This window comes from Mercenaria mercenaria, chromosome 6, assembly GCF_021730395.1.
Source record: "Mercenaria mercenaria strain notata chromosome 6, MADL_Memer_1, whole genome shotgun sequence".
Taxonomy (NCBI): domain Eukaryota; kingdom Metazoa; phylum Mollusca; class Bivalvia; order Venerida; family Veneridae; genus Mercenaria; species Mercenaria mercenaria.
In genome coordinates, this window is record NC_069366.1 from 44027594 (window position 1) to 44149489 (window position 121896).

Below are 121896 nucleotides of genomic sequence, written 5' to 3' on the forward strand. Positions count from 1 at the left end.
TGGTCTATTGCCTTCAAAATATGAAATAAACAATGTACTTATAAATGTATACAAATGTACATTGAAACCAATCGTTTTTGGTCTGTGTATAAAAGGTCGTATATCCTCGCCCAATACTCCAAGAGAAAACATACTAATTGTTTAATTATTTTAAAAACTGCGGTATCTCATTATTTTGAAAAGACTATTACATTTTAGGCAAACATATTTCATATGTTAAATCCAACCCATATGTATACTACGATAACCGTATTTATGAACAGGAAAATACATTAGCCCATTTCAATCACGCATTTCTCGCCTAAAACGTGCAGTTCGGCAAATTGATACTATGCACATTTAACAATTGATGAATTATGTTCCATCGTGCAGCAGTCACCTATGCTGAACGTTTCTTATCGTAGAGACACTTCGCAGTAATTTCTGTTGTCGTCAACATCAGGGAACAATGTTAATACTTAGAAATTCTGTAAACAAACCAGAACGTAACTATGCGGAAACATAGAGATATAGTAATAACATGTTTGATTAACTTTTCATTTTAAGAGGACATCTCGAGTATTTTCCTTATTTATTTCTATACTTTAAGTTATTTAAGACTATGTTACTGTCTTGACTAATAACGAAATCCTTCCGTGCGTAAAATCTTGATACGAAAAGACGGGGGGAAATACAGAAACGTCTCGTAAATTCTCGTAAAGTCCCGCACGAGTAATTAAAACTGAGCGGTCAATTAATCTTGGTTTTAGCGTTTGACCCTAATGTCAGCAAATGTTGTCTCCGTTTTCACATAAATAGCACAAACGGATTCGAAAATAAAATGCAATACAGTGCATGCCAAACCAGCATATCCTCTCATTTCCTTATGTAAGCCATACGAACTTTAACACTGCCAAAAATCCATGGGCAAATCATGAAAGCATTGCCAAAAGTTGAGAAAGTACTACATACCCTTCCTGTGATGAACTATAACAACAGTTCATATATGACATCATCAATGATTATGCAACCCGCAAAACAGTGTAACAAAATTGTTAAAGTTTAAAGTTTTTTGTGATATAAATGTAAATAACACACATTCGTTGTGAAAACAAATTATTATATCATGATTAGGCCGTTTTAACTTTAGATTGAAATATTGATTGTTTTCTTTAATACAGCCACATTTTTAATTACATGAACATAAATACTTTCTGGATATAAAACATAATTCTTATAAATTCTATTCAATATATTACTATAATTGAAAATACGTAAAATGTAATAATAAAATATCACGGTCAGCGCATAAAAAGTTATAACGTGTCAAGCGTTCAGATCCACCGAGTCAATCAGTCCGTCGTTATTATTAGAACCTGGCCATTACAGTTTATTGTGCAAGCACATTCACAAAATGAAAATGTGTAACTTGGTGTACGGTTTGTCACTTACGCTGCTGAAGTGGCCACGTACTGGAGTTGCATCTGTTTCTTCGTTTCGGAGTATTTTACTCTCTTTCAAAGGACCTCTGTAGAGACAACGTCCAAATATACATACTGTATTGAGAATTGTATATACAATGTATAGTGCTAATAATCTTTTTCGTGTTTTCTTTTTTGGGAAAGTATGTGCAGGGGTTCTGTTTTGTGTGGTGTGAGAGTCCTGTTTTGTATTGTGCAAGGGTTCTATATTGCGTGGTGCGAGGGGTGAAGGAAGTAAGCGACCTTAACCACTCGGCCACGGAGGCCCCTTTCCGTGTGTAATTAAGAAATTTAGTAGTGTAGGCCACTCCGCTGTGGACCTCACAAGTAAAGGAAGAAACAATCAAGTCTAGCTACTCGTGACGGAAAAGCTATAGACTTACAAAGTCTGTTGAGATCAAGTAATCTGTAATAAACTTTACTCTTTCTTCATACTGACGCTGATATTTTCTCACAATACCCTTTTCTCTCTAGGCTCATAAATAAGAGATATTGTTGTTTTTTTTTTTCGGAAGTTTTATCATCAAAAGGAGTTTATGGTAGGGATGTTTATTTTAAAGGACTCTAACTCTGCCAGTCTGCGAGAGGGCTAGATACTAACAAAAGTCTGTATAGATGTAATTATAATACTTTATTTTATGGTATCTGGACCAGTTTGTAAACGATTTCTAGTCACTTGACTGTTAATATATATTTCTTGGCCTTCAACAACGCATTCGTCTTTAGTCAGGTTATCAATTAGTTCGTAAAGTGTGTTTGCAGGTGCGTTGGTCAAAACTTGACAATTTTCTACAAAGTAATTAATTTTGTCACACATTACCGCCATTAAACCCCAACAAGTGGCGATTTTTATCAAAAGTAACATTAAAGTCGACACTTGTTCGAAGTGGGTATAAGTCACGGCACTTATTTATGATGAACATCATAAAATTTATATGTGTCATCAATTTTACCACGTTTGCAAGGTGCGGATCATTTTTCATTTCGATATACATCCACGTTTTGTCATTTTTCTCTTTTTTTCCCTCCTGTAATTACCCATGCTGTTTGTTTTAACTGGTGGTCTGGTCTCTTTCAAAGCAGCTTTTGTAATAAACTGCAAATTGTATTATACAGGAACAATGTATATAAAACCCTCCAAGTTTTATATACAGTGGAAACCAAATCTGGCCTTTTTTTCGAAAATAAGACAATAAGAAACGCTATTGTAGATGAAGAAATGTCTAAAGACTGGAAGACGTCATCAATATTTAATAAGCTCTATGACTTTATCTATGGAAAATGTTTTGTTCATGACAAAATTATCTCTGTTAAATGGAGATGTTAACCTTTGCAGGAAAATGCTTTACAAGATTCTTTCTAGTCTGTGTTCAGACTCTGTCCTTTGTTCACAGGAGATAACTCCTGAGGTTATTCAAATTTTGTATAATTATGACCCCTTCTTCTAAGAAACACTGGTAATCAGAGGCAAGAAAGATTGGTCAGAGTATATAAAAGAAATTATTAAACAAAAATTAAAAAAAGATTATCCAGTCGGTAGTCAGACTAGATTCTTTCGTGAAGTATCATTACTTTAATCACGAAATAAACTTCTTTTGTGAAGATTGTCAAAAGTCAGTCCAACAGCTACTGACTACAGTACTTTAAGTAGTGGATAAGTATAGAAGTATTTTGTTGGAAATGTTTATTAATGGTTTGTTGTTTTACTTTACTGTGTTTTATGCCGCTCCAAAAAATCATCTTACATATTTTATTAAGTATCACAAAGATAGTTTATAAGTGCCGCGTGGAAGCTGCAGCATATATCCCCGTACTTGAACTCGGTGTTGTTATTATTTCCTGTCTTCTCTTGGAGTACATTCATTTTACTACAAGAGAATTCCGCTTAGTGTGCTAGTGGGCGTGAAGAGTGTTGCATGTTTCCACTCCTATTATTTTGCTTAGTTGCATTTTATGTTTGTATAATATGAGCCGCGCAATGAGAAAACCAACATAGTGCATTTGCGACCAGCATGGATCCAGACCAGCCTGCGCATCCGCGCAGTCTGGCCTGGATCCATAATGTTCGCTTTCAAAGCCTGTTGCAATTAGAGAAACCGCTAGCGAACAGCATGGATCCTGACCAACTGCCGCGGATGCGCAGGCTGGTCTGGATCCAGATGGTCGCAAATGCACTATGTTGTTTTCTCATGGGTGGCTCATATTTTATTAATCAATATGTTTCCCTTCATATTTCACTGAAAAGACACTTTGCTAACATAAAAATGATTCAGAGTATCATGATTGAACTGTATGGCTTTCTTTAGATTATTTGTAGAGAGAAATACCAAGTTCTTCCAATATCATATAGGTTACATGATACTAATTCATTTACTTCTTTTATTTTATATAAATAATTACAATGTACAGACCTCATTTTCAGTAACTTTGGCGTCAAAGTAGTTCAAATACTTTTGAATGTACAAGAAAAGACTTTTTGTAAGAATATATGTAAGCGGTATATTGTATGCTCATTATGAACGATAATCCAATAATAGAATTACAGAGACCTTTATTTTCGGCCAGCTTCCGTTATTTAATAGTTTTATCAGCCTAGAAAATCATAGTGGGATTTAAGGTGAGAAATTAATTCGACATCAATTTGTCTCCGGTGACTTTGATGCATCGCCAGAAAATTCTACCTGTTTTTATTTGTCTCCTATTATATTCACTGTGCAGCGTTCTAGATGCAAGGAAAATAACATTCTAATGTAAGCGTTTTCGTGTCTGGTTGGACGCCAGACACCTGATATAGTGCTGATTTTCAAACAAATACAGCACAAGCGCAAGACGTCACTTCTAGTCGAAGTTACAACAAACGCTAATATTCATGAAGCTTCCTTTGTGCCAGGTGAAAAATACTTATAAACGGTACTTTTATCAGTCACTCTAGTTAGAGCATATCACGGACTCGAACTCTCTTTCGTCTGCAGGGATATTCAGGAGTCCGTTCTCCATTATATGTATATCAACATGGATTGCCTCGGTAACCTAGTGGCTATGAGTGCGGAAGGTTGTGCGTTCACTCCCTGACCGTTCCCTGGCATATATACCGAATACATGAAAGATGGTACTAGTAGCTTCCTCGCTTAGCGCACAGTATCAGCCCGATGTCAGTGTTATGTTTTTGGGTGGAGTATCATGTCACGTGTCTACGGCATGGTATTTTAGCGCTATAGAGTTGGGTAGTGTGCTCATTGCTAAAGTCTAAGTAGCCACCACCGTTTACATGACGGCAAAAAAATTTATAAAGGCGTTTGACCCGAACGCATGGACATATACACGCACGCACATACATCAACATGATGGTGCGTGTGTCGTTATGACGAAAAATGTGCCACCACATAGTTCTCAGGTTAGTTAGGATTGTCAGTGTTGACACTTTAACCAGGTTTATCCAACCCATCAAATTCTGTTATGTATTAAATTTGTATATCCAAAAGAATCCTTGCAATCCTAATGTCTATAACACTTCTTACTCCGTAAGGAAAATAATTCAAGATCTACGATTTGATATGGTTTTAAGTATAACAACACAAGAAGTCCTCATGTGTCCCTCAGGACAACATTGCAGGCACGGGTACCTGTAAGCCTGCTGAATAAGTTCATTACATGAAATGATAAACCCGAAGGGAGGTTTCGAACTCATTGCTGTGTGGGACCACTCGGCCATGCAGAACCCTCAAGATCTTAGTGTACACGGAAACTAGAACTTAATTGCTTTAAAGAAAATAAAAAGGATGTGACTTTGGCTCCTTTAATCTACGATGCTTTCTTCTTAGATGGAGGAGATGGGAAAAATACGATTAAAAAGTTAAGTACCGATGTGCACACGTTAAAAGATAAATCATCTTAAATGTGTAATGACACTTGACGGCTTAACAAGGTGATAAAACCTCTCACCTCTTGTTAAAGCACCTGTCTAACAACACCTCAAGTATGAGCATAATGATTAAAGTCTTCGCCAGCTAATTATCATGGTAAGTGACCCTCCACTGCACTCCACATGTCACCTGACAATGACAGCGTTTTTACCTGTAGCTGCGTCCATATTCATTAAAGTCTTGCCATGACACTGACTGTATAATGTTTTGTTTTTTTCAGTTTATGGCAACGAATCAATATTGCCGTTTGCGACATCTATTTTCTTGCTAAAAGTTCAGTTCGGAAAATTTAAAAGTGTGGCATTTGAAAGTCCGTATCTTAAGCATCAATCAGTACGAACAAATAACATGTGCAGTCCAAAAGCCAGCCGAACATTTCCTCCATTATTATCGCTTATTTTTCGATATTGCCATCAAAAAAATGTTATTTGACCAACATGCAAATAGGTAAAATGACAAATGTGTTTAATTATTTATACTATATTAAGGAGCAGTGTCTTTGGTAAGTTCGGACGCTAACCGGGTCGTGATTTCGCGCCGAACAACGCTTGCATATAACTACAACCGGTGCTGGGTTTTCCGGCACGACGCTAAGTGGTTCATATAAGGCGGAGTCGGGCGGCCGAGTCGAGCTAAAATAGATTAGTATACTCTAAACTGATATATACTGAAAAACTGCTAACCAGCGATGGCATGTACTATTTTTCTAAGATATAGTAAAAATTACAGAAAGCATGTAGGTAATAAAGCATACATTTAGATCAACATACTGTATACATTCAACATACAAAACATTAAAAAGATATCGAAACACGCAAAAATTGTTTTATTTCCACATTCCATTTTAACAGTAACAGAAATACATAAAGCAGCTGTGTTTAAAAACACCGAGTACGAACGCAGAGGAGTACTATTTAGGGGGGGGGTTGGGTGACGCAAATATTGTAATATAATGTAGATATTCCAATTTTGTGGTTTTTTTGTGACTTTTCAAAAACGGCTGAAGTCGTAGAGTGAGAAAACTAATGACATAGTTTGATTTTGTTGAAAATGTGTGCGCTAAATTTCGAAATAAAGGTAGAGAAATATTTTAAGGTATTGGCAATTTGTCCAATGCATAATTATCGGGTATAGTCCCTTTCAAACGAAACAAACCGCAAATACTGACTTTATAAATACATATATATACTGTATCAAAATATATTTAGCTAGACGTATAATACAGTTGAATGACCGTAATAAAATGACATATGCCGTACTGTTATTAAGTAATATTTTTTAATATTAAAACAATCGTTACCCATCGAGCTTTTATTTGTGAACCTCTTGGTACTCGTCATTTGGTCCAAAATGTCACGGAATCGTATACATCCAGCTGCATAATAACTTCATTTTCACACAATAGTGAAGCAATTGTAGTTGCTAATTTCAGATTGTTTGAAAATATAAATTAATTCAAAAGAAATAATTAATTGTTTTGATATTTTCTGAAATAAGCTGAAGATGGAAATTGTAACTTAAAATGGTATGTATGAAATGATAGAAAGACGGATATCTACGATACATCTAAGTAAGCACAACAGTGTAAAAAAAAAAAACCTTTATTTTTTCAATCTAAGTTCAGTCTGTATACTGAATTGATATTTGGTCATGTTTTTAAGTTTGTTTTTTTTTAAATTGAGTATGAGCAACTCTTTATTGAACTTTCATGCATCTGCGTACTGGCGACAAAAACGATACAATCACACGCAGCTTGTGACAGATAAAGCGGCAAGTGTAAATCTTGTGCGTTTTTATACCTTATGTAACAGGCTACGTAACGAACCGGAAATCTCCCATAAAGAAGATAGTTACATGTGTTCCATGCCAAATTAATTCGAAAACAATCTTTTTTCACTAATGAAAAAGACAGCAAAATCAACTATTGACACAGACTTGCTTCGCGGGAGGGTGACAGATGGGTTATCCATTGAGCATCTTGCGTAGATCGGGTGGGCTTGAGAATTAGCGGCGCTATGTTCTGTTCGTCTGCACTGTGCTGCTGTGTTCGTTTGGGATAAGATACGTAGAGTGTTATTCGTCACCGCCGGGACGGAGAAACGAGTAGTTCAGGAATTAAAATGTTAGCTCAGTTTCATTAAATACAGTACGACGATGAAAAATGTCCAATTCGTAGAAATCATCATTAATTTTTATAAATTTTAAGCTACTATTATTTATTATGAAAGCAATATTTTTTATGTGAAATTAATCGAAATATTATGATCAGCAAGGTCACGCCACAACGCAAACAGACAGATCATCATGTATAATTCCGCACTTAAGAGCATCACTCTGTCTCTTATGCGCGATGCCCACTTCTGTATATTCTTAAAAAGGTAAATAATTTGTGCAGTCCATGATTTTGCATAATGATGTAGTCACGACCATTAGAAGTCAAGAAGCGTCGGAAAGTGTGTGTTTTACTGGTGGGGGGGGGGTTTGTGGTTGTGGGGTGGGGAAGGGGTGCTGCTTTGATTCAGAGTAAATAAAATAAAATAACACGCCGTCAGTTCCGTATAGTCGTTCCGGCAAAAGTATAACTTCAAAACAATATACTAACTTCAATGAAATAACTTCTAATGGTTGTTCCCATAGCGAAGTTTTAATAAAATACTACAAATGTTAGATGGTTTGAAATGTAATACATTGGACAGTACTTGTGAAGGAAAAGACGGCGTATCAATGTGAAAATAATTATGAAAATGAAATTTGAATTCCTGACGCAGGTTACTGGTTGCCGGGAGCAGGTTATTTAGAGAATGGGAAATAAAGTATAGTATAGGAAGAATAGGGCATTATAGGAGGTACTCATTTTCCCATATGATCGTCAACACCTGTCGCCGAATAATTGTTTACGGACCAAGATGGCGGCCTCTGTCACCATAGAGACAGAAGTGCGATGAGTGAAGCGCTCGCTCTTATTATTTTTATCTTTACTCCATGGGAGTGAAAGTGGACGAATAAGAATGTCAAATTTTGTTTGCTTGAATACTGGGGGTTTTATGTTACGAAAGAAAAACACTCGAATATTAAAATTTCTCGCAAAGTATGGAGAGTTTGGTTGTTTAGGAACATTGTACTTTCGGATGAAAAAAACAACAACATTCTTTCCGAGATGATAGGTTCGTACTGCACTCTTTAAACATAATTTCGTAATTTTTTTTTTAAGAAAAAACCCCCCAAAAAAAATTTTTTTGTCTGAAAGTCGACAAAATACTCATAACTATACAAAAATATATTCTAAATTAATAGAACGTAGGCGGCGAGATATTGATATTTGATTATACATCACAGTTATGCTACAACATTATATTCAACGATATATATATATATCAATAAAATGACATGCAACCTGTTCCATTATGTACAAGTGACTTACAAAGATATTTTAATTAGCATCATCGAACAAAGTTCTCTGTCGCGTGTCGTGCAGCCAATCAAACGTCGCTCTAAAACAGGTGCGCGTGTGATTTTATGATCGTATGAAAGTCTCATTAGCGTTCGCTATCTGCGGAAAATCTTGCGGGGGTAAACATATTGGCATTGCGATTGATAAGTTTCCAACCTGAAAAGGTACGCGTGGGGCGTAAAATGAAAATTTTATATTCTTGCTTTCTTTGATAGGATTAGGGTACTGTATTGTTCCACCGTATTAATTTGTTCTGATTGAATGCTAAATCGTTCTCATGTCAGTTTAGTATGAGGTTGTATTTATCCAACAACTTTTAAAGGATACGTTTCAATGAAAACTACAAATCGATGTGCATATAGCGCCTACAGCGTGTTTTAATAAATTAGCATTGTTTGCTGTGACACCTGTTGCCGCGACTTTACATATCCGAATTGCCTTTTTACTCTCGACCGAAAGTAGCGGATTGACGCGTCATGCCGTCTTTGAGAGAGCTATTGACAGGAGATTACATCTAAGGAAGGGCAAGTGGCCCATGGGTGTGCCCGGGATCGGGAAACAGTTGGTTCAAATATAAAAAATCGAAAAAGAACAATAACAACATTTAAGTGGATTTTTCGTATTGTTTTCAACAATTCCAGCTGACACTCAATCTCGGGGCTTTTTTGGTCACTGAGGTATCGCTTTAAATACATGAACAGCCACAATACAATTATCATTTTTAAAGTACTATTCGATTTCTCTACATAAAGAGCACTGTATAAATAGAGGAACATTTGAATCAGATTTAGTGGGAATTGGACAGTGATGTGATAAAGGATTTGGTTAAGAGGATTGTCGGGATAGTATTTTATTTAGATGATACCAAATTTGGATAAAATTGAAAAGAACTGGTTTTATGATTTTTGTGCGAAATCATATAAACAATTTCAACATTAGTAATATACGTTAGTTAGCCTGCATTAGAATAGAAAAGGGACTAATTTTCTTGATTTAATGCAAAATATGTTTCGCAAACTGAGGCCGATCGGTAAAGGGAAGAGGTGCACGTGAGTTACTGAAATCACGTGCAAGAAGAAATCGAAATGTAGCTTTGCGGGTAAGAAACACTTTTATTCATTATCATATCAGAAAATGCAATAAGTTTGGAATAACGGGTAGGATTAGTGGTGGTAAGCGGGAGAGAAGGACCGGACGTTTTTTTTTTTTTCTTTTTTTTGTTTTTTTTTTTTTTTTTTTTTTTTTTTTTTTATTTTTGTTTTTTTTTTTTTTTTTTTGTATATATCACTCTTTTACAAACGTCAACAACTGGAGGTCAAAAACCGAGGTTGTAAAAAATCAGTTGAAACACTGTTGTGTGGATTACCATTGGAGCGGTCTACTATTTTTAAAAAATTTTCTAAGATAGGCAGATCTGTCCAAAAATATACATTACATCTTTGTAAAAAAGGTGACTTCTACAAAAGTTGTAAAATGGTACGTTCTACGAAAAGGTTTAAAAATACTCTCCGAAAAATAATATTGTGTTAGATGATAACTTCTAAAAGAGATGTTTCGAAAGTCCTACATCGAAGAAAAACTCCCATCAACAGCTAGAACTAAATGTATAATGTATCCTGTAACACTTATTGTTAAATATATATTTGATATAGTCCATTTAACCCTGAGATAAGTCTATTTTTAAAAGTTTAATTAATGTTAAATAAAATATTTGTAACTAAATTAATATCGATATGCAACTATTTTCTCGTTGCTTAGGCATAGATACAGGTGTGTGTTTTCTAGATTTCTAGATCCAATGGTCAGGGTCCGATGGATCGCTAACATTATATTCAAATAAATTGAAACCGTGGCGTGGGAGAATATGGATGATATAATATTAGACAGACAGACAACATTTCAAATCAATGGGCTAAAAACACAGATAATACATTACTCTTAGACAAGTCGACAGGAATAACAGCTGACTTACACAAAAGTGTGTATATATCATTAGTATGTTATCTAATGTATGTGCCTATAATTTAACACATATTAATAAATACTGTGTTATCATCTGGTACATTTTATCTTTAAATCATAGAGTTAATCATAAATTTTTTTTTCGAACGTACTGAGGGCATTATTTAAGCATGTCTTTCTTTAACAAACTAAAATCTCTCAACATTTAAAAGCCTTTTATTTATTGATATATTTGGTAAGTTGTTAATGTATTCTTTGCACCTGTTAATATGTTTGGATTAAAAATCAAATTTCAATTTTTAATCCGTTTACCAAAAGCTTCTGATCAAGCTTATGAATTACAGTCAGCGAACACAAAGCTAAAATCATATCATACAGATATGAAAAAATGTATTATCGAAATTTATTTGATTTCAAACAGCCGATTACATCCTAAACTTGAATAGCATAGAAATGCCGGACCGTGTGAAAACGTACATACTTTCAGATATCAAATGTACAAGTAGCACCGAATTACGCAAGTTTTATCTTATTAAGTATGGTAGAAAATTTGAACGTAACTAAATTTAAGTAAATAATTCATGCTAATTAAAAAGTTAATCTGTGCACTGAAATCTGCCGCTATAAATGAATGCATGCTAATGATAAGCAAGAAGAATAGAAAAAATTAACGAACGACCGTAGAAAGTAGAAGTAAGAAAGACATTAATTATTTTTATTATTATTATCCAGATTTGTTGAGCGCCCTTTTTCATATGTATTATACGTTGCAAAGGCGCCATTACAATTAAACATGTGACACAACGCAGATAGGTAGGAAAATAACAAAACATGACATATGCAATCACAAAACTGAAACTGAACAATTGATTAAACCGCCTTTTCTTATAAATATAATGCAATGCGTTGTACATAATAATAAAAAATACCACAATATCATAAATGAACAATGATCTATTATCAAGCCTTATTGTAACAAACAGCCATGATCGCACCCCCCACCCCTGAGTCGTTTTACCCCTATTGCCAGTACCAGTGCTTTTAAACATCTGGAACGCCCAGACGGCTGCTTATAAGTGATTCAACCCTCCCGGTAAATGGTCCATCATGAACTGTTTTAGATAGAAATACCACACAGTTCCCAAGTGACAACTCAAGTCTTGCAGAAACACACACATAGACGTCATAACCCTTAAAATGTACATGAGAAAAAAAAGATGGGATTGTCAATTTAGTTATTACATGTTGAATTGTACAGTTAAGAGACCTTCGTCAGCGACGAATGACTTGCTGTAGTTCTGTATTACAAAAATAACAATGGCATATTTATTAACATGAAAATGATAAGACAGCGATGTTAAAATAATAATGATGATGATGAGGATGTTGACGACGATCACGATAATGATGTTAATGGTGAAGATACCATATTATTTTATCGGTGAAGATACCATATTATTTTATCGATATTATTTAGGAATTGATATATAACAGATATCGCAAAAATACGAATAGGATATACGCCAGCGGAATAATGCACGAGAGCGCGGATAACCGATGTATCGTTGATTATTAAAAACATGGTTCTGCTATATACAGATATGTTCGGTTTTAATATGGTGTTATTTAAATAGGAAGCATATCATAGCGCATGTCTGACGCCAGTTTTTGGAGGTTGACGTAACGTCAACGCAAAACCGAGAATACTTAGAATGCGTAGAGTCTGTGATTTATATGTGGCCCGTGAATGGATACAGTGTGGTTGTGTGAATTAAATGTGTAAATGTAATGTGTTTCATATAAAGTAGTACATTTTTTTTTAGTTTTTAGAACCCTTACTTGGCGCTTTATGGAGCCAAATGATATGTCGGCTTGAGCCTCGCATTTTCAACCATTAACAAAATTCAATATGGAAAGATATTAATGTAACATCCTCTATGTAAAATGCATGATATACTCATGTAAAACATGAAATAAAAGATAATGTGTTTGTTTTTCATGTAAAATGAATAAAATGTGTCGTTTTACTAGTGAAAACCAAATCTTGCATTTGAATAGCTCTTGTGAAAATATTGCGTCCGGTGTTCACTCCATGAAAAGTACTTCTTTCCTACATTGAACCAAACAAATATTTTCTATCTGTTATACATTAATATTAATATTGATAGTATTATTGTCATCATTTTTATCATTTAGGTTATTTTTGAGTATCATATAACAGGGGTAATGTGGAATTGAGCAGCGAACCACTTGGCATTTGCACGGAAAAAAAAAACAAAAAAAAAAAACGCATTAAACAGCCACTCAGATACGCTTGCAGTAGACTGTTTTGCAAAAAGAAATTTGAATTCAACGAAAAATGCCGAAGAGTCCAGCTGGTTGTCCCAGAACCAAAGCGTTTCAGTCCATCACAGCCGATATGCATGACAGAATCACGTTGTTCCCTAGCTGCGGATAAAAATGCAAGCTCAAACCCAGTCGGAAGTCCGAGCCTTCCTGGAGTTCCTCAGTTACCATGGCAACTACCCTATCAAGTTTCCTCATATCCTTATCTTCCGTCCCAGGTTATTCCCTCTGATTCCATTTTCGGCGTCTAACACGGCCCAGAATCCATGTCTCTGCGAATACTGAAATACTTTCCCAAATAGAATGTTTTCGTCTCAACATTTCCCGTCACTGTCACCATACCAAGTGTTATCAAAACAAGCGGATGCTCAACGTGTAGTTGAATTAAAAGAAAATGATAGTTTTATTAGTAAAATGGCAAAAGAAGAGATGAAAGACAGTCGTGAAACTAGCTCGCCTATTATTCGCACGCCGACGGTATTTTTGGATAAAGGCTCTGTTACGGAGGAAAAAAAGAAAGAACGAGACACTGACCACGTGAAATATCAGTGCGATACGTGTAATAAAAGCTATTCGACGTTTAGTGGACTCTCGAAACACAAGCAATTTCATTGTGCGCAAGACTCAAAGAAAGAATTCACGTGTAAATATTGTGAAAAAACATATGTCTCGTTGGGTGCGTTAAAAATGCACATACGTACGCACACTCTACCATGTAAATGCAAGATTTGTGGTAAAGCGTTTTCACGACCTTGGCTACTTCAAGGTCACGTGCGCACGCATACAGGCGAGAAGCCGTTCACGTGCGTTCACTGTTTGCGTGCGTTTGCTGACAGGTCGAATCTGCGCGCGCACCTGCAGACGCATTCTGACGTGAAGAAATACAGTTGTCGGTCATGCAGTAAGACATTCTCGCGCATGTCACTTCTTCTAAAACACGAGGACACGTGCAGAAATATGACAATATGAATTCTGATCTTGCAAGAAAAGTATTCATGCAATATTAGACATTTGTTTGTGCAATAAATTATATAAATGGGTTCTTTGGTTCTAAAATTAATTTATTTGTGTGCGATCTCATACGTGACAATGTCAAACACGCTTGCTTCTTCTATAGTATCTTGGAATACCTCATTAATTACTCATTATTTATGTAACTGCATGTGTGTGGTGAGGTATGACATTAAACTGATGAAAAATATTGTATACTGAGGGCAAAAATACAAAATGTATTTATGTAGTTTGTATAATATTTTCAAAATGATACTGTATTCTGTTTTTGTAAGCACTTCCTTCGAAAACGATATTCATCATTTAGTTTGTTGGTCGACCAATAAGCAGACAATCTGATAATTTAAAAGGAGGAAAAATATTTTGTATTCAAGCAATCTGAAATATTTCTATGGGCTACGAACAACAATTGTACCTCTTGCAAAACGTGAGGGTAAAATATGAAAAAATCTCCTGTGTTTTTTTTCATGACTAGCAAATACATTATCTTTTACTTAGTTATCTAGTTTGCTTCAAAAATATGTCATACAATAAAAATATCACTACGCTTAGTCTTTTAGTTTTCTCTCAAAATTGTAAACCATTACTCAAAATTTTATTTGTGATGTTATCTAGTTTACAGTCCCGGCACGCACGCACGCACGCACGCACACACGCACATAGGATTCAGCTATCAAATGTTAAAGCCTGCAATACATTCAGACTAAGTATTGTTCCTCCAATCCCCGCTACCACATACACATATAGAAATAGACTTTTTATGTACATGAACATGTATAAACTTTACACTTATGACTTAAATGTCATAAAAAGGAAGACAACATGTTGCATATGTACAGCAGCACAACATATTTTAACTATGTAAAGCGTGTAAAGTTTCAGCTTCAGAACATACATACATGTAACACTGGACGTAGTTACCATTAAACACAAACTGGATCTGCCATTTCTACAATATATTATGTGGGATAAGGATTTGAGCATCTTCTAACTAAAAGCTACTATACTTACATTCTACTACAGTTATCCATATGTGTAACCAGTGACGTAGGTATACACACTTTGTATTTAGACTTATCACTGGAATTAGCAAGGTCATCGGAAAAGGAAAAGTTTTTAAGGTGTAAAGTACAGAACAGGTTCCCAATTCATTTCCTTGTTTTTTTTTTGTGTGTTGCGTGGGTGCTGTGGTGTGATTTTTTTTTTGGTGTGGCAGGGGTAAGCAGCAAGTACACGACTCTTAACCAATGTTAGTAATTCATAGTTGGAGGAGCGCTGAAGCCAACTCAAAGTTGACTCAGTATCTGTTGATGTTTCTACCCAAACCGTTGTCATGTAACTTGCATTGGGGAAGTATATTATATATCTCCTGTAATACAAAACCTTAAGGTCTAATGTCGCTTTTACTCGCTCTTCATAGATATTTAATATTATGTAAAAATATAATGGTTGCGTCTTCATCAAGTTGAAAATTATTCTAAAATATAGGAATTAACGAAACATAATATTGTAAGTGTCAGGAATGGTAACATCTGCTCCGAGCAGCAGTATACTTGGTGATACATGTATGTATTTTGTGCAAAGGTAATTCAGTTTGGAATAATAAACCAAGCACGACAGTAAGATGAAAAATATGCTATTGATGATTTTCACATAAACATTCAATATTAAACTTTTAAAACTTGAACAGGTTGTTTAACAATTCCAATTGTCATGGGCGTAACAACAGAAAATGAGTTAAAATTTAAATGACAATTCGATTTTCACTGTAAATCGTTGACGATCAAGTCACACCTTTTCTTTTATTTCTGGTGCGGTATTGTTTCCAAAATTATCATAACAACGCCTGTTTCTACTTCTGTAGACGATTCATGGAGAGGCAGGTGCCCGCGACAGGTGAATTGTGACCTCAACGCGCGCGATTTGACCCCTTTAGCAGGTGCGATTTCAAAAATGGAGAGTTATTTAGAGTAATAATTGTACATAATATAATTACAAAAACTTGCATCGATACAGCTAATGATAGAAGTAGGGGAAATATTAATAAAAGGCACTTAGCGATTTAAAATTGTCATCGCATCGTCTGCTTTTTGATCATTTCACCTGCTCGTTTTTTTTTCCAAGAGCGTTTTCGTATCGCAGACGACTTCTGGTTTTAAAAAGTCTGGTGACACGGAAACCACAATGTTATTTCATGATAATTTTGAACCTTATATTTGAAATTTTATTTTTTTGTCTTCTTCCGTATCAGCATTACGACATCGAGTTTTAACCTCCTCATAAAAATAGATTTTTTTTAATGATTTCAGCAAAAACACTTAGTATGCGTTTAATGTTTTTATTTGAGTTGATCGCAATGCGATACATTTTTTTAAAAGCCATGCTAATAAAAGTTATGGGGAGAAAGTTAGTGAACCGTTATAACAGTACTTCATTCTAATTAATAGTTAATTGTACAGAAAGGGGGGGGAGGGGGGAAGAGGGGGGGAAAAAAGATATAATTACTTCCTGCGTAGTACACCAAAATATAGGCATTTATCATATAATAAGACATAGCTATAACAAACGATTTATTTTTGTCATCAGTGTATCATGTAATTTTGCAACATTATACTTTTACTTTAAATTATTAGTAATACAAATAATTGTACAATGTGCCAAAAACCTTTGAATACAAACACCTAGCTCACAATATTCTCAAAATAGCTGCTGCAGTGTAACATGAAACAATGTAAAATTGTTTTGTTTCTTAAACAAAAAAAAAAAACTTTGATAAAACAACAAAAACTACTTATATAATAGACTGAATCATATAAACCCATTCATTTCATATACACAATCTATCGAATTTGACCATTTTTGAAATCCACATTCCATAGTTTTCACGTCGAATGTGATGCTACCTCTAAAATATAAAAGTCGATATTTAAACATAATTTCGGACTAAGTCGTTGGCGTTATCGAGGGAGGTCATCTCATGCTACAGACTATAGCAAGCCAGAGATTTTACCAATTTTGTTTTCTCAAAGAATGTCTTGTTCATATTGTTCAGTTGTGATACAGGTTTGTTATTAATCAGTATGTCATAAAGTATATCAGACAGATATGTCTTAGATAAAAATTGTGACATACTAGTATACAGTACTTGGTGTACTATTTATACCGCTTCTTTTTATATACAACACAATAGCTTGATAGTAAACGTAATGAAGAAAATATGGAACAGAAATAAAAAATATGATGAATAATGTTAAACAAATGCCAAATCATCGGGTTGGGTCTATATAAAAAGACGATTATGACATAAAGTTGGCAGTAGCAGTAGCAGCAGTAGCAAAAAACGGGAAATCGGCAGTAGTGGCAGTAGCAAAAACGTGAATTTGGCAGTAACAGTAGTTACATACCAATAGCAGCAGTAGCAAATATACGTAATTGGCAGTAGCAGTGACAGCAGCAACAGTGGCAGCAGCAGCAGTAGCAGGAGTAGCAGTAGCAAAAAACGTGAAATCGGCAGTAGTAGCAGTAGCAAAAACGTGAATTTGGCAGTAACAGTAGTTACATAGCAATAGCAGCAGTAGCAAATATGCGTAACTGGCAGTAGCAGTGACAGCAGCAACAGTGGCAGCAGTAGCAGCAGCAGCAGTAGCAGGAGTAGCAACAGCAACAGTAGCAGTAGTAGCAGCAGCAGCAGTAGCAAAAACATGAAATCGGCAGTAGCACTAGCTGCAGAAGCAAAAACGTGAAACTGGCATTAGCAGTAACAGCAGTAGCAGTAGCAAATTCATGAAAATGGCAATTGCAATAGCAGCGGTAGCAGTAGCAAAAATATTTACTGTTACTCCTTCTACTGCTATTGTCCATTTCACGTTTATGCTACTGCTACTGCCGCTGTCCATTTCACGTTTTTGCTACTCTTGCTGCTGCTATTGCTACTGCCAAATTCACGTTTTTGCTACTGCTACTACTGCTAATGCCAATTCACGTTTTTGCTACTGCTACTGCAACTGCCGATTTCACATATATGCTACTGCTACTGCCAGTTTCACATTTTCGAATTTTGCTACTGCTCACTACTACTGCTTACTTCCTATAATTATACAGAGGCATGATAAATATTTTGGAAATGTTTTCAATAACCGCTCTGTTAGCGCGGTAGGTTAAACTAAAAACCTAAAAACTAGAAATTGGGGGTCGCAAGTTTGATACCTTGGCTGTGGTGTATTGACAATTGGTGTTATTATCGCGGCAAATCAACTGTAAGATTTGTAAGATTTCAATACAATACTTAAGCAAAGTGAAGTTAATTTATTACTTTAAAATGACGCAACTTGACCCGATGGTTGAAACCTTTGTATTATAATACAAATGAGCACCAACCTATTATTGAAAAGGAGTGTGCGTAAAACGCACATCTCTCATTCATAAATTTTAAAATTGACATCGATTATTGTGATATAGATTTACTGGCAGAGGTGAAGCGCTGGCAAGTACTTGTTTTTGTTAATTGAATATATAGAGTAATCGGTCGAGCCCTGTGAGGGATTTTTTAATTTGTTTATTTATCTCTTTTCGCTTTTTTACTGTTATTTAGTCTTTTGCTATTTCATTTTTTACATTTTCAAATGACATAATGACGGTAACGCGACTGTATGATACACAGTATTGTTCATGTCAAGGACAATTTTGTTGAAAAACACGAGCTGCACGAGAAATGGAAATAAAAATTTTTGTGTAATATAAATTGGCGTATGGAAAGTTATTAACTGATCAATGTAAGTATACATACTTGATACTGCACTGTATACAAACTAATTCCTTATAAATATACACGGCTACCCGAAGCACCCCTTATTTTCTACAAGGGAAAGAATCGATATATAATCAAGCCTAAGGCCAAACCACGGCGGGGCTGCAACTACTTTTTTTTATACCTTCGCGCACGGTAATTCATGCCTTGCACGGACCTGTTATTAAAGACATTTCTTGCAGCCAGACAGGATTTTTCCGTGTTTTGCCCGTATAAGATGACTCGCGTGCTGAAATTTATGAATGAATGTGTAAATTCATACGCAATTATTAATAGAAAAGCATTTGCGTTGGTTATTCCTTCTATAATTGAAGAATATTTGAAGGTGGCGGGATGGAAAATCTGGCTCTCATGGTAACTGTTTTTGCTAGTTCGCCTCATTCCTCGTTACCGTCTTAACTGGCCCCGCGAGCCAGATAATTAATGCTATTGGTTTGTTTCAGTGTGATTGAAACATCTTTCACGAGTGAACACCAGATGTAATATTTTCAGATCAAAGATAAAAATGGAAACTGGCCTCTTCTCTCATGCCCTCGTGATGACGGATTCCATCAGGGAATGAGGTGTCGAGAGTGATTTATATAAGTTGCTTCACAATCGACCTTATATAAATTAGTATAAACTAAAGATATTTTGATCTTACATGTAAAAAAAAAGTTTTTTTTTTCTTATTTCATGTTTTGACTAAATTTACCCATTTTATATGTTCTTACCAGTAAAACATACTGTTTGATATTTTTCACTGTGAAAATACCAGATACATTTCACTCTAATATTTCGATTATTCGCTGAAATTCCATCCGCACCTTCAACCAGTGAAAGATTCTTAGATTCTACCTCCTCTTCGGTCGGTATCTGCTACATATCTTCAGTTACTGCAAGTGAATAATAGTTATTTTTCAGCCAAAAATATCGTGGTTACAAATTGTTAGCAACCTTGGTTAAAATGAGACTTAAAATTTTATTAGTTGTTAACAAAAGTAAATTGAATTGTCATTATTCTATTAATACACAACTTTGGATTTCAGCTGTCAGGTCATAGAATTTTACAACAGTCTTAAGCAAATAAATCAAGACATTTTTAGAAATATGTTACATAGTGCATACACATGTTTGAGATAATAAAAACGATAAAACTCGAAGAAGTACATTTGCATTCCTTTCAAGTATTTTACATGTAATTATAAAAGTATTTAACAAATCCGAAATTTGATAAGTCCGAAATTAAACATGGCATATGACGGATTTTCAGGAGGCTACTTATTGTGTTCCGTTGCAGTATTAACAATGCATTTTCAGTAAGATGATTTAGTGTTTAAACTTCTTGCAGTAACCGTTACTCCTCCAGGATTAAACACATCTTTGTGTCTAACCGTATGGCAGTTATTTCCCTCTAGTCATTGTTTGAATGAGACAGATTACTAAAAGTGATAAAAGTTACATCATATGAAATAGATGTATTGTTAAAGTCCATTTGAGAGATTTTAAAATAAAACTTATGAACTTTTGTGAAACAGGCCCCATATTCCGTAAGTAATTTCTGCAATGGAATTTCCAAGACTGAGGCTAAATAGTTATAGTGGCTTCAATAAACGTAGGGCCTTCCAATCAATTTTAGCTAGAACTGAGGAGACTGTAAATGGTATCGAGTTCCGTGACGGCTAATTATTTATAGTCATCCGATTAAAACCTAACTCCCCAAAACAGAGAGACCTTAAATAAGGTCGTAATTTCGTAGAAACAATACCGATAGCGACTATTTATCTTGTGTTTACCTCTTTTGCAATATACGCACAAAATTAGGCAACTTTTGTCCAGACGTGCTACATACCCGGATAATCTTGGCTCTGTTCAGCGACCCTGACTCAGTGCCAACATGGCTGACGGGAAGACGATGTATGTAGTTCATTTTCTTGTCTTTTTTCATGTTTTATGTTTGTGTGCAACGTTAGCGTAAAACTTTTAATAGCCGTAATGCCCTGTATTGGTAACATGATTTGTGTACTAAATATTTTGTTCGACAAATCACTTTATGTCGCTGGAATTCATTAAAATGTACCCGAAAAAGTCATTCAAAATAAACATTTGATGTTTCCGTCCGTTTAAAGTACCTGAAAATGCACGTAATACCTTGCTTATTACAGGTTGGTGGGCAATAAACATCTCTATGATTAGGTGCAACAATCAATGAACAATTTGCAACAGTATCAAAGTTTAAAATTCATTTTTATAGCTTAAAAACTGTACTGATTATGAGGTGGGTTTGGATTTGCGGATAATTCCTGACTGCTAAAGGAAACAGTGCTGGATAAACACGAACTACCTAACAAAACGAAAAGCTTCATATATGAAACATAGAGGCTCGCAGTTCTGTGACCCGCACCCCCCCCCCCCCCCCCCCACCCCACCCTCTGTCAGTCCACGCATCCTCCATAAAATAACATCTTGTAAAATCAACGACAAAGTTTGAAGACGATACCTCTTATTACAACAGAGATTTGTACAATAATCAAACCTGGGATATTTAATGCAGGAAAGACGTATTCCATAAACTATTATGTTTATTTCTTTTACTCTATCGTCCACATCGCGAATTTCTAGGACAACCTTTCGTAATTTCAGTGCAATTTAATACAGAAAACTGCTACTTTGCAATGATTAGTGGATCTGTACTTTCCTCTAGTAATGCCCCTCTATAATAACAGTAATAATAATAATGAAAATAATAATAATAACATAATAATATAATAACAATATCATATTATCTTTTACTAGAAGTTCATTGCCACTTCGTATAATAGCGGAAGGAATCATGCCTTCGTGTAATTTAGATTTATAGCCATATTTGTTAGTCCCTATAGCGTCAAAACAAAATTCATAGTATTTCAAAACATTGTAACTATATTCCGAACAGCAGTGTTCAATTATTTCCTCTAAACTGTCAAAAGATGTATTACAATATACACACTTAAACTTTGGCCAATCAGAAATAATCACACTCGGGTCACTTTGAATGCTTTCTATGCTTTTAGATTTTAAAGGGGTCTTCACATTTCCTGTTCCACATTCACCTCTTTGAACTGTGTCTACATCGTCTTTGACAAGAATTTTATTCTTTTGTCTTTGTAAATTGTTTGGCACTATCTCTGGATACACTTTTGAGCAATACCCATATTTCCTACTACTGTTCCCATCCAGCACAAACTCACGTTATTTTGAACACCGGTCTTCATGGTAAAGTTATTAAGAGTATTTCTGTCATTGACGTGCATGCCTCCACATATCGATAACACTTGAAGCGGTCTATAGTTTCTACCATGAAAAAAACAAAACAAAAAAAAAACACACACACACGCTGTCACTGATGAAGAAGCAATACAATTTGAATGAAAATAGACACATACATATATATACTAGCAGATTTGGTCGTTTAGCACATCATGTACATGTGACTGATTCATTTCTGTAGAATATTAGTCAGTTAGGTATTTATCCTTCCACGATTTCTTGTAAGTTCGGTTTTTTTTATCCCCGAGTTCGGTTATTATCAACTCGAAGTTTCTCGCTGTCAGCACATTTGAATGTGTATTGTGTCAATCTGCAGTGGGCATTTAACATAGTGTAAACGGGCCTGTAAAGCAGTACATTTTTTTGCTTCCAAACAACAAAATAGTAGGGTAACAAAAGCATACAAGTATTTTTAAAGATTTTTTATATAAAAAAATCATTGAATATTTTGCCTTGTTCGTCAGTATTCCACCTGAAAACACAAGTTTAATATATTTAACATGATACATTTTTGTAATAAATATCCACTTAAATATGAGACAGATATACCTTTTATACATCGAAAGTATAAAGAAATGAAAGTTTATCGGCTTACATCCGCCATGTTGGCACTGAGTTCCGGGGTCGCTGAAACAAGTCAAGATATCCAGGTACATAGTTTGTGCTATAAGTACATATCAAAATGGCCCTTTGCATCAATAGGATTAGTAAAGATCGTATCAGCCTAAAATCATACGAGCTGACGTGCGTTGGTAACCAAATACGGACACTAAGTCAGTACTAGTATTTGAATTCCAACTTGCAAGTATATATAATGTATGTGCAATATATAATCAAAGTGTTTCTCCCTTACTTCAATTACCTTTAAAAGTGGAGTGAGTGAGTTGGGTTTTACGGCGAATCGAGACAAAATTGTCATATGTCGCAGAAGTGTTAAAGTGGAAGCATAATTAAAATGATTCTCATGTTATCAAATTACAAAGAAATGGCCAATCTTTAGAGAAACTTGTATGAATATAGAGGTACTTTGACTAAATAAATAGTGTTGTTTAATTCACATTCATTTATAAGTTCATTTTTTGTCACCAAAGTATGCCTGATTATCTCAACAGGTAGAGCACAATACTTTGCATCGAAAGGTTGTAAATTTGATCGATAGATGCTATGCATGTACATTCTCCTTGACGGTTTGACAGAGGACAATGTATCTACACTCATTCATCCTCTACCTCCGAGGTCATCCTCTTCTTCCACATTACATGAAGAAGTTGTTATTAGTTACTAGTACTAAACAAGTAATACACACACGAGCCAGTTATATATGTCAAAAGTAAAAACAATCAAAAGATGGTGCATGTATGTAAATCTGGTTAAGTTCTGTTTTCTCGTGTATAATGTGTTTTTTTGAATAGTATTTCATTTAATAAGTATCATTTTTTTTCTGTGTAAGTAACTGACTACTTACCCACTTGCATCGAGGCGAGGAATGAATGGCTATGGAAAGCCCGCAGCTGTCTCACTTTGACAGTTTTATCAATTAATTGTCAATGTAGCATCTGTTGTTGACTTGCCCTCGATAGAGTCCTTAGTTGAAATGGTTACTATGACACACTCGGTGTGGAACCCGTTTCAGTAGTGTCCTAATAGCTATGTTAACTATATGTCAAAATGAGGTCCGTGAACGGCTTTTTGAACAGTTAGTTATATTATAAGGTTATAGTATCAAAAAATGCTTGTCCGAACCCGAAGAACAAGAGGATTGACGTTTCTGACTCTTAGATACTTTTCTCATTACCTCTGCTTATGCAGAACTTTAAGGGAATTGATACATGGGATAGTTAAATTGAAATTCCGCAAAATGGGTTGATACTAGTGCGAGAAAAAACATAAACAAGAATGTTGATACCCAAAGGGCACCAATCTCGAGCCCGTAATTTAATGACACACCGCCGAGATAAGTCAAAAATTTCAGCCAATTTAAACAAAAAAGCTCCATACAAGTCAAAGTTACGGCACCGACAGGATCTGAAATGATTTTTGACCCTCGGTGTGACAATGAATTTTGAGATGTGGACCTGTGTTCCTAGGCAAAAACCTTCTGTATACTCAATGCATGTTACAGTTACAGTTACAGCATATACAAATAGACAAGATTTGACTTTTACGCCAGTGGTACTTGGACGTTTAAGATAGGTGCACGATGTATATACATGGCACACCGTCTAATTGAGATTGACATTTCTGCCAAATAAACAGTGATTGCTTCATGTACTAGTATTCAAATTACGACCCAGACAACTAGTAAATGACTTTGTTTGACGGTGACCTTTGGAATCTTTGATAGAGGAATAGCATACAGTCGCAGAGGCAACAACTATATTTCTGCCCAACTAAATGAAATCCTCGGCATATTTACGACGCGAAAAAGCCTCTAAAGTAACCTTAGATCTTTTAAGATAGGGGTCCGAGGACACTCCGTCTCAAAGACGAAAATAAATCTGCTTTATAAAAAATAAACTGTTCTATGCAATTAAAAGTTACGGTCCGCACAAGCCCTTAAATGATTTTTGGTGGCTGCTTAGCTGCCTCCAGTGGCAAAAAGATACTACCAGTTTGAGAAATCTTGTCAATCTTAAGACCATCCCTAACATCACAACCAAAAATAGTTCCAAGCTTTTCCAGTATACAATTATCTACACAACGTGCAGAATATGCCAAAGCTATAATATATGCCTTAATTCCATTTTAGTGAATTCGGCGACTAAAATCAATACAAATGGAAGTCAACGGTGTAATTGATAACAACACGTGTATGATTACAAATATCAAATTTATGGTCACGTGAATAAACGATGACCTCTGTCACCTGAACGGAGCGATGAAATTGATTAGCTATTGCATAGTACGCCCCAGAGGTCACGTACTTATAACGTAAAAAGTTAGCTATATATATAGAAACCTCGCCTGGAAATCCATACGGACAATGCAAAAAGTTTCCTGACCGCAGAGTCACATGTATAACTCCCGAAATTTAAGCTTTATTTTGATAAAAACAATGACCTACTGCTAGCAATAATTTGCGCTAAAATAGAAACGGATTTTCAAACGGAAAATTTCCAAACATTCCGGTCCGTAACAATACCAGTTTGTACCTCTGACAGCTTTTCCCAGCAAGTTTGTAAAAACTTTTCAAATAGGTCAGAACAAACTACATGTTCGTCATAGCATCCAATTGTAAGATATTATATTAAGGCAACCCTTGTGATCTAAGAATGTTACGAATTTTTTCGACTGCATTTCAACACGCAAAAATATGTACACATGTAATTAGGCTAATAGAAAATCGATAAATCACACTCAGGCTTGATACTGCCAATAACACAAAGTAGCGCAAATTTAGTGAGATGATTTATGAACAGACAGTACTTTTAATTTATATAACATTAACATTTCAGGTCATTGTATATCACTATCAAAATAAAATATACGAAAACATGCTTTCAATACGAAGTGAACAAATAAAAGAACATTCAGTTTACTAAATTCATTCGATATTGTTTGCATGTGATACCGGCGTGAGAATCAAAGACTTGCATTTTTTTTTCTAAATAATATTCCCTCACGATAGTCCTTCCCTTCAGCAAATGTACAATATAAGGAGACTATATGTATGCATAGATACCAGTATTCGGTAGAATTTCGTCTGACAAAACACGAAGTATCAACGTGAAACCCACAGGTCGCCAAAGCAAGAAGTGTTGCATGCTCGCATTGACTGTTGCTAACTACACGATTCATCAACTTGTAAGCCATGAAAGTGGGCGCAGCGATGATACTATACCGCCTTTTTGAAACTGCAATCTGTCAGACTGTAAAGCAATCGTCGATAACAATTTGACCAACTTAAAAATTAAAATTGTTTCAAACAGATTCGTGCATTTTGACCTGCATGGACCCAAGGATCATACTGCGATCCGCACACCCACTCTGGTCCCGAATCCTTGCTTGCTCGCTAACGGTTTCTCTAGTTGCAATAGGCTTGAAAGCTAACAGCATCGATTCTTGACAGACTGTGCGGATGGCACAGCTGATCTGGATCCATGCTGGTCGAAAACCACTATGCTGGTTTTCTCATTGTGCGTCTCAATATACCGCGCCATGAGAAAACCAACATAGTGGGTTTGCGACCAGCATGGATCCAGACCAACCGCCGCATCCGCCAGTCTGGTCCAGATCCATGCGTAGCTTTCAAAGCCTACTGGAATTATAGAAACTGTTGAGCGAACAGCATGATCCTGACCAACTGTGCGCATGCGCTACGGTCTGATCCATGCCTGGTCGCAAACCACGATGTTGTTTTCTCATGCCGGCTCATATAGCCTGGATACAAATATATGTTAAAAATTAAAAACGTTTTCGTTTTCGCCATTTACATATATAGACTTGTTCTCGTCTGACTAAATTGAAGTTTGTCTGAATTAATTTCCAGCATTTTTGCGTAACGCCTACTGTTATGTCTAGCGAACTTTTGAGTATAACAAATGGAGTGATAATTAATGTACCTCTAAAATACATTGGCTGCAGAACTGACATTCTGAGGTGCATTTGTGGTGCATGTTTGTATTGTTTTCTTTCACAAAAGTCTCGTGAAAACCACAGCTATCTGATACGGACTAAATCAGTGTGTATAATAATTCATGACAGACACTGCCCAAAGCTTTAAAAAGAAATCTTAAAAGCTGAATGATTTGGAGAAAAGCCTATATTATTTATTCATAGTAAAACATCTTCGATGTAATTTATGTTGTAGTTTTCGTCACAAATAATCAAAAAAGATCAAAACTATTCGTTACAGACTGAATCAGTGTGTATGTAAACAATGACGGGCAGTGAAAAAGGATTAATTTTGAAACCAAAGCCAAATATTAAAAAAAAATGCAAAAAAAATGTTCTTATGGTTTATATTAACAATTCCTCAGTTGTCGCTTTCTTTGTAATATTTTAAACATTGATTAGCAGCCACCATCAGCGCTTTGAGCGCTTTGATTAACTTAGTGTGGCCCTGACCTTTGAGATAAGGGCATAGAGTTTGCGCGCAACACAAACATAGGCCAGACAAGATCTAGTATGACCTTTAACCCTTATATGTGACCTTGACCTTTGAGATATGAACCTGGGGTTTGGGCGTGACACTCCGTCTCACTGAGTCAAATATTTATGCCAAACAGCGAGTTTAACGACAATGCCGAAGTGGGCCGAATGTTTCACAAATTTAATAGCACTCCATCGCATGGCTCATACGACGAAAAAGAGTAAATCATCAGTTACAGAACACTAGATGTTCACATCAAAATAACCAAACGTGCCCACCTATTGAAACATGTTGTGTACTAAATGCAACCGACCTTATTAAAGCGGATTTAAAAAGTTTAATATGAGGCTACACGTAATCAGTGGTCATAAGAAAAGGGTCTAATAACCTTTTTGTAAATTTGAGCTGAATCTACTTGTATGGATGACTGGTTCCACCTTGACCAACGTTTGTTAAATCAACTAGTACAATAGTAACCGCGGCTGTCTCGAATAGCCAGGAAATTTGATTCACGCATTCACAGAAATGCTCATGTGTGACAATTCTCATAAATACAACGGAAATTAAAAGAAAAACGCCAATATAATATATTTACAAGTTATTATTGTGTTCAGACAAGCAAAAAGTAAAAGCTCATAAAACTGTAAACGGTGGAGTTAGAACAACAGTTAACTTCACAGACGTCCAAAATTTTGCAACTTTAGCAGTTTTCATCTGAACTTCAGTGATCAGAGACCGACGTTTTTAAGACTGTTCTGGTAATGACATAGGATTTTTTTCTATCAAACTGACAATGCAATATGTTGAAGCATAATATATTTCAACGGAAGTCCTCCTAAATGCTTGTCATGATTTTTTTGGCATGTGCGAGAACTGCAGTGGGTGAGCCAGAAACTTTTCAGTAATGTCCAGTATTCTCATAAAATTAAAATATAATTACTGTTAAGCTCCGAAAAGATATTTTCGTAAAAAAAGTAACTGTTATTACAGGGAAAGGGCAGATAATATTAAGTTTTTGTTCAATGTAATGAAGATATAGTTGGTTGTCCAAACTTTCGGGACCGATTTACTAGGAATAGATGATTTGATATACAACCAAATAGGCTGTCAAACATCATTACAAATGATAGCTTAGAATATAATAAATGTGTTTCAAGGACTGGTACACTCAGATGAGTGTAGTGTTTTGACATAAAGTGGAAGTGAAAGAAGATCTGCACTAAACATATATGTTTTTTTCAGATCTGCTCAAGCATACCGTGTACAAAAGACAATAAAACACAAAGAGCTTTTTGTTTCCTTATCTTATTTTATTTGTTATATTTTGATAGAAAATAATATAATAAGTCTTCCACAGCATTCGCTTGAAATGCACAGAAGACGACAATGTATTCATGAATATAATAAATTGTAGCATCTCGGAGATCAACATGGAGAGTAGTCCCATTATCTCGTCATTGACAAGCACTTGGCTGCATCTCTATCATATTTACATAGACACTAGCATCAACAAGTAACTTTTTCTTGAAATTAGGCTACACATAAAATATTTAAACACACTTTAAGATTTGGTAAGAAGTCTCATATGTTTTAAAGTCAGTAAATTATACCCGATTCCCTTTGACTTGTTTTTGAATGAAAACCCAACTTTGTTTATAGTTATAGATAATGGAAACTACTCAACTTCTCCTTACCTTCAACATGCAGGATCTTCGGCTGAACAAGTCGGAAACCTTTAAAATGCCCCAAGGCAAAATTGTTCTAAAGCTGACAGTTTTAAGAAGAAAACAAATTTGTTCTGTAATTTCGTCGCCGACACATCCTGGCTTTAGTGAATATTTTGCCATTTAAAACTATTCTAACAGTCTCTAATGAATACCTGCGGTTACAGGTAATTTCACTAACTACATCAACAAAATGCATACATAACTGGCCCCACGTCTTCGTGTTACGTGTGGACAGAAGCGCAGACTTTTCACTGTAGACGCAGGGTTTTATAAGCATTTTATAAGCATAATTATGATACTTTTGCTAGAAAACAGATACACGTAATTTCTCAAAGATAAAAAAATAGCAAGAATTTGTTGAGACAACTGTGGTACTTTGAACGACTGTATCGTCACAGTTTTGTACAGGAGAGACTATGAAACCATTGTTGAATAAACGGGTCAGTTTTAGAGAATGCTACTGCTGAGCTATGTAAATATATGTACAGGATGAAGCTACAGATAAGTTTCCTCTGCACCACAACCACTGTGACTATGACGGAGATTGACATAGCCTTGTCTGCCAACTGCATGTCCGTCTAAAACGAAAGACAAACGCCTTCTTTAACAACTTCGCTTATGCATTTCGTATTATTAAAACAATATCAGAACATGACAAAATAGATAACAGCTATATTTATATAAGAACAACTGGCTATGCTTGTTATTGACAATAACCTTATCAGTATGTTATATACATAAAATATCAAAACTAAAAATGAAATGCTAAGCTTATTTAAACTAGATATGAAATGCAAAGCAAATAAGCTTTATCTATATTCTAAAGTTTGAATTATTATCTATTCCTACCAAGCTGTTAGATTAAAAAGGAAAATATGTTTTTGTATATGCAATGATCTTTTACAATCAAAAGAAGACAGATCTGGAAATTGAATTCCGAAGACACCGGTACTCCATTATACAGTTAAGCATTAGATGAAATTATGTAACGATTTGAGCTACAAAATTGTCAACAAAGTTACGTTCATCAATTTTGTTATTAACTCACCTTCGTGTTCCAACTGTGGCTGAAGCGGGTCAACAGGTAGTAGAGGAATATCATTGGCATTCGCTGCAGCGTGTTGATCCTTGAAAACATAGACACGAGTAAATAATTATAGATATATTGTTCTATGATTATTTATTAAAGTCAATTAAATTATCACAGATTATCATCATGTATTGATTATATCTTACGAATATACATTAAAATTTATTTTTGTTTCTTCTATTTTCCAAAACTAACTAAGAAAATAGACAATAGCACCTCTTGTCCGACTTCAACAACTGCTACGCCTTCAGGGATCCTGTTTCCGGGGTGTTGGCCGAAGCAAGCTACCTGTCTGCGATGACATATATACACTGTGAGAGCACCATTGACCGCACATACTGTGACAAGTGATAAGACTATGGCCATTGCGACACTGTTCTTATTGTCCTTGATGTACGTAACGGGTACATGTTCATCTTTACCAGGGGCACTAATTACTTCCAGTACCTTTGGTTGTAGCCGCATATCTGATGAATGAGAGCAAATACCTTGACAAACGTGTTGAGAAGGCATTGACATTTATTGATATAAACTCAAAAATCGAATATCCAACAGAAGAAATAAAACTACAGCACGTTCAAAAAGACTACTTGTGTAATTGTCTTTATAAGTCTTTGTAAACCTTGCCAGTATCAACCAGACTAGCTGCTTGGCGAGAACACAAATGCTATAACAGTTCAATGAATGTTCAAAGAAAACCTATACGACTTACATGGACAGCGCGGACATCCAGTGTCTCTGATTTTCCTCTGTGAACAGACATTGTAGCAGTCTTTACAACTAGAATATCTTCTATTTTCTTTGTACATGTCAACATCACAAACATACCTTGAATCTGAAGAAAATGAGTTACTTTTATTTCTAGAATGACAACTTCATTATTCAAGGGAACAGAATTTCTTCTGTCTAATGTAAATTCTTGAAATGAAATAAAAAAGTCGATATTTGTCAATTATTTATCTAAAGATTTGAATAAAATAAGATTATTTAGTGTTAAACTTTTTAAATTTGAACAAAATCTGGCAGACAGAAAGCGCGCTGAGTATTCAAAAATGTTTTCCAAGATATTGTTAAGTTTAACCAAGTATGGAAGACTTAAAAAGATTTTTGGTAGGTGTATTGGGGCCGGCTGGTTAGTGGGATAGATGCGGACGTACGAGGGTATCGGAGGGTAGAAGTGTGTGTGCGGGGGCGATAAGGGATTATAAAACAGCATACACACACTTGTAAGATAAATTAGCTGACCCTGAACTACTAGATGACTGCCCCTTGCGATGTAAATTCAACAATAATAGGGCCAGTAGTTTAGAAGATATATTAGTTGTGAAATTGAGGAGCTTAGCATGAAACTTCGAGTATAATAGCGTTATTTATCTTCGAACAGTCGAGCTTAAAATGAACGAATACACGATTGGTGTGATAAAATCTTTCTCTACCTAAACATGTCTGATCTCGAATACGTTCTGCAACACTAGCAATTTCATCATCGTTCCGCACCAAGTGAATGTGACTGTTACTGCTTGCAACTCTCCTTAAACTGGATGGAATAGATACACCAAACACAATGACGAATGTTTTCTTTCTCAGCAGGATAGGTGGTATATCAACTGATGTTGAATCACTAAGAAGCAGATACACTATCTCTGCGTTCATCTTGAACCTACCAATGGGAAAAGCGTCTGAAATTCCTGTTTCTATTGCGGATGCTGTGATCTTGTCACTGTATGTGTTAGACACATCTAAAGCGACAGTATCCAGCGTCTTAACGTTTATGTTTCTATCAGCGATAAATGAGAAGTTTTTATTGCTACCAGCTGGAAGATCGGACGCCACACGGCTAGCCATTTGAATCATACGTTGCCTCTGTTCTCCTGTCACACCCACTGTCAAATCTATTTCGAAAACACTAGTTACCTTGTCACATCCTAAAAAAGTAAAAACATGCCCATTTTAAAGAAAGAAGAGAATGAAAACTATTTTATACATTTTACCTGCTGGTATTTCTGGATACCCTGATATTCCTTTCTGAAATTTGGAAAGAAATCTTTGATCATATATATGTGGTTTTGTTTGATAATAATTGAATTTTGGGATCATCTGTTTCAGGCATAGGATCTAATGCTTGCTATGAGCTTTGAATTTAATCACTATAAACGAAACAGGTGATGAACATGTCGTTTCTCAACCCAGTTTCTCACTGAATCAAAATAATTTTGAAAAATCTTAACCAAAATCACTTGCATGTATTTAGTTTCACATATATGCTAATAAGATGTGAGCTAGCCTTTATGTACATTAACTTTAGAAAACCAAAGCATTATAAACGTTCACAGGCAATGTTTAAAACTATTTTGGCGCAGATTATTTTCCAGAGAAATCTTTTCAAAACAATATATTTGCGTATAATTTCCCTTTGTCCCTCTCCGGAAACACCCAATTTTTTCATGACTAATTGTTTATACTTGTAAATGAAAATACTACATATATAACTGGGTTTCCAGAATGTCATAATTTAGAACGAGCTTTATTGATTTTACCCAAGCCAGGGTATATGTTACCTACATTTCGATGACATTAAACCTCAGATAAAATTAATTTCCTGCCCGTTTTTAAGTAGTCAAATGGAATTTAAAAATGGTTTATTTATTTTGACGGAATTTACGTCTGATCAAAGCATTTTCGTAATTAATGCGCAAATAAAATCGTGATATGAACTTCAAAACAAAGACTGACTGAAGTAAACAACCATCCCCTTTTAATCCTCCTAAAACACCAACGCATTTGACCAGCAAGTAGGCGTTTTCCTTTTCTGACTGAAATACGTATATGTGACCATACACATAGTATTTCTTAAAAATAACAATGGAAACAAAGGTTATATCCGTGACTGCAAAGGCACGATAGAGGAAACAACTATGACAATGCACACGACATTAATAATTGTCTAAAATGATAATTTCTTCGACGGACAGTACAGAAAATGTAAATTTAGTCGATCAGAGCTTTTACGCCAGGCATATGTATTAAGGAATAAGAAATATATAGAATGACTTCATATGACTGACATTCATCTACCCTATTTACATCTACATTCAAAATGCTACTATATTAACTCTTGTGGTTCCCTCACCTTCTGTGTATGGTACAGTTATGTCAAGTTTGACGTCAGTATTAATGTTTCTATGTCGTAGCTCACAGAAGTGAACGCGTTTTTAATTGTCTATAATTTGTTTTATTATTCCACATTTAATGAGTATAATCCAGCTGTATATTAACAATATTTGAACTGCACACTAACATTATGCCTGTTTCTACGCCACTAGATGTATGAACTGTTTGTAATGTTTAAATAAGTTTATTCCAATACAACAGAGTTTCTTGATATAACAGCAAGAACTTTATCCAAGTGTGAATTCCCCGTTCTTTGTGACGGGCTTGATTATCCGTCGTTCGAGAAGACGACGTTCTTTCACACTGGTGTTTAGAGGATAGCACATCCCTGAAAGCAAGCAAAGAAATACAAATAATTGACAATGCATAAACTAACTGTCAACTTGCATTCAGGTGTATTTTAATAGAAAAATATCATACAAAAAGAATATCTAAAAATCGTTCAACGATTGTTTGAAATAATTGTGTACAAATTGAAATAGCACCGTTTAATATCCACTGAACACGTTAAATCTAGTAATAAAACGATTTTTACCTGCAGTCCCAAACGCCCTTGATATAACCAGCAGAGATGTGAAAAGGGCAACGCTGTTGGCCGACATCCTGACTGATAATGACAACAAACGACCTCGGGGTATTATAAAATTTAAAACAAAGTCACGTGTTACATTAGCATAATCTTTATGATATATCTATATATAAACCCACCTCATAGAGATCAATCTAGAATAATAAAATGTCTTGTAAACATGGGTGTACGTGACAACGCGAACGTAAATAATGAATGCGGTTTTTAAATAAACAATATTTAATGTATCAGCGGTTTTTAATGTCTTAAATGAAAATTTGCTTTTAATTTTATTATGTTATTATAGTTTTAAATAAAAAGTAGAGTGTAAGCAGTTCATGGCCGTGGCAGTTGTTCCTTGGATGTGTCTGTGTATAAGTCAAGAGGGGAACTGCGGGTCTCTTTATAGATGAATTTTGTAATTTATAGCATTCAAACAACAATACAAAAACATCTAAGCATACACCTAACAACTTTTCTAACGCTATCACTAGCCTTTACGCTGTAATTTTAAAGCTACCGAAGATAATTCCGTGAAATTTTCAGGAAAGTTAAAGGAATATCAGACATTGTTTGATGGAAAACTAACAACAAACATTTCCGTAATTTGAATATTTTGTATTTTATTTGATGTATCCCCGATGATTTACAAAGTCGCAAAAATTATCCAGCAAATACAATTAATGATGCTGCGACTTCGTAATATAATTCCTTCGCATCTAAACTCCAAACAACGATTTTATTAAACGACATATCACTGTGGATATATTATTTCTTAAGGTAATTCATTTAATATATATAATAGCTTCTTCTTTTTATAGCTATTATAGCAATTTGTTATATACACACTGCTATGCCATTCTAATATAATGTCATATCTCGCAAGAACCTATGTTTATCATGATAAACACTTCAAAATATTGCAGTTACACCCGATATTGAAGTCGTAGTAAATATTTGTATATAAATATCCTGTTTACATTCAATTTTTATTTAACCGCAGGTGAACAAAAACTATTTGTTTTAAAAAATCTAATATTTTAAATTACCGACTCCTTTACATTAGCGACGATATAAATTCCCGTTATTATAAAACATTCCAAAAGAGGTATTAAGCAATGGGGTGACATTGTTACGGCAGCAGTTAAGCTATTCACGTTAAAAAGGTATGTGAAACAATGATGTGTATATTAAAGTGTATCGGAGCACCCTTTGAATGTATCATACAACTGTCCATTATATGTTTTTCCACTTTAACCGTTGCTTGCCAGGAAGTTGCAATTTTTATTGCCTCTCGCGGACAGACTGATCAACCTGAGTCTGCTGAGATTTTCATAGATCCTAAAGCAAGCATTAAATGATTTGTTTTTCCTTCTGATTTGATCAACCTTCATGGCAGCATTTTTAAATGCTAGATGGTGAAGGTAAAATTCCCTTGCTTGGGTGTCATTATGTATTTCTTGTTTCTTTGGGTGTTGTCATTTGATATTTAAGAAATAATAAGTTCCCAAATGTGGTTTATCGTAGAATAACCCGTATTTTGAGTTCTTATGCGTAAAAATATATCACGAAGGCCGTGATATATTGTTTCGCATAAGAACGAAAAACTCTGGTTATTCTACCATAAATCACACTTGCGAATTTGTTATTTCGATTGTATAGGGGGCGTGAATGGTGTTGCACAGTTCATTACCTATCATGAACAGACCTTATCTAATCCAGTCTGTTATGTATTTTCTTGGCTTCCGTCTTTGCTTCCAAAGGATATTCTCATAGATTTAATACGTTTTCCCTTTCAGTCAAAATAAATGTATTTGCAGTAAACTCCGTCAACCAACCAGGCGGAGAACAAGAAAACACTACATGTTATTATTGACTGAATACATTGTACTAATCCTACTGATAACGTGATTCCCATGCAAACGCGACGACGCGTCCATTTCATGATAACAGATAAAATAACAATATTTGACAAGTAAATAACAGTATTTGTTTCAATAAACTATCCACTAAATGCATGACAAAATATCTCAGTCGGGTTAAATGCAAATACCAATAGCAAATCACCAAATCGTTTTGTACGAGTTCGAATCCTCATGACGATTTTTTTTCGGATAATTTTCTTTTTTTTTTTCTTTCCTATCCGTTTTTAATTCTATTCCCATATTTTTCGTTTCCTTCTTTGATGGTTTGTATTTGCATATAGGACTTTACATATTTACTTTCTATTTTTATGCTTAGTACATGCATTTTTGATATGATAATAAACTTTTCTCAGCCTTATTTGCTTCATATATTTCTCTGTCGTTGTGTCATAGAGAAAATGAAGGAGTCTATATTATTTTTGCAAAAAATAAAACAAACATTAACTGCCGTCGCTTAGTTTCGAACTCACACGGACAAAGATATTATGAACATGCTTCATTGTAACTGGTACGAAAACCAAAGTATTTAGATTTTGACAAGTTACACAAATATTGAATTCCCTATGCTTCATTTATATCTATTATAGTAATGTTTGTAAACATCACGTTATCGTTGGGGCATAGTAGTTAAATGTATAATTTGAAGTTCAATTAATATACTCGTCTGTCGATTAGGGAAGTCAGCATGATTTACTTAACCTTTTTTAGGAAAGAACCACTATCGTATTGAATAACGTTTACCTAAAAAACGGACCATTCCATTATTAAAAGTACAAAAACATCGCTGATCTTAAACTGAACTATACACTGAAAACCTATATATCGATTGTAATAAAATATTTATAAATTGCGAGATGTGGTTAACTGACTTTATAGGTCAAATAAACATCGGGCGGTTATTTATAATTTTGAATACTTGAAACGTTTTGCTCTTGAAAGGAATCGGACCAGTCATTTTACCTTTGACTGTTAAGCTCCATACTAGAACGTTAAAAGGATAACCAGGTTGCAAGGTAGGCCATATTTTTTCATGTCTTAGATCACAGTATGTACCCGGATAATCTCGACTCTGTTCAGCGTCCCTGATTCAATGCCAACATGGCTGACGGAAAGACGATATATGTAGTTAATTTTCTTGTCTTTTTTCATGTTTTTGTGTGTGTGTCCAATGTTAGCGTAAAACTTCTAATAGCCATAATATCCTGTTTGTGTACTAAATATTTTGTTCGACAAATCACTTTATGTCGCTGGAATTCGTTAAAATGTACCCAATAAAGTCTTCAAAATGAACATTTTTTTTTATGTTTCCAACCGTTTTAAAGTACCAGAAAATGCAGTAATACCTTACTTATCAACTGTATTAGTTCAATAAACATCTCTATGATAATGTGTAACAGTATCAAAGTTTGAAATTCATTTTTATAGCTTAAAAACTGTATAGATTATGAGATGGGTTCGGATTTGAGGATAATTCTTGACTGGTATAGGAAACAGTGCTGGATAAATACGAACTTAAAACGGATAAATACCTAACCAAATGAAGACATAGCTGTTCGTAAGTGCTTCATGTATGAACCATAGATGCTCGAAGTTCTGTGACCCACCCACACCTGTCAGTCTATGCATCCCTCACTCTTCTCTCCTACTAACCGTCTGAAAAATGTCATATTATTATAGTTAATAACTAATCATAAATCTAATCCCATTTAAACAATATCAAAATATTCCATTAGTACTTCTATAAAATCTCTTATGCTATACGATATACAAGATTTGAAACACACGCTATTCTTTTGAAACGGTGAAAGAGGGAGAGAGAGAGAGGGACAGACAAACAGACAGACAGAGGGTTTTGGGGTCACAGGACTTCTAACATCTGTGGTATGAAATAATTTCTTTTATCGTTATATAATTATGTGCTTTGATATAAATTATTTTTAATTATATATTGAATTATTTTCGAGGGTTTATCCAGATTTTTGCAAACATTGCTATCTGCATAACATTAATATTATTTAAAATATATTACTTTAATGGGCGTACATATAACATCTTGTAAAATTAATGACAAAGTTTGAAGACGATACCTCTTATAAAGTAAAGTAATGTGTACAATAATCAGACCATGTACATGTGAACTCATTCATTTCTATAGAATATGTCAGTTAGGTGTTTATTCTTCCCACGATTTGTATAAGTTAGGTTTTTATCTATTCCTCATGTAAACTGAATTCGGTTATTATCAACTCGAAATTAGGTTTTTATCCCTTTCCTCGCTGTCAGGACATTTGAACGTGCATTGTGTCAATATGCAGTTGGCTAACAACATAGTGTAAACGGGCCTATAAAGCAGTACATTTTTGCTTCCAAACAACAAAATAGTAGGGGCAACAAAAGCATATAAATAAGTATTTTTTTAAGATTTATTAAAAAAATAATCATTGAATATTTTGCGTTGTTCGTCAGTATTCCACCTGAAAACACAAGGGTTAATATATCTAACATGATACATATTGAAATAAATACACACTTGATCAATGGAGACAGATAAAACCGAAACGTACCTTTATACATCGAAATTATATAGAAAACAAAGTTGTATCGGCTTTACATCCGCCATGTTGGAACTGAGTCAGGGTCGCTGAACAGAGTCAAGATTATCCAGGTACATAGTGTGTAGCTTTTCAAAATAAAAGGTAGAAACTGATGTTAAAACGACGCCAGGAAAACCATTTAATGTATACATGCAGTACTTTCACAGCATGTTGATGTGTTTTAAGTACTGTAACAGTTTTTAGGACGTTTGGGAACTTTCCAGCTTTTTATGTAGGAGGATGACCCAAAGTGTCTGTCCGCATATCAGTTTAGGTATTGGCAGGTAGAACCATTGACCCTCCCGCATGACAAATGGATGGCCTCCTCGTATGAAAGGAGTAGTGGCAAGTGATATGAAGTCAGCGAACTTATTCAGTAGGCTACGGAGGTCCCTGTCGGAGCCGTGTTTCTGGTAAAATAGATCAGAAATGCAAGCAAAATAAAATAATATGCTTAGTGATTACTCAAAAATTTTCTGATCAAGTTTCTACCATTATAATAAAGTCAGTATATATAAAATAATTAACCGTGTTATTAATTAGTTTAACATGGACTTAATGATTATATCTATATTAATTTAACGTGCGGAGAGAAATTTTAGAACTGTATGATGAATAATTTTATTGTTTCTTTATTCTCATAATTTCAGAAATCATTCTCCATGATAGTTTAGAAAAATGTATAATTCATTAAAATACTAAATATTAAAATAATAACAGTACGGAGACTTTTTTATTTTTGAAATAAAATTGTCAAATTGTATTCATTTCAGAAAATGGTATCCTATTGTGAATTCTCTGGTTCCATATCGCTCAAACTTTCTAGTGTTTTGGAGGACATCGGCATAACCAGGCGTATGGTCCAAAAGAGAAGACACACTTTCCTTCTTCGTGAGACACTAGACACAATGAGGGGACAAACGGTAGGAAAAGGAATCTCTACCACAGATACATTTCATTTTGGCTCTCAGAGCGAGGGTAGTACAACGCTAGAAATGAAATCCGATGTCGACTCCTTGTTTTGTCATGAACAACCAGTTATACTGGCAATGCATGATTGGACTCAAGACGTAAACAACTACTTAGTGATAAAGAATGAAACATCACCACCTCAGCATTGCAGTTTACAGATAATCCGGTTTGACTTTCCTGAGCCATTTAGTGGACTAATTTTACACGATACTGCTGTTGATAACGACGGCCGCGTTTTGCTTCAAAACACATACTTTGACACTACTTCTAGAGAAGTGTTTGATCAAGCTGGTATTACCTTTATCAAACACGGTCCTGCAGTGAATGATGCTTCCAACGAACGGTTTGATTATGTGCACGCATTTCACTGTGCAAAGCTTCCAGATGAATGCCTCTATTGGCAACGCAGACCAAGGGCCGAACGATGGTTAACTGAGGAACTGCTACTAAAAGCACAAGAATATGGGACCTTTGTTGTTCCCGTTGGTTATTCTGAAAGTGCGAATGCAAAGGAAGAATGGAGATTTTCAACTTCGATGATTGAAAGATTATGCATGTTTGAACTCAGCTTAATCCAACTGAAAACGTACGTGATGTTGAAAATAATAAAGTCAACATTTCTGAAACCAATTGTAGCCAATCGGTTCAGCAGTTATCATTGTAAAACAGCGTTGCTTTACACTATAGAGGAATATCCAGCGAGTATCTGGAGGGAAAATAATTTGCTTGAATGTCTTACATGTTGCCTTAGGACAATATTACGATGGCTTGAGTATGGTTATTGTCCACATTTTACAATTAAAGGAGTTAATCTGTTTGTCGGTAAACTTTCCTTCCAAGACATTAGTAAACTGACGCAGGTAATTTCAGAAATGATGCGAGACAATTTTCAATGCCTACTGGCCATTCAGATGGATTGTTTTGGTGACAGATTAAGAGCTCTTGCATCTGGGGACATATTAATGAGTGCAAAATTCAAATCAAGATATAAAATTCATTGTAAAATTGCAGGTAAACTGGCAGCTGGCCCTTGTAAGCAACTGACATATTCAGTTGGTCATTTTCTCAGTGACATCAATACAAAAAAGGCACAATATGATGAAGCGGTGCAGGAAATTATATCGGCCATACAGTTTTTGGAGAGACAGGTAAGAGATGCGGATCATATCAAATCTATTTCTTCTACATATATCATCAAATATCTTTGTGCAACTCTTGCATCCCTACTAGCAGCCATGTGTGTGAATAAAAGCATACCTCTCACAGCTGAAGCAGCCGGATTGTTTGAGTTGTCAATGGACATAGATCTGACCACAAATAGGCTAAAATTAGCCTCATTCTATTACTGTCAAGGTAGTTTTCAAATTGCTGCAAATATTTTACACTCAGTTGAAAGAGATTTCAATAACAACGTGGTGCAGATATGCGGCTGTCTTAGGGATGATAAACAGCCGTCCGGCGCCTTCTGTGAACAAGCATTAGAGTTACAGTTTGACGAATTAAAACGAAAATGCATTGCATTTTGTGTTAGATTCCTACGACATGAACAACACTGTACACCAGGACATTTGGTGTGTGAAATGTACAGAACCAGAACAGGAAATGATGCACGACAAAGAAGTTTCAGAAATAGTTGGATGGATATGGCCGTTGTTGATCCGCTTCCACTGCTTTACTACCTGCAATATTTAACATTCTATAAGCTTGAAAAACAAGAATTGCAAAATATGGCATTTGAAAACTTCAAAGCTTATATTGCGGAATATAACGGCTGCGGTCACTATGAAACTGCAATTAACCTATTTGGACATGTATGGGAGATGGAGGGCAGACCAGATAAAGCCTGTGAAGGATACATGATATCAAGGAGTGTATTTCCCACAAATAATGCTGCCAACCACCATATCAATAGGTTGCAAAAGGCATACCCGAATGGAATTATCAGAATAATATACATATAAAGAGATCTCAATGACTTAATACAAAAAAGAATAATAAATCATTGCATGAATGATAAATCATTGAATGAATGATATATCATTTGACTGAAGTGCAACATCAGCAAAATGAAACATAGACAATGCCTGTAGATATAAATGTATCTGTAATACAATAAATTACTGTATACATGTTTGTTTTTGGTTTTATTTATATCAGACTGATTCAAATACCTACCAAGAAATATATTCTACATTTATTTTACCTGTTTACCACAAACATATTACATAGATAAAATTTTAGGTACAAGTTTTTATTTGGAATTTTATATCTGAATGACTTCTAGTATTGAATTGTGACGCACTTTTGCTTAATTATCATGCATAATTGAGATGACTAAGTTCGTATTTCTAAACATTGCAATCCAATCCTCCTGCTTACGCTAACGATTATGAAGAACATAATACTTTAAAGCTACTCGCCCACATAAATCTTAGGTGACATTTACAGCATGTTCATTTCCGCCAAGTTTGGCATAAAACGTATACTATGTCATGGAATATGAAAACGTGAGTGAAAATAAGAGTTACGTTTGGTAAAAACCAAGAAGACTACTGATTTTTGCGGTTATATTTGGTCATTTATTCGTATAAGTTTGCACCAGTGGTCACTATATAGCACAGCACCCACATTTCAGCAATTTTAAGAGAGAAAAAGTTCTCCTAAAAGTGTGAACGAGTTCTTTTAATAGTATGGTGGAATCAGTATATAAATAGTTAACACAAACGAATGTACAGGAGATATTCGTTTACAAAGAGAGATAATCAGTGAATTACTGCAAGACTTATTCACCGTCATTGATTGCTCTTTTTTAACAGTCTACTCCAAGGTACTCTGTCCGATCCATACCAGTCAGTAAGTGTCGAAATCGCTAATGGCGAAAAGCGTAATTGAATAAAAATTGTTGATTGTCATTCTCCGTAATTATATAATCAAGAAAGTTTGGATTACTTATTGATAATGCATATTGTGTATATTTTTTCTTACTTGACTTACACAAATTACTTTGACTGATACCTTTAATAGGTTTGAGTGCATCAGGTCATTATTTTTAATATACAAATGAGTGTATTTTCTTATTTGCACTTATTAACTAATACAGTGACCGCTAAATATTTTGGAACACGCTTTACCTGTTTTGTCTTTCGCTTGGCGTATTACATTTGAATTTCTGTAAAATTTATGTGCAGATTTTATATGTTGAATTCATACAATTCAAAACGGTCATTTCCCTTTATTCTTTGTTGATTAACGCTTAGTATCAGTGTCATATTGTAAAATATGAGAAATCGCCTAGTCAACTCAACTGTTCATTACGGTGACAAGTACGGAATTTCAGTGTTTGAATACCCCATACAGTGACTACTATGACACACCCGCGGGCAATCATGACAGAAGATAATTACATTAAGAAGGCAATATTTCGGCACTTTTAATCAAAGGAAAAGATGAAATTTAATGCAAAAAAGCTGGTACGGCCGATGACGGCCGATATTATGTTTGGCCAAAAAAGTGGCCGGCCGGTCCGTCCGCGACGGCCTTGAACATAGTATCAGTGCAAACAAACCAATTCCACAACATCGCTTGTCGGTAAATTGCTGTCATTTTACATTATATAGCGCTAGAACCTTCAGCCCGTACGTCTTAGCGTCACTGAGGACACATATTTTTTTTCCTTCACTTATTTCTGTTATAATGAATACCTTTCGTATAAACGACCAGGAGCAACTAAGTATACGCAATTAAAGATTGTTTTTACACTGCGGGTGTAGATCGTTTTAAATATATACTGTAATCCTTATATAGCTAAAAGGAGTCCTGTCAACTCACCGTTGATATTCTTGCTTCGCACACTTATATTTTGCTCCAAAGTAGACTGTTCCTTATATCCTTACATTCAAGAGACAGGATGTCGTAGCAGACAGGGTCAAAGAAGCACTATAACGGTTGACACCCTGGCATCCTTAACATTTTATCAGAGTAGAATCTATACCCTGTAACTTCTATATACATACCTGTAGTTTTCCAATGAAAAAGTATGCATCCTAAAATGTTATAAATTGTACAAAACGAGCCCGGGCCTATAGTGTTTGTTTATTGTATAATATTTACAGAAATGCAGACAGTAAGTCGCTATAATTTGATTGTTAAAGATAACTTATGAATTAGTCTCTTATACACTACATACAGACTGCCCATAGCGAAGGTTGATAAACTCCTGTCCTGGACCTCCATTTGTCTTAGCATATTGCTTAAATAATGTTTTTATCATATGGAGGGAAGATATCGACGAAATCATACAATTATTTTGTAAATTTCAAAACTATAAATAGAAAACTGGAAACTCCTCTGGTCGCACAACACAACTAAAGTGAAAATGTTGTAAGCTCGGTTTGATTGAGCCTGGTCATGGCAGGTAGTGGAAACGTATGCTACCGTCCACGCCCTCTAACCCCAGGTTGAGCAGAACTCAACATTTCCACATGTTACAAGCACCAAAACACAATTAGAGAAATGCGCAGATGTGTTCATACGGCGGTGTACATGGATCCTTCGACGATATTCAATCAGTAATTTATTCAAAGACCACATGCTTAAAATAGCATGTCCAAATTGTTAAATTGCATATGTTCAAAGGATAACTAAAAAGAAAGTTCTAAGTCTACATTAATTAGAACTGACGTACACATCTTTTCAAACATGTCGTGTAAATGATTTATCTTTGGACTGTTTGACATGGCAACGCATGAAAACGCTCTTTATAGAGAACTCAGATTTCATATTAGAGTTGAGAAATCGCTTTAGGTACCTGAGTTAGGTTAGCGTGACCGTATCTGACTTGAACGTATGGTGTTTTCCTTCTATTTGAGAAGGTCATTGTACACGACTTCTCGAGATTTAATTCAAATTAAAACCTGCAGGCATAGTCGTCGTGAACAAGATTAAGTATCATTTGTAAATTATTTGGTGAAGTTGCGACAAGTGTGATATCATCAGCTATTCAACTCAAAGTTTTCATAAATAGTCCTTTGTAGGTTAAACGAAGCCGTAATGCAACTTAGATTCTCCTGAAAAGCTTCTTGTTGCGGACTTAATTTGACTGACCGGGTTTCCAAGTATTTATTTATACGTTTGACCATAAGTTGACAGAGAACCAAAGACATCGGCCTATAGCTACTTGGGTATGTTTTGGGTTTACCCTTTCTTTTATATATAGGCACAAGTATGCTTATTTTCCAGCCTTCTGGTATAAATTCATGAGAAAGGAAAGTGAGAAAGGATGCTGTTAAAAAAGCAACGATTACCGTGATAAGAGCTGTTCCACCATAGATAATGTGCTCGTTTTGGATATTATCTTAAGAGAGAGCTTTTCTAGCTACGTTTAAGAGTTTTGATTACAGCCTCGACTTCCTCAGTTAAAAATCAATCGTCATGTTTAGGAAAATAGTTTTTCTGTTCAAGTATATTCAACAGTGACTGTTTCAATTGTGTGTCATTTTGAGAAAGATCACTATCGTCAGACTTAAAAACCCCCCTAAAGTAGGTAGTAAAACCATTTGGGATTTCAGATTCTAGGCTAAATGTCTGGTTATTTATTATACAAGACTGGAATGAGCCTTTTCTGTTGCGCCTAAGTATTTTCAAGAAAAAGCTGATAGTCAAGGCCTGCAGTCTTGCCGAGGTTTCTACATTTGTGTATGTACTTTGTCTGTGTATTTTTTAGATATCAACCTCTGTATACGTCTAAACGTCGTTTTTGTATTTTTGTAATCAATGTAAGTATGATCATAAATATCTCTGGGCTTTCCTTTTTGTATCCATATACGTCGAAATGATAGGGAAATGTGATGTGCATTCTTCGCTTGACAAGTATGGTTTCGCACACCGATTAAACATACTGTAGGGAATGCACTTTTAGCCGCTTTATTCAGAGCGTTTGATATAACCTCAGATATATTATCCGGAGTTTCACCGCACAATAAACTGAGAGGGCCAATACTTTCATCTTCCAGTGTATTCTGATAATAAGAGATATGTGTATCTTCTGCTTTCACCAAAGCTAAAGTTTTCCGACGTGGGAGAACTCTTTCTTGTCGTGACGATGAATTATCAAAGGAAATTGATAAGACAAAGTGTGAATGATCTGACGTCAACACGAGAGATTCATCTATTGTTATAAAAATACTTTTTCATTCAAGTCTCTATTTACCAGCACGTGATCAATCTTTGTTTTTTGTCGGTATAAAACTGTAACACCACTGCATAGTCGTTTCAGAGGTGTTAACAGCAACAACGTCTAAGATCGACTTAAACCTTTTCAGAGAGTTTGACTTTTAATTATTTACACCGGGATAAAACTGTGCATTGGAATCTTCAGTCCCCAATACGTTTCCGACAGTAATATAGCAGTTTAGTAAGGCCTCTAACACACTAAGAACTTTATTGTACATTTTATATTATTGTCTGCAGGTAAATAAACAGCGAAAATATACGTGTCAGCCCCATTTAGTTTTAGTGTCGATCCAAGAATTCGACTATTCTGGCACTGATCTAATCTTTCTGTAGTGGCGCAATATTCTTTTTTTAAACATGACAGCCACCCCGCCTTTACCACAAGTAGCTCCTTTATATGGATTGAGGAACTTGCATTCATTCGAGACGAAGCCATATTTCTGATTTATGCTATAGAGGAGTGGGGGAGTAGTTTGTGCTCGGATAACAGCGCAAAATCAATATTATGTCCGTCAAGAAAAGAAGACAGTGCATATGCAGGAGACATGAGTCCTTTTACATTCTATGCTTAAAAGTTAGGGTTTACTTCAGCTATAAAAATAAAAATATACATAACAGTTTGTAACCATTATAGATTACGATATAAAAGATGAGTCCGTTCTTTTTTCACACGTCTAACAATGCGACGCGGTCGGCGCCACCTTCATCGCCGGTAGCTCTAAAGACTGGTACCCTCAGACCAGTGTAATGTGTTGACTCGCGAAATTAGTCAGATAATACAGGCTTTGGGTAAAGTTTACCGTGTAACAGTGAAAAGAGGATCTGCTTTAAGCAAATCTGCTTTTTCATATCTGCTAAAACATACCGCGTACAAAAGACAATAAAACACGAAGTCCTTTTTATTTTCCTTGTTTTACTTTATTTGTTATATGTGGGTAAGCATCACGAAATATTTTTCCCCAACATCGCTTGATATGCATGGAACACATATGTAATTAAGAATATCATGAAATTTTTCATCTCGGAGTCAACGGGTTCAGTTCAACATTGAAAGTAGCCCTGTTATCTCGTCATTGACCAACACATATATCTCTATCACGGGCACCAACAAGGAATACTTTTACTTAAATTTGTTCATGTATATCATGAAATGTAGCATCTCGGAGTTAGCGGGTTAAGTGCAACATGAAAAGTAGTCCCGTCATCTCGTCATTGACAAACACACATCTCTATCATAACCATATAGAAACGGACACCAAAAAGTAATATGTTCTTAAATTTGTTCATGTATATCATGAAATGTAGCATCTCGGAGTAAGCAGGTTCAGTTCACCCGTCATCTCGTCATTGACAAACATACGTATCTATCATATTCACAAATAAAAATACGCACCAACAAGTAATATTTTCTTAAATTTCTTCATAAATATAATGCAATGTAGCTATCGGAGTTCAGTTCAACATGAAAAATAATCCCGTCATCTCGTCATTGACAAACACATATCTCTATCATATTCATATAGGAACACGCATCTACAAGTGAATTCCTTCATTAATAGTATTAAATGTAGCATCTCGGAGTTAGCGGGTTTATAATAACATGAAAAATAGTTCCGTTATCTCGTCATTGACAAACACACATCCCTATCATATTCATAATGAAACACGCATGAACAAAAAGAAAAAAATCTAAGCAAAATATGCTATTAACTATGCCGTTATGACATCTTAGCTCCTGTCGTCTGGCTGTCTCCTGCCAGAAGATTTTCCGGCTTGTACATCTATCATCCGAGGCTCACCCAAAGCTAGATGATCTGAATAATAAGAAAAGACGCAATGTTTCCGTGCAAACTACACAATAATACCAATTTTACTTATTTAATTCAAAGAGTTCCTGTGATTCAATTAAAAGCTAAATAAATAAGAAAACACAGAATATAACCATCCAAGTTATAATAGGGTATGATCACAGGAGGTATTGAAACGTAAAACACCCACCATCTAGCTTCAGCGTAATATAAATAATATATATATTCTTTAGGTAATGAAATATTGCAACGCAATTTATTTATACTTACTCATTTCTTCTTCATTTTCGTTCTTCAGAAAATCTCTTGGCTCATGCTGTCTCTCGCGATGCTGCTCATGTTCCTCTGTAGATGGTATATTATCAAGCAGAGGTTGAGTCTGACGTTGAATCTGAAACCAAAACACTCTTCTTGCTTTAAGTAATCATAAATTTGAAATCTGGTACGGAGACAAAACAATATTAAAAGATTATTTTCTATAATCAAGTGTGTTCAGTACAACATTTAAAAGGTAATTTGATTTAAGATTCCAATAAAAAAAATTAAAATGTTAATTAAGATTTCAATACCGGTTCGTTATCCTCAAGTCCTCCAGTTTCAAGGACTGCTACATTGTCTGGAAGAGAACAATCTTGCCGGTTAATTTGCCGTGCATTCCGAAGAGAGCATAATTTTTTTCTATAGCACACTACTCCAATTCCAACGTTGAAGATAATAATGAAGGCGAATGCACTTATTAGAACACCAATAATTACATACTTATTGTCTTCAACAACTGCCGTCACAATGTCATCTTTTAGTGGATCTTTCACTATCTTCACTGCCTATTCTCTTGGTGGAAGCAATATGTCTGAAACGAGCAAACAATTGTTTTGATGAATTAAAACTCTTAGTATAGTTCAAATGAGTCACATTTCTTATCATTGCTGCTACGCACATAGTTTTTATTTTCCCTTTTAATACAGTAGATCAAACATGTCGTGTAAATGACTTAGCTTTGGACTGTTTGATTTAATTAACGTTGAAGACTTCAGCAATATTTACGAGAAGGTACTTTTTTCATAAAATGAGACTGTTAAATCAATTACTGCAAAGTAATTACTGAGACAACTCACAGGGACAGTGAAGGTTACAGGCCCGCGGTTGCTTAGATGTTGTTTGCGAACAAACGTTCATACAACTTGTGCACTTGCTAGCCCTTTTACCCATGTACTCGTCAACATCACATTTAAGGAAAGAATCTGCAAAATAAATGAAGAAATATTTCGTATATACAAAATTATAGATACAGAAAGGCCGTTAATTCTCAATAAAATCAAACCATCAGATATCATATAACTTGTAAAAATCAATACCGTGAAACTGTGGTTTGGGGAAAGATAAATAAACACCGTGAATTAAGCGCTGCATAAATTCAAACAAATAAATACAATTTCAAGTAACTTTATCATTAGAAACGTACAATTCTTTTTCCCATAGTCGTACTGACAGAAAACATGCATGAAATTTGATGCCAACTAACGTAGTGTATAAAACGTTTTAATATACCGAAATTTCATATTTGAAAATACAATCATGTATTAATAATTACTACATATAGTTTATGTAAACATTATATTTACAAACGGAACTATGCATTAGTTTGAAAACGGTACACACTTTAAACATGCCTAGCTTAACGCTCATCGTATAAATGTGTACTACCTTAGTAAAAATCTGAAAGGTTTTTTTAACAATGGACTGCCACTGCATGCCATTTAATTATAAAAACTGAGCTACGTATGAAATTATTTGATAAATTACGTGAAATTAGAGTTTCTGCATTTGAAGTAAATATGTAAATATAAAATACTTTAGTGGAAGATAAGCATTGGATGTCTTTAAGTTCTCACATATACAGGGAGCGATGGGTCACGGTCTAATAATGTTGCTTAAATAAATTGATATAAACTTAAATCTGCCTCACCTCTGCGTGTAAGTTGTGTTACCGTTACGACAACACTTTTAAGATCGTTGAAGTTGCGAATCAGGTTGATATACTCGGCACTGCTTGCTAAACTTTTCAGCTTGTTTGGTATTGCCGATCCAAAAACAACAATGAACATTTTCTTTTTCAGAAGGACCTCTGGAAAACTTTCGATTATAGTTGTGTCACTAACTAGTAAGTAAAATATCTCTGCTTTGCGCTGCAAAAATGCAACAGGAAAGCTCATATTTACTTCTTTGGCGAGCGCTCTAGCAGTTATTGTTTGTCTTGTAGGCTTCCAGTGAATACGCTCTGCCTCTTCTGTCAAATTGGGTCTTGAACCGGAAACCGTAAATCGTGTTATTTCCTTACTTTCCTGATTAATGTAGACACATCCACCTTCACTACCATCAGGCAAGCTTGTAACAACTGCTTCCACGAACCGAAGCATTAAATTTCTCTGGACATCATTGATATTTGTGGTCCCGTCAAAAGCAAATAACACTTTGGCTTGTTGCATTACACATGCTGTTATCAAAGAAACAGTTTTATTTGGTAAAGTATCGAATAATTAGAAACAAATCGGTATTGCAATAGTCAAGTCAAGCTAATGTTGTACAGTTATTTAATGCGTTTCATTTGCTGAAACTTTACACACACACACACAGTGATTGTATTTCAGTTTTTATCAATTGTCGTGTTTCTTTAAAACTATGACAATCAGATAAACGATGCTAAAGCGAAAGATAAAACAGCAAATTGAAAAAGTATTATAAAAATGAATTGCTAGAGTAATTTCAAATGGATATAAAATACATCGGCTGTGTTTAACAGTCACCTGAATGCATACACATTCAAACGTACTTTAAACACACAACTGTATTTATACCCAACTGAAAACAACCAAATGATGATTCTTGTTTTAAAGAAATGAATACGCAATAGTTATTACAGACTGAGTAAAAAGTGAAACTAACAAACAATATCTACGGCAATAAATATATATTACATATAATAAATACCTTTCGAGGATACATATACCAGCTGTCCAGATATCACAATTATTAAGCAAACGCAGGCTATGCTTCTCATTGTGAAATCATATTACAGTCGGTCTGCTCTAACCATCTAAACAATTACGATCCCTTTTCTGAAGCAGAAATAAATCTTATTTCCTCTTGGCAGTTTGAGCTTCTGTCTGTCTGTTCGTTTGCCGGTTTGTCTCTCCACGGAGCTAGTCAGACTTCACAGATGTCGCAGACAACTTTAAAAAATCACATTTCACGTGTTTTTTTTTGAATGAGATATAGTTTCCTATATTGCAATTTTGATATTTTCCTATACAGACAATTATTACTTAAAAACAACTCTAAGATTTCAAGTTTAAGATATGATCCATAAACAAAGAAACCGGCCTATATTTAAGGTGGCAGTAAACTTTATGTTGAAACGATACATTATTGCGATAAGAAACATCGATCAATTTTGCAAGTGATGTACTCTAAAATAACCTCTGTATCGCGCAAAGGTTATTATAATCTTTGGTATTCGTTGATTTTATCAATGATTCATATGCATGTGCGTATCTATCTGTACCCAGGTTAGAGGATATTCTGCCGGCTAAACCTCTGATAAGCAATTTATCCTTTGGTTGGTAATTATATTTTTATAAAACATATTGTACTATTAACATGTCGAGTAATGTTAACTACACTGTACATTATTTTTGTTGTTATAGTTTTAAGAAAATACATAAACCATCAGTATGAAATGTACCCAAAGTTTGGCTTAACTAAGCGAGATCCCAATTTCAGTAATTTGACAAACACTTTTCATTTGTTGTTACCTGGCGATGATCAATCTAAAATTATTAGGGACAGCAATATTCCAAAGTATTGCCCGAGGTTTAAGTTGTTCAATAAGTGATTTATTATGAATTTCAATTAGCAACTTTTTCAAGTATTGCCTTTAGCTAGAGACGGTTCATATAGAAATATTTACTGGCGATTTTAAAGACAAAGTACGAGATAAATATAAAATATACAGACTGAACTTTCATCCTGGTCACAATGTTAGAACCTCACTATGTCGGGAATTCTCTTGAGTATAAGAATAGTCCACGTTGACGACACGAACATTTCTCCAATTTCAAATTAATTCTACATGCCGTCAGTATAAACTCTCGGAGTGTAGATTGGCTTAATTTTATAAAGTGCGCTGCATTTATTACTGGATTTTTATATTCTTCCTAACAGCAAGCATGTTTTTATCAAAAATAGTCATGAATTGTAAATACATCAATGACATGCTTTGATCTGCTTACAATATGCATATAAGCAACTATGTATAATAATGCAGTTATCTACCTGACTCAGATAAATGCACAATGTGTAATCATGGTATTGTTATACCTGATCTTAATCTAGAAATAAGATTATGTATGTGCATTTGTCTAACATTGCTATCCTTAACTTATGAGAATGAAGTATAATAGTAATTTATTTTGCACATAAGCTCTCTCTTCTCATTCTATAATGACCGACTGTTAATTTCCAAATCAAGTAATTTCTACCGCCGGAAGTTTATGCACCCTACCCTATAAAAATGACGAGACGTATAAACTTAATTAACCAAGTCCCGTGGATAGGCCAGTGTATTAATACACGTACCACGAGACAGAAATACCTCATCTAGAACCAAGATAATATGGATAACAGAAAAAAGGTCGTTTTAATTTTGCTATTTATAAACAGAAACTAAGATTTTATCATTAACATAAATGATCACAAATGCCGAACTATATTCCGACATTCAAAAAGTAGATTGCATGGGACGCCATGTTGAGATAATGCCATAGAATCTAATCTGATTTTTTTCATTGAAAAACAAAACAAAACATTGTCTTGACAGGATTTTAAATAAACTAATGGATATACAAAATACACTGGCCCTAGGATATACTAACATACTATATAAAGATATGTGTTTGTGGTGTATATATGTGGGATTTAGCTGTTTTGCTTTGTGATTTATGTCACTGCATCCGCTGTTTCAAAAATAGCAGCATATCTGTCACACTTTCGCCTTAACATTATGGTAAGTATTTTATTGATATATTAATAGGAATTTACATTTTATATGATATATGTTGTTTAATACAAAGATCGTATATACATGTAACCTAGTTTTTATATCCATACACATGAACTTAAGAGTTGTGTCGAGCACTTTTGTACTCAAATGTTATGAGTACAAGTACTAGTTTTTAAGTACTCACCAGTTCTCAGTACTCATGAAAAAAATATAAGTAGTCGTACTCATGAGTACTGAGTACTTTTCTAAAATACTCAGTACTCATGAGTATTTTGTTCTGTAATCGTGACTTTTTGTTTTACTTTTCAAAAGTTCTAAACATTTTGACATACACTTTTGTATACTTTTATATGTCATATAGTGTGTATAAACAATAATTGTGCCATAATACCTGTTCAAATAGATTATCTTTTATAACAATTATATATAATATTACTCAATTACAGTTGTTTACTGAAAAAAGTATGGTGGATAAATATTCAGTGATATTCATTACAAAAGCTTAAATTGAAATGTTTATTATACTAAGCATTTATGTCACAACATTTATAAGTGAAATACCGCTCTTATTACTTTAATCTATTCACTTTCAAAATACATGTTTTGTTTTCAATAAAATCGTACCTTTATTGAGAGAGCAGTTTCCTTTACCATACTTCATGTCAAATGTGGGGACAAGATTATGAAAATGTATACAATATTAGCTAAGTCATTTACATTATACATCAAACTGATTACCTTAAAAGTTGATAACGGATTAATCATTTGAGAGAATGTCCTTTTTAAACAGATGATATAATCGCCTAGCAAAAAAGGCTACACTGTCAAGATTTTGATACACTATCTGTAATGAAATTCAACGGACAAATACGACCTTGTGTACTCTTTGAAGGGTTTAAAATAATGTGTTATACAGTAAGCTATTTCTTCAAAAAATTGCACTTTAAACAATACAATAGGTTAAAAATCATCGCGCTCTAGTAATTTTAGACAATCTTTCTATGTATGACATTTTATGTTTAAACAGCAATATTTCGAAGACAGCGCTGACATTCTTTTTTGATAAATTTAAACTTTTATTCGTTTAACATCTAATCGTATCTTTTATCAGTTCAACAACAGTAGAATAAGATTTGAATATCAGTAACTGCTTTAGGATAATACCTTCAACTTCGTTTCACTTTGTTAAAAGTCACTTTCATGCTACAAACTGAAAATGCCCCAAGAGTTTCATCAACTTCAAGTGTATATTTAAAAATCCGAACTTCCCCAACTGGGATTCAGCACATAATTCGTTTTCTGCTAATTTGAAAGGTAGTTTGTAACATCTTCGCCTGTAACAGCAACACAGCCAGTCTGTTATCGTAGTTTTCGGTTTAGTTCCGAAAACCGAAATTTATTTGAATTATCAAAAACGTTTTGAGAACCTGACTGGATTCATGCCTCCAGACTTCGCACTTTTATTTTTTTGCTCTGAAAAGTGAATACTTTTATTGGCCTTGCTTTTTCTGAAAATATGAAAATCAAAGAAATTGTCCATTTTTGTGCTCTTGTTTTCAGAAACTTGTGTAAGTTTTTACCAAAGCATATTGAATATAACCTTACTGCAGCGAATCGCAAGAAGATAATATGGATTTGACTTCCCGTATCTGAGAAATAGCCGGTTCGGTCACCACTTAGAAAATTTAGTAAATAACAGATGTTTCTTTATCTTCTAAAATAATCCTGTGGAAGCATAGAACGCAATCAAGAATACTAATTGCAGACTCAATTTGATTGAATCTCATCATGATAAGTAATTTGTAACACCCATGGTGACATCCCTTAGCAACGGCTTATGCGGAATTCGATTACAGTAAAATTGAATGGACTTCGATCCCAACAGATCAGAAAATATTAAAACACAGAGTCCATTTTTCAGTCACCAAACGTCACTTAGACTATTGTTGTGATATATATATATTTTTAAAATCTATAAGGAGAACATCTGGAAGCATAGAACACAACATTCCTTTTAGACCATTTTAAACGGGATGGATTCAAAACATTTTTGAAATTTGTATATAATAAAGGAATGAATGTCATATTTTTTGTTTTACACACTTGTAAAACCCGACACCGCAGTACACATATCCGATAACGGCCGGCCGTTATAGTAGATATGTGTACGAGATTTCGGTTTTACAAGTGTGTAAAACAAAAAATTATGACATTTATTACTTTTGTTTCTTTTTATAGTCATTCTTACAAATGTTGATCTACAAATTATTTCAAATCTCTGTACTGGCAGTATAAATAAAAAGTGAAAAAAGTAGTACAACATCGGGAGCAGCACAAAAGTTATCCGAATAAATTTGTTTTACACACCTGTAAAAAAATTCTGTTAGCCAATCAAATTGAAGGAAACGGTGAAAAAAAAAGAAACAACATTAATAAAAGTGAATGTTTTTACAATGGGGTTTTATTGTGTGTTTTGTTTTTAGATTTCGCCCTAAAATTGTTTTTCATCATTAACGAGCCATAAGTGAATGGAAATTGAGATAGAATTAGACTTTAACTTATACGGTATTGAGAGAGATCTTGTTTTGTAAGCCTATGATAAAGAACAACCGTTTCGGCTTTCTAAATGTCTGCTGTCCACAGATATATGCCGTATACAGATGATTATAATAAAAACAACAGCAAGATCGAAGTAATAAAAGGAGCATTATCAATATTTTAAGTCAAGATCAGTCAAGAAATTCATTTGTTTGAAACATTTACATTTATTTGTGATCACTTAACGCTTAACGGGCAAAAGATTCTTACCGGATGCATTTTTCTATCCTGGTTTCCCGACCAAGATGCTGGCATTTTAGCATACGTAAAAATTGATATAAAACCTTGCCTAAAGAACGGTATGAATATGAGTTATTTGTAAAACACTTGCATTTACTGTTCAGTTATATATTAAGTCGAGATTTATTAGAAATATGAAGTTGTAAAATCAGTCTGACCTTCCTTTGTGTCCTTCCTTTGCCTATTTTGTTGTGCTACCGAGATTAAATTCGAATCCTACACGCTGTTGTACATCGTTTCCTTTACCTCAGGTTGTTGAAATATCCCAATATCTATCAACTGTAGATGTAAAGCAGAACAAAAGAAATACTTCGCTTTTCAAATATCTTCAAGTTAAAGTTGGTAATTACAGAATTTTATACAAAATAGTAAACCATTGATTTGTGATAGGGACCTAACTCTTTGTCATATGGCTCACTTTGTTCCTGAAATAAATCTAACATAAAATACGAAAAGTGAAAAATATCATACAAATGTTACTTAAATGTGATTGACCACCTTTAAAGTCATTAAAAATTGTCTCATACAATGTTAAAAACGTTCAAATGCTTAAACCGATTTATTAGGTTATAATTCGTATGTGTTTTGTTCTTCATTTAATAGTAAATGCATTGTTTATCTACAAGGTACACCCACACTGAATATCATATTAATAACCCACGGATACGCATGGCCTATATATATACATTGTTATGACTATATAATTATATTTACACACCGAGCATTATACTATATGCAATAGTAAATGCACTTGTTTATCTACAAGATACACCCACACTGAATTTCATATCAATAATCCACGGATACGCATGCGCTCTACATTGTTATGATTATTTATAGATTAGTTTTAGAGAATGTTGTTTTATTGTATATCATTTGCAAGTAAAATCTAACAACATGAAGGAAAACCCAAATCGTGAAGAAAATGTAATACTCAGACACATCAGAACGAGAACTCATTTTCATCTGGTGTTGCCTTAAATCGATGGAAATTCTTTTATCGAAGCACTTTAAAATTTTATGATAAAAATTAACTCATTTTTCTTAGATATAAGTTTGATAATTAATAATTTGTCACAATTAGCATTTCTTTTTAAAATGTTTGGTTCCAAATCTCTCTTACTCCGATCTTATATTATAGGACTTCTCTTTCTTGATATAAACCTATCAATATTTCAGTGACTTCTTTTTCATAAGGATATCATTTGCGCTTTTATGAATAGAAACATATCCCCAGTTTCAAATTCTTTCTTCACAGCTGGTTTTAAAGACTCGTAAATTAAAACGATTAATTTGGACCGACACAAAATTTATAGCAAAACAATAAGACCAGTTCTATTCTTGATATCCTTTTATATCGATTAGTTTGGGCATTACCAACTGAGATCTTAGAACGGTTTTGTTAAATCTTCGAAACCTGTTGTTTGGATAACAGACAGCGGTATGACATTCCACGGCAATTTGTGCTTGTCTAGTGTTGAATAAACGTAGCTTAACTCCTGAAATCACCATCAATAGAACTAACAAATGTCTAAAAAGGTTACGAAGAGTAGTTTGCATTGAGGTGGAGCTTTTAATTAACTTCAAATAAAGTTTCTTAAGAGCTCTTCACATACAAAATATTTAACCCCGTTCAAAATTAAAAGTAAATCATTTCATCATGTGAAGCAAAAACAACAAGTGCAGAATTTGCGGAGGTTATAGTTTTTTTTCTGTTAGAGTTGTTGAGTGTATTTTTCGTCATGTGAACCAAAATTCAAACTAACCCTGCACATGTTGGACGGACATGTATTTCGAAATCAATATTTTAATGCGTTATGTTAAAACAAAAGAAGTCCACAACAGCCGGTTAAAACCAAACATGTTATCATGATCGGACTTCTTGTTCCACATGTCAATATGTAGTTCGTATTTGCGCCTATACGCAAATATTGCGCGGGCGGGCGTAAATATTTTGTGGTCTGAACGCGGCATTTGTCTTCCTAACTTTCAGAATATGATATTTTCCTCGTTAACTTTTCGAAACGTAAAGTAATTGTTTACTGACTTAGTTTCTAAAGTATCATCAATCCAAAATCAAAAATACATCGATAATATTTTATTTTAACTTTGCAACGTCAATAAAGTATTCCCACGACTTTGATTGGTTGAACAATTCCTTTGTTTATATTTGTTTTTGAATGTATTGTACAGTTAGTAATTTGATATCTGTATGCTATTCTTTTTGCACTGCATTTATTACCGGATGTTTACATGTCAAACGTTTCTCATTTGCATGTGCACTACATTGTACAATTAGACCTTTACGAATTAAGTCTACGTGGACTGTGAACACCTAAGATGATCGATTTTTCATGGGGACCGTCTCAACATGATAATTTTAATTTATGTGTGGTAGGAAAATATTCCAATAATGATGGTAAGGTCTGGCTTATTATGTTACCGCACAGGATAAGATTTGGATTTGTCTGTCCGTCTGTCTGTTCGCCAGAGAGGTGTTTTGTTATGCATATCGCAAAAAGTATTTGATCTAGCGTCATAGCACTTTCCCGAAAGGTTCTTCAATATTATAAGTTGCGCATCTGCGACAAAGTTGAAAAGATGAGCTTATCTGTTCGCAATGTATCCGTATTCCATTGTCGTCGTCGTCCGAAATGAAAATAAATCTTAACTGGGTAAGCTGGGATCAAAATGTAGGTCAGCAGGTTAAACATTGTGAAAACTGTAGGAAACGTAATATCTTGCGTCTCCATTCCTTTGTTGTTATTATACGCCCGAAGGAACGTATTTTGGTGTTGGTGTTCGCCTGACCGTCTGTCTGTCTGTGTGTCGTCTTAGGGGTCAAAGGTCATATAACATTGTTTCGAGTGCGATGTGTAACTCTTAAACTGCTTGAAGGATTTAAAAAAAACTTGGCACAAATGTTCACCACATTGAGACGACGTGCAGAGCACATAGCTCGCTTCAAGGTAAAGGTCACACTTAGAGGTTAAAGGTCACATGACTTTGTTTTGTGTTTATGTTGCTTTGCATTGCGGTGCTCTTGTTTTTATTTGGCAGATTCTTTTTTTTATTCACTTACAATATTTTTTATTGAATTACTTCCCTTTTATGTTACTAGAAATAGGTTATTTTGTAACTTTTTTATTATTAGCCGTAGGTAAAAACCGAGACCACTTTTCTTTGGTACAACATGGATGGTACCTGCAAAGTTAAGGTTTATTTTGACACATTTGTACCTGTTAATAATTTTAGTGGACTAAGAGTTTTTCAGGGAATTTCTTCCCTTTGTTGTCATTTTCCTTAGGACTTCAACAGTAAAGTTCTTTAAATTTTGCTCCCATCCTCTGATATTTGACTTTATCAAAACCTTTGGGGGCCTCCGTGGCCGAGTGGTTAAGATTGCTGACTTCAAATCACTTGCCCCTCATCGATATGGGTTCGAGCCTCACTCGGGGCGTTAAATTCTTCATGTGAGGAAGCCATCCAGCTGGCTTACGGAAGGTCGGTGGTTCTACCCAGGTGCCCTCTCGTGATGAAATAATGCACGGAGGGGCATCTGGGGTCTTCCTCCACCATTAAAGCTGGAAAGTCGCCATATGACCTATCATGTGTCGGTGCGACGTTAAATAAAAAAACCAAAAAACTTTTACCAAAAATTCTAAGTTAAAAAGGGACATAACTCTGTCAAAATTCAAATCATAGTTATGAGGATTGTTTTTCCTGGTGTAGACTTCGATAGTAAATAACTATTTTAAGTTTAAAGTCAATAGCTTTGATAGTAACAGAGACATTTGACTTTATCAAAAACTTTAACCAAAAAATCTAATTTAAAAGGGGACATTATTCTGTCAAAATTCAAATCAGAGTTATAGAGATTGTTTCTCCCGGCGTAGACTTTGATAGTAAATAAGTATTTTAAGTTTCAGGTCAATAGCTTTGGTAGTAACAGATATATTTGACTTGATCAACAACTTTAACCAATAATTCTTAGCTAAAAAGGGGCATAGTTCTGTCAAAATTCGAAACAGAGTTATAGGGATTATTTCTCCTGGTGTAGACGTTTATAGTAAATAAGTATTTTAAGTTTCAAGTCAATAGCTTTGATAGTAACAGAGATATTTGACTTTATCATTTATCAAAAAATTTAACCAAAAATTCTAAGTTAAAAAGGGGCATAATTCTATCAAAATTCAAATCAGAGTAACGCAGATTGTTTTTCCTGGTGTGGACTTCGATAGTAAATAATTATTTTAAAGTTCAAGTCAATAGCTTTGATAGTAACAGAGATATTTGACTTTATCAAAAACTTTAACCATAAATTCTAAGTTAAAAGGGGCATAATTCTATCAAAATTCAATCAGAGTTATGGGGATAATTCTCCCTTGTGTAGACTTCGATAGTAAATGACTATTATAAGTTTCAAGTCAATAGCTTTGATAGTAACAGAGATATTTGACTATTTCAAAAATTTTAACCAAAATTCTAAGTTAAAAAGGGGCATAATTCTATCAAAATTCAAATCAGAGTAACGCAGGTTGTATTTCCTGGTGTGGACTTCGATAGTAAATAATTATTTTAAGTTTCAAGTCAATAGCTTTGATAGTCACTGAGATATTTGACTTTATCAAAAACTTTAACCATAAATTCTAAGTTAAAAGGGGCATAATTCTATCAAAATTCAATCAGAGTTATCGGGATTATTTGTCCTGGTGTAGACTTCGATAGTAAATAACTATTATAAGTTTCAAGTCAATAGCTTTGATAGTAACAGAGATAGTTGACTTTATCAAAAACTATAACCAAAAACGCTAAATTAGAAAGGGGCATAATTCTGTAAAAAATCAATCACAGTTATGGGGATTGTTCTTCCTTGTGAAGACTTTGATAGTAAATAAGTATTTTAAGTTTCAAGTCAATAGCTTTGATAGTAACAGAGATATTTGACATTATCAAAACATTTAACCAACGGAGACGCCGACGCCGACGCCGGAGCGAATGCAATAGCTCTACTTTTTCCTCGAAAAGTCGAGCTAAAAACAGGCACATCCAAATTTTATATCACCTACCGCATAGTGATGATATAATAACTCAAACCCTATTGCCGTTATAAACTCTTTTTCATATCGCGCATAATATAATTAAACTATGTTGAGACTGTCCCCTTGAAAAATCTATCGCCTTAGGTGTCCACGTAGACATAATCCGTAAATGTCTATTAGTACGCCCGCCTAGCTCAATATGGAGAGCGTAGATCTACAGATCGCGTAGCATAGACATCGATTCCCGGGAGAGGCATACGTTCACCGTGACGGTTGGAGAAAATAAATTGTGTCTGAAATCATTCGTACTCCACCTCTGAACTGCCTGCTGTTATACGTATAACTTATATATCTGAAATACTGCTGAAAAAATGTCGCTAAATAAAAACGAAAGAAAATTGTTTATAGCTACTCAAACGTTAGCTACTCTAGATATTTGATTGTGCCATGGTATGCATGCAATATACAAAACCTTTCAGTATTATATTAAAACATATGCACATTTGCGCACAAAACATAGAGCCTCTGTCATCAGAATTTTGACTGATTTGACCTTTGCCTTTGCTGTAATCGTTTGTTTTATGCAATTACATCCGTTTCCACTGCGTATGATAAGAATAATATCTGCTGCACCAAAAATTTAAATTTACATTTATATTTACATTAAGAAATAAAATTGAAACAGGGATAAAATACATACATGTCTATTTATAATAACTGAAAGCTGCCTTACAAAACAATTTGACATAGCCAAAAATACAGCACGGAAAGGTAAATATCGCACTTTCTTGCCTTAAATGATTCGCGGTTTCAACCTATAACGACCGTATTTCAGAGCTTGCAGGAATATCTTACTGACAGTTTTCACTGAAAGGCAGATTAATCCGCCGTAAGGTTTTTACCCGTTTTTCAGACTAATCGACAAATATTTTATTGATTTAAACTGTTCTCTGAACATTGTTCTACAATCCGTTGATATTTTCATACATACGTAAATATACAAAGTGTAAAAAATGCGTCATTTCGCATGAAAAATATGTTTTTAGGTCTGTTGACCTATCGGTCATGGCTAATTTGAAAAGTGAAAGTGTATTCCTTTAAAACATTTCAGAAAACCCCGGATGTGACCGAAGCGCATGGAAATGGGCCGATAAAAATAGTTCGAAACGTATTATATAGATTTCTCTAATTTAGTCTTAATATTACATATTGAACTCGTCAGTAATAAAACAGCATATGATCTTAATCATTTTTTATACTTGTATATACATGCGATTCTTCCTACCTGTTCCGACTCCTACGCAGTGCGTAGTAGTTTGCTATATATATAATAAGAAACTGTTTGATTTCGTCTAAAAATAGAATAAATATTTTAATTACTACCCTTTATTCTTATTTTTTCCCTATTTTTGTACAGCTTTTATAATGACCGATTCATGTTATTTATTTCCTATACTTGATTTTATCTTTTAATACTTTTTTCACGATTGATGTAAAATTGAGTCAAAATATTTGTTTAAGATTTCCTATTTTCATGTAAATATAGCTGTAGTATATATAGCTACATTACTTCAATGTGGCAATATAAGTAATACTCTATATATATCATGGCATGCATGCAATATACAAAAAGTAAAGTCAAAATAGGAGCATAATGTTTTGATAAAGCAAAGCAGAATCATTGAACCTATGCACAGCATGCCGGACCATCACAATGAAAAGTGTTGAAAGTTGTGAAGTTTCAATTCATTAGCCCACCATCATCAGTTGGTGGGCTATTCAAATCATTCTGCGTCCGTCGTCCTTCCGTCCGTCCATTAACAATTTCTCGTTATCACATTTCCTCAGAAACTACTGGGGGATTTTGACCAAACTTTGTCAGAATGATGTATTGGTACCCAAATATGGCCCCGCCCCGGGGGTTACATAGTTCATATAGAACTATATAGGGAAAAACTTTTAAAATCTTCCTGTCCATAACCTACAATTTTCAAATTTGGACCACATGTATAGTCTTGAGTGGCAAGATGAACCTTGACATGAGTTGACCTTGATCTCGACCGAGTGACCTACTTTCACATTTCTGTAGCTACAGCCTTAAAATTTGGACCACATGCATAGTTTTGTGTACTGAAGAAAACTTTGACCTTGACATTGACCTAGTGATCTACTTTCTCATTTTTGAAGGTATTGGCTTCAAATTTGGACCACATCGATAGTTTTGTATTCCAAAATGAAATTTGACCTTGATTTTGACCTAGTGACCTACTTCCACATTTCTCAAGCTACAGCCTTAAAATTTGGACCACATGCATAGTTTTGTGTACTGAAATGAACTTTGATCTTGAGATTGATCTAGTGACCTACTTTCACATTTCTGAAGCTACAGGCTTCAAATTTGGTCCATGTGCATATTTTCGTGTTCTGAATTGAAATTTGACATTGAGTTTTACCTAGAACCTACTTTCTCATTTCTCAAGCTACAGCCTCCAAATTTGAAGCACATGCATAGTTTTGTGTACGGAATCTTCTAGTCCATAACCTACAACATTCAAATTTGGACCACATCAATAGTTTTGAGTGGCAAGATGAACCTTGACATGAGTTTCCCTTGATCTTGACCTAATGACCTACTTTCTGAAGCTACAACCTTCAAATTTGGACCACATGCATAGTTTTGTGTACTGAAGAAAACTTTGAACTTGACATTGACCTAGTGACCTACTTCCACATTTTGAAGGTACAGGCTTCAAATTTGGACCACATCCATAGTTTTGTGTTCCAAAATGAAATTTGACCTTGATTTTGACCTAGTGACCTACTTTAATATTTCTCAAGCTACAGCCTTCAAATTTGGACCACATGCATAGTTTTGTGTACCGAAATGAACTTCGATCTTGAGATTGACCAAGTGACCTACTTTCACATTTCTGAAGCTACAGGCTTCAAATTTGGTCCATATGCATAGTTTTGTGTTCTGAATTGAAATTTGACATTGATTTGTACCTAGTACCTACTTTCATATTTCTCAAGCTACAGCCTCCAAATCTGAAGCACATGCATAGTTTTGTGTACCAAAATGAACTTTGACCTTGAAGTTGATTTAGTAACCTACTTTCACATTTCTCAAGCTGCAGCTTTCAAATTTGGACCACATGCATGAACCACGTGCGCAGTGTTGTGTACCGAAACGAAATTTGACCTTGATTTTGACCTTGAGCTAGTCTTGAAATTTGGAACATTCAAAAATGACTCAATGGTCGGCGCCAAGATCACTCTGTGATCTCTTGTTCTTAAAGGTGTTCAGTGAAACAAACATACATACGTCCATACCAAAGCTTAACAAAATTTGTACAGGTGAAGAGACGGAATAATTCTGTAAAAATCCAAAATCAAAGTTATTCAGTGGATTCAGTGTTGCTATATTTTCTGGTCCTTTGGGATCATGGAGTCCAGTCAATAGATATTTAATAGAGTTCCGCTTAAGCCGGTGCTAGGGAGCGTGAGAGGTGTTTTTATTACTTCTCATGAACAGATGCAATCAAACCGAGTCTGCTATTATTCTTTATTGGTTGCATTCTATGCTTCCAAGGGATGTTTTTACAGATGTTATTATGATGCCGTTTATTGCATAATAGATCAGTAAACAGGTGTAGGAAGTTTTAATCCATTGTACTAATGCTTACTGAGATATCTGTAAATTACAAAAAATGCCACATCGAAAAAGGGGCATTGCTTCTAGAGTTATGGAACATGTGCGTTACATGCCAGATCATCAAGTGAGCAGTTGTTTTTCGATTATAAAATCGGGACGCTGAAGCCGACGAACGGATGTTTGCAATAGCCCTGTATATTCTTCATACTCCTTTTGGAATTGAGAAAATCTAATTTGCCGTTTGCTTTTAAATTGCTTATGGAGACGGCAAACAAACATTTTTATAGGGGCCTAGTTTCTATTCATGTACTGATCGATGTTCTTTAAACGCGACTGATAAACGAGGAAGTCAAATGAACTTTAAAAGAATTTGTTTTAGATAAAATTATCTTAGAGAAGGAAGACTTGCTTGTGATCGAACCCTTGATTTCGAAAAGGAATAATGTCTTAACCAGTTAGGCACTGGAACGTACGTACACCCCATGTCGTTTTGACTTACCTAACAGGATATATCGTGCTTCATTTTATAAATATTTCCGGAAATAAATCCTTTGTTACACTTAACACATTCTAACGCATCAGTAACACAAATAATTTGTTACAGCGTTAATTCTTGAATCGTTATACACAGTTTTTCCTTTAAGCTTAGCCATTTAGTTTAAAAGCTTTCAGTTTGCTTCTTTCCCTAGATGTAATTCTTGGTGATGTATAACCTTTTTGTATCGATTTGCCGTAATATCGAAGTCATTAGATTTATGTCATCCATATTCAATGCTATTCTGATATTCCAGAAATAGTTGAAGGAAATATCTGTATTGTATCTGGTTTATCAACCTTGATACCGATCATGTGAATTTCCCAAACCGTTACATAAAATAAATCCAAACCGTTAACTCTTTTTCGATTACTTTTATCCAAACCGTTACATATTTGATACATGTGGTTTGTAGTTGACTCACTCCAAGTTGTGTTTTGTCGCATAAATAATAAATTTTCAGTTGAGAGCAAAATTGCTTCTTCGTTCTTCTTAACAGTTTTCAGTGATGATACAATTGCAAGAATTTTGATATTTAAAAAGTTTCATTTTCGCTTCTAGATTTTCATAATCTGCACGTTTTAATCGCTTAATGATTTAAACTGGAATACTTTGATCATCTTATAACCTATGAATTGGAGCTAAGAACGGTGCAAAATTTTGTTATATATATTATTTTAAATGGTAGAAATCAGCATAACTTACGCGATGTTTCTGTCTTTTTTCGCTTGGGAGGGGACATGTTTGACAGATCAAAACACTCGGCTACCACAGTGGTCAAAGACTGGATGAAATTAATTTTCTACTCTTCAATTCGGCAGAAATGGGCAAAATATGCATTTTCGATTAAAATAAGATGTAACTTAAGATATGTGGCATTTATGTCAAAAACGCAGTGACAGATACATGCTTGAAAAAAACACGTCTTTATTAAGCAAATAATGATACAGTATTTAAGTAACTGTCATAACACATTTGATAAAATTAAAATGCAGATTGTGTTTAATTTGTCTATTGTGTCAAAGTGTAATGTTTCAATTTTGACAGTATGCGTTAACATGCCCAGACAGTAGTTCATAAAATTATGCCGTGACAACTGGCATGGCATTTAGCCATGACATTTCATAGAGCCATGTAGTTATTTACTTAGAATTTCGTGACAGTAAGAGAGAAAATAGCATTATTATGTTGGTACATATTATACATTAATTGGAGTTTCAACAATTAATTTTCCTGAAATTGGGTCGGGTATTCAAAAAAAATCAGTACAGCGCAGTACGTGATTCACATATACACAAACACATGCGTCAATACACATCACCTGCGTAAATTGATGCGTAAATCAACGTCTGGCTATCCTTATTTGGTAGCGAAAACTGCTATGTTTATAATGTTACTTACTAATCCGTGTACGTGAAACGCGATTGGTTGATACTATCCGTTGTAAATTCCTGCTTCAAACAGAAACGAGCACCTATTTGCGCATCACAGTTCTGAAGGGAAAAGTTAAACATTTGTGCTGTGAATTGGTTGAATTTACATGTATATGTATTACAAGACCATCCTTATTTAAACGTGGTTAATCAGATTTCGATCAAGTTTGGTGATGATCATTTACACGTATTTGTGTTCATTGACTGCTTAATGCATGTTAGAAATTCACTGGAGGTATTTTTGAAATTTGATTTTCCTGCCCTGGTTACCCAACCAAAATCGAGTTATTTCAGCATATGTATAAATTTAATAAACATACTTTGCCTAGGAAATCATATGAATATAAGAACTAGTGTACTATATTTGTCAAGTATTTACATTGACAAGTATATATATTTAGCTGGAATTCATTAGAAATGTAAGTTTGTAAGAATATCATTACCTCCCTTTACCTATCTTGGTTGCGCAGCGATAATAAATTACAAAGTTTCTAACAGGGATTTCATTCTATGAATTGGGTCCTTTTGTTCCTTTAATAACTCTCTAACAGAACAAACTAAAAATGAAAAATTTCACAAAAATGTTGCGCAAATGTGACTGACCACCTTTACTTTCGATGTTTACAATAATGACAATGTTATTTATTGTCTTGTATACTTCATGTACGACAGTTTCAGTTAATAAAACGGTTTGGCATGCAGTGTTCAATATGTGATATATGTCAAATTCAACGCATGTGGTATGCCCAAGGTAATATGAATGCACTGGAATGTGTTATCAGTTGGCCCCGTTTTGTATCTGGCTCTCGAGCTTATCAATAATTACCGCTCGCGTAATATGTACTGTTGCAAAATGGTTCGATTCGAGTCGGGTGATCTCTAAACAGAAAAGTCCGCCAAGCTATTTATAGGAAACACACGATTTGTTTACACGGCCGAAAACCAAGTTACTGTGTCAAATGTGGCATTTGCTAATAACAACAAGTTTTTTTTTTTATGTGCCATTGAATCAATTTGTTTGATTTCCTTAAGATTTGACAGGAATGTATATAACTAATTATGATTTCCTTTTATCTTGATATTACTCAATTAATTCTAAAAAATAATAAGACATTCTTGATAAATTGTTTATGTACTTACATTATAATATTGTGTATTTTACTGTAACTACGTAGAAAGTATGTAGAAAGTGTTAAACAGTACAAAAACAACACTACAACAACAAAGAAAGATTCATCCATTACGAACAAAACTGCGTGTTGAAATTAACAAATAATAAAGGCCTTCGAGTGGTTTATCGTCTAATTTACCACGGTTCAGACTTCAGATGCGTAGGAATTGAACCACGAGGGCGTTAGCAGAATATACAGAGCTTGATTTCCTTCTTTGTTTAACGGGAAATCAAATCGAGCCATGTTAGAATATTATTTGAAAACAGTACAGGAATCACTGAACGTTTTACAGAACCTGTAAATGATTCATGATAATCGACAGTTTATTATGTATAAGGCAGACTCACAGAAATCTGTATATACTCAGTTCCAAAAGAAAGTGTGCACTTTTTAAGTTTAAATATTTCAAAAAATTCCCCGACGTTTTTGTTTCATTTTTTCATACACTAACTCTCAGGTATAACTCAAAATCTAAAATGCACACCAATTTGTTTACGAACTGATTTAAATTTTGGTACCAAACATTATAAGTTTTTCATGAAAATAACCGAGAAAAAATAACAGAAAACTAAGTGCACACTTTCTTTTGGAAATGAGTGTATGTATCCAAAACACCTTTGTATGGTAGTTTGATTAGAAAGGAATTTTCACTGTAGTTTGCACCGGGTTCAACTGGTTATTTTGCGGTTACAGCATAACTTGTGTGATTAAAGTAAAATTCACTTCCGGCAAGGGGGACTAACACTTAATTAATAGTATTTGTGTTTAAAAAAATTGTAAATATTTGGGAATTCTTTATGTTTATCAATAGCCCTTATTCAATTCATTCACAGTTTCTGTTGCCAGTTCCAGTTGTGTACCAATACACGGATATTCAATATTGAGTAAATTTATGTAGATATTGTGAGGCATGATGCAACTGTTTTTGCATTGTTTTTACAGCCTATCAGTAGTTTTTTTTTTTTAATTTTGATGTTAAAGTTGTCAGGCTACTTTTTAATCACAGTTCATTGTTCTGTAACATTTCTAGGTATTGACAAATAACCAGTCGCATTGTTAAATGGTTGTTTACTAAATTACATTTCAAAATGTCAGAACTCTACTTATGACAGGCGGTTGTGTCAGTTAGTGAAACTGTAATTCTAGCTTTCGCAGGGATTCTTTATAAAAGTACATAATGTCAGCCCGAGTTATTCAACAGTTCAATCAACAATCACCTGCTGTATTCAATTAAATCGATGTTTTTATGTAATGTCCATTGTTGACTTTGTAAAAGCTTGATAAAAGTTTTTGTCAGTTGAAATTTTGACAGTTGTCAACCATATTGGATTTTAGTACGTATGCACCGGATGACTAAATCTCGTACAAGCGGACCGAAATCGCTTCATATTCTGCAGAAATAGTTAACTTTTATTGTCAAGTATTTAATATTTAATACTTGGCATGTAGTGTTGATTCGTAGCGTTCTATATTGTTTTATTATTTATTTTTGTCCGACTTTGGTTGTTTACTCTTGTTTAGAGGCTAAGCTCCGCCTTATTTACATATAAGGAAATTTTCGTATCCCGAATGACGTCATGGTCGGCCGAAGTAAGTTCGTAGCCTCAACTCGGTTACGGATCTGTCCGGGTATTTCCGATTTTGGCCTTATTTAGATTTGGTATTACATCCTCATTTGCATACCATGCATACCGAAAAGGTTATTAGAACGCTAGAATCATCACTTTGCCTCCGTCTCACGTATAGTAAGGCTGTTTGTCAGTTTTTTCTTAGACACTTTTTTTTTATTTACACTTCTAAAACCTATACGAATTATTCAAACTTTGAAACTGCACGGTACTTATTATCATTAAATTATACAGTTATATTTATTAGCAGTATTTGGCTGTTTTTCTCTTAGAAAACTCTGTAATTTTAGAGTTGGTTCTCGGTCCGCCTGCTACACGACTTTTGCCAGATATTTCATTACTGATTATTTTATTCAGTTTTAATTAATATTTATTGTTAAGGCTTCCCATAAATAAAAAGTTGTTTGAAGCCGAAAGGAATGTGGTCAGTAGTTTATTTTAAACTTTGAAATAAATTTTAACTTCGGCGCTACCAGCCTTTTTAACTCCGGCGCTACCAGCCTTGTCTTAGGCGCTACCAGCCTATAGGGTCGCGACCAGACCCTAGTTTAGTCAACATATTGCTTATCCTCAAAATGAATAACCTTGTAGTATTGTAATTGGTGGACTCAGTCCCCAGACTGTATACTCCCCTTGCCCTTGGTCTGTTTATGTTTTACATTTTTTACCCTAACCCAAGTAAAGTACAGTGACCAGGGTGGGGGCACTACAATATGTTTAAATTTGTACAACTTTTGCGATTAAGCTGTACGTACAGAATGTGGTTTTAAGACTTTATTCCAACTTTTTTTCGGAAATACGGGAGAATTTGGGAACCTTTATTGAAGGTACAGTTAGGTCAGAAAAGTATCGAATCACGGGCTGATGTTTACGTTGTTATTAACTAAACTTTCATCTAACCATTATGAGTACTTATTCGAGGAAGACTTTATTTATCATGTTCTGTACTTCTCGAAGCGTGGCTGTCGTTGGAGAAACTCCTATTACTTTTATTCGGATATACAAAGATTCGGTCTCCGGTAAAGAATATTGGATATTATTAAATACCTTGACCACTTTTACAGATAAATAAATTGACAAAGAGTTCCAACTTGGAAATATTCTGTAGATTTTTACTTTGCCAAACGTTTTCGTATGAAAGTTTGACATAGCTGAAAACGTTGCCGTGATGATGTAACACGTGGTTATTAAATAAGTAGTGTTTAATGAAGCGAACCGATTCATCAACACAAAAAGCATAGGTTATAAACAAGATATTGCTGCTAAATGCTCATACTTTATTTAGAAAAAAAAAAAAAAAGAAAACATTTTATATCAATTCGTCCATGAATGAGATCCATAAGGAAATAAAGGAATATATATATGAATATTTATATGGAGACATATGTTTAACGATATAAAACAATTATATAATTCATAAATATAATCACACTTCACTATTATTTCTTTATTAAAAGAATTATATGCAAATGCAGGGATACGTTTCATACAACACTTTATAAACTATACTGTTTACATTATTAATGAAGTAATAGTGTCACATTACTTTATATGTATACATTAACACATTTTAGATTGCATAGATCGGATTTTCCGATACGGAACGCACCCCCACCCCCCCACTTCCCCCATCTCTAGGATATTGTTGCTATGTCTCACATGGCGGATATGCATGATACTGCTATAAAGGATTCTCTTTTATAAAGAATCTAAATCTCCTACACTTATTGTAAAAAATAAAAAAAAACTAAATAAAAAAAAACTTTACAAATCATGCGCTATATGAATCGTTTGATAATTATACTTTAAGGTTACATTAATTATATGAAGAAAAGTGGTGAAATAGAGCTGTTGAATGTCGGTGCTAATAAGGTTCATATAGATACGAATTAGCAGACTTTGTTAATTTTTTTGATTAGGTATAATAACATGCATCCTAATGCATAGTCCATATTAGTACCATTTCTTTACTCATTAAATAAAGACTGCAAATACATAATATAAGATCTGGTTTGAAATAGTTGGTAACACAGCGTACTGAATGCTATAGTCGTCTTTCACCAGTCAATTACACACTCTGGTAATTTGTGTAAATGAACAAAATTAAATATTCACATTTTTTTATTAAATCAGTCGAATACAGAACGGCAAAACAGATATATATATAGATAAATTTGTAGTAAGGGAAAAGTAATTCATATACATCTATTGTAATTCTTAACGTGACAAGGAGATCAAAACGGGTCTAGAAAAAGAACATGAATAACTTTGTGCCCTTTGTACATTTGTATCTAGATTTACCGAAAAAATGCAAGACTGGAGTAAATGACAAAAATAGCTGAATATAGCATGTTCTTTTAAAAGATATTAAACTAAGATCAGAACTCTGTGCCCTTTGTACATTTGTATCCAGCCTTACCGAAAAAAAAAGAATGCAAGACTGGAGTAAATGACAAATATAACTGAATATACCATGTTCTTTTAAAAGATATTAAACTAAGATCAGAACTCTGTGTCCAACAGTGCAAGACTGGGGTAAATGACAAATATAACTGAATATACCATGTTCTTTTAAAAGATATTAAACTAAGATCAGAACTCTGTGCCCTTTGTACATTTGTATCCAGCCTTACCGAAAAAAAACAATGCAAGACTGGAGTAAATGACAAATATAACTGAATATACCATGTTCTTTTAAAAGATATTAAATAAGATCAGAACTCTGTGCCCTTTGTACATTTGTATCCAGCCTTACCAAAACAAAATGCACGACTGGAGTAAATGACAAATATAACTGAATAAACCATGTTCTTTTAAAAGATATTAAACTAAGATCAGAACTCTGTGCCCTTTGTACATTTGTATCCAGCCTTACCGAAAAAAAATGCAAGACTGGAGTAAATGACAAATATAACTGAATATACCATGTTCTTTTAAAAGATATTAAATAAGATCAGAACTCTGTGCCCTTTGTACATTTGTATCCAGCCTTACCAAAACAAAAATGCAAGACTGGAGTAAATGACAAATATAGCTGAATATAGCATGTTCTTTTAAAAGATATTAAACTAAGATCAGAACTCTGTGCCCTTTGTACATTTGTATCCAGCCTTACCGAAAAAAAACAATGCAAGACTGGAGTAAATGACAAATATAACTGAATATAGCATGTTCTTTTAAAAGATATTAAACTAAGATCAGAACTCTGTGCCCTTTGTACATTTGTATCCAGCCTTACCGATAAAAATGCAAGACTGGAGTAAATGACAAATATAAATGAATATACCATGTTCTTTTAAAAAATATTAAACTAAGATCAGAACTCTGTGCCCTTTGTACATTTGTATCAGCCTTACGGAAAAAACAATGCAAGACTGGGGAAAATGACAAATATAACTGAATATAATTATTATGTTTTTCAAGCACTTTGAAAGATATTAAACTAAGATCAGAACTGAATTGTATCTATTATTTTACAGATCTAATCTTCAATACTCAACATCTATATAAATGTTATTCAAATAAGTAGCATGTAACAAGGATAAAGAAAGCAATGTAAAGGATTTATCAAAAAAAGTAAAAAATAGTGGAAAGGGAGGTATATGAAAATATCTAGTAAACTGTAAAAATAAAATGGAGCAACTGTGTTAAAAGATATCTTGTTCTTTCGACTTGCTGGTATGTTAAAAATCTAGGTAACGTTTCAAAAAGAACGTCAGCTTTTTCAGACCTCGATGTAAACTAACTGTAGTAAGTCTTAAATCAATATCACAGAAACTGTCTTATAAGTAAAGATAGACATTTTTTTATTTTATTGCTGATTACTTTGCGTGACCTACGCTTATGGAGCTTTATCTTGATACTTAACAAATACATGGGTGTTTTTTAATTAATAAAGTGGTTCCCCGAACCAAATCACTTCCGTTTTCTACCTTAAATTAGTTCATAAATAAGTCAATAGTAATTTGCATTTTCACAAGCTTGATACTGTAGTAGACAGTTTTCATTCATATTTCACAGACATTATGAGACTCCTTGCTTTTTTTATATAAATATACTGCATATAACTACTGAATTACTTTGTTTTCATTTTTTATTTACAATCACTAACAAATGAGCGTGAACTTTTCTATATTTCGAATAAATTTAAGGCGCATATCCATTCTGATCAATCATTAGCCATAAGGATGATTGATGATTGTCAAATATTATATTGATTCGCCAGTGAAATGCATTTCATTACAGAACTGCAGAATACGTGCTGTAATCAATATTATTCTCTAAATTAGATGTGCACACTTTTAATGGTAGATTATGTAATGCATGAATCATTACCGCTTATCATAACAGTGCAATACTTTTCTTCATCGTTCTACTATTAACGACAAGGAAATTTAGAAGATCATGACTTTTTTTTATTTTGTGCTTCTGAACTTGACTTTCTCACAAGATCAGACTGCCTCGTGGCATTTTCCAACCGGTCAAGTAGGGCTGGAATTATGAAATAAGTTTTTTTAAAAACAACGACACAAATCGAAGCTTTCAAATGTTTTGTTTTATTTCTTTTCTTGTTTTGGTGATCATGCTTCCTGTAAGCCATTGGCCAGCAAAATCATTGTAATTTATCCAAAGAGTCTTAATGAAACATAATTGTTTCATTTGCCTCTTCTCGACGAAGGACATGAAGTAAAGCTAGTCATTTTGGGCGGCCAATTGATAAGCTTAGTATCAGCAAATCTATTGCAAATACTTTTCTAAATGAAACGTGATTGCTACCTGTTTCATTTAGTAGATCTATACATCTAGAACTAGCAGACATCTATTCTAAATGCAATACGTGAGAATAAACACATTCCATCTTTTAGAAGTCATAAAATGCTGCTTTCATTTTTGCATGAGACATACCATTGAGTATGTATTAAACTGAAAATTTCAATAGAAAAGCAATAACACAATGGGCGCTAACCAGCTTTTTTTCTTGTAACCTTGTAGAATGAAGGATTCATCCAGATGTCCCTTTGGTAATTATGTTTAGAACCAAGGACCTTTCGAAAGCAAGCAACATAGCACCATTGCGTGACAGTTCAAGCGGTGTTTAGAACCTATAGAGTTAAGGGCAAGTGATGTTAAGTCATCAACCGTTTGGCCGAATAGGCCACTCCTCTTACTCTGACTTTCACACTTAGATTGAAACACAAACGTGGTATTTTTGTGTAAACTACTCATAGCTTTGCACTATTTTCATTTTGCATTAAACGAAAGGTTTTTCAGCGCGGACACAAAGCGCAATCCGCGCCGCGTATTTATTCGGCGAATGAGAACATTTTTGTTTTGATTTTGAAAGAAAAACACACTCGCAAAACTCATTCGTCCGAATTAACGTGAACTACAGTATGATTTTATTTGAAAACCAATGCTTCTGTGTAACTGTCTTTGGTCATTTGCATCTAATACAAGCGGCTTTTACTCGAACAACTGATAATTTTATCATTGTGTGCGAGGTTTTTATTTTTTTTAGTTTTGTTTCAGGTATAATCTGTACACATAAATAAATTTTTATGCATGCTTTTTAAAAAGGCACCTCTTATGACTGATGCCAACTTTTTAGAAGCTTAGAAAGTGCTTTTTAGTAAGAAATTGTAAATAAAAAGTAAAACAGTACCGTTATTCAGTGAGTTCAAAGCAGTATCTGTTGATAAAACACTGCTAGTCCTTGAGTTAGAAAGAACACCTCCATGAAACGTAAATCAAGCAATAAATATTCGATGTAAAATGAAAGACATTTAGCTGTACATATGTTACAATAATATCGATTTTTTTAAAATTTCTACTGGCTGCCATTGTTTTTATTTAAACTCATATACGTAATGGTACCCAGAACGAAAAATGCTTCCTCTAAAAGTCGTAAGAATGCCTTCTTTTTTAATAAAAATCGAGAGAACAGAAATACATGTCTTCCAAATACAGAATGAAGATAACTGACCTGCTTAAGTGAGACTGTTTCAAAGTTGAATTAATGCTACGAAAAACGAAAAACATAGGTAAAGTAAGTAAAAAACGAAAAAAAACAACAAAACAAACAAACACTGTCAACAAAAACAAAACACTGACATCCACTAATAAAGGATCTGTATATCATCTGCGTGCCGTGTATTGCCTCTTGTTTCAGTAATCATAGGGATCTGCACGATTGTTTGCCTGTGTTACACCTTCGATCAATGTTTCGGTCTCATTATTTTCTCTTTGTTCTTGTTGTGTATTCTATAACAGATGAAAGGAAAACAAAAACATTATTAATTCGGAAATAAAGTTGACAGTGTGCTGCATCTTTAGGCCTTGAAATCATCCAAATTTTGTTATACTCATGTATAATTATTTTTCACTCAGTGACATTTTGTAGAAACTTATAGCAATGAATTTGAATGAGACTGACAAAAAATTGCTAGAAATGTTGATTTTTAATAGCATTGTTAAATTTGCAATGACAGACACTGTGAAACATACAACTATTTCCGCTAACTCCACATCTAGTTCTTGAACTAGTTTCATCTTGTTTAAGCGGCATGAATTCCTTCTACAGCATAATACCATGGTCAAAATCATCACAGCAAACACGGCAAACCCAAGAACACAAGTCACATAAATAATTATTGTGTTTTTGACATCTGTTGGTTGTTTAAAAGTAGGTTGGTCGTATCCTGTCCTTTCACTGAATTCTGTTTGAATAAAAAAAATAATATTACTTACAAGTATATTTATATATAGATTATTTATATGTAAACTATACATTAGGAGAAATAGAGATCATATAGTAAGGTTATTTTAAGTGTATATCTATAACATTTTAATGTCTGCGACAATTATTCAACGTTTAGTAGTCCCATCAATCTGTGTATTGACACTCATTTTCTGCTTTCATGAAAGGTACTTGCCTACACAATTTATATAACACTTGACTGTATTTTTACGTATATTCACTACTTTTGTCAAATATCTGTGAAAGTGTAAAGCAAATCAGGCTAATAGTGTGAGAAGGGTTGGACACACAAGATTTCGGGACGCACGGACGAACGGACAGCAGCAACGGTATATGCCCCAGACAATCTGACTAAAGTACTTGATCTTCTAAACGAAGATCTGAGAATGACCCATTCTTATTCGTCTTCTGTATATTTTGGATTTCCAATATAATTGCTATTTTTATTTTCGCAAATCTATTTTTATTTGAACCAATCAGACGACTCATTTCAACAAGCATTTGGCTGAACCATCATAATAGCGTAAAATGTCACTGGGTGAGAAAAATGTGCATTTAGTCCGGGGCTCGAACCCGGGGCACCTCGATTATAGGGCGGGTGCTCTACCAACTGAGCTAACTGGCTGCCTGACACATATTCTCCACTTACGTGACCAAGTCCGTACCGTGACATATGATACCTCACAAAACACGACGGCGCAGTCATGATGTGGCCGTCATAATAAACATGAAAAACCCAGGCTAAATATAGATTTTTAAACTTCTTCTTTTACATACAAAATGTTGTAAGTAAGGCTGTGATTGGCTAGCGGAAGGGTCGTCAGAACGAGGCTATCAATAGCACGTCTTCAGATCCAGTGTGCGTAGCGTTAACTGGAGATGTACTTTAGTCAGATTGATGCCCCACATTAATATGGGACATAAAACAGTACCGTTTAGCTTGTTTTATCCTACCCTCATATAAGATATAGCGTAATTTCGGCCTGCCTAATAAACTTTGCTTTATCTAGTTAGTGTCAAGATATCACTTTTGCGGGAACTTTTGAAATCACTTATTTTATCAAAATTTTGCATTTAAATCATCACCATTGTATTGGAAATGTCTGAACTTGGAAAATGAGTGGTCAAATCCAAGGTTTTTATCCCGAAACAACAAAAGTTATTGCTATTTTTCACTTTTACAGCACTTCAGTCGGAAATTTTGAAAACATTTTTTTCCGAATTATTCATTGAAACTGTTATCATTGTATTGGAAATGTCCTAACTAAGAAAATAAGTGGTAAAATCAAAAGTTTTTATCCAGAAACAAAAAAGTTATTGCATTTTTTCAATTTTCCCCAAACTGAATTACACTAGCAAAGGTCATATTATATGACGTCAAGTCTGCACGCTGTTGCTCTTTCCAACGACTTTTTCCTAATTTTCTGAAGAGGTAGGATAAATAGAATATTAGATTACTGTCTGAATAAATTAAAATTTATTAGGCTCGTCTACGAAAAAATATATGGCTCGGCAGATCCTCGCCTAATATATTTTCTTCAACTCGCCTAATAAATTTAAATTTATCAGACAGTAACCTAATATTCTCTATTTATTTACCTGCAAAATGTTTATGTGTTTTATTGTACACTAAATGAATGTACAAAAGTTTTGAATTGGGCATGTTTCAGTAAAACAATAAGTTATCCAAAATATGAGTGTAATGATTTTTTTTATTTTGGTAGGATCCCAAACTACTAGTCTACCCTAGTCAATGTAGATGTAAGCCTAGAAATAAGACACCCTCTTTTATTTATAGCTTGACCCGTTTAGTATATTGTAGTTCTGAACTCATGTTTTATTTTCTTTTATGTAATGAGATATGTTGGGATCAGAAGTGCTCAGATGATCTTTTGTCATTCTTATTGCTATATTTTCTGATCGTCTAAAATCATGGAGTGCATTCAATATGTAACAAAATTCATCTTAAGCTGGTCGTCGTGGATTTTCCATTACCTGTCTTTAACAGACTCAGTCAAACAGGGTCAGCAATTATTTTCCTTGTTTGCATTCTATGCTTACAAAGGATCTTCTTACAGATTTTATTAGTAATTACGAGTCCAAACCGAGAACCTGCAAAATCGTTTATTTTTCATTTCAGTTAATGAGCACTACTTAAGCCTGTAGAAAATATGTAAGTTGTTTAGATCTGTGAATAAATACTGACCATAGCCTATTTCAACAGTAAAAAACATAATATGTTCATTGTTGCACAGTATCTAATCAGCAAAGTATAACTTTGTCAATATATAAAAAAGTCTCACAAATTGCGGAACCCAGTAGCAGTTTTAAAATAATTTACCAGGGCTATTATTTTCTTGTTAATTAATGAAAATTTTATTTTCTGTTACAAACTTGAATTAACCGTATATTCACAGGAGCTGATATGATATCAGAAGAGTAAACTCGTACTACAATCTTTGGAAACTGTTATTGGTTATTCCATTTTACAAGTCTCTTTGACATAAAGAACTCCTCGTTTGCTCGGAAATGAGTTCTCATATCTCAATGAGGACAGTCAGTAGCAGGTAGCTCAGTTGGTTAGAGCACCCGAGACATGCAAACACTATGTCATTGGGAGGACTCAGGTTCGAATCCTGATCTGGCACTTGTCCTCACACGTAAGCTCCAGATTTTTAAAAATAATACGTTCTTTCTAACACATAGTCTTGAGGTAGCACATTTTAAAAATGTTTCAGACATCTTAGAGAACTGCCGTGATTGGTGCTTTGAATTTGTTTTAGACCATAATTTTTGTTTTCACATTCCTTTTTAAATCCTGACAAGATGTTACAGTTTATATACATGGAAGAAGTAGGTATATTCTGAAGTAACATGTAGAATTATATATATATATGTGTGAGAGAAAAGGCTCTGTCTTACCTTTTAAATTGCAGTTCAAGAGGCAATACAATCAGGAACATGTGTGTTCTTTGTACTAGTAGTTCGGGTATTATTTGTTAAAATATTCAGGATCATTAAACTATTTTAGATGAATGGCCACTCTAATGGCATGACTTCAATACATTACATATTTGTTATGTGCATTATCTTTTTTATACTTCCCAATCGGCTGCATGACCGGTAAAGAAATAACCGCAAAAAGGAATATTTTGAAACTATGTGAGGCTGCAAAATAACTGTACAGTGCTCATTTTCAGTTGCAGGGGAATGGTGTCAGGGCCTGTTAGGGGGATATTGCGTCGCATCAACTCAAATGGGAGGGGTAACGCGTCATAATGAAAAGATTTGTCATAAATACGTTACACTTCAGACGTAGGGACGTAAAAGCACACTGCCGTGTGCTTTAAATGATATAATTTACATAATATGTATCAAAAGTTTTGGTTGGAAAAAGTAAAGAATTTCGAATTTCGAATTTAAGCCCCAAAAGACATTTTATGAAGGTGATAATAAATACAAGTCTTATCTTATTGTATAGTACAACTTGGAAGCCCGAATGGATACGCACTGTATTATTCTAATCACATTTAAAATAGGTGCTGATATATAAAATGAAATAGTTAAAACTGTCTAACAAGATTTTCTTGTACTTGAAATTGCTTGTGGGTGTACATATAGTATTAAACATTATGCAAATATCCCCTTTGACATATTTTGTATGGGGACATTTCCACCTCTATCATCATTATCATCATCATCATCATCATCAGCATCAACAGCAGCACTTTCAGATTCTGTGTTCTGTGCTATAGTCTAGCACGACAAATGGCTACAATATTCTATGACATAAGAGGGAAATTGGTCCATCATGTGTTGGGAGATCAGTCTTTTCAGATTCTGTGTTCTGTGATATAGTCTACCAAGACAATGGCTATAATATTTTATGACATAGGGGGTAAATTGGTCCAGCATGTGTGGGAAGATTAGTGTTTTTCCGTAGCCCGTTATTAAAATAGCCACAAAGTCTTACTTCTTGACAACAATGACTCAAGTACTCTACTTGTGCATCTTTCAGATTCTTAAAATCAAACTTCTACCGTAACGTTGATATTGTAATTTCTTTTCCTCCGTGTTTAGATAGGAATGTGAAAGTAGACTTGCGAGTTTTTTTTTTTACAAATGATTATATGACAGAAATCAGGTACTGATACAATTTTCAAAAGAAAAATGGTAATTGCAGTTAACAACATTTTTTTTATTATACCATACAAATATTAAGATAATTTTGAAAGTTTTTCCCCTCCGCGGGACTTTACAGTTGGTTATCAGATTAGACGTCACGCTCTATTTATAGAAGATACATTTAGTTCTGCTTAAATTTGGTTTCCCAATATAGTATTTAAGGTATTGGACCCCTAATAGTAATGTTTTAAAAATGGTATTTGCTTGGTATATTCTTAAAGTTGACCATGTTTCGCACCGTGTTGCAAATTTTAAACAACTTTAACCGTGCCGTTTTTTGTAAATTTTGTATAATTTATGGAATTTCCTCAAGCTCAAATAGAGACAAACTTCAATGTGATGGCCACTATCTAAAATGTTTGCAGAGAATTCATTACAGCATTAATTTTGATGAAAGAAACATCAAACTATTGTTAAACAATTATAAAACACAAAATAAAACTGTAAATATCTTTTTTTTCTTTGGTGCCTCAAGTAAACAGATTTAATGAGACAGAATTCTAACTCCAACATTGAAAAATTAAAGTCGAATCCTGTAGGTCTGTTTTGAATTTTGCTCACTTCATTCAAAAATAACCTTGGGGCATAAGTAAAACCTACCTGCATTTCTTCCACAATATGTAATCTAAAGAATGAAGGCAAAATAGAGAACTTTTACCGTATGTAACTCAGTATTTTTAAAGATGTTTAACTCTACCCCTCCTGATTCAGAGGTAAATTCACTTTGAACAGCAAGAAATCGCTTATAAAATGAAAATTTTCCGCTTTTGTACAAAACATCCATAATAAGTCTTGAAAGGAGTAAAAACTTACTAGAAAAAAAGGAAAATATGGGAAAGAAAATTTGGGTCCCAGTGGGGCTTGAACCTATGCACCCCTGAAAACTGCAGTCAAAGTAGGTTTATGGTAGGAATTGAATACTCATCAAAAAGGAGATACTCTATTACGGGTCCAATACCTTAAATTTGGTTTCCCAATATAGTATTGCATCAGCCAAAACTATCCAGAAATACACCAGTTTAGAACGAAGGCGTATAGCGCCGATAGGTGATAGGTACGCGAAGGGGCCCTTTTTGAAATATAGGGTATGAAATGATGGTCTCTGGGGCATTTTTTGTTTAAATTTGAGGTACGGGAGGGAGTGACCCCCATTCCCACCTTATTTAAGGGGGGTCAGTGGGGTTTCCCTCTTAAAAAATTGGGAATATACATATGATATGGCGGCCTCTGGTGCATTTTTGGGTCTAAATTTTGAGAAAATATTATTGCCTTGCCAAAATAGTTGGTTGTTGTGTGTGTGTGTGGGGGGGGGGGGGGGGGGAGGGCACGGCTCCCTTTGGCCCGGCCCTGGATCCAGGCCAGTATATTATAATTACAGCCGCCAACTGCATGGACATATTACTTTTTACTGGTATGCCTATGACGTAAATCACTCTTCTACTTAATCAAAATATCTGTAGCCAAAATGCTATTAACTGGAGAACAAAGTCTCGTTTAAAAAGGATCTTGTGAGGCTGCACACAATTTAGTCTTGCAATGTATATGGTAATAACCTATAATACGATAAAGAAATGCAAAGCGCAAGAATTTCTTATTAAGTTGTTTAATAATTGCGTAAAATATTTCAATATAAGTTTCATACATTATGTTTACATATCAAATTCATTTCCTTTTTAAAAATTGTGGAGTAAATAATTATTTATAAGATATAGCCTTACCTTCTTGAGCATAAATCTGATATACTCCGAAAAGAATCAGAATTGTCAAAATGTTCATCATACTCTCTTTAAGTAACTTAAATGGTTTTAAAACAACATTCTTTAAGTAAAGTAAAATATTTCATGATAAAATAGCGTTTAAAATGATTATAGGTTGCTTATCTGTTATCATTTTATAAACACAAACAAAACCCAAAAATATAGGAAGGGCATGATATTTAATACGCGCCTGTTCTTATCTTTCGTATGAGTAAGCTTTTACAAAAAGTGCATTTGGCATAATAAATAGCGTCGCAGTTCAATGTCATTTATCGTATAATTGCAAATCCAGAATTTATCTATTTATAGACGATCTATTGATAGTTGATCTTGTCAATATCTAGTATTTTGCTTACATGAAAACACACCATTTCTGGATTGTTCTTAGCTTGATAATAGCTTGATCAGTAAACAGTCTAATTAAACAAGAAATACAAGAAATGTTATTGTCAAACGTAACATACTTTCAAACAAATTCATTTTTTTCTCATCCATTTTAAGACCAGCAGTGTGCTCTACAGTTATAGACTATTGCTCTCAACCATTTACATTTTGGTTTACACCTGAATCTCAATGTTAATAAACATGAATTTGTTTGGTGTGAAAAGTTTTAAATAGGCATTAGTGAATTCATGATATATGTGGCTATGTTAATGTTGAGTAAAATGGAAGCCGCGATGTGCTTAGAAGGTTCTTAGAATTTAAATAAAATTGCGACAACCAGGTTCATGCTAATGGCATATTTACCCTAATAAAGCAAATAGAAATTAACGATAACTTGTGACCTGCAGTTTTCTATGATCAGTCAATTTATTTTTATAAGTATATTGCATTTACAGAGGCAAAAATGTTGATGGAAGAAACATACTATCTAGGACCGATTTGTTACTTCAATCAGACATCCTGTGCGGAGAACATTAAATCATACCTTTAGTACAACGCAGAATAGGATTGTGTGTGTTGCAAACGTAGACCTCCGTAACAACAGTCAATTAAAAACTTTTATACATTAATCTGCCATATCAAATAACGTTGTTTGGACAGCTTACTAATCCAAATCAAAGCACTAAATACTTCCAGCAAATGCAGGCATTGGTTCACGAGTAATTAATGTCCATTTTTGAATTCATTTAAGGTTATTTGCACAACGACCCTCATATCCCGAACATTAATTGAGCAGATGTTAAATCTCGCATGTCTCGTGATACAAGTGTAAACCCTACAGGCGTAGGCTCAGTTAAATAATCGTTTTGCAAACAATGACATAATCATTATTACAGAAGGGTACCATTCGGGGCTATTTTCCAACGAGGCTTAACGTTCCACTGAATTTAGAATGAACGTTTTGGGAAAATACCAACATGGTACACCATTCTATTGCACACGATTTAAAGGGACTCCACTTTTATCATCTACAACATACTCACGAAAAGATACCAAGTTAAACTAGAAGATGTTTTTGTGGAAAAGCTCATGTCTCCCCCAATGCATAGTAGGAATAGGCAAGAAGTCAATAGGGGACAGAAGAAAAAGTCCAAGAGACACTGATGGTTGGCTGCAGTAGGAATCATCAACTCGGCAAGTTCAATCATCCCAAGAAGTTTCAACATTCTGGGCCTGCTGGTTCGCAAGTTATGGATTGGAAACGGGTTTCCATGTTTTGGCCCCTGTGACCTTGACCTTTGATCGAGTGACCAAAAAGTCAATTGGGGTCATCTACTCTGCATGTCCAGTCATCCTATGAAGTTTCAACATTCTGAGCCAAGTGATTTTCAAGTTATTAATTGGAAAGCGTTTTCCATGTTAGGACCTCTGTGATATGGGTCATTCACTCTGTAGGTCCTATCACCCTATGAAGTTTGAAGATTCTGGGTAAAATGAATCTTAAGTTATTGATCAGACACGGTTTTCCTATTTCTGGCCCCTGTGACCTTGAACTTTGACAAAGTGACCCAAAAGTCAATATGGGTCACATACTTTATATTTCCAATCATCCTATGAAGTTTCAACATTCTGGATCAAGTGGTTCTCAAGTTATTGATCAGAAACTGTTTTCCATGTTCATGCCCTAGTTACCTTGACCTTTGATCGAGTACACCCCCTCCCCCGCACCCCCCTCAACCCCTCCTTCCAAAAAAAAAAAAAAAAAAAAAAAAAAAAAAAAAAAAAAAATAGGGATCATCTACTTTGTAAGCCCTGCCACCCAATTAAGTTTGAAGGTTCTAAATCAAATGGTCCTCCTGTTATTGATCGAAAATGAAGTGTGACAGGCAGATGGCCTCTGTGACATTGACCTTTGATGGAGTGACCCCAAAACTTTAGGGGTCATCTTCTCTGTAAGTCGTATCACCCTGTAAATAATATATGTTAATGAGTTTTGATATTTTACAGATCTGGCTAGCTACGTTTTGTATCATTTTGTGTTCTGGGAAGTGCATCAAAAGGTATTAGACCTTGAGCTGACAAGTGACCCTGCTCCCCCTCCAGGGGGAATTTTCAACACTATGATTTTCTTAAACCTTATGGTAGTTGGCATTCACAGACAAAAGTTTGCAAGTTTCCGTTGGGGCTTTAACGAGTTACGGAGATTTAAAATACGTTACCATGCAAATTTTCATTTAATTCACCATTTATGTTTATTTAATATTATAAACATGCCAATTGTACAATTAATCGTAATAAACAAGATATTTACATATGTTTATGTATTTAAAATTGAAATTATCATATGTTCATATCATTTTAGGTGAACAGATGTTATGTATTATCCGTAACTTACGTTACTCTTTTTGAAATTACTAGAACATAAAAATATATCAACAAATATGATGATTTTTTAAGTTGTAAAATAATAATAATAGCCAATACCCAGTTCAATAATTAAATTTATATATAATAAAACTGCACCTCACGTATAATACGTTACTTTTCGGAAATATGACTATGTGTTAAAGAAAAAATATTTAAAATTTTGGTATAACCTATTATGGTTTGGATTTTAAAAAATTTATACATTGGACTATAAATAAACATCAACAGACATGAACAACATTATCAAATAGATGTATATAGATTTTATAATTCATTAGACAATATTATTTAAATGTATATTAAGAATATATAGCTCTTTGAGTGTACCAGTATGACTGCATATCATAATTATCAGTAGTATAAATAAATAACATGATCTCTGCAATGGGAAGCAATATTAGTCCTAAGGTATGACCTCTGACGACTGTGTGACCTTGAGCTTGAAGTGAAAATGGTATTCACTATACCAGGGTCGACACTCTTATTAGGGGCGGAAAAGGTTTCTAACGCTAAAAGGCAGATGACCTTAGATTTCGGTTGTTGATAATAAATACAACTGCATTCAATAGAGTCTGGTCGAGAGGAGATACTCCTCGTAAACGATTGGTCCTCCTAGCAATGTGATGTCGATCCTCCTCGCTGATTTGCTGTTTCTCCTGTGACCTCTGACAGTGACCTTGGTAACCATTAACAGCACTCCCACTACAATCCCCCAGCCCTGTTCTATAAATTGGGTCACAAGGGCTTGGGAAGCCACAAATGGATTCCTTGCAGAATCAGACATAACAGGGATACCCTGCAGGATAATTAACATGGAGGTTTTGCCTTTGTACTTCCTTCTTTAAACAGACGAGATTCCCCAATGATCGGTTAATTACTATATTGAAGCAGTTATTCCACACATATCTTATAATAACAAAAATTAAGGTCATGGGATACCCTGACCCAAGTTCATAAACTTCCGGGATGCCTAGAAAAACATACCGAATTATTAAGGCCCTGGGATACCCAGAGCAAGGACCATAATACTGACACTAATGTATGCCAGGTGATACACATACTACATTAGTTCATAAACTCCTGGGTTGCAAGGAGAAATGTACCAAATTATTACCGTGCTGGAATACCCAGGAATGGGACTATCATACCCATACTAATGTGTACTATGGGATACCCATTCTGACCTGAATTTCTAAAACACAGTAAAGATACCTAGCAAAACATACAAATCTGAGAAACTTGGGTTTTCTTGAAAGTTTGGCGGACGGATGGACATAGTTTCTGCATCTTTCACAAGGATAAACAGACTGGTAAGACTTCAAACAGATGAACACAGTTTCTGCGTCTATTGCCAGACTGGGCTTTGCCTCTGCTGACAAATATCTAAAAGAGGATCCAAAGTAAATGATCCAAGACCCGTAGTCCCTTTCCTAAGGCCTTCAGCCCAAGGATCTCTTAAACTTTTGTCTTAAACCAGACAGGTCCCGCGACAGGTCCCGAAATACCAATTCCCATCTGGAAGGGACTCATGTTTCAACCCAAGTACAAAGGATGTTGTGGTTAAATAACTGCAGTCTCACACTGGAGATAAGTTGATCTTGCCGCCATTTAACCAAATCCACACGTCCACTTACTGAGTAAGGGTTAGCAAGCCAAAACCAGACCCATAAGTGAGACTCTGGCACAACGTGCCCCTACTTGTCTATCCATCAGAACAGGAGACCTGAACACATCCCATAGACCCAGCCCCTCCAAGTCGATGTTTCCATAATTGTGTAAAGCCATAGTGTCAGGAGCAAGGTCCATACGGTAATTGTTGTCATAACCCAACCCTTTCCCCCGAAATGTGTCCAATCTCGGAATGAAGGAATTAGTAAAATGGACGTAAAGGACACAGATCCCCAAACAACGACAATGCAGTTTGTGACGCAGGACAAGTATCGCTCAGCATATATTTGTTCCATAGTTGCTGTTATGGAGATGGACTTGATGTACATGCACTTAGGTTAAATGCAGGAAGATGGAACCCTGTTAGAGAAGGTGGTACCGAATACAATGACACGGTTTCTAGTGGTGGCACCCACCAGGCCTGTATGCCTTCATAACCTAAACAAAACAATGGTAGATTAACTGTTGGTAACCAACATTATCTAAAGGCAACTGCCCAGTGTGATTGAAGGGCAATACTCTAGCGAGCTTTTGATGTTGAATGGGATTGCTAGTATGAGGTCCACAAACCTTTATAAGGAAGTGGTCTCCGAACTTCACACAAGTGGCTTGACTTTTAGTAACAATATTCTCCAATATTGTTATTTGTCTCCGACCTTAGGTTCTCTAGAAACCAGTTGAGGTTCAAACGACTGGAAATCAAATAGGGCCTCTGTCTGGAATAAACTTGTCAAGGGGTAACGGTCTTCACCCATAAAAGTTTAAAGTCCCATATTTGCCATCAAAAGAATTAGTTTTGTAAGAACTTGCCTTCAGACTGGGCAATCTAATGTACCATTTTGCACTTTACTTTACCTACTAGAGTTACATTAATTTCACTTACAGAATATCCTATTCTGAAGAAGTTCCTATAATTGTCTTATTGAACTACCATCCATATATACACAAGAAAGTCACAGTATTCCAGTCATGACCATTACTGGATACCGGCTCTATAGAAGCTATATGTATATCTACTTAAGGATACAGTTGAGATTGACAGCATGTTGGATGAAGTCTATGTTGATGAATGAATCTACTGAATGTACATTCAGAACAATCACAGTTACAACATACAGCAGTTAATAAAATGTAACATTTGTGTGCATAAACATGCACAAGATTTCTAAATATCTTTACATGCCTGTTTCAAATTTAGGATCATTATAGAGCACTGTCTCGGGCAATGTCTGTCTGTATATATTATAAATATGTCGCTACAATGTGCTTAAATAGCTAAATATATATATATATTGATTGTTTAAATAATGTTTAGGTGCGTAGTGTTCTCGTGAAGGTGTAATCATGGACCATGTAAATTAAGTTCTAGTTTCATAGTTTGATTGTTAAATGTATGTGTTTAGAATTGAAAGCAAAATATTTAAAACAAAATAATCATTGTAAGATTGCTATTTTTCAAAGATAAAGTATATGTTCACAATACAGAATACATGAAAATGTATAGCTTATATGTTAGGTAACGTAAATTGTAACGTAGATTGTTTTTTAAATACATGGGTTTAAAGTTAAAATGTAAAGCTATGTTAAAACATATTTTGATTGAATTGCAAATATGCTATTTCTAAGTGCTACAGTATATTTAAGGTAAAAGAACACAAGAGATATAGTTAGTGTGTTCGGTAACGTAAATTGATCTTAATTTGATATATTAATACATGTGTTTTAAGTTAAACCTTCAGTTTGAAATGCAAAACTATACTGTTGAGAACAGAATTATATTGTATTTTTTTTTCAAATGATAAAGTATGTTTTAAAGAAACTGAAGACATACAATATAATTTGTATATTTGGTAACGTAAAATGTAATGTAGAATTCAATGTAACACATCTTACAAGTTAGAGGTTTGTTGATAAATAAGTATATAGTTGTATTACATGTAACTAAAGATTGCCAATATAAAATTGATAGCATATTTTTATGAAAAACATGTTTGAATTAGGTATGATTGAAAAATAGTATATTTTGGAAGAATGACGTTACATTTTAAGAATCGCTAAAAGTATGCTTTCCCTTAACTTATACTAGAAATCTATATATCATTTTTTTGGCTGAACTTTGAACTTTTTAAAAGTAACTTCAATGTTTAATTACCTGGTCATCTAAATTTGCAGTAAAAACTTTATGCCAAAAATGTTTTGTTTTTTAGGGTAACGTATCTTTTTCCGATATTTTTCTTTTTTAACATCACATTTTAGACATTAAAATCTAATCAAATTGCAGCATCTATATGCACCTTGAAATAAAATATGCAAACTTGAAATGATTTACTAACAGAATGGTACCATTTGTCTGTAAAAATTGATGAAAAATTTATTGGTTTGGAGGGTAACGTATTTTAAGGTGTTGTTACGGAAAAAAGCCCCACTCGCCAGTTGCAAACTTTATGCCAAAACATTGAAGTTTAAAAAAAAATATGGTCCACAAAATTCCCCCTGGTCGTGGCGGGGGGGGGGGCGGGGGGGGGGGGGGGGGGAAGCAAAACCCCTTCTGGCTCATAGTCTATATGCCCTCCTAAATTTAAAAACATTGTAGTACGCAAGTTAAGCTGACAGTTAATATATAAATTTAAATACACTTCGAATTCTTACTCATGCAAATGTATTACAATATCATATTGTTAAAAACATTGTCCGTTTCTTCAACGCTTTAATCAAATAGTTAACAGTCATTTTTAGAACTTTCCTTTCTCTTCCTTACACTGGCTAGAAAGTCGATCCTGCAAACACATGGCCATCTGAAAATGGAAGAGAAATAAAGCGGTTTATTAGCAAGCTAAACTTCGATTTTCTGTTAATTTTCATTTTATATGTATTTGTTCCGAGTGAACATAGTTTCATATCAAAATAAAGTCTGACATAGAGAAAGTAGTAAAAGAAACAAGATGCCCAAATGGGCCTGATTCGCTCACCTGGAGAAAACCTTAACCATCTGACTTTGCTTCCAACTAGTTTTGGTACAAGTCCTTTAAGTTCGAATCCTAATCAGGATATTTTTTTTCAGATTTTTGTTTGTTTGTTTTTCTTATTCCTTTTTGATCCCATATTATCGTTTCTATATTTGATGGTTTGTGGTTGCATATAATTATATGTCTTTATATAACATAATATTATGTTCATTATTCGCTTAAGTGCATGCATTTAATTAATATCATCTTTGATATGAAGCTAAACCTTTCTAATCTGCCATATCGGCCTTAGATATTTCTCGGTCGTGTTGCCACAGATCATATGAAGGAATCTAAATTTTTTATGCAAAAATGAAATAAAAATTAAATGTCGATGCTGAGTTTCGAACCCACATGGCAAAAGACCTGTTTAACATGGACAGTATGCTTTACCTTTGAGCTAATTTTTAATTGGTACTTAAACTAGAAATATTTAGATTTTAACATGTTAGAAAAATGTTGATTTCCCTGTGTTCCATTTTAATCTATTTATTATAGTCATGTTTGTAAAGTTATCAAGTTATCGTTGGGGCATAGTATTGTCCGAAAGTATCGACCTGGCACTCATTAATCTTCGCCAATATTTTCGGGCGTTTTCGTTATTTTTACGCAATATTTGTGTCCTGAAAATATCTAGATTTATCAAAATAATCAATTTAGAGAACCAACGGCACAGTGGTGTAGTGGTAGGCTCACCGACTTGGAAACACGTTACCATGGGTTCGAATTCTTTTCTAACCATCTTTTTTTTTAAACATAATTCCTTGTGTTTGTATTTGTATCTATGATTATATTATTTTATGAAACATTTTATTTGTCCGTTGAATGAATGAATACTTGTCCGGTCCTGAAGAATTTAAACGACATTTTGTAGAACGGTTTTATGTACGTAGAAGAATGGTAATCAATAGTAGAGTATTTCGTTATAAATCATGATAATTTTGACAAGTTTCCGTCTTTTATAATTACAGATAAAAACAAAACAAAACAAAAACTATTATGTCAGACAGAGGACTCGAACACACAATCCTGAGGTTAGTGGCAAAACGCTTTGTCCGCACAGCTTACTTAGTAGCCGCACATGATAAATGAAGGTACATGTATATGAAGGTATATGATTGGCTTTTCAATAGTTATATCGTTGTTTAGGTTCGGACACCGAAAATTAATTTACGGAAACATACGGAATATTCATGAGTGCCAGGTCAATACTTACGGACAATACATGCTTTATCTCTACGTAGATGGTGTAATATATAGGGAGATAACTGTAGACACGGTTTAGCGGACGTGAGATTCAAAGGATTCTTTTAAAAATAATAGTTTGACCTCTATTTTGACCCATCGATGAAATAAAATAATTCAGTGCTTTACTTGATAATAATATCTAAAAGAAGGTTCTTTGTAAGCATAGAATGTAGCCTGGCAAGCACAATAATAGCAGATTCGGTTTTATTGAGAGGCATTGTCAAGGGCGACACCTCCCAAGTCTGTTCACGAAAGGTAATGAAAAGTGCAGCATGCCTCATGACCCTTGTTCCGGTTTAAGCGGTATTCTATTAGATACTGAATGAACTCCGTGATGCTGGACTAGAATATTTATGAAAACTTAAGTTCTGTTTTCACGACTTTAGTCATAACCGTTACTCAAATGATCTCGAAGCGTCTTACTCGCGATTTGTTGAGGCATTTCATAGTATTGACAAAATTTATTTTGAGACACTATTTTATCTAAATCACACATATTTTTTTCTCAAAGCATTTTGCATTTCCATTTTAACAGCGGGAGAGATTTTTACTTGGAGCCAAGAATTTTTTTTATCTTCTATGAACATTTTTTTCTGAAGCCAGAATATTTTTAGAGTAAACCAAAGATAATTTCCTTTTTTTTCTCAAACTATTTTTTTGTTATAATTATGTTATTCAAAACTAACAAGCGCGATAAAGGCATTCTGTATTGAGTAATTTGCCTAAGTACACACGAAATAGGTGAATGCAAGTCTCTTTGACTAAACAAATTAAATAAGAAGCAATTTGACCGAAAATACAGCTCCTTATTTTGAGCACAGCTATATACTTCTCAAAGCAAAAATGGTGAACAATTGCTTTTACTGTTCATATGCATAAGTTACATAATCGATCCCTAAAAGATAAATGAGTCCTAAGGGGCAAAGCCAGCCAAAACTGAATGGTGATCGGGACAAATTTATGTGTGGGGGGGGGAAGGTGGAGAGAGGGTGCGCAGGCTATGCTCCCACGGAAAATAAATGAATTGCATTTCGATGTATATCTGGAAATATACTCTCCCCACTTTTGGATTTTTTTTTGATAAAATAATTATACCTGTAAACATTATGAGCATGCCATTACCTCTGGACCTGTGTGGCTTATCTGATGTAAACACAAGCAAAAAAAAAAGTTATATATTTGAATAATACCTGCTTTTAGGTAAATCAAAGGTACCAATACAAGATACAAGAAGTCTGATCAGTAGAGCAAGGGAGGAGAAGCATAATATCTTGTTTAACTAGAAGACAGTGGGTCTGTTTTCTGCTCTCCCCTGGACTTCAGCTTGATATAATACTACCGATACCAGATCTGAGAGCGCAGCCAGCAGAAAAGTTCACTGATAATTCATAAGATCGAGCATAGAATGATGCCAGAAACGTGACCGGATGCCTCTATTAATCCTGAAAACTATGTTATTAAAACATCCACATTTTTCAATCGATTATTTCTGACCTTTCAATATGAGGCCTTACATTGGCTATAAACCGTCTTTTTAACATTTCTTTTTAATTTCTGTCAAAAAGGTCCCTTGTACGCATTCTTAACCTGTCGGGTGTTTTTCAATCACAAAAAGAGAGTTGTATGTCATTTTAAATGCCTCGTCAGTGGATTTGATGTAAAGAAATCTAGGAAATATTGAGGTGAATGCCCACGCCGTCAGAGTCTGTTTCGGTATGCGGTTGTTTATTTTGGTTTATTAAATGGTTAAGCTTTGTCACTCGCAGCCCCACCTGCCGCGGAGTCCAACAAGGGAACATGTAAACAGATCGGATATCCAGCTCATACAGGTTAGGGATACTGTAGTGATATACTTGCAGTTTTGTGTATATCACCAGCTGTTTTGCACCTTTCTCGGAAACATAAATTGAAATACATGTTACGACGGAGTGTTTAATAATTTTGTGTGAACGTAATATGAAGTTTACTGAATGCAATAAAAGAATTTGACAATAGAATGAAGTTACATTGGATTTTGTGTAAGGGAAACTTGCTGAAAGACAGATAATTGTGAAATGTAAAAGTAAAAACATCAGCAAAAGAAAATATAAGCGTAGAAAAGAGATATCCTTATGACCATATCGGTCCAATACGACCGCTAAAAACGTCTAAACCGAATTATGGACCAAAGATATGTATTGGCACCCACATCCCGAAAAGGGGATGCACATAAGAAAACAAATATGTATGGAACGCATAAAATGCCTTGGCATGATAATTATTAGTTCGTCGTGTGCCTTTTCCAATATATTCGGTACAAATTATAATTTGTTATGTAGATAAAACAGTTTGTTATGTACATTTACTAGTTTGTTCTGTACATTTCTTAGTTTGTGCTGTGCATTTCATGAGCAGTTTGTTCTGTACAATTAATAGTTCGTTATGTGCATTTTCCAATATATCCGGTACAAGTAATTGTTTGTTATGTAGATAAAACAGTTTGTTATGTACATTTACTAGTTTGTCTTGTACATTTCTTAGTATGTGTTGTGCATTTAGTAGTTTGCTCTGTACAATTTATAGTTCGTTATATGCGCATTTTCCATTATATCCGGCATAGAGCAAACTGCTAAATGCACAGCACAAACTAAGGAATATACAGGACAAACTAGTAAATGTACATAACAAACTAAGGAATATACAGGACAAACTAGTAAATGTTCATAACAAACTGTTTTATCTACATAACAAATCATTATTTGTACCGGATATATTGGAAAATGCACATAACGAACTATTAATTGTACAGAACAAACTGCTAAATGTACAGAACAAACTAAGAAATGTACAGGACAAATTAGTAAATGTACATAACAAACTGTTTTACCTAGTATATAACAAATTATGATTTGTACCGAATATATTGGAAAAGGCACAGGACGAACTAATAATTATCATGCCAAGGCAGTTTAGGCGTTCCATAAATATGCATCACCTCCCTTGGGTGCTATGGGCCACCGCAACATCCAGGGCCCTCATGGCCCTCATTTACAACTTATGGGCCGCCACTCACGGCAAACGGGCGGCGGGAGTCGGGGTAGTCCTACCCGTCTGTATGGAGATACAGCCAGAATTTTCTATCCCCCCCCCCCCCCCCCCGCCTGCAAAAGGCAGTATCGATCAGGAAACATATATTGCAAAATTGAGTAAAGACGACATATTTATGGATATGAAATGAGGTCAGATCATTAACACGGATATCCTTCCATTTTTCAACACGCAGAAATCAGTTTTGGAAGACACTCTACTCTGTCAGACGCACATGATATTTTAGAGAGGATGTGGCAAGTGTGAAACAATTGAAGACGTAACTTATCTGAGATGGAACATTTTAGATAAAGCTTATAAAGAACGCTTTTTGCTTCATGTGATTTTTATTTCTATCAGTAATTGTGTAACAATGGAATTTACGCCTTATATAGAAATTTCAAAATAATGTCAACTGAAATACAAGAACCACAATATTCTGTCAAATCTCTCACTATTATGTTTCGTCCTAATTTCCATCCAAACCACATTCTACAAAAAACAAACATGTTTTTTTTTATCAAGGCAGGTTGTTGATAAAACATTTCAATGTTAATGATGTACAAATTTAAATTCATTTTAAAGGTCCAATACTAAGGAAAGTGAACATTTTAATTTCTTTTAAAAAGCACAGAAACTATTTCATTTTATTGGAAAATGAAAGTTGGTATGTAGAAATTCGAAATAAATTGCAGTATATGTACAATTATTTTTCTATGAAGTATGAAGAAAGTTAAAAAGACCTGGGGGTCATTCTGTCGATTCAATGAAATTTCAACATAATGCAAATACATTTCTTTGAGTTCCAAAGACCTTCTGTAAATTTTGACCTGCCAATCTTCATTATTTAGTGTCTTGCAGAAGTCTATGCACTGGCTATGAAAAAAATTGCCAACTCACTTTCCCTTAGTAATGGACCTTTAAAGTTATCTTTAAACATTACAGACGATTTGCAAATATACAGTATCTTATAATTATATAGTATGCGCCTGTTTTTTTTTTATCAGAACTCATTCGAACGAGATTGATCAGGAAAAGAAGGCAACAACGTAATAGTATTTGATTAATACAATATATGAGTTATACAGTTGATAATGGCTAGTGTAAAAGAAATGTGTACCAGGTCCTTCTTTCCAAGAAAACTGTCCTATTTCACCAGAAAAATCCAGGTTAAAGTTGGTTTTCATGTCAATCGCAATAAGGTGCAAGGGTAGTCCATTTAGGTCAAGTTCACCTAGCATTAAAGATCAAAAAGACTAGCATTTTATTGCATGTTTTTGGCATTTAAAGAGCTACCACATCCAAAGCTTTATTAGGAAAAATGCATATGCTCTACTCATACGATTTATACATATCTAAAACATTCTCTACTCCTTCGTAAATTTATCAGCACATCTGTTTAGAAAAATGCCCTCCATCTATAAACTGCAAAATATAATGTTCTAAATATACTTACACACGGCATGTAAGATAATTTTATATACCTAGCTGATAGTCTAAAAAGGAAATTTATTAATGTTATAAGGAGGTAAAAATTGCTTTTTTCTCCGAGATAAATCATCCCCGTGTCCGCATGATAATTTCCCAAGCAGTTCAACATTTTATCACGTGAAGAGGAACAAATGAAGTCTGGAAAAATGTTCGAATTGAAAACATTTTAAAGCTCAATAACGGACTGAAAGAAGGTACAATGTATTTTAGTTAGTATGATGAACATATGAATGCCTAAAAAACTCACCGAGTCCTCGCCATTTCTTAACAAGAAGATCTAAGTAGCGAAAAATGCATTCGCCATCAGTGTTAAATCTATAGCAGACGTCATGCCATAGGTACTGGTCTGGATCCTGACTATATAACTTAGCAACAGCTGAGGAATAAACTGAAATTAAATCAAAGTGAACGTTTGTGTACTGGTTCTCAATATTAATTTGTAATTTGAAATATTCTGTTGACAGTTCTTAGAAGGTGTATGAGGTGAAATCTCCATTACAGATGCAGTAAGGAGCGTTACATTTGAAATATTGTAAAATTTCTGCAGAAAACGCTAAGAACTTTGTAATACAATACCGTCGTTTTCTTGTATACGTCCACACTCATCTTCTGTCTTGATGGTTGTCAATGAAAAGTTCTCACATTTGTTAGTCCTTAAAGAACTAAAGTTGAAAATTGATTGATTTATTTATTTTTACTTTAAGATAACTGCCCTAAGTCGCTCAACTGAAATTGACTATTTGATCTGGAATATTAAATTTTACAGAAAACCTTATAATGATGATAAGTTTCATAAAGATAGACCAAGCTGCTGATGAGAAAAAGTTGTTTAAATGTTGTTTTTTTTTTTTTTTTAATTTTAGCTCATACGTCCCCTAAAAGGTGTCAAGTGCCCCAAATTCAACCATAGGGATCCGTCACGTGCTATGATAGAGGGGAAAATATTTATGATAGAGGAGATTTTATTTTTGTTTAAAATGTTTTTTTAGATGAAATTCAAGAGCTTATATGTGAAAACAAATCATCCATAAATAACATAAATATAGAAAAGGGATGGAACATGGTCAATTTCAATCTTGTCAACTACGTTCTTGTACCCCATGCTATCGCGCCACATATTGGTAATATCTGACTCATAACCACTGGACTACATGAGCAAAGGCTCGCTCTAACCGAAAATGTACTATTTAACCTGACGTTATTAAAATCATATGAATTATAAAAGTAGATAAAAACATATAATTACATGTCAATATTTTAACTGCAAGTATTTCAAGATTATACCATATAACTTGAATACCTTTACTTTATAATTTTATGTTAAACACCGCATCCATTGTTTGATATATTCTGTGATTGTTCACCAGGATTCGTTGTCATAAACAGGGCTTTAAATTTCAGGGTCTGTCATAATACATAGGAATGTTTTAATTATTACAATGCATGTAACATATACATTTATATCTCATTCTGTATCAAAATCTGTATTTATATGGTTTATAGGTATGATACATGCTATAGTCAATCAACATTTTTATATCGTTGTAAGTGCATTAATAAAAGTTATGGGACAAACTGCCTTTTTCATCTTATTTCTCTAAAAAATTTATAGAGAGCATTGTGAAAATACAAAACATATAACAATGTCCCTGCACGTTTTCAAGACACTAAAGTACAATATAATTTCGATGCGCAGCACCACTTCACGTCGTGCAAGCGTGGTCTAGCAGACAGACGTAAACAAGTGAAGAGATACATATCTCTGTCTTATAGAAAGAAAAACAACGACCAGACAGATCAATTTTAGATTTGATTTTACAATTTCGGGTCTATATTTTTACAGGCACAATTGTGGGTAAGCCTTCAAGATAATTGACTATAAATCATACTGAGCACATATTACTGAAATGTCAAGATGTCACTTCCTTGTTCTTTTGTTTGGAAAACGTCTCTGACTTCAGTTCTAGCCATAAATTTAGCCATTTAAATAATATGCCCGTAAAATTGTAACGTAATATTAACTCTTCACTTTACGCAACAAGACTTCCTCTACAATTTTCTCCTAATATCATAAATATTTAATGTATTTGAATATTTTGTTTACAATATTACATTCTCTGTCAAAGCAAATTTTTAACTTAAAAGCTTACATAATTGTCACACTTGCGATAAACATTGCAAAAGGCTGATATATCTTGACAAAAACAATATGTCTTTGCAGTATTGTCCAAGCAGTTGAAAGGCAACCGAGGCTTTCAGATTCATGATTTTTGTTTACATTTTTTTCTATTCGGGTGGAATATCAGGATAAAAAGGCAATATTTATTCTAATGAGTATTTTATAAAAACTATTTTTTATGATAATTTACCATCAGTTGATAGGTGGACAATATAGGACTGTGTTTACCTTTTTTTATAAGTTGTCGAATAATTATTTTGTAATTATTTTCTATTCATCAATAAAAACACAATAACACAATAGATTACACTCTTTATCTTGGATCTTTCAGGACAATAATTGGATCACAATACATCTTTAGACTTCTTTTAGAGATGTTGAAGAAGAACCGTTTTCGAAGCTGTAAGCATTTTTTTTACATCCCGACGATCTGCTGCATAGATATTTTTATCCATCCAGGACAAACCTCTCATTTATTTCTTTTGCATATTAGTGAGCATCCACACTCGTTATTCCTACCAGGAGTTGTTTAGCCAATCAATAAACTGCTGTATTCGGTCTGCCGTATTGAAAAGTCAAGCAACATTTAAGCAAAAAACTTACTAACAATCAATTAAGACGATGCAGCTTCACTTAAAGATTCATTCCTGTAACTGGATATTTAGAAAGTTACCTCGAGAAATAATAGTATTCCTCGTAATTCTGCGTCGATATCTAGAAGGACAAGGTCACGCATTTCATGGATTATTTTGATTGGCTGGCGAGGATCTGTCGCGAAATGTCTCTGATTGACTAAACCATTTTTGTCTGCAATGTAATAAAACATATGGACAATTATGATTAATGTTCAACTAGGGAACCATGGAATGTTAGAATGATATTACCAAATCCACAGTTTTATCAGGGGCATTGTGACAATTTTATTACATAATCTCTTTTAAATCAAATATACAATTTAAAGGGGAATTTTTAAAATTTGAGAATATATGTATTTAGGAAGAGTTTTATAGAAAATATAAATTGGCGAAAAAAAATGAAAATCAAACTACAAACAAAAACGATATAGCAATTTAAATATTGTCAATTTAATGAAACGGCAGCCATTTTGGGTAGTGATGTCATCGTTATTTCCTTATATATGCATTACCAAATGTATTTATGGCACAATTATGTAAGATTCAGTAAAACATGGAACTTAAATTTAAAGTATACACTTTTACACACATACTAAGCTTCACATTATATTATAGCCCACAAAATATGATTCCGTTAATTTTCCTTATATGGTAATGCCCTATAAGAAACGAATGATGATGTCACTGTGCCCAAAATGGCTACCGTTTCATTACATAGGTGGTACTCTAATGGCTATAACTTTTTTGTTTGTAGTCCGATTTTGATACTTTTTTCTTCAGTGTAAATGTTTCACCTAGTTCTTCCTCATAATGGATGTTGCCAAATGTTGCATATTCCCTTTTAATAAAATAAGTTCACGTCCCTAGAAAAGATGCCCACCGAGTCATAAAATTTATACATCGTAAAATGTAAAAGTCTGTATTTGACCGGGCATGACGAGGAGAAGTCATATTACTCGATCATTACGGAGCTGTCAATTAATGCACATGCTTGTTTAATAGTTGTATAATAATGCACGGCCTGCAATGATCGTAATAGGGCATATTAATTTTTATCATGCTATAAATGATTATTTATCCAACACTAAGAAATTCCAATAAATGATCTGGACTAATATGATTATTAAGGTTTAACATAAGCAGTGCAATAAAGACTGACACGTCAGCAAGAATGAAACGCTGTGTAGGGGTAGATTATTTCATTGGCATTTATTTCATCTGAAATATTTTAAATAAACTCCGGGTGATACAGAGATATAAAAATGTCAAGTAATATGCGTGCAAGGAAAATAGTGCACTACTCAGTATATTAATATTTATATGAAACATAGAGATTTATTAGTAATTCCTGACCGACATTTTTGCAATCGTTTATGTTGCTGACTAATTTTTAACTCTGTTGCAATTCAGTTGTTTTTAGTATTTCCTATAAACTAAAGATGCTACAAGGATTTGAAACGACATTCAGGTTTCTTTACATGAAACTGTATAACTTTAATTTCAGACTTGTACCATTTTTTACAGACGGTCACCACATAAGATTAATACATTATGTAGCTCTGTCTGTTTATTATTTTCAATTATCAACATCAAATGGATATTCCAATATGAGTATTACATGGCTCACAAAAAAAAAAACAAAAAAACAAAAAAAACATTTTTGTTGTCAGTATACCTGGAGCATAAAATATCACATTTTTAAAGATTTATTTTGTTCGGTTGCTGGTTGCTTATTAGTATTTTAGATAAAAGATACCAAAGGAAAGTTCTATTTAAAGTTCAATTGAGAGTGCTACACTGTAAACTTGTAAAAATGTTATTTGTATCAATTAATACCTGCAAAACGTAAAAAGAAGTTTATTAGTTTACTTTCTTGAAACGGTCGAACTTATTTCAAATAATATTGTAAGTAATTATAAAAATATAACAAAATAACTTGTGTTTAAATACCACTTTGTGTTCTCTATTATCTTGTACGATTGCCACAGACATTTGGGGAAAAGATAACTCCAACCCTCCTCTCCGCCCCTGCCAACTATTAGCTGACAATGTTTTGCTAACCGTTGGATGGGACGGATGAGAGGGTGTTGCGTTCCTGTGCGATTGCCTTTATATTTCAATATTTTCCCCTAAGGATGGTCAGCCTGAACTGTTGAATTAGAAATAAATAATTTATGCAATGTTGTTATATTTTACTTGTCTGTTTGTTTACTATGTAAGTTAGTAATGAGAATGTGTGTGCGCGCGCGTGCGCGTGCGCGTGCGCGTACGCGTGTGCTTATGTGTGTGTGTGTGTGTGTGTGTGTGTCTGTGTGTCTGTGTGCGCGCGAGCGTGTACGTGTGCGTGTATGTGTCTTTTGTACGTGAGTGTCTGCGCTGCTGTGGTTTACGTTGTAGGGTAACTGTGATTAAGGAACGTAGCATTCCCTTTTGAATATTCATCTTTGTTCCACTTTTCCCTTCTATCCCCCCTCCCCCCTTTCTATCCCCTACCTCTTCCTCCCCCTTCTATATTTTGCATAAAATTAAAATTAAAATGTACTTGTTGGATTTTTGAAGCAACCCGTCTATAATATTTTCCCGTTACAGCTTCTTTTTGTTGTGGGCCTACTTTGCAAATGCGCGGCTCTGTGCCTGTGTTTGTGGTGCTCTGTGCTTCAGAGAAATCTACCCTTACCTTAATGATTTGTCGTCATTAGTACTTATTTGAATTTTTGGTTCGGAAACGACATATAGGATATTTTATTATATTTTGTACAACGCAAGTTGCATATACAAGTGCGTCCATTAAACGCCGCTCAAAATCACATCATGTGACGCAATAGATTTGGGTAATGTTATAACAGAAGCTGTCTGAAATGTTATGTTCGGCTCACGTAGGCACCTCGGATGATCCAGGTCTGGCAAAATACAACATCCCTGATTAGGCTTCAGTTAAAGTAACCCTATGTTTTACTTTGGATGCAATTTGATGTTGTGTGTGTCTGCAAATATGGCATTCAATTCTTTCCTGAAGGGCCCGAGCCAAACAAGTCATACTTTATGACAAAACTTGCAGACATTGCCCAGAAACCCCGTTAATTCCTTCTTAACGTTTTCATTGGAAAGAAAAACACATTCAGTTTCGAGTATTTTCAGGTTACATGCTGCTATTGATTTCCAAATACCTGCATAGTAAGACGTGACTATGTAAGACAACCACATAAACTGTTGTTTATCGCCAAGATTATTTTCCTTTCACAAGATATACTTCTAAACACAAAAAGTTTTTAAACGGGCATTGTAAATCTTTTTCTGATATAATAAAAAAACTACGTGTGTAGTACCTTTAATTGTGAGTGACTGTTGATGTCAGAATTCCCACTGGTACTAACTAAACTGAATCACATTATGTTAACCAAGAAGTAATTAATGTCTCTAATTGCACAGAAACCATATTTTTACATTTCAAAGATATTGTTGTGATTAAAGGCATTGGTTTTTTTTTTTTGGTAATCTACCAATGCCCCATTGAATCTTGGTTCTCTATAAATTTGTCAGCCCATCCTAGCTCAATTAGTCTGTTCTAATAGCATGCTCGATTTGTCACATATTTTCGCAATGTAACAAAGGCTTTATAGTACAATTCATTTCTTCCCGCGTGATATCATCGAATGAGTAAAATAGCACTAACAAGAATCTTTTTCATGAATAAATACATAAACCTCGGTTTAATTTACTCTCAGTCTGCAAAGTATGTACTACAATATTTAATGCGTAGACATACATGATATATAATAGTTAGGATTCAAAATAACTGTTGCAGTTTTCGTGTGTGTTTTTTTGTGAGTCGAAAATGTTGAGCTTCATAAAATAAAATAATCTATGTATGATCCGAACCTTTTTATTTGACGATTGACCTTTCATAACTTTTCAATAATTGAAGAAAGAAGATGTGGACTAAAGTTGATATAATTTGGTACAGTTTGTGTAAAATTGGTGTATAAAGATCTATTGACATGTAAAGAAAATCTAGAATTCTCCAAGATTTCAAGATTTTATTCTTAGGTCAAGGCCCATTTGGGCATCTGATACTTAGCCCCGAGTTGAGCAGAACTCAACATTTAAACATGCTATAAGTACCAGAATATAAATTAGAGACATCCGCAGATGTATTCATACGGCGACGCATGGAACCTTCAATGATGCATAGAGTGCAATTCCATGAAAAGCGGCTAAAATAATGGCGGCTAAAATTACGGCAACAAAGTTTAGTTTGTGTCTATACAATATGACAATGCATACGACATTTATAATTGCCTTAAATGATAATTTCGTCGACGGACTGTGCAGAAAATTAAGTTAAGTCGATTAGAGCTTTTACGTAAGACATATGTATTAAGGAATATGAAATATATAGAATGGCTTCATATGACTGACATTCAATCATCTAACCTATTTACATCTTAATTCAAAATAATACAATATTAATATTTGTGGTTCTCATAATTGCAATTCTCTATTCTTTAGCTCACCTGTAGTGTTCTTACATTCTGTGTATGGTACATTTATGTAAAGTTTGACGTCAGAATTAGTGTTTCTATCTCGCAGCTCACGGAAGTGAATGCGTTTTTGATTGTCTATTATTTATTTTATTACTCCACATTAAATGAGTATAATCCAGCGATATATTAACAACGTTTGAACTACGCACTAACATTTGCACGTTTCTGCTCCACTAGAGATATGAACTGTTTGTAATGTTTAAATAAGTCTATTCCAATACAGCAGAGTTTCTTGATATAACAGAGCAAGAACTTTATCCAAGTGTGAATTCCCCGTTCTTTATGACGGGCTTGATTATTCGTCGTTCGAGAAGACGACGTTCTTTCACACTGGTGTTTAGAGAATAGCACACCAACATCCCTGAAAGCAAGCAAAGAAATACAGAAATAATTGATATATTGCATAAACTAATTGTCAACTTGCATTCAGGTGTATTTTTACAAAAATAAGAATACATAAAAAATCGTTCAACGATTGTTTAAAATAAGTGTGCACAAACTGAAATAGTACCATTTACTATTCATTGAACTATCTAAATAAAGTAATAAAATGATTTCTACCTGCCGGACTGCTTGAAGTCCCAAACACACTTGATATTACCAGCAGAAATGGGAAAAAGGCAACCGTGTTCGCCGACATCCTGACAGATAATGACAACAAACGACATCGGGGTATTATATAAACAAAGTCACGTGTTACATTAACATAATCGTCATGATATATATATAAATCCACCTCATAAAGATCAATCTAGAAGATGTTTACGTGATAAATAACACAAACCAAACAATAATATGTAATTTCTAGACCTGTATTAGGTTGATAATAATACTTAAAATGTTTTATGATCACACAAACATTCAGGTGTCTAAACCTGAGGTATGTGTGTGCGCGCGTGTGTGCGTGTGTGTGTGTGTGTGTGTGTGATAATAATGAAAATCTCTTAATTAATATGTTTTATGACAAACGTTTATGCAAAAAACTAGATTTGTGAATGTATGTGCATGTTTGTGTTGTGTTTGTGTGCGTGTGTGTGTGTGTGTGTGTGTGTGTGTGTGTGTGTGTGTGTGAGAGAGAGAGAGCAATAAATATTAACATCAAGTGTTTTATTTTATGGCTTATTTATTTATAATAGCTTCTTTCTTTTTTTATCTAATAGCAAGTAAATAATAATTTGTTATATACAGAATGCTGTGTCATTCTAACTATAATTTCATATCTCGCAAGAACCTATGTTTGTCATGATAAACACTTCAAAATATTGTAGTTACACCTGATATTGAAATCGTAGTATATATTTGTGTATAAATATCCTGTTTACATTCAACTGTTAACCGCAGGTGAACAAAAGCTAATTGTTATGAAAAATCTAATATTTCCTTTACCGACTCCTTTACATTTAGGACATTTTATACTTATGTCGCATATACGATATTTTACATTAGCGACGATATAAATTTCCGTCATTATAAAATACTGCAAAAGAGAGATTAAGAAATGGGGTGACATTGCTATGTCAACAGTTAAGCTATTCACGTTAAACAAGTATGTGAAACAATGATGTGTATATTAAAGTGTATCGGAGCACCCTTTGAACGTATCATGCAACTGTCCATTTTATGATTTCCACTTAAACCGATGCTTGCGGGTGTCAGGGAGTTGCAAATTTTATTGCCTCTCGCGCACAGGCTAATCAAACAGAGTCTGCTCAGATTTTCTTAGATCCTTAAGCAAGTATTATATGATTTGTTTTTCCTTATAGATTTGATTAACCTTCATTGCAGCATTTATAAATGCTAGATGGTGAAGGTAAAATTCCCTTGTCATTATATATTTCTTGTTTCTTGGGATGTTGTCATTTGATATTATTTCTTATTACAGTTCAACTTAAACTAATGAGGGTGTTGCACAGTTCATTACCTATTATGAACAGACCTTATCTAATCGAGTCTGTCATGTATTTTCGTGGCTTCCTTCTTTGCTTCCAAAGGATATTCTCATAGATTTAATACGTTTTCCCTTTCAATTGCAGTTGCAGTAAACTTCATCAACCAACCAGCCGGAGAACAAGAAAACACTACATGTTTTTATTGACTGTATTTCAAGTACAAATGTATTGTACTAATCCCCAATGATAACGTGATTCCCACGCAAACGCGATTACCCGTCCATTTCATGATAATAGATACAATAGCAATACTTAACAAGTAAATATCAGTATTTGTTTCATTTGACTATCTACTAAATATATAATAAAATAGCTCAGTCTGATAAAATGCAGATACCAATAGCAAATCATCAAATTGTTTTGTATGAGTTCGACTCATCATGACGATTTTTTTCGGTTAATTTTCTTTCTGTTTTTTCTTTCCTATCTTGTTTTCAATTCTAATCCCGTATTTTTCGTTTCTTTCTTTGATGGTTTGTATTTGCATATAGGTCTTTACATAACACATGTTCGTTATTTACTTTCTGTTTTCATGTTTAGTACATGCATGTTTGATATGATAATAAACTTTTCTCAGCCTTATTTGTTTCTCTGCCGTTGTGTCATAGAGAAAATGAGTCCATAATTTTATTTTTGCAAAAATAATACAAACATTAATTGCCATCGCTGATATTCGAAATCGCACGGAAAAAGATATAATGAACAAAAAAAGTATGCTTCATTGTAATTGGTACGAAAACCAGAATTACTTAGATTTTGACAAGTTACACAACTATTGAATTCCCTATGCTTCATTTATATCTGTTATAGTAATGTTTGTAAACATCACGTTATCGTTGGGGCATAGTAGTTAAATGTATAATTTCATTTTGACGTTTGAGTGTTCAATTGATATACTCGTCTGTCGATTAGGGATGTCAGCATGATTTACTTAACCTTTTTTAGGAAAGAACTTCTATCGTATTGAATAACGTTTACCTAAAAAACGGACCATTCCATTATTAAAAGTACAAAACATCGCTGACCTTAAAACCGAACTATACACTGAAAACCTATATATCGATTGTAATAAAATATTTATAAATTGCGAGATGTGGTTAACTGACTTTATAGGTCAAATAAACATCGGGCGGTTAGTTATAATTTTGAATACTTGAAACGTTTTGCTGTTGAAAGGAATCGGACCAGTCATTTTACCTTTGACTGTTAAGCTCCATACTAGAACGTTAAAAGGATAACCAGGTTGCAAGGTAGGCCACATTTTTTCATGTCTTAGATCACAGTATGTACCCGGATAATCTCGACTCTGTTCAGCGTCCCTGACTCAGTGCCAACATGGCTGACGGAAAGACGATATATGTAGTTAATTTTCTTGTCTTTTTTCATGTTTTTATGTGTGTGTCCAATGTTAGCGTAAAACTTTTAATAGCCATGATATCCTGTATTGGTAACATGATTTGTGTACTAAATATTTTGTTCGACAAATCATTTTATGTCGCTGGAATTCGTTAAAATGTACCCAATAAAGTCTTCAAAATGAATTTTTTTTTTATGTTTCCAACCGTTTTAAAGTACCAGAAAATGCAGTAATACCTTACTTATCAAATGTATTAGTCCAATAAACATCTCTGTGATAATGTGTAACAGTATCAAAGTTTGAAATTCATTATAGCTTAAAAACTGTATAGATTATGAGATGGGTTCGGATTTGAGGATAATTACTGACTGGTGTAGGAAACAGTGCTGGATAAATACGAACTTAAAACGGATAAATACCTAACCAAACGAAAACATAGCTGTTCGTCCGTGCTTCATGTATGAATCATAGATGCTCGAAGATCTGTGACCCACCCACCCCTGTCAGTCCATGCATCCCCCTACTCATTTCTCCTACTAACCGTCTGAAAAATGTCATATTATTATAGTTAATAACTAATCATAAATCTAATCCCATTTAAACAATATCAAAATATTCCATTAGTACCTCTATAAAATCTCTTACGCTATACGATATACAAGATTTGAAACACATGCTACTTTATTTTGAAACGGTGAAAGAGGGAGAGAGAGGGGGACAGACAAACAGACAGACAGAGGGTTTTTGGGTCACAGAACTTCTAACATCTTTGGTATGAAATAGTTTCTTTTATCGTTATATAATTATGTGCTTTGATATAAATTATTTTGAATTATATATTGAATTATTTTCGAGGGTTTATCCAGATTTTTGCAAACATTGCTATCTGCATAACACTAATATTATTTAAAATATTTTACTTTAATGGGCGTACATATAACATCTTGTAAAATTAATGACAAAGTTTGAAGACGATACCTCTTATAAAGTAAAGTAATGTGTACAATAATCAGACCATGTACATGTGAACTCATTCATTTCTATAGAATATAAGTCAGTTAGGTGTTTATTTTTCCCACGATTTGTATAAGTTAGGTTTTTATCTATTCCTCATGTAAACTTGATTCGGTTATTATCAACTCAAAATTAGGTTTTTATCCCTTTTCTCGCTGTCAGGACATTTGAAAGTGCATTGTGTCAATATGCAGTTGGCTAACAACATAGTGTAAACGGGCCTATAAAACAGTATATTTTTGCTTCCAAACAACAAAATAGTAGGGGCAACAAAAGCATATAAGAATTTCTTAAGATTTACTAAAAAAAAATCATTAAATATTTTGCGTTGTTCGTCAGTATTCCACCTGAAAACACAAGGGTTAATATATCTAACATGATGCATATTGAAATAATTACACACTTGATCAATGGAGACAGATAAAACCGAAACGTACATTTATACATCGAAATTATATAGAAAACAAAGTTGTATCGGCTTTACATCCGCCATGTTGGAACTGAGTCAGGGTCGCTGAACAGAGTCAAGATTATCCAGGTACATAGTGTGTAGCTTGTCAAAATAAAAGATAGAAACTGATGTTAAAACGACGCCAGGAAAACCATTTAATGTATACATGCAGTACTTTCACAGCATGTTGATGTGTTTTAAGTACTGTAACAGTTTTTAGGACATTTGGGGACTTTCCAGCTTTTTATGTAGGAGGATGACCCAAAGTGTCTGTCCGCATATCAGTTTAGGTATTGGCAGGTAAAACCACTGACCCTTCGCATGACAAATGGATGGCCTCCTCGTATGAAAGGAGTAGTGGCAAGTGATATGAAGTCAGCGAACTTATTCAGTAGTCCCTGTCGGAGCCGTGTTTCTGGTAAAATAGAAATGCAAGCAAAATAAAATAATAAGCTTAGCGATTACTCAAACATTTTCTGATCAAGTTTCTACCATTATAATAAAGTCAATATATATAAAATAATTAACCGTGTTATTAATTAGTTTAACATGGACCTAATGATTATATCTATATTAATTTAACGCGCGGAGAGAAATTTTAGAACTGTATGATGAATAATTTTATTGTTTCTTTATTCTCATAATTTAAGAAATCATTCTCCATGATAGTTTAGAAAATGTATAATTCATTAAAATACTAAATATTAAAATAATTACAGTACGGAGACTTTTTTATTTTTGAAATAAAATTGTCAAATTGTATTCATTTCAGAAAATGGTATCCTATTGTGAATTCTCTGGTTCCATATCGCTCAAACTTTCTAGTGTTTTGGAGGACATCGGTATAACCAGGCGTATGGTCCAAAAGAGAAGACACACTTTCCTTCTTCGTGAGACACTAGACACAATGAGGGGACAAACGATAAGAAAAGGAATCTCTACCACAAGTACATTTCATTTTGGCTCTCAGAGCGAGGGTAGTACAACGCTAGAAATGAAATCCGATGTCGACTCCTTGTTTTGTCATGAACAACCAGTTATACTGGCAATGCATGATTGGACTCAAGACGTGAACAACTACTTAGTGATAAAGAATGAAACATCACCACCTCAGCATTGCAGTTTACAGATAATCCGGTTTGACTTTCCTGAGCCATTTAGTGGACTAATTTTACACGATACTGCTGTTGATAACGACGGCCGCGTTTTGCTTCAAAACACATACTTTGACACTACATCTAGAGAAGTGTTTGATCAAGCTGGTATTACCTTTATCAAACACGGTCCTGCAGTGAATGATGCTTCCAACGAACGGTTTGATTATGTGCACGCATTTCATTGTGCAAAACTTCCAGATGAATGCCTCTATTGGCAACGCAGACCAAGGGCCGAACGATGGTTAACTGAGGAACTGCTACTAAAAGCACAAGAATATGGGACCTTTGTTGTTCCCGTTGGTTATTCTGAAAGTGAGAATGCAAAGGAAGAATGGAGATTTTCAACTTCGATGATTGAAAGATTATGCATGTTTGAACTCAGCTTAATCCAACTGAAAACGTACGTGATGTTGAAAATAATAAAGTCAACATTTCTGAAACCAGTTGTAGCCAATCGGTTCAGCAGTTATCATTGTAAAACAGCGTTGCTTTACACTATAGAGGAATATCCAGCGAGTATCTGGAGGGAAAATAATTTGCTTGAATGTCTTACATGTTGCCTTAGGACAATATTACGATGGCTTGAGTATGGTTATTGTCCACATTTTACAATTAAAGGAGTTAATCTATTTGTCGGTAAACTTTCCTTTCAAGACATAAGTAAACTGACGCAGGTAATTTCAGAAATGATGGGAGACAATTTTCAATGCCTACTGGCCATTCAGATGGATTGTTTTGGTGACAGATTAAGAGCTCTTGCATCTGGGGACATATTAATGAGTGCAAAATTCAAATCAAGATATAAAATTCATTGTACAATTGCAGGTAAACTGGCAACTGGGCCTTGTAAGCAACTGACATATTCGGTTGGTCATTTTCTCAGTGACATCAATACAAAAAAGACACAATATGATGAAGTGGTGCAGGAAATTATATCGGCCATACAATTTTTGGAGAGACAGGTAAGAGATGCGAATCATATCAAATCTAATTCTTCTACATATATCATCAAATATCTTTGTGCAACTCTTGCATCCCTACTAGCAGCCATGTGTGTGAATAAAAGCATACCTCTCACACCCGAAGCAGCCGGATTATTTGAGTTGTCAATGGACATAGATCTGACCACAAATAGGCTAAAATTAGCCTCATTCTATTACTGTCAAGGTAGTTTTCAAATTGCTGCAGATATTTTACACTCAGTTGAAAGAGATTTCAATAACAATGTGGTGCAGATATGCGGCTGTCTTAGGGATGATAAACAGCCGTCCGGCGCCTTCTGTGAACAAGCATTAGAGTTACAGTTTGACGAATTAAAACAAAAATGCATTGCATTTTGTGTTAGATTCCTACGACATGAACAACACTGTACACCAGGACATTTGGTGTGTGAAATGTACAGAACCAGAACAGGAAATGATGCACGACAAAGAAGTTTCAGAAATAGTTGGATGGATATGGCCGTTGTTGATCCGCTTCCACTGCTTTACTACCTGCAATATTTAACATTCTATAAGCTTGAAAAACAAGAATTGCAGAATATGGCATTTGAAAACTTCAAAGCTTATATTGCGGAATATAACGGCTGCGGTCACTATGAAACTGCAATTAACCTATTTGGACATGTATGGGAGATGGAGGGCAGACCAGATAAAGCCTGTGAAGGATACATGATATCAAGGAGTGTATTTCCCACAAATAATGCTGCCAACCACCATATCAATAGGTTGCAAAAGGCATACCCGAATGGAATTATCAGAATAATATACATATAAAGAGATCTCAATGACTTAATACAAAAATGAATAGTAAATCATTGCATGAATGATAAATCATTGAATGAATGATATATCATTTGACTGAAGTGCAACAACAGCAAAATGAAACATAGACAATGCCTGTAGATATAAATGTATCTGTAATACAATGAATTACTGTATACATGTTTGTTTTTAGTTTTATTTATGTCAGACAGATTCAAATACCTACCAAGAAAATTATTCTACATTTATTTTACCTGTTTACCACAAACATATTACATAGATAAAATTTTAGGTACAAGTTTTTATTTGGAATTTTATATCTGAAAGACTTCTAGTATTGAATTGTGACGCACTTTTGCTAAACTATCATGCACAATTGAGATGACTAAGTTCGTATTTCTAATCATTGCAAGCCAATCCTCCGGCTTACGCTAACGAATATGAAGAACATAATTCTTTAAAGCTACTCGCCCACATAAATCTTAGGTGGCATTTTTCAGCATGTTCATTTCCGCCAAGTTTGGCATAAAACGTATACTATGTCATGGAATATGAAAACGTGAGTGAAAATAAGAGTTACGTTTGGTAAAAACCAAAGAAGACTACTGATTTTTGAGGTTATATTTGGTCATTTATTCGTATAAGTTTGCACCAGTGGTCACTATATAGCACAGCACCCACCTTTTATCAATTTTAAGAGAGAAAAAGTTCACCTAAAAGTGTGAACGAGTTCTTTTAATAGTATGATGGAATCAGTATATAAATAGTTAACACAAACGAATGTACAGGAGATATTCGTTTACTAAGAGAGATAATCAGTGAATTACTGCAAGGCTTATTCACCGTCATTGATTGCTCTTTTTTTTAACTCCAAGGTATTCTGTCCGATCCGTACACGTCAGTAAGTGTCGAAATCGCTAAAGGCAAACAGCGTAATTGAATAAAAATTGTTGATTGTCATTGGTCCGTAATTATATAATCAAGAATGTTTGGATTACTTATTGATAATGCATACTGTGTATATTTTTTCTTACTTGACTTACACAGGTTACTTTGACTGATACCTTTGATAGGTTTGAGTGCATCAGGCCATTATTTTTAATATACAAATGAGTGTATTTCTTTATTTGCACTTATTAACTAATACAGTGACCGCTAAATATTTTGGAACATGCTTTACCTATTTTGTCTTTCGCTTGGCGTATTACATTTGAATTTCTGTAAAATTTATTTGCACATTTTATATGTTGAATTCATACAATTCAAAACGGTTATTTCCTTTTATTCTTTGTTGAGTAACATTTAAGTCCATCCGCTTAGTATCAGTGTGATATTGTAAAATATGAGAAATCGATTCGTCAGTTTAACTTTTCATTGCGGTGACAAGTACGGAATTTTAGTGTTTGATTACCCTATACATTCACTACTATGACACACACGCGGGCTATCATGACAGAGGATAATTACATTAAGAAGGCATTATTTCGGCACTTTTAATCAAAGGAAAAGATGAAAGGGTTTAATGCGAAAAAACTGGTACGGCCGATATTATGCTTGGCCAAAAATGTGGTCCGGCTGCGACGACCTTGAACATAGTATCGTGCAAACAAACCAATTCCACAACATCGCTTGTCGGTAAATTGCTGTCATTTTACATTATATAGCGCTAGAACCTTCAGCCCGTACGTCTTAACGTCACTGAATAAACTGAGAACACATTTTTTTTCCATCACTTATTTCTGTTTTATAATGAATAACCAGGAGCAACTAAAGTATATGCAATTAAAGATTTTTTTTCACTGCGGGTGTAGATCGTTTTAAATATATACTGTAATCCTTATATAGCTAAAAGGAGTCCTGTCAACTCACCGTTGATATTCTTGCTTCGCACGTTATATTTTGCTCCAAAGTAGACTGTTCCTTATATCCTTACATTCAAGGGACAGGATCTCGTAGCAGACAGGGTCAAAGAAGCACTGTAACGGATGACACCCTGGCACCCTTAACATTTTTCAAAGTAATCAGAGTAGAATCTATACTCTGTAACTTCTTTATAGTACATACCTGTAGTTTCCAATGAAAAAGTATGCATTCTAAAATGGTGTAAATTGTTCAAAACGAGCGCTATAGTGTTTGTGATTTTTGTTTAATATTTACAGAAATGCAGAGAGTAAGTCAAAAGGTCGCTATAATTTGATTGTTAAAGATGACTTATGAACTAGTCTCCTCTACACTACATGCAGACTAACTATAGCGAAAGCTGATAAACTCTTGTCCTGGACCACCATTTGTCTTAGCGTCTTGAATAAATACATGTTTTATCATAATTATGGAGAGAAGATATCGACGAAATCATACAGCTATTTTGTAAATTTCACAACTATTAGTAGAAAACTGGAAACTCCACGGGTCGCACAACACGACAAAAATGAAAATATTTCAGGCTCGGTGTGATTGAGCCTGTTCATGTAAAGTAGTGGAAATGCATGCTACCGTCCGCGTCCTCTATCACCAGGTTGAGCAGAACTCAAAATCTTTACACGTTACAAGTACCAAAACACAATTAGAGACATCCGCAGATGTGTTCATACGGCGGTGTACACGGAACCTTCAATGATATTCAATCAGTAATGTATTAAAAGACCTCATGCTTAAAATAGCATGTCCAAATTGTTAAATTGCATATTTTCAAAGGAAAACTAAATAAAAAATCTATGTCTACATTAATTAGAATTGACGTTCACATACATAGAAGCTGTACACTTAAACAGTAATTTAATACTATAAAACTGAACAGACACACTCGAATGCATAGACCTAAGCGGGCAAGAAGAAGTGTAAAGAATATAGTTCAAACTTGCACTAATAATTTAATTTAACATATATGAATAATTTTCCAGGTGTAAGTATTTTCAGTTTGACTATTCCACAATGAATAAATATCAATATACTATTTTTATTATCACCATTTTCAATACAAACGTCTTACACACTTTTTCATTTCCTAACTGCTAATGCTACTCATTCTTATCAAGGCTGCTTGACGTTATGTGCATCACGTTGGTTCCGGCAACCACTGCAATACCTGCTTAAAGCGCTTGCTTGATCTTAATATATTTTCCTTATCCTACATTGACTAGTAAAAGCTTGCAGAGAACGCCTCCCCAGCACATTTTTGAAGTTCCAAGTAATCATTTTTTTATTTCATCTTTGGCATTTTGATATTAACTGTCCTCAACTAAATTAATTGTACGCCTTTTGCATTGATTTCAATTGAAACAATACTTAGTCAGAATTTCTTCAATTTCCTGTTACATTAGGATTAGTTACACTACAGAGCTCAATACGTTAAGTTCATTGTCCATTGCGTTTTATGTTCATCCGCGGCGAAACTGCAATATACATCATTTGTTCGACCACCTTCCGTACTTCCTCCACTGTCCACCATAGTTTCGGCAGATTTGTTTTTTCTTTGGGAAACGTCATACCCTTGTTCATTACCAACCACATTCATATTTCTTTGTATGTCTACGTTTTGGCTGTTTTAGGCTTTGCATCTTTTATTAATATGTAAAAAGATAAGCCTATTTTTACAATCAAATACTTATCCAATATTTAAAACGGTGTGACTTCTTTTTCTTTAACATGAATCAGGTATGTTGCCACTGACCACAAAAATCAGTCAGGTAATCCTTATAATTTTAGACGATAATTGATACATAATTTGAAAACTAAGACAAATATTTTATAAACTGTGCCGTTCTGACATTCTGTTCCCAGTCCTTAAATCATGTCTTCTGACTGTCTCGTGCCGAAACATTTTCCAGTCTGTACATCTATCATCGGAGGCTCACCCAAAGCTAGATGATCTGAATATTAACAAGAAAAGACGCAATACCGGTATGTCCGTACAAACTAAACAATAACACCAATTTGACTTATTTAATTCAAAGAATTCCTGTGATTGAATAAAAGCTAAATAAATAAGAAGATCCTTTGAAATAATAGAATACAACAATCCAATTTATTACATGTTAGACTGAGTCTGATAAAACGTAAAAACACCTATCACTCCCAAGCTCTAGCTTCAGCGGAACTTTATTCTGCATAAAGATTAATAGACTCGATGATTTCAAAGAAATACAAAAATTAGCAGATATGTGTACAAGTAATTGGACACTATTACAGCCGCCATATGCAGTTTAAGACTGTTGTTGTGATTGTTAATAAAATCCACAAGAAGATCCTGTGGAAGCATAGAATGTAACTAAGCAATATTGTAGCAGACTCGGTTTGGCAGTGTCTATTTATGAGAGGTGATAAAATACTGCAACACAATATATCTATACTTACTCATTTCTTCTTCATTTTCATTTTTCAGAAAATCTCTTGGCTCATGCTGTCCGTCGCGATCCTGACCATATTCCTCTGCGGATGGTAAATTGTCAAGCAGACGTTGAGTGGCGCCATCGGCATGACGTTGAATCTGAAACCAAAATACGTAAATTGAATTGACTCTTCTTGCTTTAAGTTATCATAAATTTTGTATCTGGTTCGGAGACAAAACAATATTAAAAACATATTTTATAATCAAGTATGTTCAGTACAAAACTTAAGATGATAATGTAAGATTCCAATACATTTAAGATGTCAAAAAACATTTTAATACCGGTTCGTTATCCCCATGTCCTCCAGTTTCAGGGACTGCTACATTGTCTGGAAGAGGAAAACTTTGCATTATATCCATTTCTATTTCGTGCCGGTTAATTTGCCGTGCATTCCGATGAAAACATAGCAAATTCTTCCTATAGCACACTACTCCAATTCCAACGTTGAATATAATAATGAAAGCGAATGCACTTATCACAACAAGGGTTATATACTTATTGTCTTCTACAACTGCCGTCACAATGTCATCTTTTAGTGGATCTTTCACTATCTTCACTGCATATTCTCTTGGTGGAAGCAATATGTCTGAAACGAGGAAACAGTTTATTTGATGAATTAAAAATCTTAATATAGTCCAAAGAATCATATTTGATATCATTGCTGCTATGAACATAATTTCGCTTTTCCCTTTTAATATAGTAGATGTAACATGTCGTGTAAATGACTTAGCTTTGGACTGTTTTGAAGACTTAAGCAATATTTACGAGAAGGTATTTTGTACCTCTTATTCATAAAATGAGACAGTTTAATCAATTACTGAAAAGTAATTACTGAGACAACTCACAGGGACAGTGAAGTTTACAGGCCCGTGATTGCTTAGATGTTGTTTGCAAACAAACGTTCATACAACTTGTGCACTTGCTGGCCCTTTTACCCATGTACTCGTCAACATCACATTTAAGGAAGGAATCTGCAAAAAGAATTAAGAAACATTTCGTATACACAAAAGTATAGATACAGAAAGGCCGTTAGTTCTCAATAAAATCAAACCATCAGATATCATATAACTTGTTAAAATCAATACCGTGAAATTGTGGTTTGGAGAAAGGAAAATAAACGCTACATACATCCAAACAATTATATACAATTTGAAGTAACTTTATCACTAGAAACCTACGATTTTTTTAATATAGTCGTATTAGCAGAATACATTTGATGCCAACTAACGTAGTGTATAAAAAGTTATATTAGACTGAAATTTCATATTTGAAAATAATAATAATTACTACATATAGTTTATGTAAACATTATATTTATAAACGGAACTATACATTAATTTGAAAAAAGTACACACTTCAAACATGCGTAGCTTAATGCTCATCGTATAAATGGGTACAGTACTACCACTAAAATCTGAAAGTTTTGCAACAATGGACTGTTGCTACGCGACATGAATCATAAATTTTGCGCTTCGTATGATATAAAATTACTTTATATATTTCTTGCAATTAGAGTTTCTGCATTCGAAGTAAATATGTAAAGATAAAAATACTTAAGTGGAAGATGGGCATTGGCTAAGTTCTCACATATACAGGGAGCCAGATCAGTAGTTAATACGGTCTAAGCTGCTCAATCAGAAATGTTCCTTAAGTTAAATTAATTGATATAAACTTCAATTTGCCTCACCTCTGCATGTACGTTGTGTAACCGTTCCGACAACACTTTTAAGATCGTTGAAGTTGCGAATGAGTTTGATATGTTCGGTACTGCTCGCTAAATTCTTCAGCTTGTCTGGTATGGCCGATCAAAAAACAACAATGAAAATTTTCTTTTTCAAAAGGACCTCTGGAAAACTTTCAATAAGAGTTTTGTCACTGACTAGTAAGTAAAATATCTCTGCTTTGCGCTGCAAAAATGCAACAGGAAAGCTCACATTTACTTCTTTGGCGAGCGCTCTAGCAGTCATTGTTTCTCCTGTAGGGTCCCATTGAACACCCTCTGCCTCTTCTGTCATATTGGGTCTTGAACCGGAAATCGTAAATCGTGTTATCTCCTTACTTTCCTGATTAATGTAAACACATCCACCTTCACTACCTTCAGGCAAACTTGTGACAACCTCTTCCACCAATCGAAGCATTAAATCTCTCTGGCCATCATTGATATTTATGGTCCCATCCAAAGCAAATAGCGCTTTGACTTGTTGCGTTACACATTCTGTTGTCAGAGAAAAGGTTTTATTGGGTAAAATGTCGAATAATTAGAACCACGTCGGTATTACGATGTTATAATTTAGCCAGTCAAATCAAGGTTTTTTACAGTTATTAAAGCTTTTCTTTCGCTGAAACCTAATATACAGTGATTGTATTTCAATTCCTATGTATTGTCGTGTTCTTGAAGATATCGATAACTTCAAAACTATGACAACCAGATAAGTGTTTTAAACCGACGTTAAATCGAGAAATAAAACTGCAAATTGAATGAAAAAAATATACATAAAATGAAACGCTGTAATTTTTATTTAGATATGGCATCGGCTGTGTTTAACAGTACTTTAAGCACTCATATGTATTTCATATTCAACTGAAAGCTACCAAATAATGATTCATTTCTAAGATATCTATCAGTACAAACCAATGCATATTAGTTATTTTAGCGTAAAAACTAAAAATTACAACACAATATCTATGACAATAGTTATATATTACATAAAACAAATACCTTTCGAGGATGCATATACAAGCTGTCCAGATATCACAATAATCAAGCAAATGCAGGTTATGCTTGTCATTGTGAAATCATTTTATGGTCTGTCTGCTCTAAGAATCGAACAATCAAATGATGATCCTTCGTCTGAAATAGAAACAAATGTTATTTTTTCTTCTGTCTGTCTATCCGTTTTGTCTCTCCACTGAAATAGTCAGACTTTCAACTTTAAAAAGACACACATCACACGTTTTTTTTTCTCTTCAAAACTATACTGAATTTGTGTCTTTTTGTCTATTACAGACATCTATTACTAAAAGCGACAATAAGATTTCAAGTTTAAAATCTATCAATGAACCATAAACAAAGAAACTTGCGTTATGTATGGCGAAAAGAAACATTGACTGATAAAGTTTTTGCAATTTTTAAGCGGATAATATTGCACAAAGTATATTATAGCCATTTAGTATTTGTAGATTTTTATCAATGATTCATATTCATGTGCACACCCAGTACAGAACGGTCGAAATTTAGATCACAGTTGGTAAGATATTGTGTCCGCTAAACCGCAACTGTGTAATAATATTTTAATAGAACAAATTGTATTATTAACCTTCCGTGTAATGTTAAATATATTGTTCTTAATTTTTGCTTTTGAAATTCTTGAAAAGATTTAAAAGAATCATCAATATGAAATGTACTCAAAGATTCGCTTAAACTAAACGATATTCCTATTTTAATTATTTGATCAACACTTCATTTGTTGTCGTTTTGCGGAATTGTTCTCTCTAAGTTTATTAGGGACAGCGATATGGCCACCACACTTACACCTGCCTATTACAACAATAATTATTAATTCGGCTGATCTCTCAAAAGTTTTAACATTTATTGAATGTCTTGCCAGGCAAAACTATTGCCCGAGGTCCAGGCCATTCAATAAGTGTTTTATTACATGCCATCAGAAATAAATTTCAATTAGATACTCTTAGCAAAATCTGAATTATAGACCGTTCATATAGAAATATGGACTGGCGATTTAAAGATAAAGTATATTATGCAGAGATTTCAGCCTGGTTACAAAGTCAGAAACTCACTACGTACAGAACAGCAAACGGGGCGTCTCTTGAACATAAGATATTGTGTCCGCTAAACCGCAACTGTGTAATAATATTTTAATAGAACAAATTGTATAACACAGGATATGACGTGACGTTGTCTTAGTGACAGGACGTCAACATTATTCATTTCCTGTGATATAAATGTTACATGGATATTACTTAGTCAGAAAAATATTTCCATATTCTTGAAAAAGGACAAGTGTCCGAAAATTCGAAATAAAGAGTAAAATATCAACACAGATTTGTACTATACTTCCCTTCGGAAGATTTACAGACATATTGTAAAAATATAGTTCGCGTAAACGACACGAAGATTCTACAAGCTGTCAGTATTACCTATTTGAATTGAAGAAGTAGGTTTTTGACTGGCTGAATTTTTATAAAGTGTGCTGCATTCAATACTGATTTTTATATTCTGCCTTAGTAGCAATCATATTTTTATCAAAATTACTCATGGACTATAAATACACCAATGACCTGCTTTGAACTGCTTTCAATGCAGGATGTGTATATGCTACTATTTACAATTAATGCAGTTATCTTAGTGACATGACTCAGAAACATAACTATGCACTTCAATGTGTAATAACCTGATCTAGAAATAAGATTATGTATGTGTTATGTCTAACATTGCTATCCTTAACTTATAGAAATTAAGAATTTTAGTACAACATTTGCGCATTTGCTCACAAAAGTATATACTCTCTTTCATCAAATTGTTTTCCATTCATTCATGACTGACTGTATAGAAAGTTTATGCACCCTAACCCGTAAAAATGACGAGACATGTAACCTTAACCAAGTCCCGTAAACAGGTCAGAGTATTAATACACGTATTCACGTACCAGACAATATTTTGAAACAGGAAATATCTAATCTAGAAACAAGAGTATTACATGTGTAACAGAAAATATTATTTAAAGTTAGCTATTTATAAACAGAAACAAACATAAATTATCTCTATTACCGAACTATATTCTAACATCAAAAAGTAGTTTGCATTGGACGCCATGTTTAGATAATGCTCTGCCAGCTAACCTGATTTTTTTTTTCATCGAAAAACCATTGTCTTGGCAGGATTTAAAGTAAACTAATGGATATACAATACCCAGGATATACTAACAGACTATCTACGTATGTAAAGATATGTGTTTGTGGTTTATATATGTGGGATGAAGCGGTTTGCTTTGAGTCACGTCACTGCAATCCGCTGTCTCTGTGTATAAATACCAAAAATAAACGCGTATCTGACACACTTTCGCCATAACTTTATGGTAAGTCTTTTATGAATACTTTTTAGGACAATACATTTTTTGTGTAATATGAAGATCGTATATGCATACATTATTATTAAACAAGTTTTAAAGATCACTCATGTATAAGTAAGGAAGTAAGTACTAAGTAATTCTTTCAATAATGTGATCTGTGATAATGATATAACAACGAAAATACAAATCATGCAAACGATATAGCCTGTCCAATTATTCCTTAACACGGAATTAATGATAATTTAACATGAGTAAAGTACAAATTAAAGACATCATTATATCTCTGACAATTTCCATATATACCATTAATACGAAAATAATAAACAAATATATATTTCATTAATGCTTATATACCCGGTATTTCAGTAATAGATAAACAGCGAAATTGAAAAGTAGCGTATATTGTACATGTAAACGTATAACGACTATTTACAAAAAGAAGTTTTTATGTTAATGCATGTTTTACAAAATATTCAGACAATATTACTGTATATATCACGTATATCACTTGAGTACTGGGTGCGTTTTCTCATTGCTTTGTTTTACTTTTAAATGAAATACTTTGAAATTCCTGATAACAATAGCTGCGAATTGTTTAAGCATTTAAGTCAAAACATTTATAAGCGAGTGTCCACGCTTATTGCTTTAATCTATTCATTTTCAAAATACACAATTTGTTTTCGATAAAATCGTACCTTAATTGAGAAAGCTGTATCCTTGATCAGATTTCTTGTCAAATGTGAGTACACCATATTATTCATTTAAATATATGATTTCGCAATATTATACATAAAACTTCTATATCAGCGTATTATTTTAAAAAGGTTAAATGCCACTGATAAAGAAGTATGACAAATACTGGAGAGACATGCGTACGTAAACAAATTGTTTACAAGATTTATCAAACTGGAGTGTATATTAACGTACACGATCTTGTTTACTCTATGCAATATTTTGAAAAGTGGGATGGGTTATACTAATTTTGTTCATTGTATTTATAAGATTTCTTTTGAAAATGACAATGCTAACAATAGAATATGTCAAAATCATCACACTTTAGTGAATTTAGATGATTTTTCAATCATGTATGACTCTTTACCTTAAATGTTTAAACAGTATATTTCAATATGACATTCCTTTAAAAAATGTAAACAACAGTTTTTTACTCAATTTTTAAAACATACAATCGTACCTTGTGTCCGATCAACAACTTGTAGCAGAATTGTTTTGTTAACCATCATAAAATACACTTAATATATTATTGAACCGGATGTTATTCTGTCCAACCTGAAACATATGACAGACTGAAATAAATTCAGAATCTTGTACAAATATTTACCCGACATGTTTTCCATTGCCGGATGTAGGATAAAATTTGAAAAGCAGTAACTGCTTTAGGATAATACCTTCGTTTTCGTTTCATTGTTAAATACAGTACATAGTTTTGTTTAAAAGTCGTTTGAATGTTGCACAAGGGTTTCATTATCTTCACGTGTACCCCAAACTTTCAGTACATGTGTACATACCGATACAGGTTAATCATTAAAATAAAAAAGTAAAAAGAAAACGAACCATGTCTACGGAAATGCTTATATTAAAATATATAGAATAAAAATACTTTAAGGGGACATGTGCACACGAAATTAAGGGTCAAGAAATATTACATGGCTGACTTTTAATAACTTGTTTTTTCAGCTTATATGAAAGTTATATCAATTCTAGGTACTAGTCAAACATCTTCATCTGTAGCAGCAACATATATGTTTATTAGATTATTTTTCGTTTTAGTTCCGAATATGCGCAGTAGCTTCCGAAATTTACTCAAATTATCATTATATATATAAACGTTTCAAGTACACCTGTCTGGATCCCTGCCTCCAGGCTTCGCACTTACATTTACTGGTCACAGAGTGAATACATTGATTAATTTCTTTTAGCTCAATTTTGATGAAGCATTAGCTTATTTGAGCCACTCTCGAGTCCCCTTCTTGGAAAAACCTGTACTGGTGTCACATGAGAAGGTGAGGGCGTAAAGCTAGTTGGGCTGGAATCCACGACCTCCCGGGTTGAGTGGCCGGTACTATAAGTACTAGATCACCGCTCAATACATTGGTTCGTCTCACTGAAAATCAACAAAATGGCCAAATATTTGGTGTTGTTTTCAGAAACTTGTGAATGTTTTATAAAAGCAAAAGCCTTCACGCGCCGTATAATCGTCGTACGTGGAAAAGTATCATTACAGAAAACTGAATTGGCTTCATGATCTCAAAGGACCAGAACAGCCACTTAAAGAACTTAATAAAATCTACAGTAAGGTCCTTTGGAGGCATAGAACACAACATATCATTCAGGTCAGTTATTGAAACTGAAAATAAATATTTTAACATGGGGAGGGTTCAAAATTATTTGTTAAATACTTTTTTAGACTTAAATATATGTTTTTCCTCTTAAATTTCAAGTTTCAACTTTTTCAAACTTAAAGTTGATTCTTAATTTGTGAGTAAAAGATAAGCATATCCGCCACACCAACTACGAAATGATTTAGCATGGATGAGAAAATGATCGTACATTCACTTGATATAAAACAAATGAA

The 121896-nt window shown here is 34.1% G+C and overlaps 6 protein-coding genes across 10 annotated transcripts; 2 read left to right on the top strand and 4 right to left on the bottom strand.

Moving 5' to 3' along the window:
• Window positions 1-28629: 28629 nt before the first annotated feature.
• Window positions 28630-102848, bottom strand: LOC123548461 (uncharacterized). Of its 3 annotated transcripts, XM_053545693.1 has the most exons (7): window positions 102696-102847; window positions 102105-102495; window positions 31594-32082; window positions 30870-30992; window positions 30374-30624; window positions 30116-30194; window positions 28630-29645 (listed from the first exon to the last, which is right to left on the bottom strand). In XM_053545693.1, the coding sequence occupies exons 3-7, from the start codon at window positions 32009-32011 to the stop codon at window positions 29563-29565; spliced, it is 954 nt and encodes a 317-aa protein (XP_053401668.1). In that variant the 5' UTR covers window positions 32012-32082; window positions 102105-102495; window positions 102696-102847; the 3' UTR covers window positions 28630-29562. The 3 variants fall into 3 exon arrangements, with proteins under 3 accessions (XP_053401668.1, XP_053401667.1, XP_053401669.1); XM_053545692.1 differs by lacking the exon at window positions 102105-102495 and having other exon boundaries at window positions 102696-102848; XM_053545694.1 differs by lacking the exons at window positions 102105-102495; window positions 102696-102847 and adding an exon at window positions 33288-33445.
• Window positions 36712-41679, top strand: LOC128557699 (uncharacterized). The gene is made up of 2 exons (XM_053545688.1): window positions 36712-36834; window positions 39189-41679. Exon 2 carries the CDS (start codon window positions 39192-39194, stop codon window positions 41346-41348), a length of 2157 nt encoding a protein of 718 aa, XP_053401663.1. The 5' UTR covers window positions 36712-36834; window positions 39189-39191; the 3' UTR covers window positions 41349-41679.
• On the bottom strand, window positions 46512-55638 carry LOC123548460 (uncharacterized). Its single transcript, XM_053545695.1, has 7 exons — window positions 55482-55638; window positions 50415-50542; window positions 49393-49920; window positions 48542-48667; window positions 47996-48276; window positions 47697-47817; window positions 46512-47432 (listed from the first exon to the last, which is right to left on the bottom strand). Exons 2-5 carry the CDS (start codon window positions 50482-50484, stop codon window positions 48251-48253), a joined length of 750 nt encoding a protein of 249 aa, XP_053401670.1. The 5' UTR covers window positions 50485-50542; window positions 55482-55638; the 3' UTR covers window positions 46512-47432; window positions 47697-47817; window positions 47996-48250.
• Window positions 74884-81664, bottom strand: LOC128557700 (uncharacterized). The gene is made up of 3 exons (XM_053545701.1): window positions 81449-81664; window positions 75293-75504; window positions 74884-75049 (listed from the first exon to the last, which is right to left on the bottom strand). The coding sequence occupies exons 1-3, from the start codon at window positions 81507-81509 to the stop codon at window positions 74954-74956; spliced, it is 369 nt and encodes a 122-aa protein (XP_053401676.1). The 5' UTR covers window positions 81510-81664; the 3' UTR covers window positions 74884-74953.
• Window positions 102849-104564: 1716 nt separating the features above from the next.
• On the top strand, window positions 104565-109958 carry LOC128557698 (uncharacterized). Its single transcript, XM_053545687.1, has 2 exons — window positions 104565-105333; window positions 107678-109958. The coding sequence occupies exon 2, from the start codon at window positions 107681-107683 to the stop codon at window positions 109835-109837; it is 2157 nt and encodes a 718-aa protein (XP_053401662.1). The 5' UTR covers window positions 104565-105333; window positions 107678-107680; the 3' UTR covers window positions 109838-109958.
• A 1994-nt stretch (window positions 109959-111952) lies between these two features.
• On the bottom strand, window positions 111953-120563 carry LOC123550163 (uncharacterized). 3 transcript variants are annotated; one of them, XR_008371330.1, is made up of 8 exons: window positions 119999-120150; window positions 116933-117064; window positions 115901-116428; window positions 115059-115184; window positions 114495-114799; window positions 114179-114311; window positions 112819-113694; window positions 111953-112433 (listed from the first exon to the last, which is right to left on the bottom strand). XR_008371330.1 is itself a non-coding variant. In XM_053545697.1 (7 exons), the coding sequence occupies exons 4-7, from the start codon at window positions 115150-115152 to the stop codon at window positions 113609-113611; spliced, it is 618 nt and encodes a 205-aa protein (XP_053401672.1). In that variant the 5' UTR covers window positions 115153-115184; window positions 115901-116428; window positions 116933-117064; window positions 120496-120563; the 3' UTR covers window positions 112676-113608. The 3 variants fall into 3 exon arrangements, 2 of the variants coding, with proteins under 2 accessions (XP_053401672.1, XP_053401671.1); XM_053545697.1 differs by lacking the exons at window positions 111953-112433; window positions 119999-120150 and adding an exon at window positions 120496-120563 and having other exon boundaries at window positions 112676-113694; XM_053545696.1 differs by lacking the exon at window positions 111953-112433 and having other exon boundaries at window positions 112676-113694.
• Between the last annotated feature and the right edge of the window lie 1333 nt (window positions 120564-121896).

Bases quoted from the DNA above. Each gene is read 5' to 3' on its own strand.
- LOC128557699 (XM_053545688.1), top strand. From the start codon at position 39,192: ATGGTATCCTATTGTGAATTCTCTGGTTCCATATCGCTCAAACTTTCT.
- LOC123548460 (XM_053545695.1), bottom strand. From the start codon at position 50,484: ATGAGAAGCATAGCCTGCGTTTGCTTAATAATTGTGATATCTGGACAG. The intron at 49,921-50,414 runs GTATTTATTATA...CTTTGATAACAG, and splicing joins GGTATATGTATCCTCGAAAG to CATGTGTAATGCAACAAGCC. The intron at 48,668-49,392 runs GTGAGGCAGATT...TTTATTTTGCAG, and splicing joins AACACAACTTACACGCAGAG to ATTCTTTCCTTAAATGTGAT.
- LOC128557700 (XM_053545701.1), bottom strand. From the start codon at position 81,509: ATGATGAACATTTTGACAATTCTGATTCTTTTCGGAGTATATCAGATT. The intron at 75,505-81,448 runs GTAAGGCTATAT...TTATTCAAACAG, and splicing joins TCAGATTTATGCTCAAGAAG to AATTCAGTGAAAGGACAGGA. The intron at 75,050-75,292 runs GTATGTTTCACA...CATCTGTTATAG, and splicing joins TGGAGTTAGCGGAAATAGTT to AATACACAACAAGAACAAAG.
- LOC123548461 (XM_053545692.1), bottom strand. From the start codon at position 102,774: ATGTCGGCGAACACGGTTGCCTTTTTCCCATTTCTGCTGGTAATATCA. The intron at 30,625-30,869 runs GTAAGTCGTATA...CTCATTCATCAG, and splicing joins TGGATGTCCGCGCTGTCCAT to ATATGCGGCTACAACCAAAG. The intron at 29,646-30,115 runs GTGAGTTAATAA...CTTTCGTTTTAG, and splicing joins GCCACAGTTGGAACACGAAG to ACGGACATGCAGTTGGCAGA.
- LOC128557698 (XM_053545687.1), top strand. From the start codon at position 107,681: ATGGTATCCTATTGTGAATTCTCTGGTTCCATATCGCTCAAACTTTCT.
- LOC123550163 (XM_053545697.1), bottom strand. From the start codon at position 115,152: ATGGGTAAAAGGGCCAGCAAGTGCACAAGTTGTATGAACGTTTGTTTG. The intron at 114,800-115,058 runs GTGAGTTGTCTC...TCCTCGTTTCAG, and splicing joins CTGTAAACTTCACTGTCCCT to ACATATTGCTTCCACCAAGA. The intron at 113,695-114,178 runs GTAAGTATAGAT...GTTAATATTCAG, and splicing joins TGAAAATGAAGAAGAAATGA to ATCATCTAGCTTTGGGTGAG.